This window comes from Ambystoma mexicanum, chromosome 10, assembly GCF_040938575.1.
Source record: "Ambystoma mexicanum isolate Mex_15411 chromosome 10, UKY_AmexF1_1, whole genome shotgun sequence".
NCBI classification, from domain to species: domain Eukaryota; kingdom Metazoa; phylum Chordata; class Amphibia; order Caudata; family Ambystomatidae; genus Ambystoma; species Ambystoma mexicanum.
Window position 1 is genome coordinate 1,563,817,688 of NC_090932.1, and position 144,179 is coordinate 1,563,961,866.

General features: G+C 46.4%; 1 protein-coding gene across 1 annotated transcript; it reads left to right on the forward strand.

Annotated features, from left to right (window-relative positions):
• Nucleotides 1-7,610: 7,610 nt before the first annotated feature.
• On the forward strand, nt 7,611-108,259 carry UPB1 (beta-ureidopropionase 1). The gene is made up of 10 exons (XM_069619863.1): nt 7,611-7,997; nt 27,877-28,048; nt 43,419-43,506; nt 51,732-51,826; nt 52,892-53,053; nt 92,100-92,269; nt 92,375-92,456; nt 101,708-101,750; nt 105,850-106,004; nt 107,965-108,259. Exons 1-10 carry the CDS (start codon nt 7,897-7,899, stop codon nt 108,046-108,048), a joined length of 1,152 nt encoding a protein of 383 aa, XP_069475964.1. The 5' UTR covers nt 7,611-7,896; the 3' UTR covers nt 108,049-108,259.
• The last annotated feature ends 35,920 nt before the right edge of the window (nt 108,260-144,179 follow it).

A 144,179-nucleotide genomic window follows, 5' to 3' on the forward strand; every position in this document is an offset into this window, starting at 1 on the left:
CTAAGACTAACACCAAGGACATCAAATATGACATTACAATTGTCATAGATGACATCACATATCTGGCCCACTTGTTTTTGTTCACTGAAATATCTAGGCCAGGTGGTTTTGTTCACTGACAGTCAGAATATTAAAATTCAAAAGGTGCTGCATATCTAAACGTTAACCTTGTCATATGTTCTTAAAGTACTTTCCTTAGGGTTTGGTCTCAGCTCATGGTGCACGTACATGGGGCAATAGGCTGGCCTCAAACACACAATTAATTTCTATACATGAAGATAAACTTTAATGCTATTAACATAACATTTTCTGATGATGCTGTTTCTTTCTTCCTTACCTTAGTTTCCCTGTATGTGCCTCTGATTTGTATGCATTGTGGGTCTTCATATGTATTGTTTGTACTAGCACAAGTGTGTAGTAAGCCTTGAATCGTTAGCTAGTTATTAGATTTTTAACAATACACAATCACCCCCGACATCATGTAACCAACATTATAAAAACAACCCCTTGTAGGGAATTTTCATCAAAATTAATTTCACATGTGATGTCATCCTCTCGGGTTGTGTGTGTAGTCATTGGTTGGATTTCTTCATGGTCTGTGTGGACTTGTCACAGTAAGGCTGGTTTCATGGGGTCTTCGGCGTGATGGGCTGGATGTGTGCTGCAGCTGCAAAGGCATTTATTCACTTCCCAGATTCACACCACCTGCCCAATGATGCGTGCACCTAGACATATGATGACAAAACTTGGCATAGGGAAAATGCCTGTCAAATGGCTATAGAAAAGCCAAATGTATTCTTGTTGTCGATGCTTGGTTTCTTTGCATTCTGGGACTTGTAGTCCTGATTTTCCCTATTAAAAAGCCAAGATTGTCGGGTGCTGTTGCGCACAGACAATGATGGGAGCTCTCCATTAGAGCTCCGACACCCAGTGCTTCCATGAGGCTGCAAGGTACTTCATACAGTATTTGTGCCGTCCGCAATTTTACACCCAAAAGACCCTGATGGCACTGGCTTTCCATCGAGCCAGCTTTGGCGCTCCTTGGTGCCTGCTGCAACGCTGTAATGGAGGGACGGCTTGCCCGGGCTGACTCTCGGCCTCTTCCCTGCATCCTGCATCCTGACGGGGCTAGCCCCTCCAGGTCGGACGGCCCCCAGCTGGACCGGAATCCTCTGTGTGGGCGTCGCTGCACTCCTGTCGAGGTGGTATCCCTGCCTGGTGCTGTCCCTCGGCTGCACCGTTGGACCCTCTGCACCGGAGAACTAACGTGAGGAGGAGGAGGCAGCGACTGCAGCCGAAGCTGGGTTGAGCCGGTCGGGCCCTTCAGGTGCCTGCCTGTTCCACCCTCGCACTGCCGGGTCGTCCCTCCCGGAGCCCAGAGCCTGGACTTGAGGGCCGGTGTGGGTGGAGGGGGCCTGGTGGGAAACTTTGGGCAATATTGTGATGCTTGGGCTGCACCTGGTCGTGAACACCTTCATCACCCATGAGCCCTCCGTGGGAATCAACCCACTGCGGATGACCATAGGTGACTCCACTCTTGGGGCCGCCGGATTTCTCCCATGCCTGATTCATCGGTCCTCTCCAATCCCATGACTGTATCTTATGGTGTCTGGGCATAACGCGGAGCACCTACAATCTGCCAATCCTGTGCTCTGCTGCTATCAGCCTACTGGATCCTCCTTCAGCTCCCTAACTGCCGCCTGTTGAACCTACCTGCAGTCATTCCTGGACCTCCATGGTTGGGCATTGAGGGGCTGTGTCCTCTGAAGTGGGGGCTTTGGCACTGTGATATATACTCCCTGTCTGCAACTTCCTTCACCCACTACATACCGGTGCCTTGCCTCTCACCCGCGGCGGGGCACTACCGTGCTGGGCCTCCAGTTACGGCCCACCGTTGGGCTTCAGCCTCTCTGGAGCTCTCCGAGGCTGGTTGGGCGCCCACCACAGAGCCGGAGAGATTCACCCTGCACAGTGGGACATGTACTGACAGATAAGGAACCAAATGTCAAACAGTAGCACTGGGTTCCCCCTTGACATTCCTTACTACCATAGACGGCACTACCTGCCCACGCAAGATGGCCAAGGGGACCTCCAAAAGTCAACGCTCCATGAATCTATACACCAGATCTACACCTACTCCTGCATCCATCAGCGAGGCCTCCTCTAATATGAGAACCGATTCCTCCATTCCGGGTCCTTCAAAGACCCAGCAGAGGATGGCATGCATGCAGGAGGGCTTTGCCAAAGTGCATAGTAAGTTAGACGACATGACCAGCACTATAGATTCTATAAAATTCTGCATGGAAAAGACAGGTCAACGCCTATTGGAAACAGAGGTCAGAGTGGGCTCGGTGGAGGGTGAGATGTCTGCTATGAGAGGGGAACTCACGACCCTTACTAGACGAGTGCTCCAGGTCGAGAGGAAGAATGACGAACTGGAGTCGAGATCCTGATGCAATAATATTCAGATCGTCTGAGTCCCCGAGAGCAATTCAGAGTCCCTCTTGGAACAATGGATAGAAACTACCCTAGTACCAGTTCTGGGTAATCCAGTTCTATCCCTGCAATTCGCCATTAAGGGCATACATACATCTTTGGTGCCTAAACCAAGACCTGGGGCCCCTCCACGCTCTATCATTGCTCGTATACTCAATTACTGTGACCGTGATTCTATGCTCCAGGTGGCTCGTGAGCAGGGCGATCTGATGTCGGGCTCAAACCGCATCCATATCTATCCTGATTTCTTTGTGGCGGTCCAACAGGAGAGGAAATCCTTCCAATCTGTGAAGAAAAGGCTGCAAGACAACACAAAATATGCAATGCTGTTCCCCGCTAAGCTGGGATTTTCTGCACAATTCCAAGCAAAGCCATGACATTTCTCGACGAAACCCTACTAGCTCCTGCTGACGCTGATTAACCAGTGGCCTCCGCCACATTGATGAAGCCAAAGCTATGTCTCTGCGGGCCACTCCTGCTCTATGTAACCGGGAGACTATCATGTGCGCTGCTGGGGCCGCGACCAGGCTGGTGCCGAAATAATGTGGGGGCTTCCTCGGCCCTCATCTATCATGTGCAGTGTCTTTTACACCCCTTTCGGGTGCAACTACGATTGAAGTACTCAAAGTTTGATCCTCATTTATATTGTTTTGTTTTAAGCTTCACGGCTACCTGGGTGAGCCCGTGCTGAGGTTCCCCAAGCGATGTTGAGTTTCTGTTTGGGAAGGTTTTTATTGGGTATGCATCGCCCCAATTGGGGGGGGGAGTGAGGGAGAGGGTGGGAAGGAGGTTTGAAGTTAAAATTGGTCGAAAAGCACTTGGAGTACACTATATCTGCTACTGGGGGGTCATAGTCGTGGAGATCTGTTTTGGAACACTGAAATGGCTATACCACGGCCTGGGGAAGGCAATTACCACAATATCATGGCAGGATTGGGAGACGTAACGTGCCTTAGCTGGAACGTGCGCGGATTGGGGAAACAAATTAAGCACCAGAAAATTCGACTTTATTGTGAGCGACACAAAGCCAACATATCATTCTTGCAGGAGACCAATGCCCTTTCTGGAGCATGTGAGGGGCTTGCCAGAATATGGGGTAGGAACCGGTATTACACCTCAAACTCCTCACAGGCCAGGGGGTTATGACTCAGGTTCATAGATGCCTTCCCTTTCAATTCAAACACACGAAAGTAGACACATTAGGTAGATATGTGGAAGTATATGGCCTACTTTCAGGGATAGAAATTCTACTTATGAATGTCTATGGCCCGAACATAGATGATCCGCAATTTTACACTGAGTTGATGGAGGAACTCGCCCGGTATCCCCTGATTCCAACACTATTTGGGGGTGACATCAACACTATCCTTGATTTGCAGCTGGATAGATACTCATGCACACAAAGGGCTCTTATGCAATCCCCCCAGGCTTTCCAGAAGGATATGCAATCCATAGGATTGGTGGTCATTTGGAGGACCTTCCATCCTGACACCCGTGCATACTTGTTCTATTCTTCGGTCCATGACTCTTCCTCCAGAATCGACATGTGGCTGCTATCAGATACATTACTTGGGGGGGGTCTCATACACGCTTGCTTCCCCGCACCTACTCTGATCACGCCCCTGTCAGCATTACCCTAACACTACCAACACTTTCAAAATCCTGCAATAACTGGCTGTTCAAACCAGCGGCACTCCAAGATACAATTTCTGCATCTATTATTGACGACCATATCCAACTGTTCTTCGAGAAAAATGTTGGATCTGTGTCCTCACCCTGGGTGGTTTGGGAGGCCTTTAAGGTTTATATAAGGGGGATTGCAATGGCCTCAGACTTTAGTGTCTTGAAGGCGATCCGGTACAGCATAGAACAGTGTGTGAACGGGCTGAGAGCTTTGGAGCCCGTCTTGAGGTGAACCCTCCAACGGCCACCCTTGCTCAAATAAAGGCAGCCTTGGATACCTTTAGAACTCATGCAGAGCGGGAAGTGAAGTTCTTTGAAGGCCCTCTATTGGCTAGGAAAAACGGGGAGGGGGACAGGCCGGGTAGACTCTTAGCCAGTATGGCGCACAGTGAAAGTGGTGGTAACTGCATTCCCCTCATTGCTGATACATCCAGTGATATAGTTCATATGCCCACAGACATCAATGGAGTTTTTGCCCAGTTTTACACTGATCTCTACTCCAACAAAGATGTGTGCACAACTGAGAACATTGAAGCATTTCTCAATGCTCTTCCACTTAGTCAGCTTTCACAGTAGATGAGGGATTTGCTGGAGCTCCCAATAACGCTATCTGAGATAAACCAGGCAATCGAAAGTCTGCTATCTGGCAAGTCGCTGGGCACTGACAGCCTTTTGGCTGAATTATATAAACGGTACAAAGAGATACTCACTCCTCAACTACTGCAGGTGTGACAGAAGTCCCTGTAATCGTGGATACTTCCCAGTAGCATGCGCAAGGCGGTGATTATGCTACTGCTGAAACGAGACAAACCACCCGAACAATGCAGTTCTTATCACCCTCTCTCATTAATCCTCACGGACGTCAAAATATTTGCAAAGATCTTGGCTACTCAACTGATGCCAGTGATGCCTTACATTATCCAACCAGATCAATCGGGATTTATCCTGGGTAGGTCCAGGGCAGTCAACCTGAGGCGGCTGTTTAATATACTAGTGCACATTGATCTAGAAGCCCAGGCAGTGGGTGCCACACTCGATATTCAAAAGCAGTTGATCCGGTGTTCTGGCAATTCATGTATGCCGTATTACTGAAATGCGGATTTGGTCCGAAGTTCCTTGAGGCGGTTCGCCTTCTATACACTGCACCGATGGCTATGGTGAACACGAACGGGATTACTTCTTCACAATTTGAGATTGAGAGGGGCACCCATCAAGGCTGCCCCTTCTCACCTCTAATATTCGCTATTATCGAACCTTTGGCGGACGCCATCTGTCTCAGGCATAGTCACGGGGGAATAAGAATAGTGGGGGACCCACAAATCATCTCTCTCTATGCAGATGATGCACTGCGGTACATCTGTAATCCAATGGTCCATCCAACGACCCATTATGCAGTATATCCTGGGGCTTGAGGAGGTTTCAGGACTTCGGGTTAACTGTGCAAAGTTGGAGCTTTTTGCTCTCACCGATGCTACTACACCCACTCCAGACCTACTAAGCTTCAAATTGGCCCCCGAGACTATACGGTATTTGGGCTGACAGTGGTGCGCAACCATACTGTGCTACAAGATTGTAACTACACCTGTGACATGACCCAACTGAGTGACAAGGTCACAACATGGTCAAATCTATTTATCTCTATCACGGGCACGTTAGCACTATTAAAAATGATTGTTTGTATTTGTATTTGTTTATTTGTATTGCGCAACCTGCCCGAGGGCATCAGGGCGCATGTTTAGAAAGGTGGTTACAGAAGAGTGTTACAAAGATAGGTAAAAATATTACATTACATTATATATACAAGATTTACAGCAAGAATAGTAACAGAGATCATAGATAATGCATGGACTGGCAGAGAGGTCAAATATACAGTATGTACAGTGGGAGGCCTGATTGCAGGTGACCACTGTGAGAATTACAAGGCGGAGGTCAGTGCATCTTGTTCATGAAGCCAACGTTTAGTTCTGTTTTTGAAGGATTGTGTGGCTGGTACATTCCTGAGATCATTGGGAAGGCATTGCACAATTTAGCAGCCAGGACTGGGAAACTCGAGCCCCTAGCTGTCTGAAGCTTGAAGCTAGGGATGGTTAATGTGTGCACCTGTGCTGATCTCAGTGGTCTAGATGCTGTATGTTGTGTAAAGCGCGAGGACAAGTAAGCAGGTGCAGCATTGTTTTTTGCCTTGCGTGTTAGAACAATGTGATGATGTTACTCCAAGTCATAGCTGCCTAACCTCCGGGTTTTCCTTGTAGAATCTGGGTTTTTAGCCATTTCTCCGGGTCTCCAGGTTTTCGATGCAGTTTCCGAGTCCCGTCCAATTCTCCATCCGCTTGGCTACCGGCAGCGGTCTTTTGCAGCCAATCGGATGGAGGATTGGACGCGACCCGGAAACGGCGCGAATGCAGTATTATTGCGTTTTTTTGCTTAAGCTTTCATTCTTTTTGGCCAGTTTTCCTTATGTTTTATTCGCCCTAAATTGAAGGGCGACTAAAACATAAAGCAAACTGACCAAAAAGAATGAAAGCTGATGCAAAGCAAAAACATGCAATACTGCTTTCAATCCGGTGTCATTAACGACACCGGATTGAAAGCAGTATTCCTATTTTTTCAGCTCCATTCTTTTTGGCCAGTTTGCCAGGGCTCAAGTTGAGGGTCCACGCGGGTGGACGGAGTCCACCCACTTTTTTCAGAGGGTGGATTCAGTCACCCCCAGTTAAAATGAGAAACATTGAAGGTCCTCATTGAATTAATGAATTAACCGCCCTCAGGGATTGAACCACAGCTGTCAGGTTTGCAGGCTGGACACCTCACCACCACACTATATAACCTAATGAAAAATAACGAACAATTAAGGTGAAATGTCCAATTTCGTTACTGCAAGTTTCAGAGAAAACCTTTCTATTGGTTCTGGGAGTTTAAAACATGCACACGTTAACGTTTTCAAAAACACTATTTGAAGAACATATCCTCTCTTGGTGTTGTGTGTGTATTGCTTTTATGGAAGGCGAATGCCATTCCTCCTGTGCAATGTGGGTGGTTATGAATGTCCTTGGACATTCACATGCAGTGCATTCCACTGTAAAGTGCAGACAGCAAACGTGTTTCTAATGGCTACAACAACCGAGTTTACCTTTTTGACAGGTGGGCGGAGCTTACCACCGTGTTTACCTTTTTTGACAGGCGGGCGGCCCGTGTGGGCGTTTCCGTGTGCAAATGGGCGGAGTTTTTTGTGACTGTGGGCGGGGCATAAATCTCAGAGTTTGTGATTTTCAAATGTAGGCAGGTATGCTGCACGTGTGTTAATAAAGAAAGTTAAAAAAAAGCCAGGATTGCAAGTCCAAGAATTCAAAGAAAAAAAAACAAGACGGCTCCTGAAAGGAATGAGCGCGTGTTGGCACTTTGCTTCTTCTCAGCCTGCCACTGATTTGCCTACCTCCCTTCCGGGGTCTTTCCACAATCTCTGCCTGTCAATCATCCCCCCTCTCTTCGTGGCACGCTCCAGGCGCTCTGCCTGCACCTTATCTTTCCTCTCTCCCCCTCCTTCTTTTTATAGCTTTACTGTCCCTCTCTTCCTGGGTCCTCCCACTCTCCCAGAGGACCTTTCCTGGCCCTCTTGCACCTTCCCTCCCACACCCCTGCAGACCCTCCTCCGGCCTCACAGCCCCGCCCCCAGATTCCCTGCCTGTCTGCTGCACGGTGCTTCGAGGGTCCCCAGACATGGCTGCGGAGCTGGATTCCTTGGAGCGGGTCCTGGAGGAGCACCTGCCCGAGGGGGAGCTGCGGGAGGTCAAGCGGATCCTGTATGGGGCCGGGAGCCGGTGAGAGGGCTGCAGCCTCTGGGGGCTCGGTATAGGCCGAAAGGACAGACTGGGTGGTGATACGTGACTGCATGTGACCGCGCAGTGCTGGTCTTTTAAAGTAACGCATCGCTAACTTAATTTTTGACTAATTGGATTTAGGAATTCGAAAGTAACAAAGATGTGCAAAAAACAATATCCAGGACTGGATACGACCTGTCCCTTTGTTTAGGATTCATTTGATCCCCTCCTGACAATCGGGAAAGCGTGAGGGGCAACTGGAGACGTTAGGGAACAGGTGAGGCAGAACAACTGGCCAGGGCACGTTGAAATGTTGCTTGCATTTCTAGCACTTTCCACCGCTGGCAGATCGTTTCAAGGCGCTGAGGGTGAAGAGGCGTAGCAGAGCCATGGAGACAGCCAATGCTTGAAAGTGGATCTGAAAAGGGGGCACGGCTAAAGTGTGCTGAAAAGGGGGCACGGCTAAAGTGTGCCGGCCGTGACCTAAAGGGTCCCCTGCCCCAAACTATACATCAGGAGACTAGACCCTGCAAATGTGTATTTTTGGGTCACTGCATTTCCCCAGTTAATCCAGTTTTCCTACTGTAAATGAAGCTCTGTCTGGCTCATTTTATGTTTGCTGCTCCCCTGCTAGCTGCCTTTTTTTCTTCTCCCATGAGATTATGCAGCTAATAACCCCCTCGTCCCATTCCTTTATCTAGGATTTAGCCACAGAATGAAGCCGCAAGGTGGGGCTGGTAGCATACACATGTGCCCCAAACTAAAGGTAGTGTCACTTTAAATGTGCTTTTGTTGACCAAAGGCAGCCCCTTTAAACGTTTTTAACTTAGCACTGAAATGTTTTACGCCACTTTCCGTACTTTGGTGTGGGGCAGGATATAGGCTTGGGGGGAATAATGAAGTTGAATGCTTACGTTATTTACCCTCAATGATAACCCAGTGAAATCACCCACTGGAGTGTGCTTTTTCTTCCCCGTTATAATTTAAACACCACACAGTTTCCCGAGGGGGGTTGGGAGTAGAAGGGGTTATGTAGCCAGTCAAGTGGCACAGCGAGTAGAGCGCTCGCTTTGACACCCGTGCAGAGCTGGCTAACGCAGGTTTGAATCCCGGCAAGGCCAAACTCAGCCTTTCATCCTTCCGAGGTCGATAAATGAGCACCACACACCGTGGCGCTCAGATACCTGAGGGTTCGTAGCGCTATATAAATGGCAAATTATTATTATTATTATGTAAGTAGGCTCCAGGTAGCATTTTGAAATGGGCCCCTGCGAGACCCCATGCATTTTCAGATGGCCCTGAAATCACATACGAGAGAGCAAAGTGACAAACAGCATAAATGTAGTCTCTTGGCTGCTTGGAATAAACTCAAAGAGCATTTTTGGAACATAAGAATGCACAACATTGTTTGTATTTGACAAATATGCCTGTAACAGTGATTCAAGCTTGCAACCCTTCAGAAAACATCATGCACACTGACCGGGCTGATCCATTAATTAGTGATAATGCCCTAATAGTAAAATGCCTGCAAAGCACGCGCCATATATATTCATTTGGACATCCTTAGCCTTAGGCCATGAGGTTCGGCTGTCCTGCTTGAGCGAGCTTGATCAAAGGCTGCTTCTCGTTTCCCTTCATGTATTCCTTCCAAAGCTTGTTAATTGCTCGACTCTGGAGACAGTAATGACATATCGGTTGCTTTCTTTTAGTGTTTTACACCACTGCAAGGGCCACAGTACAGCTATGGTGCGTTTCCTCTCTCCCCGCTAACCAGACCCACCTCACTTTCTTTCAGGGGCGCCAGAGCACCTGGAAAAACATACAAATGCCAGTGGTACGCGGTATAAATACAACTACCATAACCTAACATTTCCCAGTGCTGTGTGTGGGGAAGTCAGGTGTAGTGGATACTAACGGGTGTGCACATCAGGAAACAAGTGATGGGCGAGTAAGAGCAGCCTGGAGCCTAAAGTGAACTGATGAAGGCTGCAACTTGTGGTCGGGGGTAACTGGAAGGGATCACCGGGCCAGAAGCATCTGGGTGGAGAATTGGGCACAGCAAAGCTCTTTACTTGCCCCATCTCCTGTACGTTTAGTTGGCCATCCAGGCCTGATTTATTCTTTGCTTTCTGGTCCTTTTCTTGTAGACTGCCTTGCACAAGTTAACATGCAATCTATTAGTGTATTAAAGCTACCACATTGGGCCCAAAAACCTTTCTGAAGACATAAGGGTTACAACAGCCTGGGAAACCCCCCAAATTACACAGAGGATCAGGAGCCAGAAAAGCCAGACTCAATAACGGAAATAGAAAGTGAATGGCAAAACCCAGCTTTATTGCCATCCAAATAAAGCAGGGACAGCATACAAGCATAAAAGTCGTTGCTCTCAGCGTGCTTATTAAAAACAACAATTTGTATGCTATGAATGTGTCATTAATATCATCATCATGCGTTCACGGTTACCAAAACCTACGGGATGATGGGATTGACTACATAAGCATTTGGTAAGGGTTAAACTTCTGGTTGCCTTACAACAATCTGATGGCTCCTCCCGAGACCAGCTCTAAATTGCTAATAATAAAAAGTCATCATTTCTACAGTAAGCTATTGGTTGGATTAATACGTACTGGGTGGCCTAACATTGGTGGCTTTAATTGGTCGGCTTTCTCCTAACCAACTGTGGATAACTTGCAGGTCGTCAAGACATGAGCCAGACAGGAGTAGGGAGAGTGAGGTCCATGGACTGCTTTTCTTTCAATTACAAAAGATACCATTCCTTAGTCGTAGGCCATGAGCCAGGGTGATTCCTCTGTAGTTGGCCTTGTACAGTGCCTCGTGTCTGAGGAATATGCGTGAGGAGTGAGGCAAGTGTCCTATCTGTGTTCATTGCTAATGAATGGACAGTGTTCTTCAATTATGGGTCACGTTTGATGAGACCGCATTTGGAATAATTTCACCCTGCATTTATTGAGATTTTAGCTAATATCAGTGCAAGTGTTATGGTTTTCTCTACCGCTACGGACACTCTTGAGCCGTTCCCCATGGAGTCTTCGGGCTTATAATTATCCTGCATCTGGCTTACAAAGGCTGGTTGTTCTTTTAATGAATCTAAGAAAATATGGCTTGCGTCTTGGGAATAGTTATCTCCTGTTCTCTCTGAGACATTCGGACTCTCCCTAATTTCTCAGTAACACTGGCTTAGTATGCTTAGCTACCGTTTGAGCTCTGCACGGATATGTATTTCTGTAAATTCAGAATTCTGAGTTCTCGTGAATCCTCAAGGCCTTTTTGTTTAATTAGAAGCATTTTGCGACTTCCATTTCTGAAAAGATGGGCGCCCGTTACTGTTGTGTTTCTATGTTAGTGAGCTATATACGCATATAGTTTATGTTGTATTCAGCTTATACATTGATTATGTTAGTATTCTTCATGTTTGTATGGATACCATGTTAATTTTATTCATGTATAAATGCATATATTACCTACCTTCATGTTGAGTGCATATTTGCTTTGTGTCTGTTACTCACCGGTGGGATGAGTGCGTGGAACCGGGGAGTATCCAAAACCCAGGAAGTTGCTTGAAGAGCTTTGGGTAGGGCCTCTACCCAAGCCTCCTCTCTGTGAGGGAATAAGACCTTCGAAATGATATGACCACTTGCTGTATTTAACCAGACAAGGGGACTGATCACCCAGAAGGGCGGGGAGAATGCGCACCGCCACGAACCAGGCTGTAAAGGAAGAATAACAAGTGAGTAACACGAAGGTAACAGTTGTCCCCTGTAAGCCTTACTAACTGATGTAATACCTGGGCTTTTTCCCCCCATAGGATAGGAGAGCAGCACAATTCGGGAATCACCTAGGAATATAATAAGACTTAGTATCTAACTGGCTTAAATTAAGACACAACTCAAGAGGTGGACAGGATCTTACCAGTGGAGAATGAATGGAGGATTTGAGTAGCTAAGAACACAACGACAGGGATAAAATAAGAAAAAGGGAATGTTAGTAGGAGGATGCTAATACCCGGGCGGCACGAGGGTCGCACTGGATTCGGGATGGTGCACAGCTGCAGAGCGTCCTTGAGTGCACGGATTAACCAGGGGCTTTCCAAGTGTTCCGTTTGTGAAGCAAAAAGTCTTACCACTGATGAACGAAGGATGATGACAGCAACCAGTCGGGATGGTAGTTCCAGGGAAGGTAAGTGGAAGGCAGGTAAAGTTTGGCGCGATGCAGAACAGCCAGTCGGGATGGCTATTCCTGAGATAGGAAGTCGAAGGCAGGCAAGGTCTGGTACACTAGCGGACAATAACAAAGACAAACTTTTTCTAGCGGGGTCCGTGAAGCAAAACAGGTTCGGTACACGGGAGGGCAGTTCAATAAGGGTATTCCAAATAGAGGGTCCAGTAAACAGTCCGAGTCGAATCCGTAAGAACAAGGAGGTTTTCAGCAATTGAAGATGGAGCTTCTAAGTGCCGGGAGTAGCTGTAAACAGAAGCGGCGCCCTGGCTGTCTCCATGGACTACATCAGTGAGAGAGGCGGGGCAAGCCAATGCGAGGCTCTACCGGCAAACTACCGTACGGAGCCAGGTTTGCTGGGGAATGTAGTTTTCGATTCGCTAACTTCCACGGCAGCTGCCATCGTGCACGAAATGGGGCAGCATAATGCCGAATTCTTTTGGGGAGAGCCACAAATCTCCTCTTCATTCTGGTAGTTGCACTAGGAAGTCGAAGTGCTAGAGGTGCAGGTGGCTGGGTTTTGCGCAGAGAGGGGGGTGAACGACGACCCATAACAGCATCCGCCCCCAAAAACGGCGGCAACCCCTTGCGGGCATGGAAACGCCGCAGGAGTACAGGTGAGTGGATGTTACACAAGGGTTCCCAAGACCTATCCTCAGGACCATACCCTTTCCAATCGACCAGATAAAAGGGCCGACCCCTGCGGAGCTGGAAGTCCAAAATATCGGCAACTTCATATTCATCTTCGCCATCCACGCGAATAGCGCAAGGCCGCGTAGGTAGGCGCGTGGAAGGAAGGCAAGGCTTGAGGAGACTGACGTGGAAAACAGGATGCAGTTTCCACGAAGCTGGTAAAGAAAGACGCATCGCCACAGGATTCAAAACCTCCGTAACGGGAAAAGGACCCACAAACTTCGGGAGCAGCATACGTTTGCCAGGAATACGAAGATTACGCGTAGACAGCCAAACATTCATGCCCACTTTGTATTCAGGAGCTGCAGTCCTATGCCGGTCAGCGTACTTTTTTGCTCTCTCCTGTGCAAGAAGAAGATGGGACCGAACACCCTCACGGACTGAGTCCAATTCTCTTACATAAGCCTGAGCGGCCGGGTTGTCAATGGGGAGTGTCGGATCCAAGGGCAAAGAACGTGGATGGAATCCATACAAGGCAAAAAACGGTGATACACCCGAGGCACAGTGTACCGAATTATTGTAGGCAAATTCGGCAGGGGCGAGCGTCTCTAACCAGGTAGACTGAAATTGGAGACACAGGCATCGGAGGAACTGTTCCAAAGTGGCGTTAGCCCTCTCAGTCTGTCCATCGGTTTGCGGATGGTATGCAGAGCTGAAACGATCGTCGATCTGCAATGAAGAAGTCAAAGCCCTCCAAAAGCGAGAAGTAAACTGAGGGCCACGGTCCGATACTATGATAGAGGGAAGTCCAAAGAAACGAAAGACATGTTTGAGAAACAAAGAAGCCAGGACGGGGGCCGAAGGTAACCCCGAGCAGGGAACAAACAGAGCCATCTTGGAGAAGTAGTCGATGACAACCCAGACGGTATCATAACCGCTTAGAGGAGGCAGATCCACGATGAAATCCATGGAAACCATATACCACGGTTTATGTGGCACCGGAAGGGGTCGCAAAAGGCCCACAGACTTGGATCTCGAGACCTTGCATTGAGCACACACTGAGCAAGAGGCTACGTAATCGATGATATCCCGAAACATCGACGGCCACCAAGCCCAACGTCGCAGCGCCTCCAACGTCTTTTGCTGCCCCGGATGGGCCGCCATCAAGGAATCGTGTGACCAGGCTAAAGCTCGAAGACGTGCTTCTCCAGGAGGTATAAAGAGACGACCCTGAATATAAGGCAAGCCTTGTATGATGTCGAGATTCAAAGATTCACATTCCTCATCATTTGAGGTCACCCAAGATGATATAAGGGCACGGAGCGAAGGCTGAGGAGTGCAGGCACAAACCACCCTTTCAGGTAACAGCAGGGGACGATCAGCCTTAGAAACACAGGAACCGTGGGATAACCTTGAAAGAGCGTCAGCACAGGCATTGAGGCGAGCCGGTCTATATGTGATGACGAAGTTAAACTGGGAAAAGAATAGATGCCAACGAGCTTGTCGGGCCGTAAGGCACTTCATAGATTTGAAGGCAAGGAGGCTACAATGATCCGAATAAACGGTAACCTGATGACGGGCCCCCAACAGATGATGGCGCCATTCCGCAAAGGCATCTCTGATGGCTAATAACTCACGTTCTGTGATAGGATAATTGCGTTCATAAGGAGTCAATTTCCTGGAAAAATATGCCACTGGATGGATTTCTCCTGAATCGGGACATTCTTGTGACAGTACTGCCCCAACAGCTGAACCGGAGGCGTCTGCCTCCACTAGGAAGGGAAGGAGAGGGTCCGGGTGTTGCAAGACCGGTGCTGTCGAAAAGGCGGTCTTCAGGATTTCAAAGGCCCGCTGTGCCTCCGGATTCCATGCAAATGGTTTCTTGGAGCTGGTCAGTGCTGTTAAAGGAGAAGAGATCGACGAGAATGAATGGATGAAACGTCGATAAAAATTGGAGAACCCCAAGAAGGACTGCAGTGCTTTAACTGAGGCAGGAACTGGCCATTCCAGAATCGCTTTAACTTTAGAGTGACTCATACGAATGCCACGACTGGTCAAGTCATAACCAAGAAATTCCACCTCGGCGGAATTAAACACACACTTCTCTGCCTTGACGTACAGGTGGTTCTCCCTCAACCTCTGTAACACAAGACGCACATGTACGCAGTGGTCTTTCATAGAGGATGAGTAGATGAGGATATCATCTAGATAAACTACGACGAATTGATCCAGATAATCATGGAATATGTCATTCATGAAGGCCTGGAAGGTGGCCGGGGCATTACACAGTCCAAACGGCATCACTAAGTATTCGAATAAGCCATACCGTGTCTTAAAGGCAGTCTTCCACTCGTCCCCTGCTCTAATCCGAACGAGATTATAGGCCCCCCTGAGGTCAAGTTTAGCGAACACCACTGACGAACCAAGTTGATCTAGAAGCACTGATATCAGCGGGAGAGGGTACTGATTTTTCACCGTAACATTATTCAATGCCCTGTAATCTATACAAGGGCGCAAGTCCCCCTCCTTCTTAGGGACAAAGAATAATGGAGATGCCGCTGGGGATTTGGAAGGCCTAATAAAGCCAGTGGCCAAGGCTTTATCTAAGTATTCTTTCAGAACCTTGTCTTCTGGTAAGGTAAGGGAATAGACTCTTCCGGCTGGTATCTTGGCCCCAGGTAACAGGTCTATTGGACAATCATAGGTCCTATGAGGCGGTAATCGATCTGCCCTGCCCTTATCGAACACATCCCGAAAGGATTCGTATTCAGAAGGGATGTCCTTACTAGCGTCACGAACGATGGCACCTATGACAGACAAGGAAGCCACCATAGCTTGACAAGAAGACTCCGGGCATACATACGTATCCTGAAAGCAGTTTTCATTACACTCCAAAGAAGGGAATCGGACACTTTTCTTTACCCAATCAATAGCAGGGTTGTGGTGTTGCAACCATGGAATACCGAATATGACCTGGTATTGAGGAGCTTTGATTAGATCGAATGAAAGCGATTCCACATGTCCGTCTTCGGTCTTCATGCTGACAAGGGAAGTGTTCTGTGTAACCAAACCGGATACCAAAGTTGTACCGTCCACAGTATGGACCCTCTCGGGTTGAGTCTTTGGTAGAATGGGCACTTTGTTTTTTGCAGCGTAGTCAAAGTCCATATAGTTCCCCGTAGCTCCGGAGTCTATAATAGCCACGGAGGGGAATGTAGCGTCTTCGGCCGTGGTAAATAACACAGGAAGACTGACAGGAGCAGACAAAAAACCCTGTGAGTCCAATGAAGACACTCCCGGCGCAGGGACTCTATCTATCGCCGGGATTTGGCGTTTCCCGCCTTTTTGACCGGTCTTTTGGGACAGTCTTTCAACTGATGTTCTGAAGAACCACAATACATGCACAAATTATGTGAACATCGATATTCACGTTGGGCTTGAGTCAAAGGACCCCTCACCGCCCCTATCTGCATGGGTTCTGGAATCGAAAGAGGAGGAGTAACTACATCTGCTGGAACGGGGATAAGGATTGATGTTTTACGTTCTCCTCTTCTTTCAGACCTTCGGGCATCTATTTGCAACACCAAATCTAATAATTCACCGAAGGAGGTCGGAACGACCGGTACTGTGGCTAGGATGTCTTTTAGTTCTTCGGACAATCCCTGGTAGAATACGGCTGATTTCTTCTCTTCAGGCCAGTCTGTCTCAGCAGCTAGCTGATTGAATCTGGTAAAATAAGAAAAAAGAGAAGAAGAGCCTTGTCGTAGACTCAACAACTCCAGGTCCGATGCTTGAGATTTGTAACGGTTATCAAAAACCTTATTCATGGCCAATATAAGTTCGTCACAGTCATAGAGGATGTAGCTGTTGGACTCAAGTAAAGGGTTGGCCCACGCAGCCGAGATGGGAAAGAATAAAGGCTGCCTTGGTGGTGGAGTTTGGAAAGGCGGTGGGCCGACACAAAAAATGCAATTTGCATTGATTCATGAAGGTCCGATATTGTTTTGGATCTCCCGTAAAGCGTTCCGGAGGGGCCAACGGGAATTGAGTGGCCATCAAAACCGGGGTCGCAGAGAACCCAGAGGCGGAAGCTGAAGGTAGACCGGAACCTGAAGCGGCCGCACCCGCCATGTCTACCCCGAGTGTCGGGGGGTTTTGAATACTCCGTAAACTGTCGATCCTTTGATGCATGGCGTCATGAGCTAATGTCATGTCAGATCGTAACTCAGACACCAAACGAAACAAAGCAGCCAAAGGATCAGCTTCATCCATGGCTTCTGTTTTTGTTACTCACCGGTGGGATGAGTGCGTGGAACCGGGGAGTATCCAAAACCCAGGAAGTTGCTTGAAGAGCTTTGGGTAGGGCCTCTACCCAAGCCTCCTCTCTGTGAGGGAATAAGACCTTCGAAATGATATGACCACTTGCTGTATTTAACCAGACAAGGGGACTGATCACCCAGAAGGGCGGGGAGAAAGCGCACCGCCACGAACCAGGCTGTAAAGGAAGAATAACAAGTGAGTAACACGAAGGTAACAGTTGTCCCCTGTAAGCCTTACTAACTGATGTAATACCTGGGCTTTTTCCCCCCGTAGGATAGGAGAGCAGCACAATTCGGGAATCACCTAGGAATATAATAAGACTTAGTATCTAACTGGCTTAAATTAAGACACAACTCAAGAGGTGGACAGGATCTTACCAGTGGAGAATGAATGGAGGATTTGAGTAGCTAAGAACACAACGACAGGGATAAAATAAGAAAAAGGGAATGTTAGTAGGAGGATGCTAATACCCGGGCGGCACGAGGGTCGCACTGGATTCGGGATGGTGCACAGCTGCAGAGCGTCCTTGAGTGCACGGATTAACCAGGGGCTTTCCAAGTGTTCCGTTTGTGAAGCAAAAAGTCTTACCACTGATGAACGAAGGACGATGACAGCAACCAGTCGGGATGGTAGTTCCAGGGAAGGTAAGTGGAAGGCAGGTAAAGTTTGGCGCGATGCAGAACAGCCAGTCGGGATGGCTATTCCTGAGATAGGAAGTCGAAGGCAGGCAAGGTCTGGTACACTAGCGGACAATAACAAAGACAAACTTTTTCTAGCGGGGTCCGTGAAGCAAAACAGGTTCGGTACACGGGAGGGCAGTTCAATAAGGGTATTCCAAATAGAGGGTCCAGTAAACAGTCCGAGTCGAATCCGTAAGAACAAGGAGGTTTTCAGCAATTGAAGATGGAGCTTCTAAGTGCCGGGAGTAGCTGTAAACAGAAGCGGCGCCCTGGCTGTCTCCATGGACTACATCAGTGAGAGAGGCGGGGCAAGCCAATGCGAGGCTCTACCGGCAAACTACCGTACGGAGCCAGGTTTGCTGGGGAATGTAGTTTTCGATTCGCTAACTTCCACAGCAGCTGCCATCGTGCACGAAATGGGGCAGCATAATGCCGAATTCTTTTGGGGAGTGCCACAAATCTCCTCTTCATTCTGGTAGTTGCACTAGGAAGTCGAAGTGCTAGAGGTGCAGGTGGCTGGGTTTTGCGCAGAGAGGGGGGTGAACGACGACCCATAACAGTGTCTAATGCATGCACATGTGTTGTTTCATTGTCAGTTTCTTTATTCTTGCCATCTTTAGCTTAGATCGTGTCCATCTCCTGTTGTACCAGCCTGGGACATGGGCGGTACAGTTGCCTTAGTGAGTAACGCTTCTCACATGTGTAATATTGAGCTGTGGAGGGGCAGTAGCTACGGATGACGTATTTATATGTCTCTCAACATAAGCATTATCAATATTTGAAACCATCTATTTTGTCCTGTCCAGATAGTGCCACATACTGACTTTTCAGAGCACTCCCGAGTTGGACAGATCTGGAACTTAGCACAAAGAGAAGTCATTTTCTCAGTATCAAACAGGCCCCCTGTTAATATTTTTTGTGCATTGCACATAGAGGACCGCTTACACTAAACATGATTGTTTTTGTGGTGTACTTTAGACATATAAATCTGGTTGGGTTTAGGGGTTTGTGTCTAAAGGTCACTCCTTTACAAATGCTGCCTGCGTTGCCCTCCCATGGTGAACAAACGTCAGGTAGGCACCCACACGTTTATTATGTTTCAAATTTAGATGGAAAAAAAGAATGACACTGATATGACACGGCTGTAAAACCCAGATCAAGTCCTGAAAAAATGAACCCACTAACATCAACATTAAAAAAACACAATGCACATTTTTATTACAAATTCATAACTGAATCAATCATGATGCAACTCTAAAAAAGATTTTATAAAAACCCACAGCGAACAATTCAATGTATCCTATTCTCCTCTTTATAGACGAAAGAATGACCGCACATTCTTACTCAGAAGATTGGAAGAAGTGGGACCACTCAAATAGGGCTCGAAATGAAGGTTGGTTAAGCGGGAGCTAAAAGCAGCTCCGGGGTATCCAGCATTAACCAGCGACCAGGAGCTACAACTGTGGGAACGAGGAGCTAGTACATAGTGTTTCGCAAATGCAACTTCCACATAAGATGCAAACATATTACTGTGTCTATTATTTATGACCGCTTATGCATTAAATGGTGTAAAGAGATGTCTGATTATTTTTAGATTGCCTAAATGCACAGTTAAATTCACATAGGTGTGTTTGATTGGCATCAGTTGGCCTGGGGATCCAGAAGTAGTTCCAGGAAGCTGTTGGTTTCAAGCTAAGCAGGCTCTTCTAGGCTACAAGCAGGAGCTAAATAGCTCTCATCCAGCTCCCCTCAATTTCAAACCCTGTCAGCACAACGTTAAAATGGCTACAATCATTCCTCATGGATAAAAAAGAAATCACATGGCTTCCCCCCTTTCCATTCCTACTCTTGGAAAATAACCTGTGGAGCCCAGCAAGGATCAAGCCAATCACTCCTCCTTTTTAACATCTACATTGCCCTACTTACGAGGCTCATACAAAAACTGTCATCTGCTACAACTGTGCAGGTGAAACACAAGTCGTCTTCAAAATGTCCAGCAGCAATGAGACCAAAATCGCCATGACCAATTGCCTCAGACGGGTGGACCCGTGGGTGACCACAACCGCCTAAAAACTCAAAACCGGACAAGCGAGAAATCATGATAGGCTCGCCCAAAGAAGCACCACTATCAAGGCCTATGGGAATTGGCACCTGCCAAAAAACCTCGGACCGTATCAAGAATCTTCAGATCCTTGTGGATTATGGGCTCCCCCTGGAACCACAAATCAACACGTTAGTTAAGAAATGTTTCTACAAGCTTCACTCAGTCTGATGGATAATGCCGTTCTTCACCTTCTCGCATAGGACCCTTGCCGTCATAGCGCTGTTCCAATCAAGAATAGAATACACCAGTATTGCGCCTCAGCATGCTTCAGCATGTCAAACTACCACATGAAGAAACCTCAACGCTTACAGGCCTCAGAAGCAAGACCCTTGCTGGGACTCGATAGGAGGGAACGCATTACTCCACCACTAAGAACTCTACACTTGCTGACCGTTAAAAACAGATACGCTTCAAAGCATTCTCCATTGCCTGCAGAGCTCTTCAAGGCCATGGAGCTGAATTCATCTGATCAAAGATTACCCAATACCAACCAAGAATGACACTAAGGTTCCATGCTCTACGCTAGAGGGAGACACAGGATCAGACTTCTCCAACCTGGGGAGCAAACTCTGGAACACTCTTCCAAAGCAAATCCGTGCAATTGAGGACAACGTTATTTTCAGGACAACACTAAAGGCCTGGCTTTTCAATGCTTAATTAACTAATAAACCACTCAGGAACCAGAAGCTGACGTCTCCCTGCCTCAACCCTTTTAACCGCTGCGATCAAATGCACTATACCACTAATACTCCTACTAGTAAGATATTTGCGTGCAGCAATTGAAAACTGCTCCAGCACAACAGACCTCAATCAACATAACGCTGCACCTCTACAACCAACTTGCAGACCCGTCCTGGCCAATCCTACATCCTGGCACCTTGAGCGTGCAAGGCCCCCGAAGACACAAATGCCTCCCTACTCTCGTTGCAGGGCACCTAGGAACAGACTCTCACACGAGCTTGGGTACTTCTAGTCTGCAAGCATAGAGACAGTAATGTTTTTGATCCATTTTGACTCTTTCCTTACTAACCTGATCCAAGCCCTCTGTGTTGTTAGTCATCAGGCATAGGCAGCTCAGCTTCATCCACAAGTGGCATTGGGTTCTGGGACTTGGAGACTAGTAGGCAGATCCGTCCTCCAGCCGGAAGAGGATCTGAGCATCATCCACATGCATCGGAAATTGCAAGATATGGAGACGTGTGTGGATATAGAATAATAAAGAGGACACTGAGGATTCGCTGGCAGAATCCCAAAGAGGATCCTTTTCATGGTTCAATTGAGGGAGGTGCCTTTTTTCTTTTTTCCTGCCGCCAACTCGGTTGGAGAGAGAATTAATGAATTCACACTTGGATAGTGCCTGACACCCTCCTTCCAGAATTGCAGGTGGCCATGTTGCATTTCATGGGTGGCTGTTTCATGCGCAACAGAGACATCAAAAAGGTTCAACCCTTATCCCCATGTGGCCCTTGTTCAGAGGGATAATCAGTTCTTCTCTAATGCTGGCCACTGTCAGTGTTCGTTACTTCCAGGTCAGAGGTCCTGTAGCCAATAGGCAATCGCTTTGCAGAATGCTCCTAGTTTAGGACATGTTTGAAATGTGATGGTGCTTAGTTGGGTTTTGGGGGGAGGGTTGCATGTGTTTTCTTTAATATACGAGTGACTATGGCACATTTCAACAGTTCAGGAACTCAACCATGTTGAAGATGTTGAGCGGGTACATGATGTTAGTTTCCTTGAGACGAGAAGCCAATGACGGTTCTGCTGGCTTGTTTGACGCCTTGATAAAGATATTCGACTTCCTGGCTGGTGTCACATTCAGTGGTTGGGAGGTTGAAAAGTATGAGTGTAGCCGGGGAGGAGATTTGTGTTGTGACTGATTGCGACGTTCTGTTTATAAGAAGGTATGTAGGGTGTCAGGTCTGCCCTGGGGCACAGATTCCGATATTGAGAAGTTCTGTCTCACGATAAACCTCAAAAATATCCTTGATTTGTTTGAAGCCTCCTTAAGTCTTATAGTGTATGACATTTCTCTAGTGTAGTCACAGATCCGAGATATTCGCTCATTTGCATTCGGTCCTGTACTCATCCGAGTCCGATATGTGCCAACATGGATCAAGGATTTGGTTAGTCTTTTCATGGTGGAAATCTTAAGGTTGACCCATATTCTGGCACCCTAAGTTCTTATTTCACCCTGAAGCCCGACGGTGTCAAGGGCGCTGACTGTTTTGTGGCTGCATTATTGTTCCCGCTGTGAGTTCACCCTCCCAGTTTGACTTTGTAGCAGGACAACCAGCAATGTAAGGGGAGGGTTGGACATCAGGTTATGGATGAGTGATCCCTTCGGCAAGCAGGTTATGGATGAGTGATCCCTTTGGGAATCGGGTTATGGATGAGTGATCCCTTTGGGAATTGGGTTATGGATGAGTGATCCCTTTGGTAGTCCAGCATAATGGGCTGATGGGCAGAGTAGATGGAATGTTGATGGAATGATGGAATGTTGTGGAACTGACTGTTCTGTTTAAAGAGGTAGTCCGACACATTACGTTTGTACACTGGCGGGGCCCGAGATGAAACTGTCGAACCCCTTGGCGCATAGTAAAGGGAAATGGCTATGGTTTTTGATCTTGAGGGTATTGCAAATAACGCGGACAAGATAATTTCATTCATGCTACTTTATCAGGATAGTAATTTCTTTCTCTGGTCTGTTATAGAATGTTCTTCACGCCAAAAGTAGCATTTTCACAATTGGTGTCTTCTCCTAGGGCCTGGGCCCCCTCTATCACCCATGTCTTCATCTCCCTGGTCGGGGACAAAAATGTTCTCTTCCTGGCTCTTCCGAGACCCGAGCTTCGGCTTCTCTCTTCTTTTCCATTTCCTTGGGTACTGCTTCTGTACTTTCTTGTCCTGTTGTCCCTCCATTTGATCTGGTTTTGAATGTGTCTTTTTCTCTCCTTTCACAGCCTGCTGGTTTCTCATTTCTATCCACTTTCCCCTTCCCTCCTCCCTCCTCTGTGCCTCCTCTTCAATTCCTTCCTTCTATCCCTGTCAAAACGCCACTTTCTCCTTCCTTAGAAATGTAGTATAATGTTGTTTGGCTCTCTCCTTCCTCACCTCTTCCTCTACAGCCTTATCTATCGATGAACTTAACGTTGTCATGCTTTTGCCACCACTTCTACCTTTTTACCTCCTTTGTCCTCTTACGCGTAGGCTTATTTCTTCTCCCCTCCCTGGTCTCCAGGGACCTTCGCTTGCTTGTCTAGATCTGGGCGCTCTGCTTGACCTTTGACCAGTATGGTTTCTATCTCACTTTTTACCTCAGTGTTCAGTCTCTGGGTGCCTCTTATCTTCTAGCCGGCCCCTCATCCAGTCTGTTCCACCTAGTCCCCAGTATTGCCTCCTGCTCGCACCATGACTCTCCACTTCCCCTCCATTCTGCCCCCTCCCCGGCACTGCTTTCCATAACTTTCCTAGGTGCCCCCCCCTGTGGTGTTCTGTGGCTTCCTGGTTCATTCGGGTTCCTCCTATGGGCTCTCATTTCCGGCTTCCTGGGCCTGAGCTTGACACAGAGGCTTCCTTGCTCCCGCCTCCTTTCCACCTCTTCCTCCAGTTAGGTCAGTGACTAGTCTATTACCCCAGATTCTCCCACTCCTCCCTCATTGCCTGGCTGTAGTGGGCCTGGCTGTAGTGCTCCTCTCCAGCGTGTTCCTCAACTCCCCCCCCCACCGCCCATTTTAGCCACTTCCCAAACTCTGTAGCATTGGTGATCCTCGCGTATCCATCTCAGATTGGTCACCAGTGTACCTTTAACCATGGGCTCAGAATCACCAGCCCAACGTAGCTGTGCAATGCCCTATAGGAACCTGTGGGTCAGCAATTACAATGTTGGTCGGTGTAACAACGAATGCACCCTGACATCACCAGGTCTGCAACAACTCCTTCTGTACGCTGCCCCCTTTCTCGTGACCTAGACTTGCTGTCCTTTCTACCGTAAGACTGGTGTGACAGAACAAGTCCTCTTCTGATTCTCTTGCGCAATTACATGTTGCCTGTGATTGAGACTTGGATGAGGGTAGACAATACCAGACAGGGTAGAAAGAGAAACTGTGCAAGCCCGTCCCCACCTCCCCCGGCCTCCTTCTATTCCTCTGCTCTTACCCCTCGGTGCAAGCTCACTGAGAGGAGTCCAGCGCAGATCTTTGTGCGATAAGGAAATGACAACTCGGGGATCTGGAAGGACCTGCTGGCTCTGGGGGCAAAAGGAAATGCTTCTACTAGACCCGTGACGTGGGTCTGTTTCACCGCTAACTCTACAGTTTATTTAAGGGGTGTTTCTACGTTTTTATACCATAAGGAGAGGCATTAATCAACCTTCCAAAAGGGGGGGCACCGGGGTGAACGCCAAGCGTTTCCCCTGGGGTCGTTTTGGGCACTCTGCGCATAGCGCACCTCCCAGGGGTATTTAAGGGGCCAGGGAAGGTTCGCAGGTGACGGTTGAGGACAAGCGTTTGTCCCCGCCCGCCCACCACCTTTCTTTTGGGGCCAGTAAAGGGGCAATATGTATTGGGGGAGGGGGATTTTGATTAGGAATTTTTGTTTTCCCCCCTCTCATCGTTTTTTTTGTGAGTTTTTTGGAATAATATTAAAGGGTCTGGGGGTGACTGGTAGTTTTCATGTGACAGGCCGGGGCATTAGTTGGGGGATGTTTATGTAAGGTTCTCTCGTTGCTGATGTGACAGGTCAGTCTAGCTCCAGGTCGGAGGAAGGAGTAGTTTGGTTTAGAGGGGAGTTGAAGGGGTGTGAAGTTGTTTTTACCAGGGGCATGGCGCACTTTGGATGAGGAGGGAGGGAAGCACAATGGGGGAATAGCGCGGGAAAGGATGGGGATGGTGCTGTTTGCACGAACGGGCTACCCTGGGGGTGCTAAGAGGGGGAATAGGTATTGAAGATGGAGGGGCATGGCCCCGGGGAGAAAGCGGGAAGGAAGGCTTGAGAAGATGGTAAGGAGAAGCTAGCGAACATGGAGCATGGGATAGGTAGGGAAGAAGTTGAACTGCATTCATTATTTAATTGTTGGGAGAATTGAAATTGTTTAATTATTAATTTGTTTGGCAAGTTGTTAATACAGTTTTGTGAGTCTGTAAGTCCAGGGAGCCAGGTTAGCGTTTAATTGTGAGCTTTGGCCTGTCACATTAAAGCGACGTTTACACTACAAGTGAGTCTGGGTGTTTTGTGCAGTAAGCCCAAATGTATGGTGTTGCAAACAGTGGCCAAACTGGTCACTGCAGCACGCCTCAAAATAGGTGCTTGCCACTTGGTGAGGGTAACTGACACTTGGCGAGTCAGAACGTGCTTGCCGTGTGAATGTGGCTTAGTAAGGGGGCGAACAACTTTCTATGCCTTTCCTCTTGAATTTTTTACCCCTCCACTAAAGCAAGAGTTAGAATGTCCAGTGGTTTAAAGCGTAAAGTTGCCACCACCCTTTCGAGAGCTCTTGGAAAATCAGTGGTATCAGAGTTTGAGATTGCAAGGTGCGGAGAGAGTTGCACCTTACTTTTCCATCATATATAATCGCTCAGTCTAGAAGCGAAACATGACCTAATATTGATTATAGACAAGAAGCGAAACATGACCTAATATTGATTACAGACAGCTAGAATGTCCAGAGTGTTGCAGGGTGAAGTCCACATCCTTCGCTGAGGTCTGGGAAGATCATGGGTCTCTGTAAATGAGGGCCTGATGTCTAGTGCCATAGTGATGTCTAGTGGGCAAGTGCCAGGAGGCTGGGACCACGACGGATGGTCACAGACAGAAAACCTAAAAAGCAGAGGTTTAGGGACAGGCAGCACATGATGGCCACATGCCCATGAGATGTGACCAGTTTTGGATACTAGCTGTTGCAACCTCACTGCCTTTGGAGTTGACACCCCCGTGCTTCTTTGTGTAAATCTGGGCCATGCTGATATCCCTCAGTGTGTTAAAGTCGAATTGTAGCACCTGTAAGCTAGGAATGCAGGTTTCCACTAAGCTCAACAAGCCATCTGACTGCTAGTGGAGTGGAGCGGCTGGAAGGGCATGGGGCCAGAGTCCAGTTTGTAGAGTCAATGATTAAGAATGAAACCCATAGAGTTCGCGGTGAGTCACCTTCTCCTTTGGACCATCCTGCGGCTCAAGTAAATAGCCCACCTGAGGCCCAAAGCCCACAGATTTAGATTCATGCACACTTCTCCAAATCGTGTGCACGTGATCCGTCACCATGTTGGAGCGGTGCCAAGCTCCAGCCAGAGTGGGTGGGACTGTTAATCGTTAATTTATGAAGGTCAGGCAGTCCACTTGTTTGACTTGTCAAATCTGCTGAGATTCTTGCTTTTTGCAAATTTTTGTTTTGTTTCGTTTTGGGAATCTCGTGTTAATTTGCGAAATTGGCACTAACCTGACGTTGACAACCCCGTTAACACAAAATGAATCTGGCGGGTGCTTGAAGTTGTAATTGGTTATTTATAACACGTTTAACACCCATAGGATTCTAAGTGAGGACCCGGGGATCGAACCTGTGTTGCTCCGCATCGTCTTGCTTCCAAGGTGAGCATTTTGCCCTTGAGCTATCCTCCCGAGACAGTTACTGTGAGGATGGTGAGGTCCCCGGAGGCTTGTGTATGCTTGCTTCGGTCTGACTGACTCTGAGACCTTAAATGCTCACAATCTTTGCCTCCATGATCTGCCCATCACTCATTCTCTCCACCTCTTCCCATGTATTCGCCATCATCGGATTACAGCAACTCTGTTCCAAGGCCATGTTCCAGATACTAGCATCTCATTGGACGTGGCCAATAAGCCCAATTAATCGCAATCACTTTCTTTCTTTTTAGTCTGATCGTTTCTGTATTCAGGATTGGGTTGGTTGGCTGCATTCCCAGTATTCGTCCACGCCCACGCTTCTCTTCGACCACACCATCTGATTTTTCTCTCTCAATTTCCAGTTGGCATCTCTGCATACGAAGTCTGTGTGGTATTTCTGCAGTGTATGGCATTTAAGAAGGATCTAGGCCTTCTGTGTTGGGGGGAGGTTGGTAGGGAAGGGCATTTTCAAGGGCCTGCAACAAAGAATGTTAGTTATTTATCAACACAAATGCAACTGTGCATAACAGACCAACACATTTTGCAAAAATGATTATGGCAGGATATTAAGGAGAGGGGGCCCTGGGTGAAGGGGTGTGGTGTTCCGGAAGGGAAAATTTACCAGCAGTTCTGCTGGAAGTAAATGACCTAATTAAGAGATGACAATTCTGGAATTTTCACTCACTACTACTTTGTTATTGCATTTTCACCCCTTCGGGTACATTTTTATTAAGGTATTATTATTATTATGATATTTATTGAGTGCGGACCTAGCTTCGAGAAGCAGCGGAGTGCTTTACAGAGGTGTACAACAGTACAGATTGCAACAGAGCGCTTTAAAGAGGAGAGGTATACAACAGCACAGTTGCATAAAGGATCTCATTTCAGAGGTAACGACAGAACAGATATACATTGGGGATGGATATAGAGGAGCACCGGGGAGGGGTACAACTGTACAGGGTGGCGGGGAGGAGAGAGGCAGACAGTGTTTAGTGGGTCAGGTGGTGACGTGATGGACTAAGTGTTGAGGAGAGAGACTCCTTGAAGAGGTGGGTCTTGAGTTCTTTTCTGAATTGTAGGAGCATGGGGGCGAGTCTGATGCTGTTGGGGAGGAGGTTCCATAGTCTTGGGGCATAGGCAGATTTGAATGGGGCCACAGTGATCAGACAGAAGGTGGCGTGGCCCCTGCAATCTCCGCACACTGTGCTCAACCTCAAGCTTCTCTGTTGTATATGTATAGTGCCTGCACGCGGTCTGCTCTCACTCGCACTCTATCTACCCACCTGTACAGGAAGCTGGATCTCCCGGAAGCTGCGGCAGAGGCGGCCTCGAAGCTTGATGTTGAGCTGCAGGGTCACCGGTTGGAGGCAGCGCAGGAGCAACTTCGTAAACCTCGCATCGTGAGGGTAGGGCTCATCCAGAACAAGATCGTCCTGCCCACCAACAAGCCCGTAGGAGAGCAGGTACTTGGTAAAATGCTTGCAGTGCTATTTAGACACTGGGATAGTTAGGAGCAGCACATTAGGGTAATGACACTGTGGCTGGGGGCGCTACATCTAGTGGAAACAACTCATGAGGGTTCACAAGAAAGAGCAATGACAACTGTTGGGACCAGCTGTGCTCTGTGAACCTCCAGTAGACACTAACTGTTGGGGTGTGTGCCCCATCTTGCTCTGGTTGTCAGTAAGGGGTTTGTGAATAGGCAGCCCATCCACTTACTTAGGCATCATACCTACACACAGGGCACTGAAGGTGATATTTGCAAATCTTACTGGTAATCTTCATTACTCCTAGACCTAATCTTACTCGTCCCAGGGTTAAGGCAAAGGTAGGTATTGCGAAGAGAAAGAAGGCTGTGGAGGCAATGTACATTTTCATAGCTAATCTCGTTTCGTTGGCTGCCGTTTGCAAGGAAGCTTATCTTCTTTTAGCTAGGTTATTTGTTCTAGGACATCTTGAACAAGTAATTTATACTTATTCAGCACTAACTGCTGAAACTCCTGGACAGCATTGTTACAGTGAGTCTGGCCCATGGAAACAACATTTGGTGGCGTGCATTAAGCAAGGATTTTCCTGGAAGGAAAAACACACAGAAATCCGACAGCGCCAGTTCTGTTAACACAGTAATACACCTGTGCAGACCTTTCCCAAACCATGGGTTCGGAGAAGCACTGGGTAGATCCCCGTTTGATAATCAATGTCCAGAAGCCAGTTCTAAATTCTGGCACCACATTCATAAGTGACCCAAATGGTTTGTTTAAAAAAAAAACATGTATTTTTTATTTCGCACTTGGCTTGGATATCAAACCTTTCACTAACCACAATAAACAATTTTCAGAGAATAATAAAAGACACTACCTAAATATTTTTTTAAAAGTCACATATCAATACTCTCAATCTTATTCAACAATTTAATCTTTCAACATCTAAAAAATAAAGATCAAATCATTGTAATCCAAGTTCTCCTATTTCACAGATATGTCGTTTTTAGCATTTATACAAAAAATGATCTTAAATAGATTTCCTAGCGCTCCAACTCACAAAAAACATAATCACCTTAAAAGTCGTAAAATTATTACGTTTAAATAACCATTGCTCAGATGCCAATTAAAATAGGTTCGAGTAGTTTCTTTATTCAAGGGGTTCAAACCAAACCTACAGCTTGGAGAGCCGTACTCCTCTTTACTTCGTAGGCCCAGCACCTCTCGTAGATGGCAAGTTAAGCCTCATGCGTTAAAAAAGAAATTCGACACTTCATATCCAGATATTTTTCCAAATAATTAGGAAACTGATTCATGGATTTATTTTCTTTGCTAAAATTATTAAACAGTTTGTATCCTCCACATTGAGGCTGAGTTTCAATCCAGTCTTTTTTCCATAGCTTTAGCTTTACAGGAACTGGGTTTAGAACTAACAATGACTAATCCCCCACACTAACGTGAGATGGGGGTTTAGATTCTATTAAAGACAAGGAGGCGATTATTATGCACTACAATCTTTACTCTGAAACCACAGCAGCAAAGAAAAAACTTTTACAAACAAAAAAGTTTCAACAACAGAACTAGATAAAGTTCAATGTCAATGCATGGGGAACTCCCCAAACCATCATGGAGGATAGGTCATCTCCTGCAGGGGACCAATGAGCAGGGACCCTCTTCTATATATGTCCATTACTCTAACCCCAACCCCTCTTTCTGCAGCTGTCTTGCACCAAAAGTCCAATGAAACGGTTGAACTGCGTAGCACGGAGAAAGAATCCATCGAAACTGGAGATCTCCACCTTCCCGCAGCCTGAATCTATGCCGAAGTTCTTCTGGATAGGACTTCTCATCCAAAATCACGCACTCCACAACTTGTTACTGCGAGCCACACTCCTGATGAGAACCTCAACTCGTGGCCGAAATCACGCACTCCAGAACTTGTAACTGCGATCCACACTCCTGAGCAGAACCTCAACTTGTACCTGTAAGAACAACAAGCAAGAAGGGTGGGTGGTTGGGAAGAACAACAAACCAAAGAATGTTCTCACTTGAACCACCTGTGTACATGCGTATCACAATTGCCATATCATATCATATCATATCCAGGGTGGGTGGGAGGGATAATAATCGCCTCCTTGTCTTTAATAGAATCTAAACCCCCATCTCACGTTAGTGTGGGGGATTAGTCATTCTATGACAAGACAGGAGGCTCATATTATGCAAGTTCAAAGCCCTTGCATCTCATTAGTACGTACAAAATGATCCAATATAATAGATAATATAATAAAATAATAGGAAAGGAAACATTTTTTTTTTTTTAAATGCTTTCATTAAATCAATCTGTTGACCAATCAGAGAATTGCCCAAGACTAGGTTGCCCGAAAAGCTGTCTTATAAGGCAAAGTCAAATCCACTGCAAGAAAAACAGGAACGTGCCAAATCCAGCGTTCCTTACAGGCCACCAAAACCAACTGGTTAAAAGAGGGGAAAACATTGAACAAAGTTTTCCTATACTAATAGGTTAGGAAAAAACCATCTGAAATAAACACCTATGTTGTTCAATCAAATATTCAAAACACTTAAATTCGTACCATTTTTGGGGACCTAGAAAGCAAACCAATGAAAACAAACACCTAGCTCTCCTGGAGATAAAGAAAAGTACCCCATAGGGGTGAAAGTCTTATAGGTTCCATCCCATGCATTAAAGGAAGATATCGCATTAGAAACAGGGCATGTCACAGAACTACACTGGGGAACCAAGAGGGAAAGACAAATCTTCAAAAGGGTAAAATGGGAGTAAAAAATCATTTTTATAAATTTTGTAATAGGACAATCCATCCTGAGCGGAGCTGAAAAGCAATAGAATTAATCTACAATTGTCTTCAGACATATGTGTATACTAAGGAGGGAAGTCTTCTGGAGGCAGAAGCAGAATGGAAGAGAGGGCCCCACCTGAGAAGCTAAACCCGTCAAACCGCCAACACGGAGACCCTCAGACCTCCCGAACTCTTGAAGAAGGACTCTGCTACCATGACAAAAGGCAGATATTATAAACCTGATCCTTAAGAGGCCAAACTTGGCAAGAAGAAAAAATGTATCCGACATCCAATCACTACCATTATAGTGATATCTAAACTCCTTTGTAGGTATGCCCGGTGCTTGAACCTTGATCCCTCCTCCCTGGTGATAAATCCCCTAGCGGATCAAAAGTAACCGAAGGAGGACACCAAATTTCCAAAATCTTAGCAAGACTCTAAACTGCAAAGAACTGATCACTAAATGGTTAAACTGAAGGTGTACACCAGAAGAGGTCCAACCTATATTTCAGCCAATTTGCAGATCTTTGAAGCTCACAGCACCCTGAGCTGGCACCTTACTGCAAACAAACTCTTGTGAAAACCCCAAAGGTCCACCTGCCATGCAGGTGACTATGATAATCAAGTCATCAACCAAATATATATTCCAGCACTCTGGTAATCGTAGCGGCAGACACCGTCTGAAAGTTAATGTATAGACTCTGGAACGCATCGTGATAGAGGGTCATAACGTGGATGGGGGATAGTATCACTCCCAGACCCCTCTATCCCACCAAGGGATATTGAGCCTTCCCAAAAGAGGAGAAACCTCCCCCACTTATCCAAAGGAAAAACCTTGCAATCCAGAAAGAAAACTACCCTGAGGACCACATTAAAGCCCCGCTTTACACCGTTAAGAGAAATAAATACCCACTAGCGCCTCTAACCAATCCCCTGACTGGACAGACTCCAGTTAACTTATTGAAATACCAGAGATTAGCACAAAGGAAAGTAACAGACGGGAGGGAAATGCTCAGTGCGAGTCTGCACTGGTCACCCGCCAGAACTCCTGTAAAAAGGAAAAAACTGAAACCATTGGATACTCCCAGAGGTGTAATATTATGATGCAATCTCCCCCAAGGATGGCAGGAAGGGGAATGAGGGGGAAAGAACTCTGGATAATTACCAATGCCCTGTAAATGCAAGGTTGAGAAGAAATCTGGGACCACTGTCCCCTCAAACCCTGAGGTCTGAGTCACTGTATTCATGTGAGGCTGACTGGCCACTAAGGGAATCAGGGGAAGGAAAAAACTAAGCACATTGTCCATAGCAAAACAGTACTTATACAGTACTACGAACCCTCAGGTATATGAGTGGTGCTTAACACTACTACGAGCGTTGTGTGGTGTGAGGTGTTCACTTATCGATCTCAGCAGGATAAAAGACTGATGTAGACCTTTCCAAAATTAGGAACCTGTATCAGAACGGTCAGCACGGATATGAAAACAGCACTCTAAAGAGGTTAAGCAACGCTCATGAGGGTACAGAAGCCTGCGTGTACTCCTCGAGCAGAGGAGAAGTTGCAACACACTGTTAGACGGTTAGCTGAACCATAGGCCAAGCTTTGGGAGGAAAAACATGAGGCAGGCGCCAGCAAGTTATTATTTGGCAACTCGTCTAACTGATACCATCAAGTGTTTCCAAACACTCCATCCAAGTAAAACATGGTTGCTCAACTTGTCATGTAAAAAACTGAACGGTTACCCTCGAGCTGACCCTGTCTCCACCAGAAACCAAAAGAATAAGGAATGTCCAATGGGACAAAAGTAGGGGAGAACAAACGTCCCCACTAAAGAGAGCCTTAAGCCCTACAGACCTCAATAGAGGCATAACGCATCATCTTTATTCTTCCTCATGTTGAGAGAAAATACTGTAGCTTAATCAGCACTGGTATTGGGTGGAGCAATTGAGGTCGGGAATCAAAACCTAAGGAAGGACTGAGTTGTCCTGAAACTAACTAAGGTAAAGGGTGACAGAATTTTTAACTAAAAGATGAATGATAACACCAGAGAGATGGTTAGAGAGGAAGGTACAACCCCATATGGGTCTGTTTACAACCACTTCCACACTCTTTTCTTTAAAGCACTTAATAATAATAATAATAATTTGGCATTTATATAGCGCTACGAACCCTTAGGTATCTGAGCGCTGCTTATTATTACCCACGGTGTGGATTCAGGCTCTGCACTGATGTCAAAGCGAGCACTCTACTCGCTGTGCCACTTGACCGGCTAAAGAATATATAATAAATAAAGAATATATAATATATGAAATATATATAAAATATCCAAAGAAGAGGGGTTACGCCCTCACAGGGGACCGAATCCCCGGCCCTTATATAAGCTGATACTCACTGAGCTTTCTGGGCCACTGACAATTCTGAAAAAACGCAAATGTGTTCCAGTCAACACTTAAACATATTGTTTATCAAAGCGTACACTGAGCAAGTGCACCTCAACTGCTCACCCCAGCAGGGTGAGGCAACCAATAGTACACGAGGGAGCACCTCGCAGTAGGAACAAGGCGAAGCCTGAAACCGAGCAGGTTACTGCACGCCTACAAGACCAAACAATGGCGTCAGCCATATGCAGCACCTAAACAAAGCTGCCGACCTTAAGGAAGGAATACACTGAGCAAGTGCACCTCCAACTGCTCGCCCGAGCAGGGCGTGATAATCAGCAGTACACGAGGGGGTAACCTCGCATTAGAACTTAGGCAGAGCCTGAAACCGAGCAGGTTATGGTGCATGCCAGTTAAGGTAATTACCCAAGTTGCCCACTTTAAGGGAGGAAACACTGAGCAAGTGTACCTCAACTGCTCACCCTAGCAGGGTGTGGACACAGCCGTATACAAGGGGACCCCTCGCAGAAACCCCAGGCAACCTTGCCACCGAGCAGGTGACTGCACCTTTCCAGGGAAGATAACCCAAACAAAAGAAAACTGTCAAGTTGAAGGTAGGATACACTGAGCAAGTGCACCTCCAACTGCTCGCCCGTCAGGGTGTGATAATCAGCAGTACACGAGGGGGTAACCTCGCAATAGAATCAGGCTGAACCTGAAACCGAACTTATGGCACCTACAGTGAAGGCAAAGCACATAACTTAAGAAATAAGTAAATGAATAAATAAACAAAGAAAATAAAATAAAACTGCAGACTGGCAGTGCATCGGGCTCTTGCGCTGGATGGTCAGACTTTGACCTAACAAACCCACAGTCTATCAGTAAACATTCTTTCTTTCCAGCACTAAAGGTAAGGAAATGTGTTGTGTCACCAGGGATACGAAATTACAAACCTTTAACAAAACCAGATTTTTACTATTAAAATGTTTGTGCTATAATCTTTCTGAAGAAGTCATGAACCAACCAAATGCCCATTAGGAAATCCCTGCTCAACTGAGCAAAAAAGGTGACAATCAAATACCTCCACTGTAAAATACAATTATTTAAAATATAACAATTAAAATATCTAATCTTAAAATATACAAATAAACATGCGCTGGTCGGCCGCGAACCCTGGTCTTCCTGCATGGGAGACCTGCAGCTCTATATTTGAGCTAACTTGGCTCAGTACTGAAACAGAGGCTTTTGTTACAAACATAAGCCACAGGGGCAGGCCGAACCCAAAGCCTGCAGCACCTGGAATCCCCAGGTGACCATAAATCTGTCAAGGGGCACGAATTCAAACAGGCGAAATGAAGAGGGAACAGTGTAAACAACACTGCTCTCGCGCACGCCGGGAGCGAGTTGATTAATGCACTAGAAACACCTGAGTTTACAAGCGCGAGAAATTTTTAAAGAAGAAATAAATTAGAGAGCTCCCTCGAACTCACAACCTCATGGACTGTAGTCCGAAATTCAACCATTGCACCACTGCTTCAGCTGAAACAGGATGTATGAGCATAATACATATTTTCTTTTTGAAAGACACCAAAATGAAACCAACGGCCGCACGCGGCTATCCAGATACATTGTATCAAATACACAAATTCCTTTATAATAAAAGGTAATTAACATATATTTACCATATATGCCATATTCAAACTAATAAAGCCTACTACTGACAAACAATGTAAGACACAACTGAAAGGGGTGACTTAGCTCTGTGGTGTCAGCAGCAAAGAAAGAGGGGTTGGGGTTAGAGTAATGGACATATATAGAAGAGGGTCCCTGCTCATTGGTCCCCTGCAGGGTATGACCTATCCTCCATGATGGTTTGGGGAGTTCCCCATGCATTGACATTGAACTTTATCTAGTTCTGTTGTTGAAACTTTTTTGTTTGTAAAAGTTTTTTCTTTGCTGCTGTGGTTTCAGAGTAAAGATTGTAGTGCATAATATGAGCCTCCTGTCTTGTCATAGAATTCAAGTGACCTATCGGCTTCAGCTAGTGGAGCAAGGCAGTCCTTTTCCCTCTGCGAGAGCACCCAATCTCATTTACTTAGGCAATATGCCCCTTGACTGCGGGCCATTACTCCATAAGGTAACGGCCCCGGGGCCCTTAACGAAGGCCCCAGGGGGCATTATCTTATGCTGTAATGGCCCGCAGTCGAGGGGCATATTGCCATTAGTACCCCGGCCCGTTAGACCAGGGTACTCAAGTTTTTTTTTTTTTTCCTGGCTGCGAGACGGCTTGCATTCCGCAGCTGGGAAAAATAAAAGTTAAAAAAATGCCCGCCGCAGGCAGAAAACATAGTCCGCTTTCTCTTTCCATTGCGGCCATAGTAAACAAAGAAAATGGCCACCATGGAAGGGGAGAAGGGACTATTTGTAGTCCCGTATCCCTTTCTATGATGACCATTGAAAGAAATTGGAGGAAAAAAAGTAAACAAAAGAAATGGCATCCATGGAACACAGAGAAGGGACTACACGTAGTCCATTCTCCCTTTCCATGGCAGCCAGTCACGTGAATAACTCTGGGCCGTGCAGAGCTCCGAGCCTTCTAGGGCAGGTAAGGCCCGGGCGAGGGCCAATGAGCTTGCGTTTTACAAGCTCATTGACCCTTCCCGGGTACTTATCTCCATTACATCCTTTAAAATAGAAATCATGCCTGCTATCAGACATTTTCAATATAATGATAAAGCTTTCCACTGTACCACTTTTTTTAAGGAAAGAAGTCCTAGTTCATAACGAAGAATCTGAATCGGAATACTTTTAGGGATTCCCAATACATTTTTTCCAATATATACTCTCTAAAAGTTTCCAAATCTCATGAGAGGTGCATGAGCCGTCCTCCGCCCCATAACTCGGAACTGCCGCAGCTTTTAACTTATAAAAGTTGAGGACTGGCAGTATCGAGTAACGGGCACATTTGCAGTGTAAAGCAGCTGCCTGAATTGCTAATGGATTTGCTTTCACTGTTAAGCTCGTTACATAATGAGCCTAATTATCCTTACTATTTATAACAAATTCCCACGTGCATGTAAGTGTCAGCCTTTAATAGTGGGATTTCAGTTAGACACCTCGTAAATGAAATCTCCTTTGTGGTTCTGCCAGACTTTAAATTCATGATATTGAATTTAGCAGCATTTATTTTATTTGATTTGATTATTTATAACACGCTCAGAACAGACCAAACCGTATAAAGGTGCAGTGGCTACATAAACAAATCACCAAAGATCAGTACAAGCAGGAATCTAACAGAGAAAAGTGCACCTACCACCCCCAGCCCACGTTCTCCAACGGCCCCCTTTTATTGAAAGAATATTCGCCAAGGCATATCTTTGTAGGACTAAAAGCTGCCTTTGCAAACCTATTGGAGTTCAATCTAAAAGGACTAAAATGATTCGCATACAGCATCCATTGGATAGGGTGACTACCAATTGGCGTCAGGAAGGCCTTAACCTGTTCCGAAGGTTCTATGTGATACTTCTGCATTTTAAAGGCTGAGCACAACCAAGACCAATTTTGTTTGGCCATTTTTGTGTGGCCTTAACATGCCAAAATATCACATACTTTACCCCCTGCCACACACAATCTCTCTCTCTCTCTCTCTCTCTCTCTCTCTCTCTCTCTCTCTCTCTCTCTCTCTCTCTCTCTCTCTCTCTCTCTCTTTCCCTCTCTCTCTCTCCCTCTCTCTCCCTCTCCCTCCCTCCCTCCCTCCCTCTCTCTCTCTCTCTCTCTCTCTCTCTGTCGCTTTCTCTATCTCTCTCACTTTCTCTGCACCTCTAAAAAGCCCCTCCCTTCTGTCTTTTCAGCTATCCTCTCTCTGGCGCTCTGCTTCTCTCTCTCTCTCTCACTCTCTCTCTATCTCCCTCCTCCACTCCCCCTCTCCTCTGTCTTTGCAGCGCTCCTCTCTCAGGCACTCTCTCTCTCTCTCTCCCCGTCTCTCTGCCCCTCCTCCACAGCTCCACTCCCCTCCCTTGAGTCTTTTCAGCTCTCCTCTCTGGCTCTCTCTGGCTTTCTGGCTGGCGCCCTCTCTCACTCTCTCCCTCTCTCCCACCTCCTCTACCCCTCTGTCTTTTCAGCTTTCCTCTCTCTGGCTCTCTCTTGCGCTCTCTTTCTCTCTCTGTCTCTCTCCCTCCTCCACTCCCCCCTTCTCCTCTGTCTTTTCAGCTCTCCTCTCTCGCTCTCTCTCTCCTCCACAGCCCCTACCATCTGTCTTTCTCTCTCTCTCTCTCTCTCTCTCTCTCTCTCTCTCTCTCTCTCTCTCTCTCTCTCTCTCTCTCTCTCTCTCGATCTTTTTTTAAAAACGATTTATTTCACTTGATACCATTCCTAAGTAGCTTTCAAATCAGAACTAAACAAGTTACATAATGCAGTGGTTGAAATACAACCCTGCTACAGGCCTCTATGAGTTGGAATTGATTTAGAGAGCTTTCCTTTGTGATTAAGTTTAATTGGCAAGGAGGTATCAGGATAAAGGGCTATTAATATCTCTGATAAGTAGATATGGCATTTCCACATGCCCATCTTAGCCCACAGCAACTCACAATCCACGCTGTCAAAGGCTAAGGCAAAATCTATGTGAGCCGCATATACTACTGTAGCCTCCATCCAAACTCTCTTTTTGAACAAATTTAAAATTAGCCCATGTAGTGAAGTGCCCATGCCCTTGACTAAAGCCGATTGTCTGATATCGGATATGGCGATTTTCTCCACCCAATTCTGGAGCTCGAGGGAAACTAAGGTTGCACACAAACGTTGCTAGGGGCATCTAGTAGGACATATGTTTTGGCTCCAGGCGATCTCCATGTTAACATTGGGCACTCCTATAACCATCTTCCTAGAGTCAGGGATTTGTCCTTTCATAAGCACGTGACTAAAAATTTTGCATTGTTAGAGATCCCCCCTGTACCCGGAACTCTTAAATTACTGGCTTTCCTAATACGATCGAGCCCATCCTCCCAATTGCTCATCGTGGGAGCCAAGGCAGCTCGCTCTATAGCTGGTGGTTTCGCAAAAACTGATCTAAAAAAGCAAAATCTTCCAAACGGCTTCTGAGATGGGGTTTATGAGGACCGCCTACTGCAAGGTCTCGCCAGATTTGATCAGAGACCAAACCTCAACAGTTTTTTTAAATTGCAATAGCCGCTAGTAAGGCCTTGGATCATTTTGCCACGACAGGGCCCTATGTCCACAGAGCCAGTTCCTACACTTAAGCTTTAATTTCTTTTATTATAGCATCCACTCTTCCATCATAGGTTTGCCAGTTAACTTCAGCTCTCGCCTTAACTCTCTCTTTCTCTGCTGTACTGCCCAATCAAGAGTCTGTATGTTTGTAACCGAGTGTAGTTAATCCCACTCTCATTTCCTTAAAGTGACACAGGGTACTATCCTAGCTCACAAGGGGTTCTCTCCTCTCTTACATCAGCAAATTCCATCAGCAACATCGCATTTAACAAACCTAGACATTTTCTCCGGGTTCCACCTAATCCTATCCCCCCTCCATATTTACCTCAAATTTAAGGTTTTAGTTTTGTTCATTAATCCTAAAGACATCAAGGGACCATAGCACTTGCCGCAGACAAAAATGACTAAATACAGATCTTCTATTTCTTAATTCCACAGCACAGTTAAAAATGTTTGCTGACATCAAAATATAATCTAAAATTGCTGATTGATGACCTCTACCCCACATGGTCTTTGCGTATTATCTCCCATCGAGTATGCAGCCCTCTGGACTCCATGAGATTACACCAAGCTGGTCCTCTATATCTGGAGGCGCTGTGAGTTGTAACTTGTAAAGGAAAATGTACGTCCAGACTAGGGCAAGTGATGTTCAAATCTCTGACTAGGATAATGTCCAAAGTGTCTGGGTCCTTTAAACATTCATCTAGTAAATCTGCCACTCCATCTAAAAAAGCACGAGTGCTGATCCCCGCTGGCCTCCAGTACACATTTATTCAAACCAGAGCTCCGCCCCCTGGAACAAAGTTCCAATCAGAGAAAAGTTTGGCTGCTTGAGTATGATGATTAAGATGTCATTTTGTACGGCCATTAGTAACCCATAATAGGTCTCCCTTTTGCGCCCTTACATGCAGGGTTCGATAGAATGGGAAAACCGTTGCAGCTTGGAGCTTCTCTAAGCTAGGACTCTTGAAGACATACTATGTCAAAATCTTTCAGGTTTTTACCTTTTTTCCTGGAATAAATGATTAAATCCCCTACTATTCCAGGATCCCAATTTTTAAGCCCTCATGAGATCTTTCCCTGTCTAGTTACACCCCAGTGGAGACGTTATCTGACCCCAGGAAGCCGGCCACCCATGGCCATCTCCCCTCATTCCCTCTATTTGTATTACTAGTGGGGACTTCAAGACATGCCTAGGTATCTGATTTGCAAAGGTACAGGTCCCCTTAAATATAGCACGGCCATTTAAACATTGTTTCTCTCCCAGGGCTAAGGGCACTGGCATCCTATTTGGTCTATAATCTGCTCCAATGACCTCCGACAACTCACAGCCCATCGAGAGCAAAAGACAAGCAGACTCCAATAATACTTTACCCAGTAGTCGCAATCTCACATGTAAATACACAGTTGTATTACGTATCGCTACAAAATTCTACCTGATCTATATCTCTAGACTCAAGGAATCCCCGTTGTGGGACAGGATTAAATAAATGCAAAACATAAGCATAATTTGAATTCCTGTGAAATAGGTAAACACTCTAACAGCAAACAAGAACAATAATCAATTCTCTCCCTAAGAGATGTAGCTGGTCGATGAAATTTTCCTTTTTGCTTATCTGGAGCTATATTCAATGTCACTCTTTTTTTTGTTCTAATGACATGAAAGGCAGATGATTACTCCATTTCTGTTTCTCAGGAGCAGGGTTTGGCCTTAATCTTCTTTGCTCCAATGTCATAAAATTCTGCTGTCGTCTGGTTTCCCTGTCCACTTCCCGTCCAATAGAGCGTGCTACAGTAGAGGCGTTCCTTAGCACCTGTCCTTCAGGGGGAATTGGACTCATCATATCTTCGACTTAATAGATTGAGATGTTTAATAAAACTGCCTTTATCCCCTCCTCGTCGGTAAGAAGAGGGAGTCTTTCTTCATCTTCTGTACCCCCGTGTCCATCTGTGTGCCCCCTCCTGCCTCTGTGCCCATCTGTGTGCCCCCTCCTGCCCCTGTGTCCATCGGTGTGCCCCCTCCTGCCCCCGTGTCCATCTTTGTGCCCCCGTGTCCATCTTTGTGCCCCCATGTCCATCTGTGTGCCCCCTCCTGCCCCCAAGTTATATTTGTGCCCCCGTGTCCATGTGTGCTTGAGATCATGTGTGCTTGAGAAATAAATCTAACGGTTAGACAAGCTAAAGTCCAAGGAGGGAAACAAGTTAGTCCTGAACAAAGCTTTGGGACCCACTGAACAGCAACTCTAAAATAAAAGCTAATTTGTTTCCCTACTTGGACTTTAGCTTGTCTAACCTTTACATTTATTTCTCAAGCACACATGATTGTCTGAAACAAAGGTATGGGGAGAATTGCTGAGTTTATATTGAGCCTTGGACCTAACTGATTGTATGACTCCATGAAGCCATCAGGGCAACCTGTTTTCGATTGTATCTAAAATTTGCTATATTTTGGATACCAGCTGCAACTGTTTGCTAGAATTATTTAGAATTTTAATACCTTTTCTTTCTCTTTTCCATTCTTTCAATTTGTGGTTTTTGATTTCAGGATTGTCTTGTTACATTTTTGTGACTATATATATTATGGGTACTTAGAAACTGTTCTTTTAAATGTTTACGTGTTTCAAAGAATAAAAAAATATGTGAAATTGATACAGGTGCGTAACATTCAGCATAGTGTGTTCTAGCTCCTCAAGCTAAGAGGGCCATTATGAGGACATAGAGGTATGTGTTATTTAGGAACACATATTGCTGGCTCTTTATTGGATAGAGACCCTGCATGAGGACACCACACCAGGTGCTAGTTATACACACCTCCTGAAGGGCGTCCCCTTTCTCAAATAATCATTCCACGAGACAGCACACAGTGACTACGACCTCTGGTATAGTGCATAGCTTTTTTCCTGTTGGGATACTTTTTGTTGTATGTTTGCTAGCTCATCCCAGTCCCAGACAGAGTAGGGATCTACCCTCCAGTTACTTATGTACTCTTTGAGGCAGGCAAGTCCGTAACAAATAAAGAAGAATTCCTTGCAAGTGGGGTGAAGCAGGATGCAAACTGAAGAAAGATCGACTCAGCATGGTCTCTACTTAGTGGAACCTTAGTCATGTCCTCTAAAGGAGGGGTGGCTCCTAACAGTGGAGAATGCTCACTCGCGGGCACAAGTTTACTAAGCAAAGCATAGGCAAAGGGGACAGGCATACTGTTTGCATGTACAAAGCTATGATCTATTGCTAATTTTAAATTTATCCGTCCAATGCCTGTGCCCTCCATAAGACTGCAGCCCGACTGCACTCGTTGCAGTATTCCACGCCAGCGCTTTGCGCCCCGGTCTGTATTTGTAATAGGCTCCTCCTCTTCTGAGTGCACCAGCTGCGTTCTCCAACAGAGCAAACACAAAGACAGTACCGGAACCTGCTACCAACACTACTGCAGCCCGACTGCACTGGTTGCCACACTCTGCGTCCAAATGGTCTCCACTGTTACTGAATCAGGGACAGAATATCCAGTACCATCGCAGAGTCCGCTGCCGCTATGCTACCCCCTACCCTTCTTGCCCACTCTCCCTCACTGCACCACCTCTCAGAGATACACTATGGGAAAGCATATGCATTAGGCAGTGTCTATCAAGACCCTTAAATAAGCCATGAAAAAACATTAACTAGCCTACTGCATAAAGAGCTTGGGTGACTCAATAAACTACACTGTCAATGACTAGTTGCATGAGTTCTCAAATTTGCCATATAACTGCTGATGGTTGAAAATGCATGGCGCACACAGCAACTCACCAAGTACAGAGAGCGAGTGTGAGTGCAACTAGAAACAGAGACACAAGTCAAATCAATGACCTAACGGGCCACAGTCAGCCAAGAGTGTGATCATGGAGACGTGAAGACAGAGAGACACTTTCTTTTGCTCTGCCATGCCTACTAAAACATACCCGACACCTACAATATTTCTCATGCTTTAGGAGGAATAGAAGCATTCCTGGGAACAATGGAGTGTTCTACTGCATTCTTGGAAGTTAAGAGGGGTGGGGCAGGAGGAGGAATACTAGACAATGAAAGGTGAATTTCACTGGAAAGAGCCCAGGAAGGCCACGCGCGGAATTATGATGGACTGTGAATATTGATCCTATTATCAGGTGTGGACTGGCATGTAGCAAACTCTGGATATTTCCCGGTAGGCCTCTGCACCCTGGGCCTCTTTAGTGTAGTATTTCCACATTTTCCCATAGGAAAAGGGTTGGGCCTGCTGAAAATGTGGAATAAGGGGCCACTTTGAAAATGATTTCCAGGGCCTCTTTTGGTTCTCAGTCCACCCCTGCCTATTATGGCAACACAGTGTGTTGTATTATATTGTATAATCCACTTTACATCGGCATGACAGATCAGAGAGGAGACCGACCAACATGTGACTGACTGCACAAGCCCTACCAGCCCTGCATCCATTTTAGAGGCCTGCTTAGAAGCGTCATAATTTCCATTTGGGGCACTGCGTTTTTCAGGTGGAATGATTACAAGTGTTTACTCAGCTAACCTTTTTAAAAAGTTTTTAAATTTTATATAAAAAGTAAAATAATTGTTTTCTGAAAATACTAAATGGAAGAAAACTAGGCAATGAGTTGAAAAAATAGAAAGAATATTTGTAAAGGAAATTTTCCTAGTGGTCATTCTAGATTGGGGTATGTACCTTCAATAAACGGGTCAACATAAATGTTAACCCCGTAGCAGATGACAAAAAAGGGTGAGGGGTTGGATTGTTGGAAGGGATGCAACCGTCACACTAACACAACACCTTTGTACCAGCCCCTTTGCGGGTGTATCATTACTTTGCTATAATGTCAGACTCGCCCTGGTGCATCCTGGATGAGCCCCCATTTTCCTGAGTCCTCTGAAAGCTTGTTTTGTGTTTGTGTCCTTCCCTCACCCAGGTAGCAGCTTTGCACAAGCGCATAGGAGATATCGTGGAAGTGGCCGGCCTGTGTGGAGTGAATATTGTGTGCTTTCAGGAGGCTTGGAGTGAGTATTGTTCACTAACAGGGGGGAGGGAAGGACTGTCTTTTTTTATGCACATTGCTTGCAGCAATAACACTCTGCTCTTGGCAGATGATGATTTCCCCTTTAAACTGTCCTGGATTCAAGTGAACCATCCAGGAGTCACGTGGATAAACATAGCATTTAGCAAATTTGTGAGCAGGGGCGAGAGGAAGGATTGAATCGTTTTATGTCCCCACCCCATCACAGACCCTGGGATCTCCCCACCCTCCACCCACCACTATCCCAGTGCTCCCGCCCATCCTGCTCCCACCAAAGTCCCAGTGCTTCCCCCACCTCATTCCCACCACAGTCCAAAGGCCAATGGGAGCTGGTGAATTTTTTAAGTGGAGGGGCATAAATATTTCCCATAAAAATGCCATAGTGACCGAGCGCGGCGAGCGAGCCCAAACCAATCAATGGGGGTTTGAGGCGAGTTTTCCGCCCACAATTCTTTTTTCAATAATGGGTTAAAATGTTGCATTTTAGAGCATACTTTAAAAAAGAAAAAGGGTAAAAAGCCCAACAGTTTGCAATTGGCGCTGGGGGGGAGGGGGAGTGGCAAAGCATGGTATTTTTGACTGGACATCTTTGATAGATATCCAGTAAAAACTAATACCATCTCTTTCCCCTGGGGTCCACGGCGCCTCAGAAGGAGAGCTGATTTTGGCAGGTGGTTATGGGGATTGTGCAACAATACCCTTCCTTCCCCCATCTACCCCCCACTCGCCAAAATCATCTCTATCTGCCATTCATACGAGCACCTATCACCATACACTCACTCATAACATAAGCATACATGCATCCATACATATATTTAAATAAAAAATAAAAAATTAAATGAACATAAACGTATCTTCTGAAGGGGCCTGCGTGTGGGTGCTGAAGCACCCCGCTCCAGGTTGCACTGTCCGTATGGGCGAGGAGGCGCAGGAGCATGCAGTGCCCCAAACAGCATTTCCAATGAGCTATGCAAGGCTGGCGAAGCAAAAACCCCCAGTGTTGCAAGGCTCAGTGAGCATGTGCCTTGGGGAACTGAACTGTCAAAGGGAAACTTTGTTTCCCTTTGACATTTCGGCCTCAGCTCCTCCATAATGGGCGAGGGGGCCACTGGGTGGACGCCCCATCGCCCATTATGGATGATCCGCCAGGCTCGGACTGGCCTATAGGGCAATGGGGGGGGGTACCCGTACCAAAAATGCAAAATGCTAGTGTAGGCCAGTCAAAATGGGGCCACTTTGATGAGTTACTTCACTATGCAGCTAGTAGTTTTGATCATTGTTGCTGAATAAATATTCTTTAAATATCACAATTTGCTTACATTTGAACAAAGAACACCCCATACGGTACTATTCAGTCTGTGGCCAAAGGAATGAATATCCACTTGCAACTGCGGGCCACTTTTTCATTGGTTCCTGAGACATTTTATGGCCCAGTCCAACCATGTGCGCCGCATCAGTCCATTTCCCCATTCTAAAAAAATCAATATATTTTGTTTCTTTTTTTTTTTTTTTTACATTTCATGCTGGGCCCTCGCGCCCCTCCTGGGATGCGGCCGCTCACAGTTTGAAGACCTCCAGCACTAAAAACTTGACAACTGAGTTCACGCTTACATCCTGACAAGAATGATGACACCTTCATACATTCGACAGCTTGTGGGTAACTATCTGGTGTGGAATTACCTCAAATAAAAATTCAACTCCACCAGAATAGGGGACATTGACGGATTATGGTGTCGGACAGTAAGGGATGCAAGGGAATGCTGCTCTGTGTGGAAGGGGCGGTGGAGTCTGCGCGGCACCTGTTGTGTGATTGTGTGGCTTTGGCATCCCTAGGGATAGGTACTTTACAGTCTGCGGGATGACAGTAATCCTGCCTGGGCCTGCTATATGAGAGCTCGACATGAGTGGGAATACCCACGCTTGTACCATCTACCTCACCTTTTTTTTAGGGAAATTGTGAAAATGTTTCAGTTACTGGAATGAATGGTGGTAAATAACTGTGCAAACCAATAGGATGTACTGTCATTTCCTTTCTTCTATCATTTGTTTGTTCTATCTCTGAAGGGCACTGGCTTTCTTCTTTTATCCTAATAAGCTATATCACAATAAAAAATAAAAATAAATACTCCCTTTGTGAATTGGATTTATGTTTCTATTCACTAAAAATCATTTTATTCCTAACTTTAAAAAATAGGGAGTAAAATACTCCCGCTTCATAATCGCATCTGGAGCAGTGCTGCTCAGGGTCGGACTGGGACAAGAAATGGGTCTGGACACACAAAAGAAAGTGGGCCACCCTTCGCCTCAAAATGAGTGGATCTCAAACCATCATCCGTGAATCACGTCAATTCATGACTTTATAGACAGCACGGCTTGGGGCCATGATGTTACTTATGACATGATAACGTGCCTGTACACAAGTGTTACTAGGTGCGACAAGACAAGGAAGGGAAGACAGAGGGAGGACAAAACAAAATATCTTACCAGGACTTGTGTCATTCAGATCGTGCAAGTGCTAGGGGAAGGGAAGAGGAGAAGTGCCAGGGGGTAGAGGCGAGTGCAATGGCAAGGACATGGTAAGTGCTGCCCCGGTGGTGGTTCAAGTAAGTGCAGAGTAGCAGGGGACTGTAGGATTGTGCCTCATTATAAGTTTGGCAGTAGCCTTGCCGGTAACTCCGGCAGGCTGCCGCCAAACTTCCGATAAATTCCAGCACCCGCGAATGCGCAATTACCAGGTCATTATGGCCCTGCCGGACCCGGTAATTGCCCATTTGCGGGCGCCAGAATGGAATGCTCCCCATTCCCATTTGAAACCCATAGGGCTCCTTAGGGATGGGGAGGTCGGATGCACCGGCACCATTCCGACATGCTCTGCTCGCTGTTGCTGGTACAGCCGCCAGGTCAGACCTGGCGGCCGTAATGGCACCCGCGAGCAGAACTCGTAGTTTGCCGGTCCGGTAACTACGGTACTGCCAAGCTTACTGGTACCGTAGTTACCGGACCAACAAACATATAATGAGGCCCACAGTCCCTAAGTGGTTGGGAGGCTCAGAGGCAGTGCAACGCGCTACTGGTCACAGGTCGTTCTGGAGCCTGGTGCCCGTGAGGTTCAATGGGTGGCAGGTAACTATTTGTGGTTTATTGTTTTTTACAAAGCCAAAAACATAATTCTGGCAATTATAGTTAGGAAGACTGTAGACAAGTGCATAAATTGCCGACTGGTCGCAAATCCCTGCTTCAGCACTAAACTAAAGTGTGTGATCCTGGACAAATCACTTTGCCACTGTGCCTTTATAGCAAAAATAGAAATTCCAATAAGTGATTTATTTCCAACTAGTTACTGCTCAAAAAAGCCTGAGTGATCCCTGTTCCACTGCTCCATCTATAGCTTTAATAATAATGACCATTTATATATTGCACATGACAAAGTGTATATGTCTCCTGGCATACTCCTTTCTGCTTCTTTAATATAACGTCACATGAACTCCTCAAGTATCAACGTATGCACCCTCCCCCCACTGTTATCCCCGGCCCCGCGCTTCTCCTCCCTCCGGCCCCGGCCCCGCGCCTTGAAACAGCTTGATGGATACATAGGGGCACTTTATGAAACCCCAAATGAATAACCAATCCTGAAAGCTCTCCTATTTTATCATGATTTGATATGGCATTTATGTCATGGCTAGGTATGCGGAATGGGGGTGATGTGTGGAGTTGGATTAGTAGGAAGGACTTCTGGAAATTGGCCACTGAGCAGCAGGTAACTATGGCAATGTACTACAGTGGAGCAAATTAGTGGGCATCCGAAGGTTTCTTTTTTTGAGAGGAGCGCCCTGCCGACAAATGCTGTATTTGTATGGCTTCCCCTGGTTTGACTTGAGGTGTGTGTAGGCACGCATGCCTTTTCTCTCCATGGTGGTGTGTGAGGATATGCGCATGGTACGAGTACCTTTACAAGCAGAGGAAGCATAGTCCGATTGGCTGGTATGTGCATTAGCAGACCCACGTGGGCATTCTAATCACTTGCTTGCATGAACATGCTTACAGAGACATGCGTACGAATGACTTGCTTCAGGGTGCAGGGACTAATGCAAAGGTTCACTGATGAGCATGTAGTTCAACCCTTTAACTTGCAGGAGTGACTCATTTAACAAGCAGTGCATTTGATCTAACTCCAGTGCTAACTGATGCAATCCAATTTCTGACACTACATTGTTTGGAAACTTTGCTTAAAACAGACCTTAAGCCATTCCCAGATGGACAACAATGTGTTCTTATTGCAGAGGCTGCATAATGCCATTTTATGGCAGAACTTTATAGAATAAAGAATATAGAAATTGCTAACTACCAGAATGACTGGTCTAGGCTGGAGCTCTACGGTGACAAAGTGCAGCAGAGGACCGCACCACCCAAAGTTAGCGTGCGAGCCGGGGTCACACAAATCTTACAGTGTGGCACAAGCCACAGCCAGTGAGCCGTAGCCGTATGAATTGGATGACGTGGCAGTTCGCTATAATAAGTGGTTTGTGCATGGCGCTTGCCAAACCAGTTTTGCCAACTCGCGGCACTGTAAAAATAATTTACCATCCCACAATTTAAGAAGTGGGATGCTTATTTGGAAGTTTATACTCACTGTACATGCAACGTAAAGGCGTCCTGCCACATATATGTTCTACAACTTACTCCAATTCATGTAAGTGTTCTCTCAATTTCATAAAGTTTTTACAGGATACGACGCATGTGACCCCTTCTTACCCTCAACAGGGATGTCAATGTATCTGGTGATTCAATCGCACACAAACCCATGCAGTTTCTAAACTGACTTTTTTACTTGTATTCAGCATTTATGAATTTGCTGGTGTATTTTCATCTTTCTTTCTTTCTCATTTTTCAATTACCACATACACAAGTAAATGAAGTTTTAATTTTTCCAGCATTTATTAATTTGCTGATGTATTTTTATCTCTTTCTTTTTCATTTTTCAATAAACACATACAGTAGTACATGGACGAACAATTGAATTTACATGAATGAAAAATTCTTCTACATATAAATGTGTATAGAGAACAAGAACATATGAACAAAAACCATCATTTTCATGTAAAGACGGTACAAATGTCCAATATCGCAATTGTAAATTACAACAAAAAACCAAAAAGCAACAGCAACTCCTAGTCTAGTTTTAGAGTTACTGACTGATTGTGCTAGATATGTGTCCTTTATCATAACCTCACCAGGGTCAATTGCCGGGCCAACAAGTGACCAATCCTGTGTTTCTCTGAAATATGTGTTGCCCGTGCATTTAATTTTTACTAAAGGTGAACTTGTAAACCAGAATTTGAATGGCGTAAAACCCAATTTTGACTTTCAAGGAATTATATAAAATGTCTTACCGTCTGAATAATAGGACACCCCTTTCCGAAACTATTTCTAGTCCTGTCATGCACGAGGCCGAGTCCCACTCTAGCTAGGAGGTAACCATGGCTCTCCTGCTGCTGAACCTCCGGTCCACTGGCGGCATACTCATGCCTTGAGTGCCTTTCATAACAATAGCATGCGTGGCCTGCGCAAATGTACCGCACTTACCTCGTCCTCCACACCATGCCACTCAGGGGTCTGTCTGCGCTGCGGCAGTCAGAGGCTGGCATCGTCGGCTGGATTCAGGTGATAGTATTCATTTGCAGTTACTTCACAGGCTTGGGGTCGACTTGGCACCACAGTCACTCATTCCAAGTGCAACAATGTGCCGGGCCAGGCCCACCCTGACTTGGCACGCATTGAAATTATGACAGGCTCAAATAGCGGCCAATGGATTTTTTAATGTGTGCGTGACTGACAGCAGACCCTGGCTTCAGATTGGCCAAAGTCTGTAGCTGTCAGACCAGGCCACAGTTGCGCTGGGTGCGCATAAGGTTAGAGGCAGCAGAACTAAACTCCCTACGCCCCACAGTCCCCCAATGGTACAGCCTTCACTGGGAGTGGGCCGGACCGAGGCAGCTGGCCCGGCCTCACCCAGCTAGGCTGCACCCAGTGTTTTGTAAAATAAACACTACTGGTGTCATGGTGTCACAGCAGCTCATGGCTGCCTGCAGCACAGCAGGCACTCTGAGCATGGTTGGCCGCAAAGGCAATCAATGTAACTTACGCTACTTAAGGTAACGTAAGTTACATTAAAGAACGGCCCAGGCATGGGCTTCAGGAACCGGCCCCCAGGGCCTCGCCCACCTTAAACATGATTTCAGGCTGGCCACGGGCCGAATGGCCGACAGCCCAATCCGACCCTGCTTATGGAAAGGAAGAGTCATTTCACAAGTCTGCTGGCAGGAATTACAATTTCATGACTGTTGTTTTACCGGTCCTTTTTCCCCATCTTCACATAAATTCAGGCTCATTTTTAAAAGTGTTTAGCATCTTCTTGAGGAGGTTCTACATAAATAAAAGGTTGTCCATTAGCAAAAAGAAATGCACACCATAAATTTGAATCGAGCCAGGGGAAAATAACTGCTAGCAATATGGTGTGTCCAAAGTGAATTTAAAAAAAAACTCAACTAAATAGGGCATGCAGGGAGGAAGCCCTCTGTACAACTCTACCTGCACAGCATTTCCCCACTGCTCCAATTAAAAGTTTTACTTCCCCTTCCGGTACATGCAAATTAGAAGTGTATTAACACTGGCTAGCACATGCAGCAGTTAGACCACCACACCTTCTTCACCCTCACTTGAACTCCCTCCATGACCCAGACCTCAATTTACTTAGGAGAAATATTGTAGATCCATAGTGGTAAATATCCCCTCCGCAGTCCTTACCCTATACCCTGCCCACCTGTTCCCTACCCCCGTCAAATTTAGCAATATAACGTATACTCACCAAAACTGCTGTATAGGTTTCTTATCTGTCCATCAGACACCATGCCACGCTCCTACAATTCAGAAAAGAACACACAACCCACCTCTCCAAGGAGTCTCCTCCACAACACATGGGCCATCACATCGCTCCCCACGTCACCTGACGCACTACAAGCCGTCCTCCCCGCTCGTCCCTGCCACCCTGTACAGCGGTACCCCTCCTCTGTGCCCCTCTATATCCTACCCCCTGCTGTGTATCTTTTCTGTTGTATACCTCTGTAAAGCGCCTCCGTCGCTTCTCGATACTGGGTCCGCACTCAATAAATCCAATATTAATAATAATACACCTTTTTAACCAAGAGGCATGGAATGCATTTCACATCTCCAGAATGAAAAGCAAAAAAGGACTGAACCAAAATGCAACAAGAGTGTTCTTCCTGCAATAGTAACCCTGACCTACTACCTGGAGCAAAAGAACTTCGGCGATTAGTAAGCATAGGCAGTCTACGCCTACTTGCAGAGGCAGGTTTTACGGAAAACCAGCCTTGTCTGTAGGCCGCCATTCTAAAAAGCTTGGTCAAGAAATGGAAGGGTTTGTCAAACTCTCCTGGGACTGTGCTCCGCTTTAATTCACACGACAAACTGGAACTTTAGTGTTCATTCTGTGCCCCATTTTTATGTGCTTTTTTCAAATGGATCAGTCAAGGACTAGTAGCACAAAGGGAGCTCTGCCCTGTCGCATATTAGTAACAAAGAGGGATCTTCTCCGGGACCTTTGATTCATTGGTGATTTATGAAGGTGCCTTGTGTTTCTTCAGGGCGCCCCAATATCAGCCATATTGGCATTTCAAAAGGTGTTCTTCTGTGGCCAAGTATTACTAGTCTATGGACCCTGCTTCTGTCAATTGTTATTATTATTAGAAATAAGAATACACTGATCTTGTGTTAAGACACCCTCTCTCCCATCATACACTGTAGCACCTTAGGAATGGTTTCAAAGCTCTGTGAACAGTCGCGGGAGGGCTGTCTCTATGTTCATGCTGCCTTCATACATGGCAAGACCTGCTGACTGTGCAGTGCTACCCTTCTTGCATGTCTCCTGTCTTCCAGTAGCACCCACACTCTTTATTTCTGCTGCATTAATCGCCCAGTTCCTGTCGCGTCCTTCCGGCTGAATAACTTAAATATTGTTTACCTTCCATCACCCGACTTCTTTCCACTAAACAAAATCAGCCAACGAGAATACGTCTTGTGATTGCTCAGCACGCTTGGTTATATTGTTTGCACATTGAAAGCACCAAATCCCCTGTGTGGGTTGCTGTCTTTAGTTACCTGGTTAGTGATTTCTCACAATTGTTTTCCCAGCTATGCCCTTTGCCTTCTGCACAAGAGAGAAACTTCCATGGACCGAGTTTGCTGAGTCGGCTGAACATGGCATCACAACGGCCTTCTGCCAGAAGGTAGAGTTCAACCCCGCCCTTTCACTCGTGTTGTTCTAAATGGGTATGTTCAATGTGATGTGAATGACATGGGAATCCGGATGGGCGGAGTCACTGGCTCAAGAATCCTAATGGGCACAGTCATTGGCTCATGAATCCCTATGGGCAGAGTCGCTGGCGCGTGAATACCCATGGGCAGAGTCACTGGCTCATGAATCCCTATGAGCAGAGTCACTGGCTCGAGAATCCTAATGGGCAGAGTTATTGCCTCATGAATCCTGAGGGGCAGAGTCACTGGCTCATGAATCCTAAAGAACAGTCACTGCCACATACTTCCTGTTAGTCCCCCCTAATTTCTTCCCCAAACTCTCCCCTATTTACTTTTCTGCCTACTCTCCCTCTTTTTCTCCTCTCTTCCCAATGCCCTTTGGAACAGCCTGCGTTATACCGGACAATTGTAGCATACTTGTACCAGCCGTACAAACACAAAATACTACCTGTCAATGTAGTGTTCTTGAACGGCCCACCGGTTCCAAACTCAACATGGTCAGTGCAGTTGACTTGGGAGTGTGGGTTATAGGAACTGGAGAACCGGTTAAGGCTTTGGAAAATAAAACATGGCATATAGTCTAGATTAAACTAGTTTTACGCCCCATGTTGTGACGTGTGCTATTGTTTTGTAGAAGTATCATGTTTCTAAATGTTGCTTGCATCTGTATTGGCAGCTGAAGGTCACATGCTCATTTTGGAAAGTAGGTTCCCGGATTAGTGGATAGAATAAAAAGGGATTTTCTAGAGCCATTAGTCCATTTGAACAGCTGAGCAAGATCTTAATTACGGTCAGAGAATCACCATGAGAGCAATTCATAGCAAATCAAGTCGGCTATATTGAGACCTGTAAGCTCATTACCAAAGAGATGTTCACGTGACGCTGCTTCTGCTGATTAGTGTACACTCAAGTTGCGAGTCCAGTTTCTCTTCTGTATCCCACTCAAGCCTATTCCGATACCATGATCCTTCCGCAGTGTGATCTCCTAGACTAGTTGTCATCAGACTTGCACGCTAATGTGAGTGCTTTCTCCGCAGCTAGCGAGGCAGCACAACATGGTGGTGGTGTCCCCCATCCTAGAACGGGACGAAGGGCACGGAGATACGCTCTGGAACACCGCCGTAGTAATTTCCAACTCTGGCGCTGTCCTTGGAAAGACCAGGAAAAATCACATTCCTCGGGTGGGAGACTTCAACGAGGTAAGAGCAGAGTCTGAGAGCAGGAGTGGGGAGTGGTGGGTGTCAGCGGAGCGTGGGTAATATGAGAGCTTCAAATTATGCAAAATGAGTAGGTGGGGTTAAGGAAATGGCACCTGAACAAGGGAGAAGGAACACCTGGGGTAGAAAACCAGGATAAAAGAGGAATTGCAGGACATCGGAAGTGGGAGAACATTTGTGTGAATTGATAGAGATGCAGCAGGTGACCAGGGGCTGATTTGTGGGTTTTGGACACCTGCTCGTTATTCCAAGTTTGCTGTGATGGTAATGGGATGGGCAATGTTGGTTGACATGCGTGACGGGGCACAACATGCAGTCGTCCGGCTACAACAGAACTATTCGAAGACTGGTGAAAAGAGAGGCTAAGTCCAAGCGCATTATTTAACACAGATGTTCACAGAATAATCCACCAAATTAGAGATTCTACACATTTAATGGTCTCTAGGACACACAAATCATTGCATTATTTGAGGAATACTAGGACAAAGAATACAAAAATACTAGAAAAAGCTGTACTCTAAAGACAGATTTGGTGAGGATTCATCTGAAAACATTTTGAACTCTATTACTCAGGAAAATCACTACACAAAACAGAAATCTATTGGGTTAAATGGTATCTCTAAAAGAAATCGAGGATGTGATTTTGTATTTTCGAAAGTTGTAAAGAACCATGAGAAGATAATGATATCAACACATCATGGCGGTTCCCCATTTCAAGCAGATTTGGGATCTGATAATCTTGACCGAGGCCAAAATGTGTTGTAAATGCCACTTAATTTATTTGATGCAAAAATCTGTGTCAAGTCGTGTTTCGCGTTCATCATATTGCTTCTCCCAGATACATAACATCTTAAACTGAGAAATATTTTTAGAAAAGTATTGGAGTGTAATCTCGGTTGATTACTTGTAAGAGCAAAATAATAGAAAAAAAGACACAATATGCTCTGTTAATAGACAGGGGAGTGTTTCAGCGTCTTGTTTCACCTTCCCGACTTGTAACACAGAAATCAAAAAAGTGGGGTGGGCGGGGAAGGAAAACATGGAGAATCGGGTTCTCTTAAACCGTAATTCACTGCAGATTGTTGTATTTGAACGGTCACAGGGTTGACATTGATATACAAATGAGTGGCCCGGCACAAGGATGTGATTAACTAATGCTTTATATGGGTTGGTGTACAATTAAGGCAACATTAATTAACAGGGAGACTTTTGGGTAAACTGAAGAGGTCAAGAATTGAGCAGTGCTTCAGAGCAACTTAAAAAAGGGGGTTTGCAAGGAAATTAAAGAGTGTTTGAAGAAAGCGTTAGGACAGTTCTCTTTAATTCTGGTTCCAGATCTCTCCCACCAGGTTTCTGACCACCTCTGTCGTCTTACTCCAAATACCCACACTCTTTGGTATTAATGTCCCATAGCACCCTCACTGCGGGCTGGGGTTCTCTTGAGTGTTTCCATCTGGGTTGGAACCCCAGTAGCGGATGAATACACACGATTTATCACAGGTCTAATGTTTCCCTGAAGTGGCAGGAAACCGATGGCTTTAAGAGCTGCACCCGCTATCTTGGATTTGTAGATTGGTTCAGGGGTGGACTGGGAACTAAAAGAGGCCCTGCAAATAATTGCTGGGGACCAAAAGTGGCCCTGGAAAGTATGTTCAAAGTGGCCCCAAATTACACATTTTCAGCAAACCCAATGCTTTTCCTATGAGAAAATGTATAAATACCACACAAAAGAGGCCCTGGGTGCAGAAGCCCACAGGGAAATCTCCAGAGTTCCCTATAGGCCAGTCCACCCCTGGATTGGTTGTCCTTGAGCATGAGCGTGAGTTTTGGCGTCTGTATGCCAAGTTTCATATGCAAAGCTTTCAGGCGTGAGTGTTCACATACTGCAGTCAATGCAAGGACTTCAATTTTGAAAGATATATATTTTTTGCCTGTGGTTTTGTGCAGTCGTTGTTGTTCAAGTAGGCTGGGGAATCCCTTTTTCACATATCTGCCATCAGGTAGGATGGTAAAATGGGCATGAACGCTTTGTTGGCACGTTTGACGGTCCCCTGCGGGCTGAACGGCACTAAGTTGGGGTGACCATGGAATCCTCTTCTTATCACTCCACGGGGCCCTCGGCCACTATCTTGAAGCGGCACCTGCTCCCATGAGTCGCCCTGCCAGAAATCCTCAGCGCAAGTCAGGGGACTTCATCACACATCTCCCCTCCTTCTAACAAGTTCCTCAGAACAGTATAATGTTTATTTTCATCCAGAGATATCTGATAAAGGGGTGGTTTGCCCCAAAGCATGTAGCATGGGTGAACTGATGATACAAGATCAAAGCTTTCATTTTTGAGAAAAATAATTCATAATAATCAATTCAAATCATATGAATAAATCATTTGGAAGCAGAATGCAGCAGAGTATTATTGCAAGACTTGGCTCTGCGATTCTGTCCTCTAGTCCTTTAGTCTACGTACCGTACTGTTTATGTACACCTTTTCCGTAAATGCATTCAGCACTGCACCGCACAGCACACAATACCATTGCACACAACAACAACAGTCATGCACTTGATGGACATAGTAATGTTGTGCCTCCAAAGGGTGCAATATTTGAATGCCTTTGTGTTTTTCTAAAGAAATTTGCATACATGACATGTTCCACCTTTGGAAATAATTGATAAGTGGTTGCGATACACATGCACTTGGTATATCTCTCTTTCTCCTGCTGGGAGGCGAGGACACTGTTTTCTGTAATTGATGGATATGTTTTGTTGGTTATAGAAGTTTATTTTGATATGGTCTTGTAGATCTGTATCCCATGTGTAAAAGCATCCACAGAGTAGCAAGATTATTTAGAAGGAGGCATATACATATATGTTCTAATGAAAATATGATCAACCAGAAAAAGGGACGATGGGCAAGAAAAATCCCCTGACTCTTCACTTTTGTCCTTGGAGTGCAAAGTGATGACCATGCCTTGTGTCGCTCCCTTGTCTTCACGTTGATATTCCCTGTGTCTAGTCCGCAGGACACTCCGGCAGGCGTACATGTTCTCCCATCCTGGAAAGTCCAGCTCCCCTCCCCAGCTTTCTTCGCCACCTATTTTGTATTTAGCTGGGAATGCTTTCGAGGACCCATGCAAGTTCTACACTTAATGAAAACTGACAGAAATTAATAATATGCTCTGGCAATTAAGCTTGAATGGTCTTAAAGGGAGAAGGTGTTGGACTCCAAAGTAAATCGTGACACTAAGGAAAGCCATTCCTATTGACACTTCTGTTAGACAGTCTCCCAGGTTTTTGTTCTTGTCACCATAGCTCGCATTAATCCCCCTCCTTCCACCAATCTCACCAGCACCCCATTCAGTCTGCTGTACTGGACATGTACATGTTCCCGATCCTATAGTAGAGAGCCCCCTTACACGTCTTATAAGATTCTGAAGTGTGAGTAGTTTGCTCCCTGTTTTTATATTGGGAACTATAGGCCAATCTCTTATTCCAATTCTGGCATGAATTTCCTCACTAAGATACACTTGTTCCAATCCGGTCCTACAATTCAAGGCTTTGGGTGGCTCAGGACGCGCACTTAGATACATTTTTGACTGTAGCACCTACTCCTTCAAATAATACAATATAATACAGGCTATTGAATTTCATTAGCCGTCAGAATAATCAAAGATAAATCTGGGATGAAAACAGCCGAGGCTGCAAAAGGATTGGACAGTGGCTTGATCTATTGAAGTTTTGTACTACAAAAACAGACGCATAAATTATTTTAACTCTTGATTCCAAGATTGCGTTGGATCACGTAGCATGGAACTTTCAATTTCAAATGTTAAAATGAATGAACTTGGTTGTGGCCTTGCAAGACCATGTGTTTGCCCTATCGCGAGTAACAACTACAAAGGTATTTACCATCGGGTAACTTCCACAATCCTTCCAGGTCGCTTAAAAGTAGTCCTGTCTCCATGCTCTCTTTTGACATCTTTCTTAAAGCATATCCAGTGCAATTTGTTTAAGACTAACATGAGATGCTTTTACGATTGGCCAACAGAAATATTCTTTATCAGTAATTTTCTCCTATTCTTCATTTCAAAACCAAAGTGCATTCCTGTAGTTCTTTACTTAATAAACAAATGTCTGAATCAGGGAACAGTAGTAATTGGAAAATGTCTACTCTTACGATTATGTGCATTAAAACAACACAATCCGCACTGAGTAGATTCAAGTTTCTTTCGCAGAAGAACTACATCGCCTACATTGGAATCAAAGATCTAAGGAGCATCAATGGCGTAGTTGGCTTAATGTCACAGCCTGGTCCCAAGACGTGCACCAAGATCGAAAAACTGGTTAACAAAAAACCTTTATTAGGGAATGCTTTATAGGAATGGGTCAAAATACTAATGTACAGGGGAAAAGTGGTCAGGGTGAGTGCTTCCCACCCCGAGTGGACCTTCGGCAGTGTGGGGTTCCCCACAATGTCCCACTAGATAGTCTGGCTCTGGAGCCTCCCAAGCTTGTGTACATAATATCCTGCCAGCGTGGTCAGTCCAAAAGGGTGGTTCCCCGGGTATTGCGAGCATTTGGGGACCAATACCCAAAGGTTATCTGTAATAGATGTAGGCCAGCCACCAGACAGGTTACATGGGGAGTGCCTCTCCCGAGTGGAAAGGGAGACATGGAGAGAGGCCCTGTGAAGTCTGTGGGTATCCCTTCCGACCCTTCACCTGCCACCCCTCTACTCCTGTGATCATCTCCCTGAATGGTTCTTTTTGCATCTACAACCTTCTGATTATGCCTAGTGCTTAACCTGGCTCTCTAGAACCTACTAATGGTAGCTCACTAATCCCTTCTCCTTGAGGTTCCTTTCCCGTCTTTTGCTCTTACCTCCTCCTACTAGCTGCTTCCACTTCCTCCTCCCAACTCATGGACTCCTTCAAGTACTCATTCCGCTCGTCCATCTGTTCCTGGGTTTGGCTTTACACCCATCTTACCCAGTCTCTCCTGCCACATAAACGTCTCCCCTTCAAAATTGGCATCCACATAACTTGGAACTCCTTCAGCTGGCATTGCCACTTTCTTGCCCTCACCACCTCTGCTAGCTCCTACCCCTTTCTTACTCTCACTACCTCCATTTGTGCTGCCACTTCCTCCTGTCTGTGGGTTTCCCAATCATCCACCTATTTCTGTAATGTCTTGAACACTGCGTTTCTTCTCTCTGTCTCCCCTCTCTTCCAACCACTACTATGATATGATATGATATGATATGGCATTTATAACGCGCCTATACACAAGTGTTTCAAATCAAATCTTTGTCCTCCCACCCGATAACTCTTTGGAGGCTCTTCTCTTCCCAACCTTCTTGGGACCTCTCTTCCCAGTCCTCTGGATCACTCTGCATCCCTGCCTTCTCATTACTAGCACCTGCTGCTGGAATCGCCTCTACCTCGACACAGTCAATTCCACCTACCTATTACAAACACCTCCACCTTCAAACTACTACCACCTTCTGCTATAATTACTTCTATTACCTCCTGATGTAATAAACTCCACCTCCTGGGCACTGACACCTCCACCTCTTGTTATCACCGCCTCTGCCTCTAAGCTGTCCACACCACCTCTTACTAGTATAGCACTGACTTTCTGGGGACTAGCACAGCACTTTCAGATGTAAAAACGACCTCCCTCCACTTTCCTTTTACCAGACCCTTCCCCCTTCTACTCCTCTGTCTCTCAAAGCTCCCACTTTCTCCAGACTGCTCCAGTCTCCAAACCAACTCTCTGTCCCTCCAAGATCTGACATCCAACCTCCTGGCCCCAAAAGCAACATGGACTGAAGGTCTGGCTGGGCTTTTATATTGCTCTGGACCCTCCACCCTGGGCTGGACGTTGGGTAAGGGCCTGCACTTGTGACTGAAAATCAGTGAGTGCCTATTATCGATTAGTGCTCCCATCCCCACCTGGGTCCTGTTGAGACTGAGGGAACAGGAGTGAACTTATATCTGGCCGAGAGGCCAAATTGCAATTCTTCAGGGAGCGCAAAGATTGTGGGAGCACTGGGGGGCAGGGTTGTTCTTAAATGTATTTCAGACTTTCTCAGGAGGTTTGTAGACTGCAGGCGAGTTCGTAAACTTTACAAGTAGGTCAACGAACTTCATGGACTTTTTAGGAATTGAAAACATGGGGCAGTCATACTGCTTCAGTATAATTTATTTTAGCATCCTGACCCACCTTTTTAGATCCAAAAATCCTAGGGTGGGAACTAGCTGAAGAAGGCAGGTGGATCTGCAGTGACAGGCCTGTCAAATGACAAAAATCCAAGCACGTGTGACCCTGAGATCTGGCCCAATGCCGCCTCAGGGCCCATCCTCCACCGACTCAGGGTGGCACTTGGGATCGCTGAGTCACTGCCTCAGCGATCCCCAGTGTCAGACAGGTGACTTTCTCACATAACATTTGATTAGTATGTCATCTAACATTGAGAAAGACCTGAAACATTGGGAGTTTGGGCTATGCAGTAATCTTAATAGCTGGAAAATAACCCCCGGCTGAAGTCCTCTATCAAGCAACATACATGCTAATAGACAAAAAGAGCAAGACATGTAATTGGGCGCCCATCAAAAGAAGATGTTTTTTCTGCGGCTTCCAGGTTATAATAATATGGGAAACATGGCTAATTTAACAGTGGCTAAGAAAAGACTGAACCAAATAGTAAGAGTCAGAAAGTAAAAGACTAATAAGGGCGAATTGGGTGATCATATTGAACAATCTTGCGTTAAGGTGACATGCTGGTCCTAAACGTACTCGTATAAAGAGGCATGACTAGGAATCCGGGTTGGGATCTCCAATGAATTCTTAATTTCCGGCATTTATGCCATCAGCTTTTGCAACAATTAGGCCAGATTCAAAGAAGTGACCGGACAAAAATGAATACTAGGATATTATACACCGCAGCACAATGTTAATCATTTGCCTATGAAGAAAAAGGGCTGCGCTTGAGGATATGGGGGTATTGCTGCAAGCTACTTTCAACAGTTTTATTTCCTGCCAGGTGATACTGCATTGGTGGGAAGATGTTATTGTCAGGATTGAGTTGACCTTGAATGACAACCTCACATGGGGCACAAATGATCCTCTTGAATGGCGTTAGCAATGTGGAGAAAATGAACAGACATATGCGTTCATAAGTCTTATTGTCAAGCGAATACTCTTGCGATGTTCGAAAGACTTTTATGGCCTTCTCACTTGGCAAAATATGAGACAGCTGCCCATGCTTCCAAGGAATGCTAAGCGATCTGTACTATGATTTGGAATATCTTTCTTTATCTGTAACCATAAACAAATTTTTCTTTATCTGTAACCATAAACAAATTTTTCTTTATCTGTAACCATAAACAATCGGGTCACTGCAGTAGACCTGTATCAAGTTAATGAAAGCTGAGATTTTCAATGTAATGTTTTTCTGGCTGCATGGAACCAGGTTGCCGGACTGAGAATTGAGTTGTTGGTTGCTGATGCATCAGTCGTATTAGAACACACTCCTGGTAACAATATTTTTCAATCTATGCACCTGTGTAAAAATCAATAAAAAGATGGTGTGCTTGTTGATTACTTGGAATGACATTGTTGGGTAGAAGGGGTTGGTTGGTTAGAGAAGGATGGTTATGGGAGGGATAGGGGTTTAGCTGGGGTTGGTGGCATCACCACACAGAATGTAATACACAGTGCACTAGATTTTTCATTTAATATAAAAAATTGTTTGTAATTTTATTACATAGGCCATGAGTCCTACGTTTCACAGAATAAAACAAGCCACATACAAACATATTTAATGTGGAGAATGTATATATACATCTAATAGCATTTTTGTGGTTAATTCATAAAAGCTAGAGGTGACACAGCCAAAATTCTCTAAAATGGGGGAGAACAGGCACACAGGCTGTCTTCCTGGCCCTATCTGGCTAACAAGTCACAGAAATACTCCATAAAGCAGTGTCACCTAATACAAGTTCTAAAATTAATTAAACATGGCGAAGTAAATTACGGCTGACCAAAAAACACACACCCCAGGTCTAAGTCCATAGTTGCATTATTAAGTCATGTAGTATAACTCGATGACATGGAGAGATGCAAAGGACGTTTCGGCCGAACATTAATTATGCTGCCTTCATCAGGACCCCAGGGAAAATGGAGTTCTGTGGATGTGATAAATGATTATATTACTAACACATAAAGGCGTATTAGCAGCCCAAAAGATGCAGCTACTGAAAAGATAATATACTGAACTGTGTGGGAAAGAAACGAAATCCTCCACCAAACAAACACCAAACTACTGTGTATAAGTGGGAGCCTATGCCTAACCAAAGTGGTTGCGTCAGTATATAGAAAAAGCCCCCATATGAATTTAATCGTTCGTTGAACCCTTCCCTGGCACCAGGCCAAAAGGGGACAGCGAAAACATAAACGATCACCAAAGAACGTGAGAAGGGGGAAATGGAAACCAATTATATAGAAACCCCCCAAAAAACAAAAAACAAAAAGGATGGGTGTGTGGGGTGGTACCGTGTCCAAATACCAACATGCCAAATGCCCCAAAGCACCGGGCACAAAACCAAACAATCCGCAGGCCCCAACACAAGGTACATAAAAGGCTGTATGGGCCCGACACTTACTGAGAGAGATGTAGTGGTACCTCCGAGAGATGTTTAGCTACCTCAAGGGCGACAAGGGGAAGGTAAAAATGGAAGGACCTCCGAGTCTATAAGCGAAAGAAATTTAGAAGTGAAAATAAATATAAAAGTGTAATGACCCCCTTCCCCCATTGGGGCCCACTACTAAAGGGAGATGGACACATAGGGGACTCGACCTATCGCCCACTGTGTTCCCAAAAAGATACACGATTGCTCACCTTAATCCGCGGGCTAGACAAATCCTAAGTCAATGTCCCTCCACCGGCGGTCGCAGTGGTCAACACGACCGAAGTAATCGAATTTGGAGAAGCGGGACGGATGTAAAATAAGTCGTCCTCGCAGCACCGTTCCAAAACTGAAGAAAGAAAGGGGAGGAAAAAGGAACAAAGCGGACCCGCCCTTAGTTCAAAGGTGTAGAGTCTACAACCCAGAGAGGCAGGCAGTAAATAGCCCTCCTCGGATGGGGATGCATAAAAAGAATCCTGCATAGGTTGCAAGGTGGTGCACGTTATACCAAATCGCCCGCCTCATATACCATAAATAGACTTGGACCAATCTCACAAAATAGCCTGGAAGTGAGAATCCTACCTATCCGTGTCTCATGAGCGCTGCATTAGTGGCGCCGATATAGCAGGGCTATCCGGCCTGTATATCACGCCGTAACCCTTCCTAAATCCGCACGGTCCGCTGCCGGAAAGGTGAAAAAAGTGTCCCATGAAATGGGAATAGCAGACATAGAAAATGGACTCACGGCTTCCTAAAGCCCGATGTCCGCATAGGCCGCCTATGTTAAGATAAAGAAATGGGACTAGTAAATGGAAGCAGCCGCCATGGAAAGACTGATGGCACATTAATAAGGAGGTCACGTGTAAACCAATACGTGCCCACTCACGAAGGTATCATTGAGCCCCACATCGGGCCCCGCCTTCGGTCGAATAATAGATGTACATACTGATAGTACAGTACTAAGTAAGCTAGTGTTGTGGTCCAGTGCCTGATGTCGTTGCTAGCAATAGACACCAAAATAAAATAGATACTAGTCTGTCTGTGGGAAACCCGCAGACAGCTGAATTTTTGAAAAAATATGTACATATAAAATTGGGACGAGGGGAACCAAGACAGTAGCAAGCGGGGGCCTAGAGCAAAATAACACTCCGAGAGGGGCAGTACCCAAGGCCCACAGATTGTGTTGAGTGGCTAGGGCACACATTAGTCATGGAGGAAAGATAAGAAACCTGTCTAAAGTGGGGAATAAGGGAGTATCACCACCGTAAGGGGTTACTTTCATTTAGACCCTGTTCAATAGTGTCAAGCCGGTGTATCCACCTGGCCTCGGCCAGGTTAAGTCTGTATGCTGAGATATTTTGTCTTGGAAGTGCTTCCAAGATCCACCAGTATAGATCTTCGGGGGAGTGGCCATGTTCCATATAGTGAGATACTAATGGCGCATTGATGTTCTTACACCTAATGCGGGATCTATGTTCCACAATCCGTATGTGGGTAGGTCTCGAGGTCTGACCGACATACTTTAGGCCACATGGGCACTGAATACAGTATATCGCATTAGGAGTTTTGCAATTGGTCATGGCACGAATGTCCCATTTCCTGCCTCTCACCTGGAATTCTTTGATTCTCATGGTGTATTTGCAGACTGAACAGCCTCCACATGGAAAATGTCCAACCAACGGACGGAGGTCCCAACCAGTAGTTCTGTTTCTCAAAATCTGAGGTTTCGAATGTACAAACAGGTCCCTCAGGTTTTTCTGTCTGGTCATCGCAAATAGTGGTATTGGTCCATCGCTCAATTCCAATTTAACCAAAGGCCAAAATGTCTTAATCAGCTTCTTAACTGCATAAGTGTGCGTAGTGTAAGGCAACACACAGACCAGTTTTTCTTCCGTGGTTGGTACTTTGGGAGTGAGGAGACATTCTCTAGGGGTGAATCTCGCTCTTTTAGCCGCCTTGGTGAACTGTTTACTGGGGTAGCCCCGTGCCACCAAACGTGTTTTGAGGTTGTCCGCATGAGTGGTATACTCCGTAATCGACGTGCAATTTCTGCGCAATCGTAGAAATTGGCCGTACGGAAGATTCTCCTTTACTCCCCTCGGATGGAAACTCGAGAAATGAAGTAAAGTGTTTCTATCTGTGGGTTTTCTGAATAATGAGCATTCAAGGTTGCCATTCCTTGCACATATTCTGAGATCCAAAAACTGAATCTCTTTAGTACTAGAACTGATAGTAAATTTGATCTCTGTATGTTGCCTGTTAATCCACAGAAAGAATTCCTGGAGTGCCGTGGCCGAACCTTGCCAAATTAGGAGAATGTCATCGATGTAACGTCGCCATAGCTTGATATGGCCCACGAACGGATTAGTTGCTGAGAGGACAAAATGGTGTTCCCACATGGCCATATATAGTATGGCTAAACTGGGGGCAAAAGCTGCACCCATAGCCGTCCCATGTGTTTGCTGGAAGAACTGATCTTTATATTGGAAATAGTTATTTTCCAGGGCCATCGTGAGTAACTCCAAAATGAATTCACCAGAAGTGTTACGGGGTGATCTTTCGGTGGTAAGGATTTCGCGTATGCATTGGACATTAGCAGTGTCAGCATCAGTACTTAATCTCTCCAGGACATGCCGAGGCAGAGCGACAGGGAGAGAGGCAGTCTGGGTGGACTGGCACGTGGAGGCAGTGTTATCAGTGTCAGCACCTGTATTTAACCTCTCCGGTACATGCCAAAGCAGAGTGGCCGGGGGAGAGGCAGTCTGGGTGGGCTGACGCGTGGTGGCAGCATTAGCAGTGTCGACATCAGTATTTAATCTCTCCGGGACATGCCGAAGCAGAGTGGCAGGGGTTGAGGAGGCAGGCTGGGCATCCCAGGCTGCATGAACTGCTCTGGCTGCACAAGTTCACAATGGAATATCACAGACTTTATCTGGCACTCTTTTAAAAGGTCCCCAGAAGTAGTGGATGATCCACGTATGCTTCTGGACCAATGAATCCAAAACATATGTCTTGCATCTTTTGCAGTTATTGGATCAGTTCACAGGGGAGCCATTAAGTGTGTCTGAGAATGTTGCAGCTGAGGTTTGTCACTATGAGCCTCGCTGGCGATGTGAACTGAGGTTGAGGGTTGCGTGCAGCATTATTGAATCCAATGGTATATGTAGGCTTCTCAATTTTGTTGATTGAAGTTTCACCCTTGCATCCCAATAATGGCAGTGTGTACGGCAGAGAGGAAAATCCCTCTGTCACTGGGGTTGAAGGATTGAACAGCTTCTAAAAGAGCAACGTCTGCCCCTAATGTTGGTACTTTGGTCACTTTTTTTAAAACGTGTAGTGGTAGAGTTGAAAGCACAAATAATAGCTGTTAAAAGGAATCTACGCACATCAGGTAACTTCTCAGACCTCGCTGGAATTACAGCAGAACTATCCAAAGCCAAACCAGAACCACCCTCCTCTTCCCTTACTGCCCCATCAAGCCTGAATCAGCCAGCAGCTTCTCTGCACCCATAGAACCTTTTGATTCAATCGTTCCTAAGGCGGCTTCGATCATTTTGGATACACGTTCTATCAATTGTGAAGAAGGCCACACGGATAAGTCATGTTCACTGTTGTCATCCAGCTGCACCAAACGTGTCAATTTGGAGTCCACCACTCAATAATTGTGGAAATTCCTCCCTTCGTGTCCTCCACGAAAGGTGGCAAGAAACCTTTCCCTTCAGAATCCTGGGAAAATTAAGATCAAGAAGAGTGAACTAAATAAAACATTCTTAAGGACTTTGCCGAAGATATTAATGCACAACAAAACCAAGTGGGGCAATGTATGCTTATATAAGTATTTTTTCTTGCATGTACACTCGGATGTATTTTATGCGTTTCAAGCTCAACCAATTTCATACGCACGAACGCTGCAGGCTTTGGGAAGCTGTTGAAAGGAGTATGCAGCAAGTGAATTGTAGATTTACCATGTGCCTTGAGCCTTTAGAAACAATTAAGCACGTGGTATTGGAATGTCCTCAATTCAGAGTAGCTCGGACAAATCTTTTGCTGAAATTTGTTAATTCAAACTCTGAGGACTGTTTGGAATTCTTATGAGAAAGGATGATGGTAGGAAACTATAATCCATTAACCTTTGCCTTAGTACAGCTGCTAAAAATTATTGAAGCCAATTTAGTAACTTTATAATTAGCTGTGAAGCTGATGGGGTGTAACTAATAGGGAGCGCTCTGTAATGTATATGTACGAAAGATTCCATTTTGTCTGTATTGCTAATGTGTAATGTGTTAAAGCACTTAGCAAGCAGTACCCATCAAGACTATGGCTGTCATGGATATGGGTAATCCTATATCAATATGAGCTGTGGTTGTAATCGAATATTTCCAATAGTATGACAGTCTTCTGGTGTTATTGGAGTTTGTACCTAGTAGGTACACTAAGTTTAGATAATGTATTTGCACTTTATGAAGCACCCTAATTGAATTCTATGCATTGATTATTGAGTTGAAAATGATTTAAGTGATTGTTATTGGAGTTTTGAAATTGGAAGTTATACCAAGCTCAATGTTTGTGTATTTTATGAAGAAAACGAAATTAATTTTAGCTTTTGATTATCAAGTTGGAAATGCATATATGATATATTTTATTTGATTGTGAAGGATTTTATGTGTATTTTTATGTATTTCATCTTGATTTTGTAAAGGTTTATTTATAACCATAAACAAATAAAAAAAAATGTAAAGAAAAAGTGGGGCAATGTAATGATCTATGGGAAAAGATTCCCATAACTTTGGAGTTTGAGAGAAGACCTGTCTATGGACCAGAAGATACTGAAAACCTTACACCTAATAATATCACTAATAATGTTGGTTGCGGATAAGTTATCAAATGTTGACAAAACAATACTGCCACTCACCAAAGATCATAAGAGTCAATCTGCTCAACCTTAGAGTTTAAGTGACCTGTAAAATGTACTTCTAAAAAAAAAAGAAAGCGGCCAGTAAGAGAATATTGATGGAAAAGAGCATTGATCTTGATTCTGCTACTGAACTTGGATGGACCACCTTGGAGATCGGTGTCCCCAATCAAGATCCTACTTCTAGCAAATGGGGATCCACTGGGATCTTACAGTTTGCCTCATAGATTTCTCCTACAAAAATGCTGAATAACTCATTTTGTCATCTGAGTTGATGGGAAACACCAAACTTCAACGAGGCTTGTAATTCTCAATTTTTCCTTACTACTGAAGCAATCCCTTGACTATTGAGTGACCCAGGTTCCTGAAACAAATGAGGTAGTGGGAGAAACCACAACTAGCTTGATGACCACATCTGTACGTTGGATTCACTCTCATTTTTGTGGGCCCTTCCACTAATCCACAGCTAATTCTGATGACTACATGAGCAAAGTGGCCCGCCAAAACAGATGAAAGACATACGGGGTATTTTATTAAAACTCATTTTCCTAATATGCAAATAGTAACATATCTTCTTTCTTAAAACGTGAGCTGTGGCGCAAAGGGAAGCTCTATTGGCCTGGCTCCTCTTACCTGTTTTTGATCCAGACCTTTTTCTGATAAAGGGGGCGTGCATCATAACTTGAACCTTTTTAAAGCAAACCATCTGATCTCTGAACCTCCACATACATGTTTTTTAGTCCCCCTGACCAAGGCTGGACTGGCCTTAGGGAGATCTGGAGATTTCCAGTAGGCCTCTGCACCCTGGCCCTCTTTTGTGTGGTGACCTATTTTATTTCTAAATTTTGGCATGGGAAAATACTTGGGCTTGCTGAAAATGTGTAATCTGAGAGCACTTTGAAAATTATTTCCATGGCCTCCTTTGGTTCTCAGTCCACACAAGCCCCGAACCACTCGTTTTGGTCTATTTGAAATCTTGAAGATGTAAATTGATATTGAACTTTCATACCGTTGTCTATTGAACAGTCCAGATTCTCTTGTTGCGAATTATGAATCTTGCTTTTAAACTCTATTTTGAATATTTTTTTCTTGGAGTTTTATTTTTAGATAATCATGCAGGTGTGAGCCTTGCTACTGTATCCAGCGTGTGTACTGACAATGCTCCCATTCTTCATTCGTTTTACTTGCTCCTTGGAACTTGGGTGGATTTGGAAGTAAATTTAGCAAAGCTAATTCTCTGTCCTTTCTGAGTGGGCATCATATCATTTGTTTGCAAGAAACATGGGTGATAGACCCCATTTCTTTAATTGGAATTAGCTTCATCTCTGCCCCGCTAAATCTAACTGCAGGTGCAGAAATTCTGGGGAGCTCTGCACATTGGTTTCTGTTTCACACTTTTCATTACTGTCCAGTTTAGCTGTCTTGTGTTTCAAATTATAAAATTTGTCAAATGAATTATTTGACCCTGTACAAGGCATAAAATAAGCAATGTCTCATAGCAATTTGCTGTGCAATTTAACAGGTCTGCTAATTAAATTGACACTGTGTAGCACGCTGGTGATTTAAATTACTCTGTTCAATAAAAACACAGCTCACCCTGAATGCCTCTTTTGCCCTAAGAGCTCTCCCTACTGTTACTTCTCTGTTCAAGGTGGCTAATGGAGAGAGGGCAGCAGTAATCATCTCCTCCACTTTCAAAAGAAAATCTAGTTCAGTGACCTGCTGGTTGCATAACTGTGCATCCGGTACTGAACCCATGTGCTGATACCAAACTCCTTGAAATTTTCTTTTACCACCCTGTTGTTGTACCAACTACCCGAAAGTGAGATGTCCACAAACTACAATATTCCACATCGTTTGCCCAGTTATCTGCCTTCTATGCAAATCTAACTAGATAGTTACGCAAAGTAGTGATCAGTAGTTCCACCCAGTCTGTACATCTACTGCACTACCGTGCACTGTAGTTAGTCCGCGGACCTCGCTTTGCTCTATGATTGTGATATCATTATATGTTAACACCTGGGAGAGAGAGATGGCCCAGAGTGCTAATAGCGATAGATGCTGCTTTTGTGGGCTTACAGAGCTGGAATGCTGTGCTTCAGCCTACCAGGATCTGACTTGAGGGCTGTTGCCAGATGTGCCCTCCCCTGAAAGGGGTATTTAACGCTATATTGAAATCAGTTGACATCAATGACTGGCAAGGGCCATCTTGTCCACCTGAAGTTGACAGTCACCCTTCATGCCACAACACGCTACTACGTACTTAGTCAGTCAATAAATTTTGATGTCAGAAGCAGTCGCTTTCTTTGGCGATTGTGGCACAGCTTGACGTCATGCATTGTTACGACGTGAGTTACTTTCCTCAGCTTGCTATGGCGGCGGCTCCAGGGTCGGAGGTAGCAGGACCTGAGCTTTGCTGGACTGTGAGAGGGCTGTGACGTGCTGTGTAGATACCCAGGATCCCATACTCTGGCTGTAGATTGTTGTGCCGAACCTGCACTGAGCGGAGCGGAGGACCGAGTCAAAGTAGGATGGTCCTTCACTTTGGCTGGTGAGGTGTTTTAATATATCTTAGTGGTCTGAGCCACTGCCTCTGTCATTGCCGCTTCCACCTCACCGGTTCTGGCAGGTGCGGCGGAGAGGCGCAATTTTGATTTCCATGGCCGCTGGGGAGACTATCGGACCCACTTGTATGAATAGTTGTCTGGTGAACGACTATTGGTGGCGCACTCTTGGAGATGTTTGTTTTGTTGGCAACTTGTGCTTTGTAAATAAAAACATCATCACTGTCACCAATGCACTATGCTGAAGCAGCTACAGTTGCTCCTGGAGTGCTCTAGCAATCAGCATACGTGTGATATCTCTGAGTGAAGGAGAGTGTTAGTATGCTACGTGTGACAGACACATTTTGGAAACTGATATCTATATATATATATACTAGCTGTCCCCGGCCACGCATTGCTCTGGCTCACTCTGGTAAAATGGAAAAGAAAGAAAAGAGAAAGTGCACGTTTCTAATATGTTTAATTTAACAATGCTCGTGGGTAGTTTTTAATGGCTCAGGTGGTTCTCCAAGTTGAGGCAGTTTAATTTTCCTGCTCTGGTGGTTCTCCAAGTTGAGGCAGTTTAATTTTCCCGGCGGTGCAACACATTCCTTTCGTTTCTCCATTAAATTTCAGAGCCTTGCAATAAGGGCACACTTCAGTCATGGTGCCGATGAGAACATGCCGGCTCAAACTATAATCATCAGCTGGGTTGTACCGGAATGCAAGGCGATTGTAATCGCGTGATTGCTGAGCACGGAGTCCTGTTTGCTGAGCACAGAGTCGTGTTTGACGCTGATTTGCTGTTTCTCATTGACGTCTTTCAGCCACTCTCAGCCTGTCACATTCATTCTGTTGAGAACGAAGCAGATCTGAAGCTGCAGAATGTGATTGCTGTGCTCTCAAAGTCTGGCTGCATGCCGCTCTGCTGCTTCCTCGGCACGTATTTGAGAATTGAAATGGAATCGTAAAATAGCGTGAGTTGTTCTTACATCCAACAGATGGTGCTGTTTTGCAGTAAAATGTTCAGTATAGCATGTGTTGCTTTTACGTCCAACATATGGCGCAGTTTTTCAGAAAAAGCATGTTTTTACCTGTCACATCTATGTATAGTAGGTATCTAAAAACACGTGCCTATTCAAATGGAATGTTGTGTGAAAATTTCAAAGCAATCGGTGAAGAACTTTCGGAGAGTTAAGATTTTGAACAAACGAACATTTACTTTTTTATTTATATAGATTTGTAAAAGTGTGTTTGTATGTTCAGGGGTGGCTCCAGCCCCATAACAGTTGGTGGGCTGAAATTCTGGGGTCAAGGTCGGCATACCAGACTGGGGTGTACTGGTGATAGGGAAATTTGACCAACCCCACCCATTTTCCCTGCACGTGGCGGGGTCCGGCCCTGTGCTATTGGTGTAGGCGATTTTGGGCTATTGCTGATTTTGGGATTGTTGGCTTCAGCCCCACAACAATTGGTGGTCTGACATTTTGGCCCAAGGTCGGCATACCAGTCTGGGGTGTAGTGGCGATACTGAGTTCTGGCCCTCCTGTCCCCCTATTCATCCTGCACAGGGGTGGAGCGAGGTCCAGCCCTGTGCTATCCATATAGGCGATTCTGGGAGATTGACAATTTAGCGATTTATTTGTTTATTTATTTATTTTAATTCTTATTATTTATTATTTTTTTGTTCTCTCCAAAAATAGGAAGTTAGGACACAATACATACACAATGCCATAGCAGACCCCCATGTGCATGTCAGCTGCAGACCCGGGAATTGCTGGGGTGTATGGCTAGTAGTGATATAGTGGTGAGAAAGTGGTCAGCAGTGGTAGTCAGTGTTGCCAGGAGAGACAGAGGCACATGACCATATTTAAGACATCGGTTCTATTCTAAGTAATCCCGTCTCATCACATGTTTCCTGCTCCTCTTTTTGGGAGTATTGCTACTGCTCCTTGCTAAACATGCCGGTTGCAAATCGCAAATATGAATTGCAAAGTGTGGCTCGCAAGGCTTGCTCCTGCATAACTACAGTTAGTAGGAATTTGAAAAGAAGAAAGGGAATTAAGGACCCGGTGCCTAAATCGGCTGAGATGGCATTGTTGAAAATGTAGTGAAAAGAAAGAGCATGATAAGGGAAAGATTACAGCCTTTCTTAAGCCGCGGCTAGAGCCTTGCCAGCCTGTAGCGGCCTCTTACAATGCTATTCCCACAGCTTCCGCTGATAATGCGATATCCCACGATTTAATAAACGGCGACAATTCACTAGTGGATCCCATTGATAATAATTCACTGCTGAATTTGTGTCTTAATCTTCAAGAGGAGGCTGCAGGAGCACCACATGTGGTGGTTGAACTACATCCGCCTCAAATGTCCAATGAAGCGATTGATATGGCTTTTACGTCTTTGCCTTACCTATCAAAGTCCCCGGCCTTGACACAAATCGCTGCACATGTTTTTGCTTCCTCTCCTACGCATAATGAGTCCTTTTCATCATCTGACTCTTCTGTGGACGGAACGCTGTCGGACTCAGAGTCTTTGATCATTTTAAAAGACGTTTTTTCCCTATGTAACAATATGTTCATGGAACAACAAATAATTAAACAAGAACGCACCATGTTGGTAGATGTGCTGCTTTCCATGTATGTTACCGCCCCCTCTTGTGTGAACCCTGATTCTAATGCTTTGGAGTGTAATTCTCAATTGTCTGTGATCATGATTCCCGACATCGGAAATATACCGGAGGAGGTCCTTACAGGATCTGATGCTCAAGACGGTGCAGAACCTTGCATTGAGTATAAGGAGACCCCTGTCACTACTAAATATGGCTCTTTTGAACCAAATTTAAGAAATAAAAGGCAGAGGAAAAGGAAGAATCGATTGGATAATGTCTCTCATCTAACTCATGGGAATAAAAACAGTTCTCTTGTACCATCTCAAGCTTTGGCAGAAGTGTTTCCCCTGAGCATTGAATGTCGGGTAACTGAAAGAGGGTTTGAGCTTGTTTCTACACAACAAGACAAGGGCTCACAAGTGATAAAAACAAAGCTAGAAGTCCCAAACTACATCATTGGATTCTTGGTGCAATTGCTAAAGGGAGGCAAAATCCTTGAGCTCCTGAGCCATCAGCTGATGTATCAGTCCTTCAACATCAGGTTCTGTTCTCCCCTCAGAATAATAATGAGTTTATTGAGCTAGTCCCTAGTGAGGGTTTGAGGGACTTCACTCAACCTATGGCCAAGCCCATACATCATTTGTTGGAATAGCAATGGGGAACTAGGCAATTATCCAAAGGAATCAAGATCATAGATCTGTTTGCTACAGCTTATAGCCCATTTCTAAACCAATGTAACATGTTAGAACTGACGCACCAGGTAAATGAGCTACAGATTCTTACTACTAGTGATATATCATTAGAAGAAATACTGCATTCATCATTAGTAGCAAATTGTGCTATTGGCCATTTTGTATCCCCTATTTTGGTACAATTGATTTAGATGCATGCGTTTCTTGAGATAGAATATGAAGACAAAAAATGCCCAGAAAAATGACTCTCACAAAAGCATATTAGAAAAGCTAAACTGTCCACTGTTGAATGGAACGAGATTGCACAAATTACCCGTGGTGCATTTAGTTTGAAAGCAAAGCACTTTACAAGGCATCACTTGCAGCAGACAGAGGGTCAGAGTATGGATGATGTTTCCTGAACTGATTACTCTGGTTGTGATTTTCTTAAGGTTATATCTTGGAATACCAGAGGCTATAACTCATTCATTAGCAATCCTCTACGACAATCTGTTTTGTTGGAGTCAAATGCCTTTTTGTTGCAGGAAAATATGGCTTGCAAAGGGTTTCTCAATAGATGGCTTTCATTTCTAGCAGAGATCGGCATGTTGGAATTTGATGGTTCATCCATATGGCAGACTTATAATTGGTGTAGCCAACCATTTGTCGATCACTGAGTTTATACCCAGTTGTCTTTGTCAATAGGTCTTGGCTGGAGTTCTTATTAATGGAGAATGTAACTCGCAGTTTGAGATGTTATTTGTAAATGTATACAATTCCCATGGAAACGAGAAACCTGCAACTATTGTGCCCCATATTGGTCACTTGTTAAGTGAGTGGTTTTTGATAAACTTGACGGGGTATTATTTTGTTGTTGGAGTTCTGAATTTCCAACGCACTAATTTAAGTGAATAAGAAAATAGTTCTGTGCATTTTGATTATGCAATGTCCGAAAATCCTTATGGTGTTAATGCCATTGATTATGAAAAGGACAAGTTGATGGATAATTATGAACAGCGGTCGATCTTTATATCATTTTCTCATTTGAAGCAGTTGTATAAGCTGGTAGATGCCAACAACAAACCCCCTTCATTTGGACTAATGGGACTCCGTATTCTTGGATTTGAGTTGGTCACAGTTTTTCTGCTGATAAATAACGAGTTAAGTGGTCATGTTAGCTTTGAGCTTAAGTGTGAACATAGGAAGAAACTGGATTGCCTGGGTGGTGATTATATTCTAAATTGCCCGAGTAATAGATTTAGTTGGTCTGAGAAAAATTTGAATTGGTTCAATTAGATGATTTTGGAACGACTCATAATGGATGAAGGACCCACATTTTCTTGTATTGATGATTTTCTAAATATTATAGATTAAGAATTTTGGGACCATGCAGAAACAGTTCCATATTAGATCTAATCAGGAGTGGAAGGTGTATGACCATATTATTGCTGCAAGAAAGAGATGATTAAAATTGGATATAAAGGCAGCAATATATGATGATGCTATAGAAATTAAGCAATTGGTCATAAAAGGACAGGATACCAAGCTTAAAAAACGAGTTAAAAACTGGTTGAGAATAAATAAAAGGTGTATGGCATCAGCCCAGTGGCAGATTATGTCCCATGCATTTCACGATTTGGATTTGTGAAGATTCTGGGACATATACAAAAGAAATAAGGAAACCCTAGTGGATAGGCGGGAAAACAATTCTATTTCTATAAATATGTCGAAAGAGCATATTTTGGATATATATTATGACCTGACATTTTTTAGCACAGAAGTTGTGGAGTGTGAGAATATATGTGACAAAGAATACTTGTCATTTACTGTTGAAGATTTTGAGCGACCTATTCTGATTCTCAAACCATCAAGGGCCCCTTGCCCTGATGGCCTACCAAATATCTTATTAAAAATAAAATCCTAGGAAATGGGCCAACATCAGCTTCAAACATTGGCTTGAAATTATAGCTACCTGAAGGAAACCTCTTACCTGGAGTAAATTGCTGCTTATCCCGATTTATAAAAAGGGACCGCGTGAAATACCTTCCAGTTATCATTTATTAGCCATGGTAGACTCCAGCTCAAAAATATTTTCCCAGCTACTCATTGAAAGTATTCATGAATGGAAAAGGAAAGAAAATATTTTTTAAAAGCAACAATCAGGATTTAGAAAGGGATTTAGTACACTTTCTAACCTGTGGATCTTAATTTACCTCATCTGTAGTGGACTGAATTCTAAAACTAAGGTGATGTACGTATGCTTTGTAAACTACCCAGGAGCATTCAACACTGTGAACCACTCTATCTAGTGGACAAAATGGAAAACTGGAGACTTCATAATTGTATCCTCTATTTTGTCAAGGCTCCTTACATCAGCTCTACTGTTCAGATATGATCGGGTCAAAGCGGTGCACTTAGTGAATCGATCCTAACTAATTATGGATTAAAGCAAGGATGCTCTCTTGCCCCTATTTTATTCAATCTATATGTCGCAGATTTGGACGGGGTTATGAGGAATTGTCACAACTTCTCCCACCCTTCCTTGGGAGGCCAGTCTGTTGGCTGGCTCTCCTACGCAGATGGCACTGTAATCCTGGACCAAATTGCGATTGGGTTGCAACGCAGTTCGTTGGCACTTGAAAGATATTCAGCTCAAAATGGATTGGTCATTAACCAAAATAAAACTAAAATTATGATTATACAATCAAAAAAAGGGTAAATAAATTTTCTTGGAAAATCAAGGGAGTGAGTAAATACCCATATTTGGAAGTTGCCATCACTGATTCACGTAATTCATCCCTTTGGGTAAGGTGATTACCAAGAAGACCCAGTTTAAATGTAATGCTACTATAAGTTTTATCCAACAAAAAGGTGGTCACTCTATTGAGGGCCTGTTACAGCTATATAGATTGAGCATAGTGCTTTGTGCATTATATGGTCTTGAGGTGTTTACTTGTAAAGTAACTTCATGGCTGAAGACCCTAAACAGAAAGGTATGGCGCTCAGAACTGGGCTTGTCAAATTCAGTGCACGTAGAAGCAATCTGTAGTAAACTGGGTCTTATTTCTATGCTTACTCAGAAAAATATTGCTGCTAGATATTTTTATCCAAGGATGTTAAATGAAAGAGGAAATTATAGATCGATATTTAGACAGGCCTGCTCCTGCTAGTGCAATAATAGACTGGGTAAATGAGATTGATGTCTTTCTTAAAGATATAGGTTATTATGTTGATATGTGTTTAAATATTGGGAGCGCTTTTAAAGAAATTAAAGAAAGAGCCACAATGTGGGATAGAGATAACAGAATGAGGGTGTTAGCTAATAAATCCTTCTATTTGCTGCATATCAGACAAGGATTCTGTATCAACACTCCTTTTAGTTATATTAAGAAAATACAGAACTGTAAAGTGCACCGATTTGTCATCCTACTTCGCTTTGAGCAATTACCAACTATGTTTATATTGGGAGCATGGGCTCAAGTCCCATAGGAAAAACTGTTCTGTCGTCTATGCAAGTCGGTAAGTGGAAACCCATGCCATCTATTTGCTGTCTGTGATGCCTTAACCGAGGTATATGAACAAGGATATAAAAATCAATTTAGTAACTTGGAAAATGTGCACACTGATCAAAATTGAGCATTCATTTACTCTGGAGAAAATCTGATTATGTATTTTACTGTTTTCGATATCTGGCCAAGGATCATTAAGTGTATTGAAGAGATTGTAGGAATGGTTATGATGTATTATATTTTGAATTTGCAATCACTGATTTTGTAGCGAAAAGTTGGTATATTATTCTGCAATAAGAAATATTTTAGTAATAATTTTAAACTCTTTATTTATTTTTACGTTTATATCAGTGCGCAAAAACCTGAGGTATCTAGGCGCTAGTTGCAGAAAGTGCTTGGTACAAGACAGGAAGATGCAATATACAGACTGGCAAAACCCCTTGTATGGGAACACTTTCATTATTGTTATTGAATTGAAAGATGTTTTAATGGTTATGCTTTTAGTGTTTAAAGGTTATATTTACCCAATACAACACTTTAAAAAACATTGTTCCTATCAAGCTATGACTTTCCTTTAACATTGTGAACTTTTAGATTCATGAAACTTCACCTCACTAATGTCTTCCTTCATAGGTATATGATATGATATGATATGATATGATAGGTTATTTATAACGCGCTTAATACCCAGAGGTTTCTAAACGCGGACATGGGGATCGAACCTGTGTTGCTTCGCGTTGTCTTGCTTCCCAGGCAAGCACGTTGCCCCTGAGGTATCCTCCCGGTTGTCAGAAGGATCTGCTATGTCTTCCTCCTCTACTGAAGACTATGTCTCTCCCTCCTCCCCTTCCCCCTCACCTCTGAGTTTCCAACGAAGTCCCGGCTTCTGGTTTCCTTTGGGTCTGGTTTTCTCCTTTTTTTTGTGTAGATAAGGGCACCGTGGAGGGACGCCACAGTGTCACCTTGTAGGTAAACTGTGGCAATCCTCTGCAGCCGCCTGAGGATGGAGAAAAAGCCAGAGGCACAAAAAAACCCAAAGCTGTCAAAGTCGGATGAGGAAACAGAACTAGGTTGCTCTGGAAGAAGATCTGTGGACAGTAGCGATGGTCTTGGTAAGTCAGCGGACCGGGGAAGCGGAGCAGAAAGGAGGCCACACTGAAAGGTTGATTGTAGAAGAAGACGCAGCAAGGAATAGCTTGCCACAGTACGGGACACCGGAGGAAGCAGTCCAGGGACAGGCAAGGTCTGAAAAATTGGATGGCAATCCGAAAGGCAAAGGCAAAGGCAAAGGCAAAATACAGGCCGAGTCGTTACACAGGAGGTCAAAACAGAAGGTGGGAAAGAAGGAAAAAGGGAAAAACAACGGATAGACTAGAATGGGAAACAGAGATCAGCAAGAAAACAACAGAAGGTGAGCAGAATTGGGAGGTAGGGTAAAGGGAAAAGGTTCAGCAAGGGGAGAGAAAGCAATGGAACAGCAGGAGAACACAGCAGAAACAAGGGCAAAGAGGGAACGAACAAGGAAGAAAAACTAGCCACAAGCTAAGAGTAAACGGAGAAAGCGCCTGCAACAGCAGACACACTGGAAAACAGGACGTTGCAATGCGCCCGATGCCGGAAGTGACGGAAAAATAACAACCGGCGTCGGCAGCGTCGCACGAAAGACTAGACCTGTACTCTGCGTTTGGCAAAACGTGATGGAAACGGTAATGGAGGCCGCCGTTTCCATCGGTTCCAAAGTCGCCAGGTACCCCAGGATGTGACAGTATGCCCCTTCCCAGGACCCACCCCACCTGGCTTCCCCGGTAGTCTCTGATGGAACTTTCGCAGCAGTATCGGGGCATGTAGATGGGATCTGGGTTCCCAAGTATTTTCTGACCAGGGGTATCCCTTCCAATGGACGAGGTGCTCCAAGCAACCTCGGCGATACCTGGAGTCGCATATGTGAGCTACCTCATATGTATCCTTGGAGGGATTGGGAAGTACCAGGGTGTTACCCGAACTACGAGCCCATCTGTCAGCCACAAACGGTTTCAGCTGGGAGGCGTGAAACACAGGGTGGACACGTCGTAGACTTTTGGGAAGCTGGAGGCGGAAGGCTACAGGGTTTATGTGGGTAATCTTATTGGGGCCGATGTATTTGGGGGACAGTTTGGATGGCCGTACCCATCGTGGCAGGAATCTGGTGGACAGTAACACCTTGGTTCCAATTCCCCATTCGGGCACCGGTCTTCGGTGTCTATTAGCCTGAGTCTTGTTTATTTCTTGAGCCTCTTGTAGACCCAATCTGGCTTTGCAGTGCGCTTCCTGGATCAGCGCTAAAGAAGTATCCACTCGAAGGGACTTTGGAATCAAGACTAACCAGGGGAAGGATAATACGGGGGTGGTAACCGTAAGTACAGAAAAAAGGACTCATGCCTAGTGCGGAATGACATGAGTTGTTATATGAAAATTCTGCTGTGGGGAGGAGTTGGACCCAATTGTCCTGTTGATGATTCACAAAACAACGGAGATATTGCTCCAGAGTACCATTTAGACGTTCTGTTTGTCCGTTGGATTGAGGGTGGAACCCAGAAGTTGGTGCCCTTTCGATCCCCAACTTCTTGCAGAAAGCTGTCCAAAAATGGGAGGTGTACTGGCTACCACGATCCAAGATGATTTTGGTTGGAAGACCGTGTAGTCTGAAAATGTCTCTCAGGAAGATATCTGCCATTTCAGAAGCCGAGGGTACCCCTGGCAAGGGCGAGAAATGTGCCAATTTGGTGAATGAATCCACTACAACCATTATGCACGTGAATCCTTGAGACTTGGGCAATTCGACGATAAAGTCAGTCGATAATATTTTCCAAGGACCGTCAGGAATGGCACGTGACTCCAGTAGTCCTATGGGTTTTTGTGTGGAAGTCTTGTTGCGAAGACAGGTTGAGCAAGACTGAACATATTGACTGGTCTCTTTTCTCATCTCGGGCCAGTAAAAGTGTTGTTGTAGTAAGTCCAATGTTCCCTTAATTCCACGATGACCTGCTATTTTGGAATCATGACACCAAGAAAAGGCGGTCTTTCTTAATGTCGTCGAAGGCAGGTACAATTTGCTGTTTACTAGATACAGTCCATCCTGGATGATACATTCGGCTTTCTTGTTGTGCTTTTTTATCTCGAACCTCCCTACAGAATCGTCCCTGACTTGTTGCAGGAAAGTGGATACCACCCCGATCCTCTTGGACTTAGGCAACATCAATTCTGTAGTCCGTTCCGGTTCAGAAATATAATCGCTACGCCTGGATAGGGCATCTGCTACAAGGTTTTGTTCGCCGGGGATGTACGTTATATCAAAGTCGAACTGAGCGAAGAAATGGGCCCACCTTGCCTGTCTTGTGTTGTAGCATTCGAATTGGCGTAAAACTTGCAGATTCTTATGATCCGTTCGGATGGTGAAAGGATGTTCTCCTCCCTGGAGAAGGTGGCGCCATTCTAAGCAGGCCATCTTCACAGCCAATAACTCCCGCTCTATAACAGAGTAGTTCCTTCGACTACTACTTAGCGTCTTGGAGTAGTAGGCCACCTGGTGTTCCTTTCCTTGGTAGCTTTTTAGTAATACTGCCCCCACAGCGGCTACTGAGGCGTCTGCTTCAACGATGAATGGAAGATGTTGATCCGGTTGTCAGAGTATCGGAGCAGAACAGAAGGATCTTTTGAGTTGTTGAAAGCTCTCTTCAGCTTGGGGAGGCCAACAAAATGGTGAGGAAGATTTCTTAAGAAGTGAGGTTATAGGTACCACTTGTTGAGAAAAGTTGAGAATGAATTTCCGGTAGAAATTCGCCAAACCAAGGAATTTCTGAACATCCTTAACTGACTTGGGTGGTGGCTAGTCTAGGATGGATCTCACCTTTTGGGGATCCATGGCGATGCCCTCGGGAGAAAGGATGAAACCCAGGTAGGATATTGAAGAAACAGAAAAAACACATTTCTCCAACTTGACGGAGAGATGGTTTTCTTGCAGCCTTCGGAAGACTTCCTTGACGTGTGAATCGTGTTCTTCTTGGGTTTTTGAAAAAACTAAAATTTCATCAAGGTATACTATAGTTGTATGTCCTAGTATGTCGGAAAAAAGCCGGTCCATGAAGCGCTGGAAAATGGAAGGTGTGTTAACTAACCCAAAAGGCATAACCTGGTACTCGTAAAGACCGAAGGGAGTCCTGAAAGTGGTCTTCCATTAATCTCCTGTCTGAATACGAAAAAGATGGTAAGCATTACGTAAGTCCAGCTTTGTAAAGATTGTAGCGGCCTGGACAGCTTGAATGATCTCTGTGATTAATGGCATGGGGTATTGGTCTTTTATAGTCACCTTGTTAAAACCCCTGTAGTCAATGCATGGGCGTAACTCATGAGTCCCTTTTTTAGGGATGAAAAACAATGATGCCCCTGCTGGAGATTTAGATGGTCTGATTAATTCGTTGGCCAGATTCTTGTCCAAATAATCCCGCAGATACTGCGTTTCCTGTATAGATAGAGGATACATTCGGCAAAAAGGAACCAAAGCCCCAGGATGGAGATCGATGCAGCAATCCTCAGGTCTGTGTGGAGGTAATTCTAGAGGAATCTTTTCAGTCACCACTTCCGCCTATTCGTTGAGATGGGATGGCAGACACTGAACCATCTTGAACTCGCTGCTGCATGTAGTCTGAACGGCTTCATAGGTAGGTTTTGGCAGGCAGTTGGTTTTACAAAAGGAGGAATGGAAACTCAGTAGGTTCCTGGACCAGTCTATGGTAGGGTTATGCTTGCGCAACCAACCAATGCCCAAGATAATAGGGAAGTGTGCTGCTCGTATTATATCTCAGAAGATACGTTCTGAGTGCTGCTTGATGAACATAGTGAGTTCTTCTGTGGTGTGGGTGATTAGTCCTGAGCTCAATGGCTCGCCGTCTACTCCCTCAACCTTTTGGTCCTCCTTCTTGGCAATGCGGACTAAGCCTTTCGGTTCTGCCCATTGGGTATCAATAAAATTCCCAGCAGCACCACAATCAAGTAGAGCCTGGGTCTGGATCGTGGATTTTTCAAAAGGCAAAGACACTGCCACCACCATAAGACGTGCGTCTTCTGTCCTTTCTGAGGAAGTGACGGAGAGGGCGGCATAGGGACTAGGAATCACCCCTCGGTAGTGAGTCCCCACACTTACCGAGGGCGATCGTTTCCCGACTGTCTAGGAGGCACATCAGGGCAGTCTCGAAGTAGATGGGTGGATGACCCACAGTACATGCACAAACTAGCTTCTCGGCATCTCTTGTGTTCTTCAGCCGGGAGAGGGGCACGGGTGGTTCCGATTTGCATGGGTTCCTCTCTGGAGGAGCGAGTAGAAGGAGGTGGTATTGGGGGAAGGGAGTCAGCAGGAGACAAAAAATAGCCTTTAGTCTTCTTGCGTTCGGCTTGCCGTTTTGCTAGGCGGAAATCAATACGGAGAGTGGCTGTGATTAAATCCGCGAAGGTAAGAGGACGTTCAATGCGTGCCAGTTCATCCTTCAGGTCCTCTCTCAACCCTCTAAGGAAAATGGCGCACTGTGCTTGTTCTTGCCATCCTGCTTCCGCTGCTATTTGTTTAAATTGAGTTATGTATGACAGTAAGTCTGTGTACCCTTGTTTAATGTCCAAAAGGTCCTCAGATGCCCAGTAGGTACTTTCAGTGTGCAAAAACGTTTGTTGGATCAGTGTTTTAACCCTTTAAGTGCCATGGGTATTTCTCCCCAGTGCCAGGGCCTTTTTTGGTGATTTTGGTATGTGGCCATTCAATGGCTTGTAACTTTTTTGTTACATGAGATATCTCGGCCAAATTTGGCTCCTTTTTATCCCACATGTAGGCGGTCGTAACGCCACCCAGGAATCCCAGGTTGCTGTAGGGGGGTGAGAGAAAATAAGGAAAAAGTGCGAACATTTTGGGTTTTTTCAAAAAATGCCAATAAAATGATGTACAAAGAAGCCTGTGGTTTTTTCCTTGTAAGAGCTAGGAACAAATGGTTTGCTGTGCTGAGTTCCCCAATGTCGTGGCTTTCAGGAACAGGTTGAGTGGAAATGGAAAAAAATTATTTTGATGTGGTTATCAACCGTTTTGTGAGTGGTAGGCGATTTTTGCCATTTTTGCCAATTGGACATGCATGGACGGAAAGGAAGAAAAGGGCAGCAAAGCCAAATTGGAGGACAGAAAGGCATATATTTCTGAAAAGTAGACAAAATTCCAAGTTTAGAAAGGGGTGATTTGCATAGGTCAGGCAACAACTAGGTTGGGGAAACTGCCATCGAATGGGGGAAAAGCGGGAAAATGACAGAAAAAAAGGTATGTGTTGGACATGGTTGGCTTGGTACGGCAATGGCTTCTATGAATTCTGAGAAAAGCAATGCTCCGCTACATTCCCCCGACTGTGGGCGATGTGCGCAAATCATACCTCTGCGGATTCCCACGGGTGTCCTCTTTTCGGAAATGCATGGGGTTCCCTGTTTTCCTTGGTGGCTTGGACACCCGAGGCCCATATCTGTATGTTGTTCCGGTCGGCAGAATGGCTGAGATTCCCCTCTGCAAACAGACTGGGGGTTGCTTGCGTTTTCGGCTTGCCCCTTGCCAGCCAGGTAGGTGCACCCACGCATGTGAGGCACCGTTTTCATCGGGACACCTGTGGGAACGCGGGACGGTAGGCCATGTGTTGTTGGGGGCGTGTTTCGATGGGTGCGCCGAGCGAAATGTGCGGAAAATGCGTTTTTTTCCCCACATTTCGGACTTTGCGGGGGTGTCTGGGTAATAAATTCTGGGGCGATGTGCGCAAATCATACCTCTGCAGATTCCCACGGGTGTCCTCTTTTCGGAAATGCATGGGGCTCCCTGTTTTCCTTGGTGGCTTGGACACCCGAGGCCCATATCTGTATGTTGTGCCGGTCGGCAGAATGGCTGAGATTCCCCTCTGCAAACAGACTGGGGGTTGCTTGCGTTTTCGGCTTGCCCCTTGCCAGCCAGGTAGGTGCACTCACGCATGTGAGGTACCATTTTCATCGGGACACCTGTGGGAACGCGGGACGGTAGGCCATGTGTTGTTGGGGGCGTGTTTCGATGGGTGCGTCGAGGGAAATGTGCGGAAAATGCGTTTTTTTCCCCACATTTCGGACTTTGCGGGGGTGTCTGGGTAATAGATTCTGGGGCGATGTGCGCAAATCATACCTCTGCGGAATTCCCACGGGTGTCCTCTTTTCGGAAATGCATGGGGTTCCTTGTTTTCCTCGGTGGCTTGGACACCCGAGGCCCATATCTGTATGTTGTGCCAGTCGGCAGAATGGCTGAGATTCCCCTCTGCAAACAGACTGGGGGTTGCTTGCGTTTTCGGCTTGCCCCTTGCCAGCCAGGTAGGTGCACCCACACATGCAAGGTACCTTTTTCGTCGGGACACCTGTGGGAACACGAGAAGGTATGACATCTGCTGTTGGCGATGTGTTTCGGTGAGTGGACACAGGGAAATGTCTCTGAAATTGGCTGGAAATGAAGACAATTCTCAGACATTTCGCTCTGGCCACCCACCGAAACACACCGCCAACAACATGTGGCTTACCTTCCCGCGTCCCTACATGTGTCTCGATGAAAACGGTACCTCACATGTGTGGGTGCACCTACCGGGGGCGCAAAAGGAAAAGGGTAACCCACTGGGAACCCCAAGCCTTTCGCCACTGCCAATTTTGTTCATGTGGGCAACCTACAGATTTGGGCCTAGGGTGTGGAAGCCAGCAAGGAAAACAGAGAACCCCATGCATTTCCCAAAAGAGGACACCCGTGGGAATCCACAGAGGTCTGACTTACGCAAATCGGCCCAGAATGTAATACCCAGAACCACCAGCAAAGACCCACATGGGAGAAGGGTGCCCAAGGCCAGGGATATTACCGCCGACTTTGCTGGAGCCCTGGCTGCCCTGCGTTACAGCTTCTCCCCACCAAGGAGTCTCGGCAGTGTGCCAATACCGCCCCGAAGGGAAAAGCTGTAATGCAGCCCAGCCGCAACTCCAGGACAGTTGGAGGTGATCTGCCCAGACGGGCCATTCCCACCCACACCACCAACAATCCAGCCCCAGTCTCACCCTCCCCACTGACAGTGGGCCCTAACCATCGAATAATAAAAAACAGTACTCACATAACGTTGCAGCTGCTCGGGTAGAAAAAGCTGTAAACAAAACAAAGAACATGTGTTACTTATGGTCACACCAGCAAAATGTAGCCCTCCCCGGGGGCAGATAAGGGGGGGGCTGTCCATGAGGTGGGGCCCTCCATTTGGGGTTGGGGAGGGCTGAGGGCCACCCCCCCGTTGCAGTACATCATTCGCTGCCAATTTAGGGTGCCCCTCAGCCCCCCCTAAAAAGCAGCCTATGAATTTGTATTATTTTTTTGGTTACCCAACTTCGCTTGGTGCAGATAGCCACATTAGTGTGGGGGGGAGAGGGCCACCACAAAAGGTGGGAAAGGACCCCCAATAGATGGGGCAGTAGGGTTTGGGCACCCTGGGGGCAGATTGCCACACTAATGTGGCCATCTGCACCAAGCGAAGTTGGGTAAACAAAAAAAAAAATACAAACTCATAGGCTGCTTTTTAGGGGGGGCTGAGGGGCACCCTAAATTGGCAGCGAATGATGTACTGCAACGGGGGGTGGCCCTCAGCCGCCCCCACCCCAAATTGAGGGCCCCACCTCATGCAACCCTCCCTGTGGGCTGATATCTGCTCCTAGGAAGGGGCATCTGACCCCAGGGAGGGATCCAAGAGGTGGGCCCCCCCCTATCTGCCGCCAGGAAGGGTTGCATGAGGTGGGGCCCTCCATTTGCGGTTGGGGGGGCTGAGGGCCACCCTAAATTGGCAGCGAATGATGTACCGCAACGGGGGGTGGCCCTCAACCCCCCCCACCCCAAATGGAGGGCCCCACCTCATGCAACCCTCCCTGGGGGCAGATAGGGGGGCCCCACCTCATGCATCCCTCCCTGGGGTCAGATGCCCCTTCCTAGGAGCAGATATCTGCCCCCAGGGAGGGTTGCATGAGGTGGGGCCCTCCATTTGGGGTGGGGGGGTTGAGGGCCACCCCCCGTTGCGGTACATCATTCGCTGCCAATTTAGGGTGGCCCTCAGCCCCCCCTAAAAAGCAGCCTGTGATTTTGTATATTTTATTTTGTTTACCCAACTTCGCTTGGTGCAGATGGCCACATTAGTGTGGCTATCTGCCCCCAGGGTGCCCAAACCCTACTGCCCCATCTATTGGGGGTCCTGCCCCACCTTTTGGGGTGCCCCCTTACCCCCAATGGCTGGGGGGGACACCTCATGCAGGCCTCCCTGGGCCTCCTCCTAACGGCTGCGTGAGGTACACCCCACCTCCATTTGGTGTGAGGGGGGAGAGGGCCACCCCAAAAGGTGGGGCAGGACCCCCAATAGATGGGGCAGTAGGGTTTGGGCACCCTGGGGGCAGATTGCCACACTAATGTGGCCATCTGCACCAAGCAAAGTTGGGTAAACAAAAAAAAAATACAAACTCATAGGCTGCTTTTTAGGGGGGGCTGAGGGGCACCCTAAATTGGCAGCGAATGATGTACTGCAACGGAGGGTGGCCCTCAGCCCCCCCACCCCAAATGGAGGGCCCCACCTCATGCAACCCTCCCTGGGGCCCCCTTCCTGGCGGCAGATAGGGGGGCCCCACCTCTTGGATCCCTCCCTGGGGTCAGATGCCCCTTCCTAGGATCATGCGCCCTGCGCCCGATCCGTGACCAGCAATGCCTCATATGTGGTGTCCTTGGAAAGGGGAGAAAGTCCCCTTTCCAGGGACACCACTTTTTGATCAATCCCTGGTGGTCCAGTGGGCCCAGGGCCCCAAACCCCCTCCCACCTCCACTCGATTTTTTGTTGTTTTTTTTTTTTTTATTTTCACCCCTGGGGGCAGTGATTATCTGCCCCCAGGGGTCTCTGGCGCTGTGGCCCCATGCCTTGGGGCCACAGGGGGAGGGGGGCCGCTTACCTAGTAAGCGGCCCCCCTCCCCCTGCATCACAAACGGATCTGCGTTGATTCGCTGGCATTGCAGCCCGCGGATCGCGCGCCCTGCGCCCGATCCGCGGGCAGCAATGCCTCATATGTGGTGTCCTTGGAAAGGGGAGAAAGTCCCCTTTCCAGGGACACCACTTTTTGATCCATCCCTGGTGGTCCAGTGGGCCCCAAACCCCCTCCCACCTCCCCTCGATTTTTTCTTTTTTTTTCTTTTTTTTATTTTCACCCCTGGGGGCAGTGATTATCTGCCCCCAGGGGTCTCTGGCGCAGTGGCCCCATGCCTTGGGGCTACTGGGGGAGGGGGGCCGCTTACCTAGTAAGCAGCCTCCCCTCCCCCTGCGTCACAAACGGATCTGCATTGATCCACTGGCATTGCTGCCCGCGGATCGCGCGCCCTGCGCCCGATCTGCGAGCAGCAATGCCACACAATTGGTATCGTTGGAAAGGTGAGAATCTCCCCTTTCCAACGATACCTGCCACGATCTCCGCCTTGAAATACAGCCGGAGATCGAGGCTGACAAAGAAGGGCACTCACCTTCTTTATCCACCGCAGCAGCCGAAAATGGCTGCTGCGGTGGATTTACTTTCAGTTTCACGCCGACATGCGTTACGCACGCCGACGTGAAACTGAAGGTAATCCAGCCCCCTGGCAGTGAGGGGGGACCTCCCCCTCACATAGCCTGGGGGTTGGATTACAGTTTTGCTCGATCCCTGCAATGCAGGGATTGAGCAAAACAGAGTGCCTAAACCGACGAACCGGCTCGTCGGTGGCAACCTGGAGCACATGCCACCGACGAGCCGGCTCATCGGTGGCACTTAAGGGGTTAAAGGCATCATAATCTTGGAGAACCGGATCAACCCGGTTGACCAGAGGGGTAGCCCAAGTTAGGGCATTTCCGTGCATTTGGGTGATCATGAACCCGACCATGGCATGGCCTGAAAAATATGCTTGGGTTCGAAAAGAAAAATGTAGATTACAGGCATCTAGAAACTCCTTAACTTTCTTAGGGGTGCCGTCAAATTTCCCTGATACTAAGGGAAGTGGAGGTAAATCCGTCATAGGTTGTTCTTGTTCAGTGACCCTTTGCTGTAGAGTGGCGTTCGCAGTCTTAAGATTCTGGACCTCCAAGTTTAGGCTCTGAACAGCTACTACAAGTTCTTGTATTTGCTGTGGAGTGGCCATTGTGGTTTTGTGGCGTTGCAATCTGTCAGAAGGATCTGCTACGTCTTCCTCCTCTACTGAAGACTTTGTCTCTCGCTCCTCCACTTCCACTTCACCTCTGAGTTTCCAACAAAGTACGGCTTCTGGTTTCCTTTGGGTCTGGTTTTCTCCTTATTTTTGTGCAAGTAAGGGCAACTGTGGAAGGACACCACAGTGTCACCTTGTAGGTAAACTGTGGCAATCCTCCGCGGCCGCCTGAGGATGGGGGAAAAAGCCGGAGGCACAAAAAACCCCAAAGCTGTCGAAGTCGGATGAGGAAACAGAACTAGGTTACTCTGGAAGAAGATCTGTGGACAGTAGCGATGGTCTTGGTAAGTGAGCGAAACGGGGAAGCGGAGCAGAAAGGAGGCCACTCTGAAAGGTTGATTGTAGAAGAAGACGGAGCAAGGAATAGCTTGCCACAGTACGGGACACCGGAGGAAGCAGTCCAGGGACAGGCAAGGTCTGAAAAACTGGATGGCAATCCGAAAGGCAAAGGCAAAACCAGGGCGAGGCAAGGCAATCCAAAATACAGGCCGTGTCGGTACACAGGAGGTCAAAACAGAAGGTGGGAAAGAAGGAAAAAGGGAAAAACAACGGATAGACTAGAATGGGAAACAGAGATCAGCAAGAAAACAACACAAGGCGGGCGGAATCGGGAGGTAGGGTAAAAGGAAAGGGTTCCGCAAGGGGAGAGAAAGCAATGGAAAAGCAGGAGAACACAGCAGAAACAAGGGCAAGGAGGGAACGAACAAGGAAGAAAAACTAGCCACAAGCTAAGAGTAAACGGAGAAAGCGCAGGCAACAGCAGACGCACTGGAAAACAGGACGTTGCAACGCACCCGACGCCGGAAGTGACGGAAAGATAACAACCGGCGTCGGCAGCGTCGCACGAAAGACTAGACCTGTACTCTGCGTTTACCAGAACGTGATGGAAACGGTAATGGAGGGTGCCGTTTCCATCGGTGCCAAAGTCGCCAGGTACCCCAGGATGTGACACCGGTACACAGAAATGTTGGATTGTTGCTCTTTATATTTATTGGGAACAAATAACGTCCGGTGACATTAAAATATATTAGTACACAATTGCTAATCAAATAAGCTTGTTTGCTAATAAAGAACATTTAATTAGCAAACTCTGGTAATCCATTTTTGAAAGCTAATGTATAGCTTGCTGTATCTATCCTAAACAAGACAAATCCTATTTTGCAAGGTTAAGTGATGACATTTTGGAGATGTGTGGATTTGCAGAACGAGGATTACATTGTAATTTTATTAGCTGAATTTAATGTGACTCTGGGGCTTTGTTGTATGCAGTGGTTCGTGTGATCATTCACAAATGCTAGTATCCTGATTCTATCTTTTAGTGACCAACATACTGATAACACAGGTTTTACTTTTTTTTATAACTTTGTTTACTAAAGGGGTCTTTCTTTAGTCGATGGCTGTACTTTATCTGATAATCTTGCAGATTTTACTTGTTTGGATCTTTTGTATATTCAATCATTGATTTATTTTTTTTCATTATTGCATTGATGCTTAAAGATATGAAACATAATTACAACTGTGCCAGTGACCATGTGTTTTACAATTATCAAAAATCTTCCCATTGAACTAGACATTCATTAGGCCAAGCTTAAACGATCGATTGAAGAGGGAAAATTAACTGCAAACCATGGTAGGTTGAAATGGGACAGACATTTTAAACTTGAATTTAGTCCAAGAAAGTTTCTTTGACAACCATGAACGTTGTGATGCATTTATAAACTGGGAGGTCAAATAAAGTATTGTGGTTGATACTTTCTTTAAAAGTCTTGATAATATTAGCCTTCCACTATCAATTAATACTAAATCTCAGTCCCTTGTGTTTCAGAAGTCCTGGTTGGATTCAACTATCAAGAAGACAAAAAAGGATTATTTTGCTGCTTTTAAATCCAATTCTTCCACACGCTCCTTCATTGCTGAGAAAAGAAGGAACTATAAAAAATGACCAAGGAATAGGAAAATTACTTTTCTAGTCGAAGTGTGGAAATGTGGTACAGGCTGCTCATTCCCATGGCACCAGGCACTTTTGGGAATTGATTAAATATGGCCCAAAGTATGGAAATGCTAACTCTTTAGAAACAAATATATTAGAAGACCACTGGATCAGTTTTCTGCGCTGTACAACCTTGACACATCACATATATTACCCATTACTGACCTGATGAAAGATTGTTTTCCCTCTAGCTTGACAACTAATTGTAATTTACAATTGAAACTCCAGTCTCTGGATAATGTGGTGTCTAACCTAGAGGATGTGGAAATGACCCTAAAAGCATTTCAAAATAATAAATGCCCTTGCCTGGGTTTGACCGGCCGTTTGGGCTCCTTTTTTCTCATGTTTTTAATGTGCTGCTAAACACATTATTGTTTCAAATATTTGGTGCAAAGCAGTTGTTTGACCTATATTTAAGAAGGGAGGCAGACATTTATCACAATTATCACTCTTTAAATTCTTCCTTTAAATCATCTGGCAAGATTATATTGAGCAGAACAATGGAATAAACCTTGGCTCCGGTACAATTTGATTTTCAAGAAGGCTTGTGCATTTAGAACAGTTTTTCTTTAATTTCTGTTTTAATTTTTTTTTTTTAAATTCAAACAAGCATTCCATGGGAAGTAAAAAAAAGTTCTAGGAGAAAGTCAAGTGACATTGCAGCTGATTTGCAACGTACCTCTCTTATCAATTCAGGTGGATTCTGTTTTGGGTAGAGCATGAGTCGCCACATCATTTTTCAGATTGCAAATATTCTGCAACACAAAATTTGGATTCAATTCAAATATGGGATACTGTTCAATGTGATCAATCCATGAACCAGTACCATACACCTTCCTCACTGAGTCAGAACCAGACACACCTCGTGTCTTATCCTCCTCAAATGTTTTGTTAGCGCATCTATAATATGCAGAGGCAATTCTATTATTTGCTTTTGGCAATTGTGCGGTCTATTCCTTTCAAGTTTCTCTGAACCTGTATTGACATTACTCTTCTTAATTTAGCGCTGGGTTGTATTGTGCTTTGTTCTATGCCTTCTGCATGGTTTCAGATGTTTTTAGAATGTGTTTTTCTATATATTGATGGTTTGATCAAGTAACCTGTTGATGTTTACAATTATATTATTATTACATTTATTTTTTCTTATGTTCTTGTTTTATTCTGGGACTCACTGTAAATGTCTTGGATGGCCATAGTAGTTAGTTTTGCTCACTTGTTTGCTTATTCATCCCATGCAACACTAGTCCTGTTGTTGTAATGAAGTACCTTACCCCAGGTGTTGATGGGTTTTGGGGTTTGCCTGCCTTTTTGGGTAGACCCTGTATAGAATTGAGCATAGGTTATGTTTATTTCCTCTAAACAAAAAAAATAAACTTAAGATCTTTCAGCTTGTTTCAATACATTTGCTGAGAGCTAATAATGTTCGTTCTACTTGGGCACTGTTAGACTTTACTCGAAAAGCACTGTCTCAAAGAACTAGGTTTGTGAAATGACACCAATAACTGTCTTAACTTTGAGGTGTTGATTAAATCACCTTGACTCATTTTATATTAGTTGTGGGTTGGAAATGTTTTTTTTTGGTTCTACTGTTTTATGGACACAAGCTTGAAATAAACTTGAATTGATGAGCTGAGAGCTCTTTGCTGAAATTGTTGGTAGCTTGGAATGTTACAGCTGATTGGAAGAGGTTGGTTTATTGTAAATGCTTGTTTAGCTGGAGAGTGAGAAGGGTGGAAGGGGTCGGTTGAAAGTGCCTGCAAGAGCTGGTTCCTTGGAACTAATTGTTCATTGTAGATGATTTGTTCCATATAAAGGTATGTTTCATTAAAACGGGTTGGTTGACTGAAAGTGTTTTTTTGATTGGCATGGGTTTTTTTAGGTGCAAGTAGTATGCATGTGGTGGTTGGAAGGTGTGTTAGCTACTAGAGATGGTGTGGTCCATTTCATTATGTTCATTATCTAGGGACGATTGTATGAAAAGGTAAAGTCCTAGGAATAGTGTTCGTTGTAGTAAGTGTTCTAGTGATAAATGGTTCATTGGATTGTTGGAAGGGTTTTATTGGTTGTAAAGCAGTTGGTGGTTGGAGGGACTTGGGAGCCGTTTATTGGAAAATGCTATGGTTGCTTAGAATGTGTTAGTTGACTGGATAATGTGAAATAGAAAGGACCTGTACCTGGTAAGAGTAACGAAAGTGACATCATAGACACTGTACTTCTATTCAAAATTCACATTCCAAGATGTATTTTATAAACAAAGACTATTAAAAATATGTGTTTTCATTCATTACTGCAATGTTCACAATACTAGTGTGCTAATGTTCTGCAGCTTCAACAACCGGACCTCCTGGCTCTGTGAAGGCACGGATCTTGGCTGCAATTCTCAGCCATGCTACACGCCTTCAATTACACTGTACAAGCCCACAACTATCACATTCCAACAGTAGACCTGAGGGGCCAGAAACTGCGGGAGCTCAAAGGGTTCTATGTAATAATGTCCCCGCCAAAATGGCTCCTGACAAAAAGTTGCTGTTTTATGCAGAGACATTAGTACTTTCTTTTTTACAAGGGGAGCAGGGGACATCCCCGCAACCCGTCCCCATACATAATGTCATCATATATAATCCCTGCAACATTATGTATGGGGACATTATTACCTGATAGCGCTGGAAGAGTGTAAATGTACAAGCTTCAGTGCAGACGTGGCTGCCTCCACACTGTTCCGTGCCACCTCATCATACTTTGAGCCAGGTGTTATTGTGACGCTTCTTGGTGGTCCAGTTATGTGTGCAGTGAGCACATTCTATTATCTTTTCAGTCTACCTACTACATGGAGGGGAACACGGGGCACAGAGTGTTCCAGACTGCATTTGGAAGGATCGCTGTGAACATATGCTATGGAAGACATCACCCGCTCAACTGGTTCATGTACGCTGCCAATGGAGCCGAGGTCATCTTTAATCCTTCAGCCACTATCGGTGAGCTCAGGTGAGTCCTCAGCTAGTCCCCCGAAGGGAAGGCGGGGAAGAAGAGTCCTACACTTCTGGGAAATACAAGCACATTGTAGAAATGAGTCCTGCATTTCTCTCGTAGTGAATCCATGTGGCCGATCGAAGCAAGGAATGCTGCCATTGCCAACCACTGCTTCACCTGCGCCATCAACAGAGTGGGCACGGTAGGCCTGTTGCACTTCTATTCCACTGATTCACCTGCACCATCATCGGAGTGGGCACAGTAGGTCTGTTGCACTTCTATTCCACTGCTTCACTTATGCCATCAACAGAGTGGGCACGGTAGGTCTGTAGCACTTCTATTCCACTGCTTCACCTGCGCCATCATCGGAGTGGGCACAGTAGGGTCTGTTGCACTTCTATTCCACTGCTTCACCTATGCCATCAACAGAGTGGGCACGGTAGGTCTGTAGCACTTCTATTCCACTGCTTCACCTGCGCCATCAACAGAGTGGGCACGGTAGGTCTGTAGCACTCCTAGTTCACTGCTTCACCTGTGCCATCAACAGAGTGGGCTTGGTAGGTCTGTAGCACTCCTAGTGATTGGGCATGGAATGACTGTAGCACTCCGAGGCCACTGCTTCACCTGTGCCATCAAGGGAGTGGGCACAGTAGGTCTGTAGCACTCCTAGGTCACGGCTTCAGTTGTGCTGTCAACAAAGTTTGTACAGTAGTGTAATGGAAAGTGGTCCTGCCAAATGCACTTCGTTCTGTAACAAAGGGTGGAGGGGAGTGAGGCTTGGCAGGGGTCCTGGGGAAGGCTGGGGCAATGCCTGAAGTGTTGGTACAAGCAGGGAGCACCCGAGTCCTGTGTGGTGGTTTGATTCATTGTGGATTATAGTATTGATACTTGGGTGTATGTTATGTTATTTGGTATTTTTATAGCGTCTACTGCCATTGTTACGGCTTTGAAGTGCTGTGGGGTTGGAAGGCCCTTCGGTAGACCGCCTGTGCAAACATGGAAATAAGAGCATTACTTTGCATGAAAATAGTAATTAGACTTAGATGACTATTCCATTATTAGCAGAGTTTACTATTTTAAAACCTTATAAAAATCATGCAGACGATTGTGTTCAGGTGCAGAGATGACTGCTACGTCAGTGACTATGTGACTGCTGGACTGAATGTTTCATGGGACTCAGCTGTATTCTATGGGTTGCAGTGCAAGAGAGGGAGCAGGTATTTTAAATAGCCTATCAACCCCCTAGGGCAACTGTCTGCAGTTGAGGACTCTGCTATACATTACATGCAGAACACATGCACACTGAATAACATATAGTCAAGGAAAAACATGCAATCCTTCACTCCCATCACTGGCTTCTTGCATACAGGTCCTATTTCACTAGTGCACACTTTTCTTTTTCCCTTTCTCTCTTTTTCTCCCTCTGTCTTTCCCTCTCTCTCCCCCCCCTCGATACTCTGTATACCATATGCAGCTAAACGAGCATCTTTGAGTTGGCAGATGATGGGGAAGGGCTAGGCAGTCTGTAAAATCCAGTCAATTGCCATAAGCAGCAGCTAAGGGTTATGGGAGGCAAGAACCTTTTGGTTCAAAGAAGGGCTACTTGTAATGTGGACCTTCCTTAGCATGCTGGTTGGCAGCTCTACCATGTTCAGGTGCTCTGCTCAGTGGCCTGATGAGAATTCTGCCCGTCAGGGTAGGGTCCGTCTTAGGCAGGGCAATAAAAGTGTTTGCCAGTCATTGGTCAGGGCATGGGTTAGAATCCCTGGTCATGTTTCCCAGAGGTACATCTTGCTATCTCCTTCAAGCCCCAAACTCTTCTCACACAGTCTGCAGTGAAAATCCCAGCTCCACCGCCACCAAATGACCCAAACGCACCAGGTTTTGACGTGGCACCAGGCTTTCGGTATCAGTGATGCTGTGAACCTGCAAGGGATTCTTCATGATGAAACACAGAGCATAAAACATGCTGGGGATTCCCTAAAAATGTGCTGCATCTTGACGTGAAAAAGGGGATAGGGAGGTGTGACGACTGCAGGATGGTGTAGAGCAGTGTGTTGGCAGTGACAGATGGGGGTTATGGGGCTGCAGCATGTAATGGGCTTTCCAATAAGTCTGCCATCTTGATTTATTTTGTAGTCTCTCCAGCCCCTTTCTAGCTAAGGGTCTCATGGTTTTCCTTACTTGTGCCACAGCTACATTCATGGGCGCAGGCATGGTCGAACTGGGAGAAGAAATAGACCCGGACACCCAAAAAAAAGTGGTCCACCCCTCGCCTCAAAAAAGTGGCCCACCCCTTGTCTCACGACCCTTGACCTCTGATGACATCACCAGAAGTGATATCATTTGACCCCACCCCAAAGTGATATCCCGGGAAGTGATGAACACGACCTTTGACCCCTTGACAAAACAGGAAGTGGCATTAAATAGCATTGTTTCTAAGTACACTAAATTACTGTGAATCCAAGCAGACGTCCAAGGCCAAATGATAATATGTCATTGTATAGCACTTACGCTTAAGCTCTTTTTTATAGAACAAATATGCATACAATATCACCCAACCTGTGTTGGTACTCGTTTACGACCTAAGAAGGATGAAATGCTTTTTGAAAAAAGAATACAATATTTTTTTTTCCACATTTATTTTTTCAAATCGGCCCAGGCATAGCCAGAAACAGGCCCCCACTCCCCAGGGATGATTTTGGCTCGGCCATGGGCCGAATGGACGAGGGGCCAATCCGACCCTGGGAGCAGGTCAAGGACAGCCATGCTTTATTCATCCAGATTCTAAGGGCTGTACTTCCAAGGCTAGGGAGGGGCTAGCGGGGATTAGCATATGCTTAAGGTGTGGGCTGTTCCCCAAAAGGGGTCTCCTGGAGCCAGTGAAGGTTCTGCCTCACCCATTAACAGCTATTTACACCACAGAAGAGAGGGAAGGAGGGGAGGGGCTGCCGGGCTGTCTCTCTGGCGTACTTGGGGTGTTGACTGAATTTTGCTCTTATTAAAACTTGTGTACAAGTTTGTAAATTGTGTTGGGGAAATGTATGTTTTGTCTGGAGGAGAGAACCCAAGAGTTGGTGTCTGCTAGTGTGGGCAGAATGGGGAAATGGCTGCTCTCTGATGAGGGGGGAGTATGTATAACTCTAAAGCTGTTCTTAGGCATGCTCTAGGTGGTGTAGGGAAGCCATGGTATCACAATTATGACACTGACACAATGGATACAATTTGTAAAACCATTATTGAAAATGTTGGGGTTGGAGAAACTCCTATCCTGCCCTATAACTAAGAATAACTAAGATAGGAATAGTCTCGACCATCAAAAGATAAACAAAACAGTCCTAGTGGAGTCTGTCGAACCAAAATGGCCTATTCTAATGAAAACCTAATGCCTGCCCTATCTATTGTACAAAAAATGTATTAAAAGGAGAAATGTATGCAAAGGAAAAATCAGTCTTCAAAAGAACAATGATAGTTGAACCAGCTCTCCTCCTCACATTAAACCTCACACAGTAAGGCTGTCCTTGTAGGCAGGTTGACACACTCTGGCTCGGTTTCTAACACTCGAAGCAGTTCCAAACCATGGATCGAGGCCTGCCTGGCCTTCCACATTATTCTTGTTCTTGGCTCTGAATCATATTCCAATGTAAAGTTCACAAAGGTCCCCCTCTGCTGGGCTCAGACCTCTTGCGTCACAATTCAACATAAACTCGCAGGGGGTTCCCTTCCCCAAGCTTATCGTACTTCGGGTCTCCCTCAATCGGGCTCGGACCCCTTTTGGATGTCAAAGACTTTCGAATGTGCGTGGTTCGTACAGACCACCGCAGGACCACTTCGATTCAAAGTTCACATTTACTCTTGCTTAATTCATTTCACTTTATAGCTTCCAACAGTGTACCTTTTGCTGAGACTTTCGAATGGGCTCCTTCCCTTCGCCAACCACTCTGTTACTTAGTATCACTGAACTTCCAGCTGCCTTTTGCTTCAAAGTTCATTCACAGGTCTGCCTTTCTTCGTGCCTCATCCACACGCGTGCAGTCTTCACTTGTGATATGATTTTGCTACTTCATTTATCTGACACACACCGGTCTCACAGGTCGCTTGCCAACTCACCGGCTGTGTGTGTTTTTTTCTTCTTTTGCTATTTCCAATTCACGATTGAAGGTTAGTACCACAGGTTTGGCATTGCCTTCCCAACTCTGCCGTCCACTCAGGAGGGTGTTGCTGGCATCCTTGAAACACAATGCAATCTTCACTTGTGGGATCTGGCTTTCTCCACATGTCTTTTGTGGTCTGGAGGCAACAACCTCCACTAGGAAAACCTTTGGGTTTTAGGCCTGCTGCTCTTGTCCCTAGGTCCGTTGCTCTGATCCAGTAGGTGTGCCTTCGTCCCGGAAGCTCTGCTCTTACTCGTGTTCCGCCTTGATCAGAGTTTGTCCCGAGGTGTTGACCTCTATTCGTGTGAGGAGAGCTAGCTGGTATCAGGTGTATGCACTTAGGGTAAAGTGCTTGAATTTGCCTGAGCCAATTAACGGGACATGTCCAGTATGATGTGAGAGAGTTAGTCTGGTTACTCTCAGTCACCCTCATCCTCGGCCCAGTGTTTGTGTAAAAAGTGTGGGGGGGGTTCGGACTTCGGAAAATCCTACAAAATAGGATGGGGTAGATGAACAAAAAAGGGGGGAATACCGCATCTCACCATCGGCTGTCTCACCCCACTCCCCGAAGAGCCCTCACCCAGGTGATCCTCCCGTATTGGCCCACCCCCAGGAACTGGATCCAAAAGCGATGGCTGTGTTTTGGCCAACAGGATGACACCCTTTGGTTTCTCACAGTGGCTCTGTAGTGGTTAATGCTGTGGTCGTGCCAGCAGGCCCTTGTTCCTGGTCCGTGGTGATGAAAGGGAGGACGTCTGGCGGGCTCCTGTGGCAGCTCTCGAGAGAGGGACTCAGCAGCAATGGATTCTCCCTGATTCAGTGGCTCTTTGTGGTTTTGGCACATTTTTCTCAGCACCAAAGAAGAACGAACAGCTCTGGTTAGAAGTTACTTGATCCCTCGATCCTGGACTCTGGGAGGACTCTCGATGAAGATTTCCTGCTTCTGTAGGGTCCTCCGGATGCCCACGAAGTTTGTCTTGAGGCTGATTGGTCCCACCAGCCTAAGGGAGGAAGTCATCCCATACGGGTCTTCCCATTCGAACCGAAAACGGGGTCAGCACAGCCGCAGGGCTTCACCGGGCACTTCGCAGTCCAGGAGGGTGCTGCTGGCTTCTCTTCATGTCTTCTTTGTCGGATGTTGTCCTCCAGTGGTCGAATCTGCCTCTAGTCCCAAAAACCTCACCTTTTAAGCAAGTTCCCATTAATTCACAGCCCTAGGCTGTCAATCACCCAGCAGGGTGGCTGTCTTCCAGGACAGCCAGCCGGCCAATCAGAACTGATTTCCCTCAGACACACCTAGAGACAAAATCCTAGGAGGTTTCGGGACCCTCCCTCACTTCCTGCCTTTCCAGGCACACTGGAGCCTGGGTGGGCTTCAGGGCTGAAGCCTGCCAAAGGCAAAACACACAAAGGACTCAAACCGAGTCACAACAGAGTAAAAGCCCAGAAGAAACTACCTGATGAGAAATGGAGAAAAAAGAAGACTGGGCCATTTTGGGAAAATGGTCATCCTTGGGTACTGCAGCTGAGGTATCAACCTGCAGATACATGGCACAAGGTAGTAAAAAAGAAACCACTGCCACTAGCCATTCAAGTGAGTTAGTGTAACATGAGGAGTGGGTTAAAGGTGTTACTATGTAACCCCCAGCACTCCACATAGGGTGATGTGCGCTGGACCCACAAATGAAAAGGTAAGTAAGACAGGGGTCATCTTACTATTCTTGGGATCAGTAGTTCACCCAAGAAAATGTAGTTCAACATTAAGAGAAGTCCAAGGAACTTCTCAATGGCACTGCACAAAAGGTGCTGTGTGTCACAATGCAAAAAGCAGATGCCTATGGAGTTTACCAAACTCCATTAAACAGTAAGAAACACAACAATCCTAGTCAGAAAAAACACACGAGAGAGTGAGAAAAAAAGTCCCACTCACTCAATTAAAAAGCCCTGAGACCAGCAAAAGAGCAGGGGGTCGGGGGGTCTCTAAGGTTAAAGGGAATTGGCACAGAAATGAAAATTCTCCCTAACACATTGTTAATTATGTGTATGGGGTGTCGGTTGGTAGTGTCTTGAGGAGGGAGGCTTGCAAGATGTCATCAGTGTAAGAACAGTGCCAAGGTCTGCTGCATAGATAGAGTGCAGAACAGAAAACAAAGCTGCTGTGCTCGACCCCTGCTGCGGTGTTCGACCACAGTGCCGACCTCCAGCTGCTTGTGCACAAACATGCACTAGCATCTGGAGAGATGAAAAAGCCTTCCATAAAATAGATTCAGCTGTCTCCGTTGGATGACTGGAAAGGAGCACTAGACGTGTTCCTTCTGGTAAGGAGAGTGGCAGTGAGTTCTGCAGCGCCTAATGTGCTCGCTGTCCGCCTTAGGTCTGTCGTCTCCTTTGAATGCTTCACAATCTAATACCAGCAGTTGACATATTTTGGATGCAGTGTGTCAACTTTTATGCCAAACTAGAGGATAATCCTAAACACCAATTATACAAATGCGCACCATTAAAACATTTGTCAACCAGGCAGTCAATGCTGGCCACAGCAAACCAACTTTCATGGGCATTTTACTGGGCACGTTTGGGTGATGTTGATTCCCGCGGAATCCCAGACAGTCATCCCCCTTCAGTCACTTCCACATGTAACTCCTGACTGGAGTTTACATAAGAAATGGTATCCACCAATCACAGTCAAGTAAAACAAAGTACTGTTCCCTGGATACAAAACTAGACTCAATTTTGGAACCCTTCAGGATGAAAAGGCTTCCTGTGAGACAAAATGGCTACTATTCATGCAGCGACTTCTTTAAAGGTCACTGCCACCAACCAGAACATCTGCAGGGATAGGATATAACACAGTGAGACTAATGGGCATCTTGCTGTTTGTCCCCACCTCTGGGGCCATAAGAGTCCCAAAGGACCACGTTCTTACTGGGATCTGGATGAATCTCACTGCAGACGAATGACAGGGTGTTATAAAGAACGAGCAAATAGTAGAGGGGACACACAAATGTGAATAAAAGAGGGCTTTCTTAGAAGGTGAAGTTTCCAGAAGGTTGTGATTTGCTTGCAGGAAGTCCAGAGTTCTTTAAGTAGATTCAGGTTGTGCAGGGATTTGGACTTGCACCAGTTTATCAGTTGCTTCTGGATGACTCTTGCTGACCAGTTCTTCCGAGGACCATGGAGCAGATGGTGGTGAGAAGTGACAGGAGAGTGCTTTGAAGGAGCACACTTCTTCCAGTGTGGTGCATGGCAAGGGTGAACTGTGGCTGAGGGCGAGTTCCCCCACTGGTCCTCTTGTGGCTGTCCACGTAGAATGTTGAAGCCAATGAGGACATCAAAGATTTCAAACTGTCACTCAAATATTGGATGGCGTCTCTCTCGCTCATGCTGCACTCCACTAAGAAATTCTCTACCCTCCCCCTCTTCTTCTCTTCTCGCCTGACTACCTTCCTTACTCTGCTTCTTCTCGTAACCTTTGTGTCATCTTCGACCCACTACATCACACAACTTCTCGCTCCTCATCTCCAAATCTACCACTGCAGCCAGACTCGACCTCCTCGATAGCAGAAAAATCTGTCATCTTCTTCCTTTCAATACTGCTAAACTGCTACTCTCCTCCTTAGTTTTTCTTGATCTGGCTACTGTGCCGGTCTCCTCTGTGGTCTTCCCAACTATGCTCTTTCACCTCTGGACATAGTTCTCAACTTCGCGGTCTGCACACTTTACAACCATTCTCGCTTTACCTCTACCTCCTCTGCCCGTCGCCAGATTGCCTGGCTATCTATGAAACAAAGGGCTAAGTATAAACTTCTCATAATCTTCAAAACTATCCATGGACTCGCTCCACCCTACCTACCTCATCTCACTCCCTACTCTCCTCCTCGCTCGTTACGATCTTCCTCAGCTCACCTCCTCGCCACCACTTGAGCCCCTGGTGCTTTCTGTCATTTCAGCTCCCTCTCCCTCTCCTTGCTCCCCTACTCTGAAATGCTCTTCCTTTCCCTCTCCGTACTACTCCAACGCTACCACTATTTAAATCCAACCTCAAAGCTCTCCTTCTTGCTGAAGAACCTGGTTCCTAGCACTCTATTCTATATGCAACAGCCTGATCTCCTCTCTCCCTACCCTTTGTGGGTAGCTCTCCCTACCTGACAGCACTTTTCTGTCACCCCTCCATCCTTAATTCAGCACTTCCTCCACCAGCCCGTTCCTATGTCATTCTGTCCTGTCCTCATGCATGTTTCCACCACCCCCTGCAACATGTGGTCTTCAAGTCACATTTTCTATACTATTATCCCTGCCGCAAACCCCTCCCCAACCCTTTTAACCCTTTGCATCACCCTTATGTATTTCAGTGAGTTTTTTTAAAGTAAATTTTTTTCGATGAAAATGATTATTTTAAAACACCTGTCGGCAAACCAACGTGATACCATATGACTTATTGATCTTCTATCCAACTGTTGGTCAATGTTGTCTTCACCGAGCATGGCGGTGTGAGAAGGCAGGTTGTTCACTTGTGTATGTGATTTGGAGCTCTAGCTGGACAGGTAGAGTTTGATCAAATTCCCGTTGTTGCCCACCGAGGCATTGTGTGAAGAAATTGTGGCCACCATCATGGATCGATTGCATACTCGTGCCATTAGGTTGGTCCAGAAGATTGGTCTGGAACCTGCCTCCCATATCTATTGAATTCTGGGAATTGTAGTCTTACTTACCCTGTTATGAACAGCATGGCTGAAATGAATGACTCTTGATTCAATGTCTGACACATAATCTCCAACATCTTGAGAGCTGTGGCGTATTCACCCTGTTCCTATAAGAGGTTGTTCGGGACTGAGGTTGTACATTACTGGTTGTAGAATAGGGTTTTCTGTGCATGTTCTCCCATTTGAGCCCTCGTTTTCCATTACCATCAACTTAGCATAGCTAACCCCATGAATTTTGGTTGTCAAAGGCAACTAAGATTTCTGTGTGCCCCCCAGTGGGCAGGATACCTACCAAGTTGCTCCATGTCATACCTGAAACCTTCTGCCGGGCCCTGCCTTTGCAGTCCATCACATGTTGCATGCTGGCACTTGTAATGCAAAAGGTGAACTTGCGAGTAAAGAGTGGAAAATGTGGCTGCATAGCAAACCAGGACTGGCTGGGTGTGTCATGGACTCACCCTGTCAGCACTGCCAATGCATGCTTGATGCTTGATGCTTGCAGTCCCTTCCCAGCCTAGTGGAGGTATCGTCTGCAGTAACTGTCCTGCGGTCGGCCACAGATCACCTTAACAATGACCTTTCTTGTTTTTCCTTAGGAACATTTTGAGAATCCCTTCACATCTGGGGACGGTAGACCAGGTACGTGAACCTCTGGCAATCACCCTTGACTCTCCAGTACCCTCTTCATCTGGTGGTCTTTCTTTTCCACCTCTTACCCCTGGCAGGTTTCTGTTCGATATCCTGCTAAGCCACTCCCTACTCCAAGGAATTGTGTTCTTGTTGCACCAGTGCTGTAATGCAATAATGCATTGGGTTGGGGGATCTGGAAACCAAGTATGGCTCGGCGGTCAGGGGCTAATACAATAATGCATTGGGTTGGGGGATCTGGAAACCAAGTATGGCTCGGCGGTCAGGGGCTAATGCAATAATGCATTGGGTTGGGGGATCTGGAAACCAAGTATGGCTCGGCGGTCAGGGGCTAATGCAATAATGCATTGGGTTGGGGGATCTGGAAACCAAGTATGGCTCGGCGGTCAGGGGCTAATGCAATAATGCATTGGGTTGGGGGATCTGATATGATATGATATGATATGGTATTTGTAACGCGCCTATACACAAGTGTTTCAAGGCGCGACGAGGCAGGGAGGGGGGGAAACAAGGGGAAGACAGACAGACGATCCTACTAGGCCAGGTGTCATTCAGATCGCGCAAGTGCAGAGGTAAGGGGAAAAGGAGAAAGTGCAGGGGGAGGAGGTGGGGGGGAAGTGCAGTACAAGGTAAGTAGCGTAATAAAATAATAAATAATAATAAAAGGGCCAGCTGGTGGCAAGTGCGAGGTAAGTGCAGAGCAAGTGCTGGGAAGGGGGCTGTAGGGATGCAGTGACAGTCCCAGAGTGCAGGGGGAGCCAGGGAGGCAGTGCAAGTGGAGAGTGGCTGGGCCCTGGACCGAGGTCACAGAGTGGCCCAGATGCAGGTTTAGTGCAAACTTCAGTGGGGAGTTTAGCAGGTTTAGCAGGGGAGAGGGAGAGAGAAGGCAGAAGCGAAGAGGAAGGTTTTGAGGTGCTTCCGGAACCGGAGATGGTTCTCCTCAAGTTTCAGGGAGGCAGGAAGGCTGTTCCAGAGGGAGGCCCCTGCTGCGGAGAGAGATCTACCCCCAGCCTGGAAACCAAGTATGGCTTGGCGGTCAGGGGCTATGCGGCTGGCTCTAGTCTTTCTTGGCTACTGCCCCAGTTTGGAAGAAAGTATTTCTAGCAGGGTGGGAATGGGGTCCGTGCTGGATGGTGGTGGAGGGGTGCTGCGATTGAATGTGGCCGCATAGCAAACACGAAATGTAAGTTGTTGGCCCATGTACAGCTCAATGTTGACACGCATGTGTACCCCCACATCCTTCCATAAGAGTCCCAGCAGCCTTTGCAGAAGCTGAGGAGCCCTCTGGGCTTTACCTGCTCTGTGTTTGAGGAAAGCGTGCACGGTTGCTGCCTGTCAGCTGTTCACGGCGTGTGAAGGTTGTCATTTGCAAAACTTGTGCGTGTTGAAGAAGGCACTGCTGTTCTATTTTCTGCAGCTTTTCTCTGTGCGCACAGTAGAAAGGCCTCCTTCTGCTGTCTGTGCTGCACATACTGCTGCTGTTTGTGTGCGTGTGTGTGTGTCTTACACTGCCGCTCCCTGTACTATACATGTCCAGCGTCCAATTGAAATTGACGCCAACACTTTGGGGGTGTGGGAGGGGGCGTTGTGACTTTGACAAAGAAAGCCTCCCCTCCCTTTCTTTGTTATGCGTGGCAGAGGCCAACAAACCTGTCCGGTGATAGTCTACAGCCACTTACCACCTACCTCCATGGCTTTATCCAAGATTTTGACACCGAATGAAGCCTCAAGGTGGGGCAGCTGGTACACACATATTCTCTTGGGGGGCCCCAGTGTTCACAAATGAAAGGCTATGTCACTTCACAAGTGCATTTGCCGAAGCAAGACCTCTCCAAAAGGTGTTCAGTAATCACGGACATGGTTCACCCAGCTTATAGCTCTTTGGTGTGAGGCAGCAAACATGGTTGGCGATTTGTAAAGTGAAAGGTGGGGCTCATGTTATGCACCTTTATCATGTAAGCAAGGTAATCGTCCATTGGAATGTGCATTAGAAAAACATATCCTCCATTTTAACATATGCATTACACAGCTGCTTCCCCAGGGCTTTAAGAGGGCCATGACTAGCAGGCGACAGTCTCTGAAAAGTGTTTGAGTCAGGCCCTGTAGCGGTTTCCTAAAGTCCCCTAGTAGACCCAGGTGATCCGGCGGCTAAAAGCCAAAGCATTTTTTCTACTGCCTGAAGCCTCTCGTGTCAAAAAGGCCCTAACTTTTAGCGGCCTCGCCTTTAATTCCATATCTCAGGTACAACCCCTACCAGGCATCCCTTTCACTAAAGATGCAGTCAACATCAACCCCCGAATCCCGGTTGAGAGGGTGTTGATCCCTGCAAAGGGATGCCTGGCAGGGTTCGGTGCCACAAATAAAAAGCAAAAAGAGGGGTCGGCAGGTGGCCCCCTACCAAGGCCTGATAGACCACGCCCACTATCAGAGCCCTCCTGCCCCACTATACAAAGTGCTCCAACAGAAACTGCTTGGAGAATACATTTACCAGTTTTCCATTGTCCTTTTTCATTTAAAAACCTTAAACTACATCAGATCAATGCTTTTTGGTTATTCACATATGCAGGCGATTTCCCCAACTCTAGGCAAGGGTGTGGGGATCCCCATGGGCGCCCACATAGTTTCTGCTCACCCAGCCTGTGTATGCGAGAAATGCAACTTCTGCCTGAGCCGAACCGCTATTGATAATTGCAGTTTGCCTGTGCAGGATCTTCTCGGTGCGTGAGGGAAACCTGCACTGCTGCTGTCTGTGCTTTAACCACCCTGTGTGGGCGAGGAGCTTGTGCTGCTCCTAGTCCTGAACCTCTTCGTGCTCTGTGTGCGAGAAGTCAGCCCTGTGGCTGCCTGTGCAGTGTGTGAGTGAAGGGCACACTTCCGCAGTGTCTGCTGTGTGCGAGGAAAACCTGCGCTGCTGATGGATGTCGTGCGCCTGCCGCTGTATGCACTGTCCATGTGCTGCTGTGGGTGCGTCAGACAAGCGTGCATTGATATCATGTGTGCGCTGTAGTATTCTGGATGTTATGTTTGAGGTCTGTGTGAGTGCAGGGGCCTTGTAGAATGCTCCTGTGGAGCTTGGAGTGTTGGGACACCTGGGGGTTCCAGATCTTACAGTTGGGGACTTGGAGCTGGGCAGGGAACCAGGATGGAGGTCTGTGATCTTCTCTCCTACCTCTTACCCATCTATGTAACAACGAAACAGTAAAGCATGTTCCCTTTCCACTTACCTGGGTCAGCCTGGTTCCTGCTCCTTGTACATCACTGGCCCAGGGTACATCTTGCAGGAGGCAAGATACCTCACGCTCCTTGGGGGAGAGGTGTGCTGTTGTTGTCTGTGCAGGAGTTGTTCTGTGAGGGGGAGAGCTGCTGCCTTTTCTGTACGCTTTACTCGTGTGATGCGAGTTCAGTAAATCTGTTTCTGGCCTTCTAGTCCTTTCACTTTTCCTGAAAGCCCCAATTGCGATATTACTGTGCGCCAGGCCAGCCTCATCATGACGCCGCATTTGGACAAGTCTGTTCCTGCATCAATAGAAGCAAGACAATACACAGGCCAAACCCTAAATCCCTCTGAAGGTGGGAGATCTTCTGCAGGTCCATTTCACATGGCCCATGCCCTTGTAGGTTGGTAGAGGTCCCAGAATCTGAGAAAGCATGTTTGGATCAAGCGCACATTATACATGTATGGCACTGCGGGAACAAAATGGGTGGTAACTGAAATACCGCCTATATTCCCGCTCTGCCATACTAGTGGCAGTATGGCCCTGGAATGGAGAATTTACCTGCAGCATCATGCTGGAGGTAAATCCCCCAACTCCCTGCCGATAAATCAGCGAAATTTCCGCGGTGGTAATTCTGCCAAACAAGCCAAATAGAATCCTAAATTGAGATTTACACCGCCACTTGTAATCCGGCAGTAAATCCGCCAGACCAAGTGGCGGTATCAGTAATTCAGTTGGGCGCTATTTCGGTGAATTTACTGCCAAAATAACACCCAACTCCTAATGTGGCATGGCTTCCTTCAAATCAGGGCAGGGAACGCCATGAACTGCTCTTGGCTGTTTTTCTAATGTTCGCTTTCTGCTTCATTTCAAAGCCCATCAAGACTTCGGCCACTTCTACGGCTCCAGTTACGTAGCTGCGCCAGACGGCAGCAGGACCCCAGGTCTTTCGCGCACCTGTGATGGCCTTCTGGTGACTGAGCTGGATTTGAACCTGTGCCGGCAGGTCAGCGATAAGTGGAACTTCAGGGTACGTCTATGCATGCACTATCTTGTACAGAACCACCATGGCACTTTACAGCCGCTGCAGACCACTTGGGGACATTTCAGCACTTCAAATATATTACAATGTTGCAAACTGGCGATGATGGCAATCAGTACAAAATGTGGGGTCAAACTGCAGGCAAGATGGGAAACCTCCTAATGTCTGCTTCATGGGGTCATTTTTCGCTCATTCCTTCTTTTTGTCTCTGATTAGGTGTGGACACTGATTGAACTGGGGCGTTTCCAGGTGTTCCCTGGAAAGGCAGTCCTTGCATTGGGATGTATAACTGGTTCCTGGTGGGGTTGTAGTCTGTCAGCATGGCTGTCGGGAGCCCGGGCTCCTTGCCATAGTAGGTCTTTTTCATGGTGCAGAGAGCTTTGAAGTTAATCTCTGTGTTTCTGGAGGCAGCGTAGGGCCTTTAATGTGCCTTGACACGTGCTTCTGTTTCGGGGTCATTATGGAAGCTTGATTTTGCACCCTTGGTATTTACAGGTGGTTTATCATTATCACGGTCTGTGGAAAGCGTGGTCCACCAGTCCAGTAGAGTCATGAATTGGGATCTGGCCAGCTCCACTTCGGGGCAGCATAGCAGAGTATCTTTTATAATGTGAGTTGGAACCTCGCCCCTGTTGCAATAAGAGATGTTCGCACAGGTGCTTCAAAAGAAGACACTTGATTGGGCAAGCCCCAGAAACCAATCCATCTCTAGTTATTGACTTGCTTCTCGCAACCCTCAGCCCACTTGTCCAATGCCACCATTCCAAATGAGATCCCCAGTGATCCATGTAGAAAGTGACATACAATCCATGTCGACTTCAGTGTTTTTACTGGAAGGATCAGATATTTTGGGGGTGATTTGATGGGGAGTGAAGGCGGCCTTCTAGGTGTTTCAAGGACCCAATGCAAGTGATGAGGATTTGAGGGAGCAAAAATCGGGGCTCTTTGTGTCAGCAGAGTAATCCTGTGGGCTTTGGAAGGAAGCAGGCGATAGCAACTGGTCTGTTTGCTGCACGCGCCAGCTCCATCATGGCAGGAAGAAACCCGTTGGGCACGCCACCCGACGCCCCAACCTGTATTCAAGCAACAACAGGGAGATGGCACGAACATGAGAAAAGAAAGTTCCCTCTAATCCACATGGAGGAACACAAACTGGGACTTGAGGTCAGGAATGGATGGCCCCTCCATATCTGAAAGACAACGCGATTGATAATACGCAGCATAAATACAGGGCCTGAAGAAGATGACGACATTGATTATGTCCTTGAAACCGGTCGACCTCCCCACTGTATGATATCCCAGAAGGGAATTGGGAGTACGGTATAAGTTCATTAAAATCTATGTGTCGGGAATACTGACATTTAACTGATGATCCTTTCCAGATGTATCTGGTTCGAATAAATTGATTATAGAACCCATGGATTACCGGGATAACACAAGTAACCAGTCCTCCAAAAAACAGATGTGACAGGACAGATCTAGAAATAACTTTTGCTTTTTAAGACTTTTTAGTCTTGTTGACCCTTAGTATACCAACTGATCTATACTGTCTGTACACACGTCTTTGGGGGTGAATGAAGAGAAACGGCATTCAGCCGGAAGGAGATGCTTCCTCCTTGAAATGTCCATGCAAAAAATAGATCTGGTTCAACAATTGTTGTGTTTTTAACTCTGTTGCAATACCACACATTGTAGAGGTAGGGGTAGATCCTCTCTGCTCTTTGCTATTAGATAGGCGGCGCACCAGCTCTGGCCTAGTGACAGCACCACCGTATAGGGATAGGGTGTGCTTCCTCCTAGGGATAGTGCTAGCATACACATAGAAGGTCTACTGTTGAATCACTCCCGATAAAAAAATAAGAAAGACGCTCGACGGCTGTTCCTGTGTGATAAAAAGCAGGCGATATAAACCATGTTTGCCAAAGCTTGTATTTTTTTCCTCCTGTAGATGACTGGACGATATGAACTCTACGCTCAGGAACTTGCTGAGATGATCCAACCTGACTTTCACGCGGACATCACCGTAGAGTAGCAGCGTCAACCGGCCCACCGTGGTCTTCTGACCCCTTGCCTGGGCATGGGACATGCCCATCGGTCAAAACCTAGGCATGCATGTACAATATTTTACTTTTTCATGTGCCTGGTGCCGTGCTGGTCTGAAAAGTTGTCTTACAATACCCGAGACAGTTCTTCTAAATTCGACCTGTGCCAGGGAAAAATGTTTAATAAAGAGTACAAACAAACTGACCAGCGTAATAATTCCATCCTAATTATTGGAGAAAATGTTGCCTTCCTGTGTTTTGTGTTTTGAGTCACGTGCATCATTGTTGTTGCCAAACATTCCTAAAGTAAATGGGGTTTTAAAAAATCAGAGATGGGTGACCTTCATGTGGGCATACATCCAAGCTCTGCTGCTCTTAAAATATTTGGAAAATGTGCCTCCAGGTTGTGCCCTACAAGCCTGCGGGCACAAATGTTTCAAAAATGTTGTACTCTATGCTTGTGCATTCTGCTGTAGTAGAGACACGTTTTCCTGTAGTGGAGTGCAACACCCCATCTCGCCTCTCCTCTATCCTTTCCCCCTTGCACCTTTCTGCAGCCCTCAAGTCTGGCAGTGTGGGGTTTTCTTGGACAGCAGCCTATGCCTTCAGGACTTCATCATCTCCATTGCCAGGCCAACCTCCTGAAAATCCTGATAAATCTGTGCCCCCATCTGATCATGCCATCTACCAAGAACATGCATCGCCTCCCTGGCTCTCAGCAGGCTGGGTTACTGCTCTGGCCTTCTTATGGTAACGCCCCATCTACTCCTTTGCTCCAAACACCAAGCTTTGGTGCCCGTACCTTTTTCAGCCTTTCACAATCCTCACCTACAAACGGGCAACAACTTCAACAGGGTGCGGTTCCATGCAAAATGGCTCCCTTTGTAAATTCCCTTTTCTTGTGCTTGGATCTGTCCATGGCGTGGCCCACCCCATCACCAACCTGGCTGAATGGATCTCCCACTCTTCACGCCCTTTACACACTACGATTGCACCCTCCTGGCTCCCTACGACTGGAACCCCCTACCCCAAAGTTAAAGGAATTGAAACAGTAATTGGCTTCAATATCTTCCTTAAGAACCACTTAATGCAAAAAGTTTAAAGCACACATTACAAAATGTTTTGAGTGACCTTGGTGGAGAAGACACTTTGGTGCAGCTGGCGACTAATGTTAATAGTGGGAGTTTTGTTCAATATATCCTGAGATGAGTAATGCTTCAGAAATATATCAAGGCTGATCCCACCAAATATATATGGTACTCAGGGTAGTTTGTATAGGCCTGAGGTGTAATGGGCTCTTTTTATGGAGCGTAATGATTTAAATTGTATATATTTTTGTGATTATGCACATTTTAGATGATTAATCTGGGGGTCGTTTTTAATAATGATGTTCGTGGATTTTTGTCTTTTTTATGTATATTGTACAATGATAATGTTGATAATATACAAAGTCAAGTTTTGGCTGTTTGTATATTATGTAATAAATAAATACATGAAGGACCTGTTTATCTTCCAGGAGTGAGACATAGACTGTTATAACTCCTCACCCCCATGATCCACAACCACCATCACCGCTGGATATTTAGGGGCCGATTCATGGAACAAACGTGCGCCGAAAATCTTCGCGCAAGCAGGCGCAAGCGCAAAAAAACAGGCGCACGCGTGCGATTCATGGAAGTCCCTGCGCGTGTTTTCCTCGGGATGTGCGCCAAACCCGTGCATGGCGCACACGTCACTGCAACATCCCGAAAGACGTGCGCGACGCGCACAGTGAAAGCGCACAACCTCGGCGCATACACTAGAAAGTGGGCGGAACACGGGGCATAACGCGCGGAATGGGGGACAACTCGCGAAAACAAGGGCGTAACTGGGGATGTACTGCAGGGAAGCAGACGGAACGCCCACACGCACCCGAACCACACGTATTCATGGAATCGAATAGGGCAAAGCCACGCACAGCGAAAGACACGCACAAGCCGAAACACGTCCGCCACACGAAGGCAGGCGGTAGCGTCCCTGCGCATTACAAAAGTGGCAACATACAGCAATTGTGCCTGTGCGAGCGGGGCACGTGTATTTCGGGGTTGCGTGGGAAGTTACACACGCGATTGAGCGGGGTACGTGTATTCCGGGGGTTCGCGGGAAGTCACACACGCGATCTGGCCTGGGGGAGCGGGCTATGTGTATTTCTTAGGGGTTCGCATGAACATTTTCACGCGATCGGGCCTGGGGGAGCGGGCTACGTGTATTTCAGGGGTTCGCGTGAACTTCTTCACGCGATCGGGCATGGGGGAGCGGGCTACGTGTATTTCAGGGGTTCGCGTGAACATTTTCACGCGATCGGGCCTGGGGGAGCGGGCTACGTGTATTTCAGGGGTTCGCGTGAACATTTTCACGCGATCGGGCCTGGGGGAGCGGGCTACGTGTATTTCAGGGGTTCGCGTGAACTTCTTCACGCGATCGGGCCTGGGGAAGCGGGCTACGTGTATTTCAGGGGTTCGCCTGAACTTCTTCACGCGATCGGGCCTGGGGGAGCGGGCTACGTGTATTTCAGGGGTTCGCGTGAACTTCTTCATGCGATCGGGCCTGAGGGAGCGGGCTACGTGTATTTCAGGGGTTCGCGTGAACATTTTCACGCGATCGGGCCTGGGGGAGCGGGGTACCACTCACCGTCTGCCTTGCGTGTAGAAGAACGCGTAGCCAACACCAGCTGTGAAGTAATAGCGTGTGAACCCCAACGGATGGAAAACACACGCACCGCACGAAAAGCACGTACAGAACATAAAGGCACGCGGGACCTCCAAGCCCTGCCAGAGCAACGCCTGTGCGCAAAACGTCACAGACGCGCTTACGCTGTAAGGGCCTTTGGTCCAATGAAATCGCGTACGCGTGCTGACGCGCTTACGCGCTAAGGGCCTTTCCTCGATTTTCACGCTGACGTGCAGGATTTTCACGTGCCAAATCACTCTGTATCAAGCTGGCCACGCGAAAACACACGGAAGACCACGCTCCTGCCCAGAAGGCCGAATTACTGCCCCCCAGTGCCCCGAGCAGCCTCCCACGTGCCATCTGCTGCTGCCTGCCTGCCTGCTGCCACCGTCCCCTGCCATTTGGTGCCTGCACATCAGCCATCTGCAGGAGTCCAGTTGCTGTGTCCACCCCTGCTGGAACAGAAGACTCCCGACTCAGATAACATCACTCCACAGCCCAGCCCCAGGACCCAGTTGCCCACCCACTCCTGCCCCTGGGGTTGCCATGTCGGGCACATCCACATCTGGCACCAGTGGCAACCCCCGGCCAGAGGGGCAGAGGGGCACCAGCTTCACTGCCACCGAAGTTGGTGTCCTGGTGGAGCAAGTCCTGGGGCAGTATGATGCCCTCTTCGGATCGTCCCGCGCCAACAAGGAAGGACGGGAGAGGATCTGGGCCGACTGTGTGGTTGCCATCAACGCGGAGGGGTTGGCAACCCGCACCATCCAGAAGGTCAAGAAGCGTTGGGAAGACTTGAGGTCCATGACCCTCATAAAGGCCCGGCGCCTCGTGGAGGGGGGCCGGGGCCGCATGAGTTCCATCCAGATGAGGGTCCTGGAACACGTACACCCAGCGCTCCACGCCCAGGTCCTTGAGAGGGAGACCCATCTGGAGTTGAGCGGTAAGTGGCCAAGCATTGCTGTGTGAGACAGGGCATGTTGCAGTGTGCTGGTTGTCTGATACTTGCCTGTATGGGTGACATAGGCCATGTACGCATGTATGTGTGCAGGGACATCATGGTAATGCATGTGCGACCAGTAATGTGTGAACCGCACGGTCGTTGCATGTGTTTAAATGCGACATGGGGAGCCCTATGCAGATTGTACACATGAGAGCATGGCAGTCTCTGTTCCTGGACATGGGTGGGGGTGAGGGATGGGTGCTGATGCCAGGTACATATATGGTATCCATGTCTGTGTGCCTGACCTGCGTGTCTGTGACTTGTGAATGCCATGGATGCATGACACAAGTCTGTGACAATGTACAGATTCACTGATGCAGCCTAGTCATCCTTGTATCCACTGTGATTGGGGTGTACGGGGCCAGATGGATGTGACTGAGGTGAAGTGTGTGCATGTGATAGGCATGACCCATGATGCATGTGAGTACCATTACATTGTATGTTTCGAGAGTCCATTGGACATGTATGGAAATGTCCATGGCATGCACCATGACTGTCACTGCGTGTGTTTTGCCTGGACTGACACATGTGTTGTGGAGGGACATGATGCAAATGTACTTTGACAGTGGCACTCATCTGCTATTGCTTCCTGTCTAGGGGACCATTGTACAGTACCCTGATGCTTGTGTTCTATGTCTCCCTCTACGCAGCGGCTAGTGAAGAAGAGGGCGGAGACGGAGCTGTGGAGCAAGGCGGCGGGGATGCCCCCACGGCTGCCGCGGAAGGGGTGGGTGAGCCCCCACAGGGGCCTGCTATGGCGGAAGACGGTGAGGAGCCATCCAGGTTGGTGGTTTCCACAGAGGAGGAGGAGGCCGCCACTGAGGCGCACATGGGGCCTGGTGGGGGCATCCCTGCTGGTGCAAGTGGTGCAGTCCAGGGGCAGGGGCAGGAGGCAGCACAGGTCACCGTGGAGGGGCCTGTGCATGTCGCTGTCCCTGACCCTGTGGGTGTACCACCATGCACCAGCAGGGATGCCCCGTCCCAGGCCCGTCCGCAGGTAGAGGGGATGTCCATGTCATCTGACTCCCCTCCACCTGCGGACGAAGGGACCCCTGGCCATATGGAGAAGGTCCTGATTGGGGTCGCGATGCGCACGGCTGTGATTCGTGATGCCGTGCGTGCTTCCCAGGAGGAGCACGCACGTCATCACGAAGAGCACTGTGCCGACGTGGCCCAATTGGGATCATCCATGTTCGGGGGTTTCCTGCATGTGTCGGCCAATCTGGCGGCCCTCTCCTCCTCTGTGGAGACTATACGCCAGTCGTTCTGCTTGCTGTCTTCCGGCCCAGATGCCACCAGGGCCCCCTGTGGACCTGCCCTGACCAATGCAGCCAGCTCGGTGGGGATCCCATCCCTGCCACAGTCGGGAGTCAGAGGTCCAGCAGGGGTGGACACCACAGCAACCGGACCCCAGCAGATGGAGGATGTGACGGCATCATCGGGCAGGGCACGGGCACGACGGCGTCGGTGGTTTCCATCAGCCTGGATGCCGTCGTGCTGGCACAGGCAGTTGCGTCGGAGGCAGCAGCAGGCTCAACTTGGGAGGCATCATGGCTCGGGGCCATCAACATCAGGGGTGCAGGCATCAGCCGGAGGGCAGGAGCACCCTGGAATGGGAGTGGCTTCTGTGTGGGAGCAGTTGGGCCAGCAGATAGGTGCGGAGCGGCAGCGGGCAGAGGAGGAACAGCTCACAATGGTCAGGGCGGAGGACTCCATGCGGAGGGCGCTGAGGCGGGCTGAGTGCCTCGAGGGTCTTCGCAGGGAGTTGGAGCTGGACACTGCATTATCCCTGCGGGACCTCGGGGCCAGGGAACATGCCCGCCTCCAAGCCATTGAACGGGAGTTCGATGATGCCCTGGCCCATGACAACAACCAGTGAGCCGTCGGACTAGCCCGCTGCCTTTGTATATAGTTATATAGTTAGTGGTAGGTTTCCTTTGATATTTTTTTTTTATTTGGTTGCGATTGGACAATGCGCCACATTTTTGTATATAGTTCAGTTTTTAGTTAGTTGTCATAGTTAGGTTTCATTTGGTTGGGCTCATGGACCCGGGATTATCTTGTAAATAGTTCTTCAATGGATTTTTTTATTTTTTGGATTTTTTTCATGGACATTCATCTTCTTTTGGTTGTTTTGCTTTGTCGTTTTTCTCATTTCATTTCCATTCAAGTTGATTTTCAATACATTTTTATTTTCATCCTTCAATGTGTCGTATCATCTCATTACTTTCATGCATGTCATGTTGGGTGTTTTAACATTCACTTGCAGCCATTGTGTGTGACAGACATGTGTTCATTTGCATTATTTACATTGGGTGTGTAACATGTAGTTGCCTTTGATATGTGGGTGGATGTGATAGTTGGTTGGGCCTTTTGGCAGGGGAGGATGGCCATTATGGACATGATTGGGGATTGTTGGGACCCAGGTGCAGGGGGGCATGGATGGCACATGGGCGAGGGCCTGGTGGAGGGTGCCCCTGCACTGCTGGGGGGTAGGGAGGTGGTGAACATGAGTTGGACATGGGTGGGGGCCTGCTGGCAGGTGCCCCGCAATTCTGGGGGTGGGGGTGCAAGGGGACATGAGTTGGACATGGGTGGGGGCCTGCTGGCAGGTGCCCCGCAATGCTGGGGGTGGGGGTGGTGGGAGACATGGGTGGGGGCCTGGTGGAGGGTGCCCCTGCACTGCTGGGGGGTGGGGGTGGTGGGGAACATGAGTTGGACATGGGTGGGGGCCTGCTGGCAGGTGCCCCGCAATTCTGGGGGTGGGGGTGCAAGGGGACATGAGTTGGACATGGGTGGGGGCCTGCTGGCAGGTGCCCCACAGTGCTGGGGGGTGGGGGTGGTGGGGAACATGAGTTGGACATGGGTGGGGGCCTGCTGGCAGGTGCCCCGCAATTCTGGGGGTGGGGCTGCAAGGGGACATGAGTTGGACAAGGGTGGGGGCCTGCTGGCAGGTGCCCCGCAATTCTGGGGGTGGGGGTGCAAGGGGACATGATTTGGTGATCATTAGTGCAAGGAGGCATGTGCCTTTGCTGGGGGGCATGCCCATGTTGGGTGGGCTGCCTGCGGGACATGACCAGGGATGCAGGGTAGTCCCCTGTGGTGTGGGCTGCCTGCAGGGGCCGTGGAGGGTGTACAGGGACCCACACTGGCAAATCACATGTAGGACTCCCCGGCACCCCTTAAATACACGTACCCTGCTGAGATCGCGTGTAAAACTTTCCGCGCACCCCTGGTATACACGCACACGCTCCCCCAGGCCAGATCACGTGTGGAACTTCCCGCGCACCCCTGAAATACACGCGCCCAGGCCAATCGCGTGTGGAACTTCCCGCGCACCCCTGAAATACACGCGCCCAGGCCAATCGCGTGTGGAACTTCCCGCGCACCCCTGAAATACACGCGCCCAGGCCAATCGCGTGTGGAACTTCCCGCGCACCCCTGAAATACACGCACCCAGGCCATTCACGTGTAGAACTTCCCGCGCACCCCTGAAATACACGCACGCAGCCCAATCACGTGTAGAACTTCACGCGCACCCCTGAAATACACGTACCCTGCGGAAATCGCGTGTGTAACTTCCCCTGCACCCTGAAATACACGTACCCTGCTGATATCGCGTGTGGAACTTCACGTGCACCCCGAAATACACGTACCCTGATGGAATCGCGTGAGGTACTTCCCGCGCACCCCAGTGATACACGTAGCCCGCTTGCTGTGCTGGTACAGGGTTAGCGCAGCCCTTTGCGCTGGATTGGGTATATTGATGGCTTTTCCCTGCGCGAGAGGCGTTCTTGGGGGCGTAACTGGCGCTGCTGCAGGGTCGCTGCGCCACTGTGCGCCACGGCTGGTTTTGGTGGCTGGAATCCATGAATACGCTGTGCGCGGAAATGGATTTTAGCGCACGCGGCTGGCGCAGGGATTTGCACGCGCACACTGTGCGCCAGCCGTTTGCGCCACTTGTGCACTGAATTCTATGAATTACCCCCTTAGTGTTATTGGTGGTGTTAGGAGATACAACCCAAGGTATCTAAGCGTTCAAAATTAATCCTTACATAATTATAACAGAGTTAAGGGTGACTCAGCGTAAGTCATCGGTCAGTAAGAAGGAATCGGAATATGATGATTTTTATTGTTTTCTAAACACGAAGAGATCTTTAATTACAACCAATGTTTTCTGGTACAGAGTTCCTGGTTGTAGTGGCCAGGCCCATGCAGGGATGGCCAAGGCTGTGACTGCATTTAAATCCGGGGATCTGGGTGGCATGTCACAGATAGAGGTTAAATACACACAGGGCAAATACCATTAAAGGCTATATGAGGGAAGATGAGAAATTTAAAAATAATCCTATTTTCTTTTTTTTGAATAATAATCCTAAATTTGATCAGGAGCCAATGTAGTTTCCTTAAAATTGGGACTATGTGCATGCATCTCAGGATTAGAGTAAGTGTCCTTGCCATGGTATTTTGCAAGATTTGAAGATGTATACCTGCATACTGAGGTGCCCGCATAAAGGGCATTGCAGTAATCAATCATTGGGAAAATTATGCCCTTTGCAACAGCGCCACAACGTTCTTAGAGCAAGGTGCAAAGTTCTCCCAGTAACTTGAGGTGGTATTTGGTGGAACTGAGAACAGAACTCATGTGGTGTCAATAATGATTCCCAAGGTTTGGACCTTCTATTGAATGATGATCATAGAACCAGAGAGAGGTATTTCTTGGAAGTTGCTGAGGGCTAATTCCAAGGATTGTCTGCTGGAGGCAAGAAGAATCTGGGCAGTAATCTGTTATTCATCTTGCAACCTGCCTAAAATATATTTTGTTTGAGTTGTTAGACTGATGGTCTTGCCCTAGGCCAAACATGGCGCATGTATCGTGAGCATAGTTGTGGAATTCTGCACCTAAATCCAGCAGTAAGTTGCGGAGAGGTTTCATGTAGTTATTAAACAACAGAAGCAAAAATATTATTATTACTGTATTTATAGAGCACGGACCTAGCTCCGAGAAGCAACAGCGTGCTTTACAGAGGTATACAACAGTATTGATGCACAACGGAGCACTTTACAGAGGTATACAGCTGTACAGATGTATAACGGAGCCCTTTTCAGAGGAAACAATAGAACAGATATACAGCGTGGGTAGGATACAGAGGGACACAGGGGTGCAGCTGTGCGGGGTGGCAGGGATTAGAGGGGCAGAGGGCTTCTAGCAAGTCAGGTGGTGCAGGGGGGGCAATGTGATGGACTAGGTGTTGAGGACGAGAGACTCCTTTAAGAGGTGGGTCTTGAGTTCTTTTCTGAATTTTAATGACTTCTCGTTGAGATGTCAAGCCTCCTATCTTAATACTGGAAGTTTTAATAGAAAACAAGGGTGTAAAGCCATTTTGTGTGACAGACCTGCAACCTCTTGGAGGTATTGAGCCAAGATCTGAGGTATCAGAGAGGATAAATCCAGGAGTAGGGGACCCTGTGTCGCCTCCTTGGTGATTTGAGATAAAGCATCTTTAATATCAGTCTAAGCAAGTTCTGTGCCTATGACTGGGTGGAAGTCTGATTGGTGATCACCCCGTAGAGTAGAATCATCTACAAAGTTCTGGATTTTCCAAGTGTCTGCTTTATCCAGAATATTTAATAGAAAGGGAACGTTTGTGAGGAGAGGGTACACGGACAAGACCTTCGGGTGGAGAGTTGGCTTTTTTAACAGAGGAGTAACCCTTGCTTGCTTGAGATCGCTAGGCATACATGAGTCTTTAAACAACGTGTTCATAAGAGTCCTGATCATAGGGCTTAGTGCATCAGCACAATCTTTGATGATGAAGGATGAGCAAGGGTCCCTAATGCAGCTTGCAGGATCCTGGCTAGATATGATAGACTTGGTCTCTTGGACAGAAATTGTAGAGAATTCAAATTGAGACAAAGCAGATGTAGATGGTAAAATAAGCTGCTCTTATGCTTTCAAAGCAAGTTTTCAATGTTTGATCAGAGCACCATAGCATGGGTAGTGTGATTAATTATGTACCTCATATTATATAATATTTCATGTTCTGAAAAACATCCAAAATTAGGTCCCCCTCCCCAAATTCAGAGTTTGTGAGAGGTTAGTTCCATGAAAATGTTGGGTTTTGCTGGGGGCTTGCGTGTTATCGCAAGGTTATTGTGCACCTGAGAAAATTGGTCCAATGAGATGAACGTCTCCTTCGGGTCTTCATTCTGGATCTCTACCGGTGACAGTAACTTTCTTAAAGGAGCCACAATGACTACATTGTTCTTGTGACTAGTCCAGCCAAGCTCACAGCTAGACATGGGCTAGATAGGGGGTTCGGGGGGTCTGCCCCATGTTGCCCTGAGCCTGCATCACATAGCGGGTGAAGGCACCCAGTCCCCTTGGTCACCCGGGCCTCTAGTTTAAGGCAGGGCACTTGGTAAGTCTGGGTCTCCTTGACCCACATTCTGCTTTGTAACATCTGTGAAATAGAACCTCCTCCATGTTCCCTGCTTTAATTCCCAATCATTTGGCTCACTCATCCTAAGAAATTAGAATCGGCAATCGCACAGATTCCTGGCAGAGTACTAGAGCCCTACCTTTATCCATGTGTCGTCAACAAAGGGATACAATTGGAATCCAAGTATTGATCCCAACGAAGGAAGTGGACAGATGTAGGTGTTAACAAAATTGGAAGGATGTGATAATCCCTGATGAACTTCACAATTTAAATGTGACCTGTTAGTGAGGAATGAGTGGATCCATACCAGGAAGTAGTTCATAAAACCGGACTCATCTTGGCCCTGCTACACTTGGCTCATGCCTTCCTATGTCAAATACTGCGGAAAGTTCTAACAGGACAAAGCACAGACACAATCAGCACGGATCACTTGCCTGTAGTCCTAAGCAACGCCCAAGACTAACTCCAACCCAATCCCCACAGCTGTCTTAAATCCCTTCCAATGAAAGATAGCTTGCATATGATGGGAAGGTTGGAAAACACACAATCTGCTACATCCTGAGATTCTTTTATTTCTTCGAAGTGAGATAAACTGCTTCAAGAGTAAGAACATTAGACTGGGTTAATAATGGCAAGACTAGAGTTATGAAACATAGAATTTCTTGGAATTCCTGTGGGATTTTGATTTCCCACCATCAATAATTTGTTTAAGTAGGCCAATCTATAACCACTCTTTTGCTGAGAAGACCTGTTTGTCGAAGCGCGAACTAAGGAAAGACATTAGGTACTTAAAGGATGAGTCTGTGGACTCTGGGGAATAAGAGTGCGAAGTCCAGATTTTGAAGAGTAAGTATAGAACATGGTCCCATGCATATGGATACCTCTGATACCAAAAAGATAGGGAGTCGATGTTGGAAGCACCGAGGAATAAAAATTCCCAGAATTTCTGGTTGCTTATTAATCAACAAAAAGCAAGTTAAGCTAGTTTGCAAGGCAATGTGGTGATGGAGACCGTTTGATGTGAGCATTTCTATTCCCAATATGGTCAATTCCAGACGGGTTATAGCAGTGGGGAGTGGACGCCACTTGGAAGCTGGAGTTTATGCAAGAAAGTATTGCAGACCTTATCTGTCGCTCATTAAGGGCAGCAGGGCCTAATGGCTTGACTGATCAAACATTAAAGGGAGATGTGGTTCTGAGGTCCAAAATCCTGTCAATGTTATATAAAGGAATCCTGCAAAACGGGGTGTATTCCAGCCTTCTGGAGGACATCAATAGACTTCAATAGTTGTCCCCAGCTACAAGAGTGGCGATCAAGCAGACCCAGTGAACTACCGCTGGATCGCCCTCTGGGATGTGGACAGTAAAAACATGTCAGGAGTCATTTTAAGGGAACTGGAAACCTGGACTAGGGAGAAAAACATTCTATTGAAACATCAAAAAGGATTTAGAAGAGCCCTATCCACATCATTTAATAGTTTGATTATGAACTTGGCGTGTGAATGTTTGTGGGTGAAGGGTGGCCAGGTCTTAAAAGGTGCAAGGAAAGGCCTCTCGAAGGCCTTTCATACGGTCAATAGGGAGCGTCTTGGTGAAGCTAGCAAATTGGGGCATTCCATGGTCCGTATTGGCAATTTTAGTCTCCCTGCATGAGAATAACAATCTTCAAGTTAGACTAAATGTGCCAGGTTTTTTGTCTCGTGGGATTCCGATAAAGAGGGGGGGTAAGAGTGGACTGTATAATTGCTCCCCTTCTTTTCAGTTTATATTTGGCAGATGTAGATGAGTACTTGGCACCATACACACTAGGAATCCCCAAGATTGGGGATCGGCCAATGATGTGGTTGGCGTATGCCAACGATATAGTCTATATGGATTATACTGCAGTCAGCCTTAAGCGCCTGTTAAAAGCTCTGGGTGACTAGGCTAGAATAAATGATCTACAAATTGACCTGGAAAGCTTGTTTCACATTTTAAGTGGTCACTAGAAGATCATGCGATCCCAGTGGAGAATGAAGTGATCTGTTTGGGTTTTAGATTATATTCAATCCCCATATTGACACAGCTTGAGCTGCATTTTAGTGGGAAAGCGCTTCAATTATCATGCCAGATTTCCAAGCTAATGAGAACATATTATAAATACTCGTTCTCCCCGCCAATAAGATTTTATTTTACAAAGGTGCTCCTCTCTCTCCTATATGTTGTCGATGTAAGGGCGTTATCTGGGAAAGTAAATTGTACTAAGATTGAGGGGTCAATTTGAAGAAGAGTGCTGAGGCTCCCCCAGAGCCTGCCAATGGCCATCCTAAAATATGAGCTAGGTATCTACTCAATGCAGATGCTAGCGTAGTGGCGGCTCGTCTCGCTCTATAGACTGATAATGGTTGAGCAGTAACATTCTATGTATGTTGATGTAGGGCATTTCATGGCAGGGATTCAAGTGCATTGCCGTTAAATCTAAAGAGTTTGGTGATTGGAGTCTTATGTGAGTGTGATTGCGTGGTGGAAGATCCTTTTTCTAATCCAATGGGTGTGAAGAAGGCCCTGTGGAGAATTTGATTAGATTCGCACAATCGCTGAAATGTGTAAGTTAAAGCTGGCAAATCTCTCTCAATATATGACAAGCCGAGAGGATTTTCAACCAGGTATTTAGGACACTTCCCAAATTCCAGGTACAGACAAGATCCCGCCTAAATGTGCTAAATTTAATGAATACGGGAGAGATTCTGCATAGTCGCAAAACTCACAAGCTGCCCCTACCTGGTCTCTGTGCAAGGGGGATGGTAAACAATCTCTCAAGCACATAATGGTTGAGTGTAAAAGCTCATGGGAGACGAGAGTAAGGGTTGTGAGGCATTTTGTGGATCAGGAAGATTGTTTCTCATCATAGATTTTTTGGGAGAGTCTGGTAGCGGGCCATGAAGTCCATTTGTGTCATAAGGATGTTAGAGTCATTGGGCTTCATAAAAACATAAATGCCCACTCAGTCAAGACTATGAACCAATCCAGAAGCTTCATAGCCTGCCGAAGCACTGCGACCCATGGGAGCCATACATTAATTAATAACATATTCGGAATTATAAGAGAGATTAGTATGTCACTTCCGAGCCACTAGAAAATGATGCTAATTTGAATCTTATTAAATTCTGAAATCCATTCTTCTGTGTTGACTGGGTGAACTGATATATGGTGCACTCTTTATTGAAAGTGCTGTTCTCCCAACTCAAACCTGCAGAAGTCTGATCAAATACATTTTAGTCTAAAGTTAAATTGCATGCACATAGAATACAAATTAAAGATCTCACACTCAGACAGGGTGATCAAGTGAAGAAAATATGTCTATATAAATGTAATTTGTCTATATAACTTTTTTCTCTGAGACCAATACTGTTTCTGATACAGGAGGAATTAAAATGTGCTGGATTTACTCTTTACTGACTGAAGTTGGGTTTGGTAAATATAATTGAAGAGTCTGAATGCACTGGCCAATAAGTGTCTTTGTGGTCACAAAAATGAAAGCCATTTAGAGGTGGCCTTGCGTTATTTAGGATGAGAATTGTGAGAAATATTATTAATGGTGCTGTTGTGTGACGGAAGGCACGTATTATATGTAATATAATTAGCACATGCAAGCCAAGATTAATTGTATAATTGATGATTGTGACGACTTCCGCTACATAAAGGGCCTCATCACGAGTTGGGCGGTAACGCTGGCACTATTAGCGCCGGCGCTAATAGCCCTACCGCCAAACCCCTCGGCACTATTAGCGCTGGATCACGGGTTTGGCGGAACGGTTAGTGCCCATTCCCCATTGATCCCATTTGGGAATTCCTCATTCCCTATTGGGCCCAATAGGGAAAATTTGCGCTATTACCGCTGGCGGATTCCCCGCTGGTGGTAATCGCACCGAAAATCGGCAAATCTGCCAAAGCCATGATCTGGCAGACCCTTAAATGCGGCGGTAATAGCGCTACTGCCGCATTTAAGGGTTACCGCCAAAATCATGATGAGGCCCAAAGTCTGAGGACCACCTTTGCATTGATTCAATTTAATAAATATTTGGATTCATGGCTTAGACTGTTTCTTGTCCCCAGAACTGCGTGGTGGGACTGTATACCGGGGGTATTAGATTGGGATGCATGCCTAGTGAAAAGAATGCTATATCAATTAAAATCTCTTCAGGTTTTTGTTGCATCTGTACAAACCAGACACAAATTATTGTAATCAAGGAGACCATGGTGGCGTAATTTCTGTTTTGGTGACTACTATTGTTGATCTCCACTTTTCCGCTTTGATTTCTTGGCAGGGAAAACATTCCCAGCATGTCTGTCTGCTTTTATCTTAAATTCAACTAGCACGTTCTTCATTAACTCACAACAATGTTAGGAGCTCGCCTGTGACATCTAAGCATAAACCACCACCTTCAGCCGGTTAGTTGGGCATCGTCACATCTATTTCAGGATGGGCCCTTCTAACAGAAGAAAAAGGTTCACTCAGACCCACCAAGTGGTCGTTTATTAGTGTCTAAGGACGAACATTCACCCCTTATGTGGACATATTCTCCACACAAGAGACATAAGGGAGTTTTGAAGTGTTGCTGTACACACATATAACAAAAGGTAACAAATGATTGCTAAATAAGCAACCAGTATTGCAATAACTACAGAAAGCGTGCACAACCATGAAGAAACGTACTATTTGAACGGAGGGAATAGGTGAGGTTGAATGGTTTATAGAGCGAACCCTACCATCCACTTCCAAAGAAGCTCTTTAAAGTAACCTCTGAAAACAGACCTTTTGCCTTGCAATGTATTACCATTAGCATCATTGGGGTGTTTGGAGCACCTGTTTCTCATGCCTCTGGCCTCTCGCTACCCCTGGCGCTGAATATCTGGGCTCCTTGCCTGAAATGGAGTCTTTGAGGTGACCCTGTTGTTCACCGGACTTGATCAATTTCGGCTCCTGTGACCAGCGGATGACTGGATGTTGGGGCAGCTCTTTGCCCTCTTATTAGGTTGCCACAGACTGTCTTCTTCAAAGGGTACCTTGAATATCACTTGTTTGATCCCTGAGTGTCTAACTGCACTGGCTAATAGTAAACTGGCGGAGTGCGGCAGCAGAGTGTGGCAGACTACTCGACTGCAGTGACCCCTTGTTGCAGTCTTTCTACCTGTTCAATTGTTTGGAGGCAGCACTAGTTACCGGTGTTTAAAAACACTGGGCGGCCTCAAAGCGGGGCAGCAGAGTGTGGCAGACTACACAGACCGCGTGAGCCAGCGCGCCATGCGGAAGGAGGACGTTCCCCCCAGTGATTAGCCTGACAACAGAGACATCATTCTAAGACAGACATTAGATGTGTTACCTCGCGCCGGTGAGGACCAAGACTGCAACATAATAGCGCCCCCAGTGGAACACAGGCTGAGTTCCCCCCTTGGGACGAACAACATGGACAACAACACGGAAGTGGCGGAAGGTAAAAAGTCTAACGCCCCCCCCCCCAATCCCAGCTCTCTCTCCTCTTTTGCCTCCCCCTTCTGCACCCCTCAGGAATCACTGGCCCAGAAAACAGACTCCCATAAGCGAGTATTGAGACCACTAAAGGAACCACTTCAAAGTAAACTGAAGTGGGCTCTTCCAAAGCGCTCTGCGAGACTACCGGCCCCTAAAATTCCCTTGGTCGGGCATGCTACACTGGCCGGAGTGGAAGACCATGAGGCGGGGGAGCAGGAGCAGGAGGAGGTTATAGGTACAAAAGCAGCCCAGTCAGGAAGCTCGAAAAAGGGGCAACATTTTAAAAAATAGCTTGTCTACAAGGCCATTCTGAATTAGGAACAACTTCTCCTGAGTACCCTGGCACTAGGCAATCAGGGAATCTAGGGGGGAAAGGATTATTGGAACAGCTAAAGGCCACTAAAACTGACTCACCTCTGGCCCCCGAACAGCCGAGCACTACTCAAATCTGTGATGACAACGAGAGCGGAAGACTCTCCTTCTCAGGAGCGGACATAGCCAGATAGGTGGTGGCGGAGGCAGATCTCTCTTCTCTGTCGTTAGCCACCGTCTCGGGCGAGTGTGGGCCAGAGAGGCTGGGGCTAACAAACCGCGACCTGATAGGGGTGGAGCCGCGAGAGGCGAGGCATGATGGCCGCCAATCTCAAGACCTAACGCGTGAAGAGCAATGCCCGGAACGGGAAGGCGCAATGAGTGGCTCAGAAAATAGACCCTTACATCCAGAGAAAAGCGGAATAGGCTTCCCTTAAACAACGGGGAAGCTGATCACAGAAGAAATCCACTCAATGGTGACCCAAGAACGTCTGCCTAATATGAGGGAGACTCCACCTACAACGGATGAATCAATAGATGACATGTCTCCATCACAAAAGAACTTAAGTAATGATAAAGAAGATGAAAACTCAAACGCGGATTCGTATGATCACATTCAATAACTTTAAAAAAAATAAGGGGGGGGCGTGGCTACGAGAGCCATGTAGGAGGACGCGTTCTGGAGGAGCTCCCGAGATCCTGCAACGTTCCGGGCAAATATGTGCGGTACGACGGATCGCTGACCACCGACGATACACATGATGGTGTGTGAAGGTATTGGCCACGCATTGTGAACTTCTGGAGAGAATAGGATCAACGGCGACGGAGATCGGTGGCTACGAGTTAAAAGACCCCGCGAACAAAGGGCGACTCAAAATGGCCGACCAGGGCCCGGGACTCGAATAGGAGCGAGTTGAACGATGGCCTGGCTGTGAAGGTGCACTGTACACAAACTTGCTACTTTAGCAACCGATCGATTTCCTGAGTCATGTCGAGCAGGCCGGTGCGGCCGAAGGTGAAACAGCCTACCTTAGACGATTTCACTAAAACTCCCCCGAGCCAGGACACTACCAAAAGTAAGGATGCGCTGGCTGGGAGTGGCACGACGTCCTCGTGCACCAACCAAGAAATCCTGGCGGCGATTGTGGAACTGAGGGCGGCCTGGGAATCAAAGCTGGAACTGGCCGTTACTGAACTAAAGACTGCACTGGACCGCAAGGTTGGGGAGGTCCAAGAGGACGTTAATCTGCTACGACAAGATGTCAGGGCCCTGGCGGAGCGCACGGAGTCCCTTGAAAAAGAAGTTGGCCCGAATACAGCAGATTGCGCCACTCATAAGGCCGATTTGCATGCCCTGACACAAAGGATTGGCAACCTGGAGAGCAGAGCGGAGGAGGCTGAGGGACGAGCCCGTCGCAACAACATCCGCATCGTGGGCCTACCGGAGGGGATAGAGGGCCGTGACCCTACGGATTTCATCGAATCCATGTTCTTACAGGAGATACCTGGAGGGGCCCTATCTCAAGGATTTGCAGTAGAAAGAGCACATAGAGCCCTAACTAGGAGGCCACCTCCGGGGAACCCGCCTAGGCCTGTGATCGCCAAAATCCTTAACTACCGCGACCGGGAGAGGATACTGGAATACTTCCGTAAAGAAGGGACGATCACGAGAGGAGCGGCAAACATCACGGCTTATCCAGATTATACTCTGACTGTACAACGTAGTCGCATGAACTTCGGGTCTGTAAAGCGAAGGCTGAGAGAAGCGGGCCACAAATATATGTTACTCTATCCTGCAAAATTGAAGGTCTTCCATGCACATAAAACCTTGTTTTTTGAAACCCCGGAGGATGCTATGGGATGGCTCGATGCGCAAGGATGCCCCCATGAATCAGAAGTTCGGCCCAGAAAGGGCTCTGAAGAGATACGGGAATCGTAAAATGGCGTCGCAAGATGGCGTGGCTCGAGGGACTTGAATATAGTCGGTGTGACACCTTCGGTAAAGAAGGTCAGATGATTGCACTATTTTGTCAAGACACTGTGAATGTTTATCTGATCGGGAGACCTACGGGGCGATACTCTCTACCCCACAATAGTTTTAGTTGGGTGGCCGTTAGGGTGACCTCACCCTACTGGGCTCCGTTCACCGACCGGTGCTTGCGGAGCTAGATGTGGGGGTGCCTGAGCTCTGATGCTGGAGCTGGGCAGCAGTTGGGGTGTGTGATGTTGGGGAAGGCACGGGTGGGGGGAGGGGAGGGAAGTTGGGGTTTAGTTGTGTATATAGTTGAAGGGAGTTTGAGCTTATATGAGGAGTTACTGGACCGAAACGCTATCTGTGTCATGTGGGCGGTTGGGGGTCGCTACATGGGAGGCAGGGAGGAACGTACTTGCCATGGGAGACCTTAAGATTGTCACCTGGAATGTCAGGGGACTTAATAGTTATTTAAAAAGGAATAAAGTTATGTTGTACCTCAAAACGCAGAGGATTGACATTGCACTATTGCAAGAAACACACCTGAACCGGCACAAGTTAGAACTGGTTGAGAAAAAGTGGAGTGGCATGGTGGTGGGCTCCCCGTACTCTGCCTATGCCAGGGGAGTGCTAATCTGGGTAGCACCGCACGTTCCGTTCAGAGTCACGTGGCAGGAGGTGGACACGGAGGGCAGGCTGGTTATGCTCAGAGCCCTGGTTGAGGATAGAGAGGTTTGCATTATTAACACATACGCCCCCAATCAAAATGCTGCTGCATACTTCAGGACCCTATGCACCCGTCTGGGCACATGCGTGGGGGGAGCGATCATTTGGGGAGGGGACTTTAACTGTGTTCTCGACCCAAGGGCAGATAGGTCCGATGATAGGATTGATCGGCCCACCCCGGCGGCCAGAGTATTACAGACGTTGCTGGGCGACTTTGGGCTGGCGGATGTTTGGCGACTGAAATACCCTGATACCTCGCAGTATTCTCACTACTCTGCTCCACAGCGCCTACACACGAGATTGGATTACTTCTTTGCCACGTCAGAAGTGGTGATGGCGACCACTCAAATTGAATATAAAGCGAGGGTCCTGTCAGACCACTCGCCCTTAGTGTTGACCTGGCAGTATGGCCGCCCTCGTGCACGGATACCTACATGGCGCCTCCGTGCGGAGGCGCTTAGGGACACGGTTTTTAGGGAGGATATCAGGGAGGCGATCCAGCGGTACTTTGAGGTTAACACGGGCAGTGTAGATTCGGCTGGTACACTTTGGGAGGCATTCAAGGTTGTGTTACGAGGGGACGCTATTTCCAAGTCGAAGGGCCTGCAGGGTGGGGTTCTGATGGAGCTAGAGAAGGCGGAGAGACAATTGGAGCGCGAATGTAGCGAGGCAGGAGGGGACGCAGACCTAGTACTTGCGCTGCAGCAGCGGTGTTCGGAGCTTTGGGAAAGGCTCTGTAACCTTAACTATAGGAAATATGTTGAGAGGCAGCATGCGGGTGGAGACAAAACTGGCCGCCTACTGGCATGGCTATATAAGAGAGAAACCCCTAGGCCCCCGATCAGAATGATAGTTAGAGAGGACGGAGAGGAGGTAGACACCCAGGAAGGAGTTAATGCAGCCTTCCTTGATTATTATAGAGCACTGTATGAGGACAAAGGGGGAGAATATCAGGCAGAGATCAGAACTACATTGGAAGACATAGAGCTGCCCAAGATTAGTGATGAAGAAAGAGAGGAGCTGGACGCACCTATCACACTAGAGGAACTGGAGGAGGTAGTGAAGGGATTGCCCACTTGTAAGACTCCGGGCACGGACGGACTCCCGAGTGAGTTTTATAAAGTGTATGGGGCAGAGATACTCCCCCCGATGCTAGAAATGTTCAATGAATCTTTCGAGAAGGGTCGGTCACCGGAAACGCTCAGAGAAGCGCTGATAGTGCCGCTCCCCAAGCCTAATAAACCCCGACAAAGCTGTGGATCGTATAGGCCGCTGTCGATGTTGAACCAGGACAGCAAGATCCTGATGGCGGTCCTGGCCAACAGGCTACGAAGGGTCATCAGTAAACTGATACACCCGGATCAGACGGGCTATGTCCCCAACAGAAACATAACTCACAATCACAGGCGACTTCACCGGGTGATTGAAGAGGGAAACAGAAGTGATGAAGAGATGGTGGTGGTGTCCCTAGATGCAGTTAAGGCATTTGATTCAGTGAGGTGGCCGTGGTTGCTGGCGGCCTTGGAGGGGTACGGGTTTGGGCCTGGCTACGTGAGGTGGGCGAAACTACTGTACAGCGAGCCACTGGCCAGGGTGCGCACGGGATCTGTGATATCCAAAAGGTGGCGACTTAGCAGAGGCACCAGACAGGGATGCCCCTGGTCCCCGATGCTGTACATATTGGCCCTGGAGCCCCTGGCGGTGTACCTCAGACAACAATATGACTTGGTTGGCATCGAGGTGGGAGGAGAGAACCATTTGATATCCCTATATGCTGACGACCTGTTGTTGTACCTGAAGTATCCGGAGGAAAACCACCAGTACATTTTAGAGGTCATGGAAAAGTATGCGGAGCTGTCCGGCATAGCGGTTAATCCCAGTAAATCGAGCATGTTCCCGCTGGGGAGCTTCATTGGGGTCCCTCTGGAACGGTTGCCGGTGTTGCCCGTGCCCTGGGCAACTGAGTCTTTCCGTTACCTCGGAATTGATGTATATCATGCTGTGAAGGAAGAACACTTGCACAATACCGAGGCGGCGGTAAAGAAAATCCGCGATAGTATGCGGTTTTGGGAGAAGCTGCCGCTGGCAATGGTGGGCCGGGGGGCGATGCTCACAATGGTGGTCCTGCCCAGGCTTTTGCACTTTTTCAGCAATATACCATACTTGATACCCAGGAAGTTCTTTGTCAAACTTGATAGTGTATGTAGGGACTTCCTGTGGCACGGCATCCGTAACAGGGTGGCCTTGTGGAAACTGCAAAATTTCCACGATAGGGGAGGCATAAAGCTGCCGAACTTTGAGGCCTATTATGTGGCCAGCCAGCTGCAATACGTGACCAAATGGCTCTCTGATGAGGAAACTCCTGAGTCTAGGCTGGTTGGGAGGGACTGCGCCCCGTTTTATCTAAAGGAGGTTGTCTGGGACCCTAGGTCGGACTTGCAAGGACGCCCATGTATGTTGCTGTTGGGGTGGAGAATTTGGCGCAGAATGTGTCAGTTGATTGAGAACCCGTGCCCGTGTTCCCCGCATGTGCCACTGGCCGCCCTAACTATGGGGGACAGCCAGCTCGGGAAAATTATCAGGACATATTGGGAAACGGTTGGGCTGGCCACATTGGGAGACATATGGCAGGATGGGGCCATTAGAGAATTTGTAGACCTGGGTGAAGAAACAGGGCTGCACGGGGGCCAATATGTTACATATCTAAGGCTGGTACAGATCATCCGCAAGACTTGGCCGGAGACGGTGCTAGCGGAAGATCCGGACGCACTGATCGGAACGATATATGATATATCAGAGGGCGGGCATGAGATCTCCAGATTATATGAGGTGGTGATGACCCGGGTGGGGAAGGACTTGATGGATTTGAGGCTCGATTGGGAAGCGGAAGTGGGGGCACAGATGACTGATGGGATGTGGGAACGGGCCATGGGATACAATAAGAAAGTGTCTAGGAATGCTAGATTGCAGCAAATACAGCTGTACATCACGCACAGAGCATATATGACCCCGAAGAAAATAGCCAAGTTTGCGAGCGCAGGTAGACAAGCATGCCCGAAATGCGATGAAGAAGACGCAGGTATGACACATATGTTCTGGTCCTGCCCAGTGATTGAAGGCTTTTGGGGGGAAGTGGCACAGAAATTAGCAGATAAGGGGGTCCTGCTACGCATTGACACGGCCTGGGCCTGCCTCCTGGGAGGGTTCCCTAGACCACGGAACACCAAACATCTCGGGAAACTGAGAGACCTGGCGTATGTACTTGCTAAGAGAAGGATAGCTATGAGTTGGAAGCAACGCCATGGGCCAAGAATAGAGATATGGTGGCGGGACCTGCAGAAGTGGGCGGAGGCTGAAACGGTGGTATGGCAGGAAGCGTGTGGTAATTGTGGGGAGGAAGAAGTGGGCAACCTGGCGGCTTGGAGAATGTTAATTACGGGACTGTTTGGCACGGAGATGGACCCTGCTGCTTCCGAGAGGGGCGACGCCCGGCCCCACCAAGTGTACACAGAACTGTAAGGTTGATAAGCTCTTGGGGGGAGGGTTTGAAGTGCAGTAACATGGCATTAATTGATGTTTACAGTGTGTAATGTATAATGCTGCAAGTTTGGTTTGTAATGTTTTATTTTGAAAATAAAAAATATTTTTTTAAAAAAAAAACTTTAAAAAAATAAGACTAATTAAGAGGTTGGTGAATCGGACCTAGTATCACCAGAACCAAGCAGAGAAAAGATTGCGGACCCAGGAGATGACTCTAGCATCTCAAATCATTCCACTGAAATCACAGCCTTCGAAGAGCTTCAGCTTAGACCCTCAAACCAGATAACCAAGGAAAAGGCTTCCTTGAAGGTAAATAAGGATCTTACTGTAAAGCCTGCAATCAAAACAAAAAAAAAACTCAAACTTGGTAAAATTACAAAAATGACTACAGGGAAACTTATAGGCACTAAAAAAGCTCCCTACAAAACAGCATTGATGAATCTGGCTAAGGCGGACTCCTTGAGAAAATTCTTCGGCCTGATTGAGACAAAGAAATTGCAGAGTGGAAGAAATCTCTGATGCGGAAATACTGGATAGTGTACTGCATATCGGAGACCTTAACACAACACCTTTTAAAGAACAAGAGAAACTTTTGACTAATCTTGTAGAGCCACCAGTAACAAAGAAGAAAACTAGCTCTACACCCGTCAGATGGCATTTTAAGAAAACTCTGACTACACCTCGGGTGGCTAATGGGAAGCAAATATCACCCATACCCTGCAGAGAGCATCCAACTTTAGAGCTGGAGAACCTCAATGACCAGGCTTCAAAATCTCGAAATGTACAGATAATTGGCCTTCTAAACACATCAAAGGAACACAGACTATGGTTGAACCAAGCGTATTTATTTGCAGGGCGTGCAGCAAAGAGACGCAACCACCGCAAACCTCTTCAATTGACACCCAGACTTTTGCCCTAAAAGTAGAAGCATCCTTAACAAAAAGAACGTTAGTGGAGACACAGGTGGATGATAAAATAACAAATGGGGAAACAAAGGACTTAACTCCTAAAAAAAGGAACTAAACAATAGGACGCCTCTACCCATAAAGCCACCCATTATGAACTCCCCGGGAACTAATAGAAGATTAAGTGACGTATTATCAGCGGTTCCTAAAGAAACTCCACAAAAGAAAACGGACTTAATGTCCATTATGTCAACAGTGACCATAGCCCTAGCTCCTTTCAGCAAACTTTATGAAGCATTACATGAAACAACGTGAGACCAGACTTCATTGATCGCTCTGATGCATACGAAGTTAACCTATCTGGAGGGCTATATATTAGCAAAGGAAGACACCATTAGAAAATCAACCGAAGGTGCAAATTAGGATCCCACGTCTCAAAATCTTAACACCGGCTGGGATAAAAAAACAAACAGTTTAAACATCTTACCTGCACAGAAGAAACTACCGCCTAAAACATCGGAAAAAGGGAGGCAAGTGCAGATGGAGGTAATGAATGAGCAAATTAAACTTCCAAAAGACGCAGGTCGGAATAGACCTATTGCGTAAAAAAAAAGGTGAGGGAAGTAACAACACCTTCAGATTTGGCATATTTAAAAATCAGAAATCAATCATAGACAAACAAATACCTTTGGGGAACGCAAGGCTTTTAGGGATATCTCAGTGCCAAAAAAAACGACATCTTCAGAGACAACAAAGCACACTAATCTGAAAAAAACTATCAACAATTTCAGTGAACAGGTGGACGAAACAATATGCTCTGTAAGTGATACAAGAGAATGGAGCATATATACAGTTGATGAGTCTGAAACGGAAACTAATACAATCCCAAGATACAAAAGGAAAGATGTTACTTTAAATCTCACCAATCTGGGACTGGAACCAAAAAAGATCCGTATTACGGAGAGGGAACACCCAGCTGACCAATCTCAGCAAGAGAGCCCAAATCAAAAGGAAAAGAAAAGTATATGGGAAAGACCCAAGAAGTCAGACAAGAGAAACGCCGCCCCTCAGGGCAATACAAAGTCAGCTAAACATGACTTAGCAAACAGGAGACCTCGGGAAAGCCCGTGAACAAAAGGAGAACTTGGCATCTGTTACTCCTAGAAACAAGACCAAAAATGACTTAGTCAGAGATTCACTGCTTAGATGTCGTAGAACAACGAAGAACAAAGCGCCAAGACAAGTGTCTCCTAAAGAGGAATAAAGAAAATTCCAAGCACCAAGAATCAAAAGCTCTTGTGCCTTCAAACTTGAACACATCCACAAAAAACATGACAACCTGACTTTAAATAGGAACACCATCATAGAACTTTTTAAGCAGATACCAAGGCTGCGTTACATACAGAGCCACGACTTATGGATAGTGGAACCCTGTGATACAGGCCAAAAGTATTGTTCCTATCTACATATCCGGTCGGAAGTTATAAGAGATATGTTCCTGAAAGAAGCGGAAAGCCTAGCAATTCTGGGCTACGATCTGACAGACCTCCAGCATTCAATTGAGAAATTAGAAGACAAAAGAAAAACGTATTTAAAAAACCTTGAAAGAACACCAAGAGACGCCACCTGTAGAAAATCAGGGACAAATTGGAAAGAAAGAGAATTTAATGGACCAAACAGCATTGGCAAAGACAATGAATACTCATCAAGTCAAAGGTCCAGAGAAGAATCGTCCAACAACCAAAGTCACTGGACACATCATCCGCAGAGAACCCACGAGACTCAACAAAAGGAATGCCTTGGCAGACTTAGACAGAGAACGAAGAGAAAGAACAAACAATCCTGATGACCAATTAAAGGCACCAGTTCGAAAATTAAAATCGAGCCCAAGAAAAAAGACCCTCACATGCAAGGACCTGAACCAGTATCAGGCTCGAAGACGGGAAAACCACAAGAAGTCGCCAGAGAAGGGGACATGGAAATCCTCGGCCCCGCATTTAAAGAAGCAGAATTGGCAACCACAACTAAAGGAATGGCACCCAGGAGTGGATTCTGTCTTAAAGTCCTATGCACTGCCCATAACACAAAACAAATTATCGACATGGCCTCATGGAACATGAGAGGCTTTAGCCACTTAACAGCGAAAAGTGATGCAAACCTGGGACGATGGGATATTCCCTGCCTTCAGGAGACTTGGTTATTAACCAAGCCAGAGATGGATGGATACACAGTATTTACCATCCCAGCTAAAAGGGGATTGGCAGGTTGTCCAACAGCCGGCCTACTTACAGCAATATCTTTGGGCAGCGATTTGGAGGTGACGGAACAGATTGCCACTTCTTACCTATTCCAGGCTCTCATAATTACCTGGAGTTATTCAGATAGGACAGCCATGGAAAAGGAAAAGAAGATACTACTAATCAATACATATTGGAACCCGGAAGTGGCATCTGATGAAACCTATTTGGAAAACATGAACATGATACTAAATGAAGTCTGCACAAACCACTGTATTCATCATACAATAATTACAGGAGATTTTAATGCCATTTGTCCGGATATCGGAAATCAGAGATCTCACTTGGATAAAACATCACCTATTCTGGAGCGTGGAAGGATCCTAGAAAAAATAGTTGCAGCGAGAGCTTTACATAACTTACACTGGCTCAGAACAAAAGCCAGCTTCGAGATCCCATCATGGCAAAGAGAAGAGCAAACAGGAACCATCGACCACACATATGTGTCAAAGGAGTTGTTAGGGATGATTATCAGTTTCTCAATAGTAAAAACCTTAAACAGTGACCATAATCTTCTACATACAAGATGGGCTGTCCTACAGAAACTTCAACAACGGCTTACCCATGAAATAGAAGTGAACAGAAAAGGCACCCGTCTAAAACTGACGGAGAATGCTATTAAGCAAATCTCAGGAAGGTACACAATTGCAGCAATAGCAAACGTTAGAAGAGCTGAATCTAGAGAGGGGGTGGTGGATTATACTACGCTGCTAAGAAAATACATACAGAGGGCACAAAGGACCAAAAACCTCTCTAACACTCAGGTGCATAGCTACAACTTTGAAGTAGAAGCGAGAAGAAGAATCCTGAGAAAACTAAAAAGAATGTCAAACAAATCAGGAACCCTCGTAAGCATGGAAAGATGGAAACAAGCCCAAAAAGAATACAAAAATGACGCCTGTTATATCAAGCAGACTCAGAAACCATGTTGAAAACATTATGTGGAAGGAAATCTAAAGATTTCTGGTCTCTAATAAAAGGAACAATGATGGCTAGTAACAACGTATTACAAAACAGTGTAGGGGAAGAAGGTTGGGTGATTCACTTCACAAAGCTTTATGCTATACTGCCTGACTGCGGGAGAATCAAAGCGGTCTCAAAACAAGTAGGACATACACCGTCATGGAATATCCCCTCTAACGAAGAAGAGATTGTAAATAAAATCAACAAACTTAACAACTGGAGGGCACCAGGCCCCGATGGAATCTCCAACAACGATCTGAATCAACACCCAGAATTATGTCCTCGCCTCATTAGCAAAATCTTTAAGAATTGTAACCAGGCACAAAACATCCCAGCATCTTGGAGAAAAGCCGTAGTTGTCCCAATTTTTAAGTGAGGAGACAGAGAAGATCCGTGCCATTATCGTCCTATATCATTACTCAACGTCATTGGGAAGATCTTCGGCAGGCTCGCCTTGGAAGCATTTCAAACTTGCCTTAATTTAGAAAATCGCAACAACCCATTCCAGATGGGACTCGTCAAGAATGCGGGAACATCTATTAACATACTTATGCTAAGTACAATCAAAGCCAAGGTTCGTCAGGACGGCCAGCCAGTATGCATGGCTTTCGTTGACGTGGTCCAGGCTTTCGACCAGATCAACAGGGATTTGCTATGGGAAAAATTAAAACTCATGAACTGCCCTGGCTCAGTATTGGGCCCGATCCAAGCCTTAAACCAGGAGACATCGATGAAGGTAAGGCTCAGTCAAGAAGGCCTCCGGCCTAAAGAAATAAATATCGCCAGGGGAGTCAAACAGGGCTCCCCTCTGGCTCCTGCATTATATAATGCCTACATGGCTGACTATTCAGACACAGAATCCGTGGTTAGTAGCATCCCACCATCGATTGGACGCGTAAAGATATCACGCCTCTTATATGCAGACAACATCATCCTGCTGGACATGACCCCAATCGAACTCCAAAGACAAATAACGTACCTGGTTACATATTTGAAGACCAACAATCTACGGCTGAACGCGACCAAAACTAAGGTGATGGTCTGGGAGAGACTAGCAAGGAAGAGACATAACAAACTAAACTGGTTTGCCGAAGGCCTAAAACTGGAAAAAATTAACACTTTTAGCAGAATCATGAATGCAAGACTTGCTATGGACAAAAGTGAAAGCTCTAACTACCCAAACTAGGGTAGGTGATCAAAAATATGGCAGATTTCCGCTCGTCTCAGCCATTAACTTTTATAAATCGAAGGTGGTACCATCAGTTCTGTATGGGGCTGACGCACTGTACTTACTCTCAGAAAAAATCTGCAGTAAACTTGAGAGTTTTTTCTGGAGGAGAGTACTGGACCTAGCACTTACTACACCGATGACATTAATAAGGCGTGAATTATGTCTTTAATCTCTAAAGGCTATCAAAGAGAGAAACAAGCTTATGCTGTATCGCAAAGTTCTATTAGACATTAAACCAAAAACACTGTAGTTGATTGGCAAAGAAATGGCAGTGGGTAACATCCAGGCACTGACAGTCAGGAAGAACCAAAGTCTTAACCTACTGAAAGAGCTAGACGCTCCAGTTGAACAACTTCTAACTGATATAGATAAGGTGACTAAGAAACCTTTTAAATCTGACTGGATACTGACTGGAGAGACAGCAAACAAATACAGCTTGACCACATTGTTCCCAACATCAGCCAAGAAAGTAAATGAAGGGAGAAGCTACATGGATACATTTCCGGATAAGAGGTTAAGCAGAACATTTCTGAGATTCCATTTGAACCAACTCAAAACAAATGAAATACTCTTCATAAGAAAGCTCTCATCGACAGACAAGTGTCGATATTGTAAAAATCTGGATAAAGTGGAAACAAGTCGACACCTTCTCTTGGAATGTGAAGGAACGCAAACTGTAAGATCTGCATTCTTAGGTAGAATCATGTATCATTCACCACATTAACAGAAGACAACTGGTGGACGGCGCTGACTAGAGGAGACGACACTCGATGTGTGGCGGCTGTAGTGTCTTTCATAAAAAACATTGACCTGGACTACCAGGACATATGATCAACTGAAAGGAGCTCCTATCCGGAACTATATACCACAGGAGCTTTAACACAAACTTGCTCCAATCTTATCTTATCTTATCTTGGTGGATGAAAACGCTATTCCAAAAGGATGAATTAACAAGGACAATGAACTTGGTTTAGGGCCTTTTTTCTTTATTTTCATTTTGAAATAATTGTACAATCAATGAAGTCAAATAAATGAAAAAAAAATTGTAACCTGACCTAGGTAATATCGCCACGTGCGATTAGGGAATCCAATCACAGGTAGTTGTACGAATACAGCAGCACCCAGCGAAGGAGTGGGACAGTTATCTGCAGTTTAATGTAGTGAGATTGCCCCCTAGATGGTAGACGGTAGGAGAGAGCTATTGAGAGTCTTAACCCCGGAAAGGTCATAGAATGCCCTAGTAGGTGGCAGGCGAGGTGTGACAATGAGCAGGGACACCTTTATGCCTGAGGGTGACCTGGACGATCTGCCGGAATGGCACCAGGGTGAGAGGCACCTCTGACATACGCAGACATGTTAACCACAGCCACGATAACCACTACGAAGCGAAAATGGGAGCTGCCATAAACCGCGGGCTGCTGGTTTAGCAGCAAGTTGAGCTTTAAAACCTAAGCTTTATACCTAGACGTTTGGCCTGGCTGAGCATCTGGATAGCCTATCAACTGCTCCAGTGACACCCAGTCAGGCTGCTCCAGCCTGCCTCTGAATTAGACTATTCCCCAGTTGATGGTCGCATTTAAGGATTGCCACTAAAGAGACTGCTTTGCCCCTTTGGATTGTTGCATTCTTTAAACAATACCTAACAAGCTGGAGACAAACTTTGAATAATACCTAAAAGCTCAGCAACACACAAGTTCCACCAAGCTTGTAGATTACGCTTCACTGGCCTTATGTTTGCACCGGGCACCGTGGCTGTTGCGGGCCCATGCGGAGGCGCTGCCGGAGCAAAAAGGGCTCTCTGGCTGCAATGGGCTGAGTTGAGCCGGCTGCAGGTTTGAACCATAGCTTGCTGGAGGGCGATTGGAAGAGACTCAACAGCGTTGCATGGATGTCTCTGTGCGGGTGGCTGCGGACTGCCCTGTGGCTTGAATCCTCTAGAGTGAGCTTCCCTGTAGGTGGCACTGCTATGACTGATCCATCAGAAGAAAGGAAGGGAACAAGCCGAGGAGATCTCTGGGTCACCCCACGCAGAGGACATGGAAATGGCATACTTGGCACAGGAAATTCTGCAACTGTCTTGCCACCGGGCCGACTTGTGAGTTTGTCGTGCATTGTGCAGTCTCTCTGTGCACTGCAGTTTCTCTGTCTCTCTCTCCCTCCATGGTGCTCCACATCTCTCCTATTTATTCTAACTGCTACTCTATCACCTATTCTTCCTTTCTCTCAAAGTCTAGAAGGAAAAAGTTCAAAAAAGTTCTCCTGGTCTCCAATCCGGGTCTGCCCATTGCTGACACCTACGTCAATTGTTCTTCCAGGCAGACTATCACAGACATCCTCTTTTTAATTCCCTCTTCACACCTATGGACTCCTCACATGGTCTATGTCCTCTTTCCTTTTCTCTTTGTAACCCATTAAGGGTGGCACCAAATGGGTAGTACTCTTGGCATGCTTTTCATCCTCTAGGTGCATCAATAATGTCTATTAGAATGGCACTGTCATGGCCCAGGGCTCTCAGCCCAATCGCCTCTTTAATAAGCATTGTCCATCTCTCATCAACTTCCTCCCTTCTCCTGCCACTCCTCAGTCTGCCACCACTTTTGCCCCTTCACCACCACCGACAGGTGTACCACATTCCTGTACCCATCCTCAGAAACCTTCAAAGGAGGCAACCAGCTTCACTGAGCTACCCACAACTCTCGCTCTGCTGTTAAACACTCAGATATCTATCTCCTTCTTGAAGACATCGAACTCAATGTTCTCGCTCTCACTGAGAAGTGGTTCACTGCCAGCTCTGTCACTGCTTTTGACACACTCCTCCCTGAGGGCTACAAGATCCTCTCAAAGCTCAGGCTTAACCGGTCTGGAGGCGGAGTGGCCTTGATCTTCCCAGAATGGGTCCCTGCTTCTATCATTCCCACTCAGACTTATTCTTCATTCGAATGCCTCGTATGCAGATGTGGTGTCTCTCCAACACTCTCATTGGCTCTCGCCACCATCTACAGGACCCCTTGTCCTGTCTCACTCTTCCTCTCAGAGTACTCTGACCTCGTCTCTTCTCTTCTTGCCTCAACCTTCATGCTTCTCCTCCTCTGATACTTCAATATTCACCTGGACGCTCCTGATTTGGCCACTGAACTCTTCCACAGCCTCTGTGACTTTATTTTCCTCACCATTTATCCCTCAGGTCCGGCGCATGCAGCCGGACAAACCTTGGATGTTCTCATCTCAGCAGACGTCACCATCTCCAACCCTCTCACTATAACTCTCTCCTGGTCTGACCATGCTCTCCTGTCCTCTCACCTGTGTCTTTTAGGACCCTTGGTTAAGCCTCTGCCTGCACAGCCAGTCTCCTTCTCTGTCATTCGACTGATGAGGCGAGTGTCAGTTGCTGCTTTTGCCATCACTTTCATTCCCCCTCCCACTCCTGCCACAGACTCTCACAGTGACTCTGCCCATGCTAATCTTCACCTCTCGATCACCAACTCCCTGGACATCCTTGCCCCTCTCGTGAGGATCTGCATGAAGCCTGCCTCCAAGCCCAACACCTACTATGACTCCAACCTAGCCTCTCTGAAACGCAAGTGCAGAGTTGCTGAGTGGAAGTGGCAGGTATCAGGCACATCATCTGGCAGCAAGCAAGCATCTGTAGGGCCTCTAACAGTACAGGCAAACTGTTTAAATTCTATAAGGAACCTGCCAATCCTACTGAAGTCTCTACTTCTCCCCTGCCATCCCTGATCCTATTTCCTTCACTGGCCTCCCAGTTCTTAACCAAAACTCAGGGCAGTGTCCTCTCACTCTCCTGTATTTTCCTCCTTCCTCCCTCCCCAGCTCTCATGCCTCCCTTGGCCCCCTCTCCCATCCCCCTTGTTTATCCTCTCCTCAAAAAGCCCTCTGCTGACCCCTCCTGCCCAGCTAACTTCTACCCTATCTCCATTACCCCCTCCCGGAGAAGCTGGTCATCTCCCAACTGATCCAACAGAATGAATCTGTTGATTGTCTCCAAGACCACCAGTCTGGCCAGAGGCATGGAAATTGTTCTTCTGAACACCCGCGAATACTTGCTCTCAAATCTAGATTCCAACTCTCCATCCATTCTTATCCTTTTGGATCGGTCCTCTGCCTTCGACACGCTCAATCATGCCACCCTGACAAATTGGCTTCATGACACCCTTGGCATAACGGGCCTGGCACGGTACTGGCTGACTTAAGTCCTCTCCAAACGATCTTCCCAGATTCAACAGGGCCCTTTTCTCTTTCCTATCACACTCTCCACCGGCAGCATCCTTCAAGGCTATATCCTCTCGCTGTGGCTTATCAACATCTACCTTACCTTGCCCCTCTGGCCCACCTGATCTCTTCTTTCTCTCCTCACTTCCAGTGTTATGCAGAAACGCAGCTCTCCTTCAAGCTTTCCTCTAGCGCCTCCTCTTCCTCCTCTCTCATCTCTGACTTCCTGACTGCTATTCAGGCATCATGTGTTGCCAATGATCTCTGCCTTAATGCCAGTAAGACTGAGATCCTTTTCCTTGGAACCCTCGCTCCCTCATACCCTCTGGCTGCTCTCTTTGGGACCCCTCTCCCTCTCCTTCTCTCCTTACATCGTGGACCTTGCCAAGAAGGCCCACTATCAGCTGCAACTCCTCAGAGGCATTCTCACTTTCCTGACCTTCCCCCAGAAACTCAATGTCTCCCGAGCTCTGGTCATCTCTAGGCAGGACTACTCAATCTTCCTTTATCCTTCAACTAATCCAGAATAGGATTTCAAGACTTATTCTTGGCCTCAATCCCAGGGACTGCATCTCTCCAGCCCTACAATCTCTCCACTGGCTCCCGGTTGCTACTAGTATCAAGTTCAAGACCCTCTGCATCATCCACAAGGCTTTCTGGGGCCTGTGACCTCACTACATCCAACTCTGCTTCCCCAAATATCTCCCTGCTAGAGCCCTTCGGTCTGCTAGCTCCAACTCTCTGCAGATTAGATGGTTGGCTTAGCACAGAGTGAGGGGGTACTGTAATAGAAAGGGCATTTACTCACCCCGGGACCATCCCTGATTGCAATAAAACACCCTATCACCCCCACATACAGGTCTGTCTCTGTGCGACAGCCATGAACACAATGGTTGGAGAGATGACACCTTCAGCATACATTTAGCATTTATTAGACAGAAAGCACAATATAAAAGAACAGTAAATTTAGCCGTAATTTGGAAATAATGAAAATGCAAGTTAGAGAAATCACAAATAATGATAACACAGTCTCACGTTCCTTGATCTAATTAGCGCTGGAGGACCCTGGTCATCTTAAACGAACTGCTGCCCATCAACCAGGTGGCTTCCCTCATATCCTTCAATCGGCTCTTAGATGACAGCACTTCAAGGAGCGGCAGGGGCACATCAAATTCCGGCACACCGCAGTCCACGGAAGAATCCCCCCTGGGTCATGTATGCATGCAGCATACTTGTACCTTTGTGCTGTCAGTCAGCGTGATGCAATATTCTAGAACTCTCTCAGTGCAAAACATGTTTACTCCTGGAAAACCCAACTTGCTCTCTCTCCAAGATGCTCCTTCCCCCCCAGAGCCCATCTGCAAATTCAGGAATGTCTCTTATCAGTGCGTGCAAGGCCGACCCGCCACCTTTCCTTCTCGTGAGAAAGAGGGCTTGTTTATGGAGGCTGGCAGCGCCATGGTTGCAAAGAAAGAATATGCCGGGAGAAGCTTGTAATAATATGCATCACAATTAACCCCTAGTAAGCAAGCTTTACCGGCCCTGCGCTTGGCGCTATATAGGTGCCATAATGCTTCAAGCACTCAAATACATGCCTCTATTGGCTACTAAATGTGGGCCTCTGCCCTGCCTTACTATGCACAATGTAACCTTCCACCCCTTTGAGGCCTGCACATTCAATGTAGCTTCTTGTGCTACTCATGTAAGGGCTACAAACACATTACTAATGCATCTATAAAGATCTGTTTCAGCATTTAGCTCATACTTTGAATAAACTATTAGTCTTAGCTGTTAATGCAGCCATCTAAGGACCTAATATGTACTATTGTTAGCTCAGCAGGCTAATGCACCCGCAAAAATGCACCTTCCTTTCCACTATTCCACCCCTTTTCAAAGTGTGGGCGACAATGCTGGCTTATGTTTATCTTCATTGTATGTCGTGCAGTGATAACTGAGGTAGTTAAAGATCTTGCAGCTTTCCAAGAGGTATAAGCAAATTGCCTTCTAGCTGTTAGTCATCGCAGCATGCAAGGTTAATGTAGACCTACCTAAACAAAAATGTATGCAATGCGAATAGTGACATCTACCCTAGCCACAACCTAGCCTACCAAAAATACCTAATCATATCTTCAAACTGATATGGTTAATAAGCAGCATGTGATTAAAAACAGGCAATCTGGTGTTGGTCAATCTGAATGAGAAATTGCATTCATATATGTCAACCAGCTCTAAACCTGGCATCGTTCCCCTCTAAGGGCCTACCCACCCCCCTGTTCCCAGGACCTACAAGCGTGACTATGGGCTGTGTGCTTAGACACTTCCCCCATGTTAGCTGAACCCAACCGAAACCATCTAATTTCATGAGCAAGATTACCACATGGGCACCAGGTTTTTAAAACAAACGGTTCTACTAATTTGCATCAAAACTCAAATTATTGCACTAACAATCAAAAACAAGTGGCTTAACCTAAACATTTGCAAGTAAATGTAACTCTTTGTACCAGTGTGCTGGAGACAACCGTCCCCAGAAAAAAGGAAACTTGCTGGTTCAACAAATAGTGTCATAAAATGCATGAAGAGCCTGTCATGGTTTAATTTACCCGCTCTAAGGCTGCATAAATGTCCTTGTAGCTCAAATTCTACCATCTCCAATTAGAACTCATACTCTTGACAGCATTTCTTAAAAGCAAAACCTCAACATACGCACAGATAGCTTGTGTGCGCACTCACATTATCTCAATGCATTTAACACTCCTGCTTGCCCAACCTTGCTGTCCCAATAGTTCATAAATCATTCTCCTGGCTACGTGCAACGTAGTAATTGTCTACAAAAACAACTCTGGGTAAAGCAGCTGAGTTGGAAGAACAAAACATTGCGTCTTCATAAAATCCATCTCTCATAAAATCCATCTCTCATAGCATTTCACCAATAATAAAACCATTTTGCAGCATTTTGGCATTCAAGTTTTGTTTCACACAGCTGTTTGTGTCACATTATGTCATAGTCCACAACCCTTTAGACAAAAAGGCATAACATATTAAACAGGTTATTAAAACCACCCATTGAAACATTTGAGAATGTGCATCATCAAGTGTCCGACATTATGCCAAGTCAGCACCGTGGCAGTTCTGTAATAGTTACTAGTCTGTTGGGCACTTCTCACAGGTTGTAGTACAATGGTCATCACATAAGTCAGTCGCATTGAGTGCGGTGCAGGAGATGTTCAGTGTTCACATGGCAGTAACCCGCTTTCTCTGAGAAAGCGTCTGCTTGACTTATCAGAAGCACCCGAAAATTGCTTGTGTCTAACCCCAATCATGGCACGCTACATTCTTGGTATTTGCCTAGTAGCAAAAAACAGGAATGTTAGAATTTCACAAAAGTACAATATCAGTGTTAACCACCCCTTAGCTTATTACCTCCTCTGCCTTCAGAAGTCTTATCAGGTGACTACACACTTTCATATCATTGCTACGACAACCATTTTTCACCCTTCTGTGTAGTATCGGGGGCTTATTTGCCTTCAAACATTAGGGGTGTAACTGCCTGTTCACAACTCATTTGTGTAATGCGATCATAGTTTGTCAATGGTACCTCAGATGGACCTGTGCTGTTTACAAAAGCATACTAAAAGTACCCCAGTGGATCACATCTCTCAATAGATCAATGCTCTTCTTTTCACCAAAGCGTTCACGAATGCCAGGCGGCAACTTGCTTCCAGTGTCTCATAATCGATTTGGTTTTCCCTGCTGGCATTACCCCATTTTCAAAGGTAAAGTCTTTTAGTCCACTACCGCCTGCGGTTGCTTGCACAAGCAGTCTTGTTTATTTTTTCCAGTTCTCCATGCAACTAATGTTTTTAAAGTCTCTTGTTTTTTCACTTGTCAGTTTCCCAAAGGGTGTCTGCTGATTTCTTGGGCCACCCCTTGAGAGCGTTACTCTGAGCCAGTTTCTTTATTTGCTTCAACCAATCATTCATTCATATCCTTGCACAAAGCCTTGAAGCTTCTGGATCATGGCTAATGTGCAGGGTTCATGTTATAATCCAAAGCCCAATTTCGCATGTTGTTTCTTGCAAAATGGCTACCTTTGTCACATTTGATTTCATTTGGAGCGCCATAATGTCTTATCAGTTACTCCAGCCCTTGAAATGTAGCTCGCTAATGCTGGCTGTGTTTCTTCACTTCTCTTCATGGCACTTTAATTTACAGCATATGGGGCACTGGGGTGCGGCTTGCATGGCAATGTCCACTGTAATAGGCACTTGTAATTTTTTA

Bases quoted from the DNA above. Each gene is read 5' to 3' on its own strand.
- UPB1 (XM_069619863.1), top strand. From the start codon at position 7,897: ATGGCTGCGGAGCTGGATTCCTTGGAGCGGGTCCTGGAGGAGCACCTG. The intron at 7,998-27,876 runs GTGAGAGGGCTG...CCACCTGTACAG, and splicing joins CTGTATGGGGCCGGGAGCCG to GAAGCTGGATCTCCCGGAAG. The intron at 101,751-105,849 runs GTACGTGAACCT...TTCATTTCAAAG, and splicing joins ATCTGGGGACGGTAGACCAG to CCCATCAAGACTTCGGCCAC.